The sequence below is a fragment of the Musa acuminata genome, chromosome BXJ1-3 (assembly GCF_036884655.1).
Source record: "Musa acuminata AAA Group cultivar baxijiao chromosome BXJ1-3, Cavendish_Baxijiao_AAA, whole genome shotgun sequence".
In the NCBI taxonomy this organism is placed as follows: domain Eukaryota; kingdom Viridiplantae; phylum Streptophyta; class Magnoliopsida; order Zingiberales; family Musaceae; genus Musa; species Musa acuminata.
The window spans coordinates 36,338,694-36,477,314 of NC_088329.1; the positions used below are offsets into that span (position 1 = coordinate 36,338,694).

The window sequence follows — 138,621 nt, forward strand, 5'->3', positions numbered from 1 at the left end:
ACCAATAGTGTAAGTTCTTAAAAAATAACAATGAGAAGTAATATAAAATAAAGTACCAGAGTTAATTACTCAATTACTGTCCTAAGCTACAAGACTGATACATTCGTCATCACAATTAATAATGATATCACCTTCAGCAACAACTATATTGGTTTCTTTCTCATTTTTCTTCCTTTCATTCTGTTCTCACTTCTAAAACCTACACTCTTTCTTTATGTGACCTGGCTTATTAGAGTAAAAACACTTGATATCTCTTTTAGATTTGGATCTTCCACTATAACTATATGGATTTCTACTATGACTTCTTCTACGTTTTTCTTATTTTTCAATAATAAGTGTATCAGAAGAAGATTCTCTTTATTATATTCTTCTGACATCTTCATTTAGCAACCTGTCTTTAACCATGTCTATGGTTAGAGCCCCCTCTAATATGGAGTTAGAAATTATCATTGCATATGTTTCCCAACTTTTTTGATAAAGAGTTGAGAAGTAACAATCCTTGTATCTCATTATCTATATTCATTTTTATAGTAACCAATTTGTTTGCAAGACTCTAAAACAGGCTTCATTGCTTAACAATATTATCACCATTTTTATATTTTAAATTGATGAGTTTTCTAAGGAGAGAAATTCTATTTCTCATTATCTTCCAATATAGGCAATATTTTTTCTATGTTGAACCTCCTATTCCTAATCTTGAATAGTAGATGGTTTGTCTTTAACTTTGATGGGCTTATATAAATCTTTATAATAAAATAAATATTCCATCATATACCTCCAAATCAAATAATTTGATGAGTTCAATTTAATCATATCGTCTGAATCTTCCATTTCAATCACACAAGAAAAACTAGCACCAAACAACTTAGTTATTTTTGGGAGAAATTATTATAACAGAATAATTCTTTTCTCTCTTTTTATATCAAAATGAATTCCTCACCAAAATATCAACTTATTATCAAAAGCAAATATTAACTCGAATAGTATAAACAATAGAACAATTAACCAATCACAAAGTGAAACACCGAATTTTTACATGAAAAATTTAATACGGAAAAAACTATGAGATTGTAGTCCACTTTAAACCTCCACTATCACCAATAATGATAATTAGTTTATAATAAATCTTTTTTAGAATAACTAAAGGATCATAATAACATCAAGAACATACATCTTGGTTCAACAATAACATATCATCATCAGATTTCTTCAAAGAAAATGTCTAAATCTCATCAAGTATGTATATCAGGAAAGTATCTGAGAGATGACAAATCGTAGATCAATACTATTAGGATTTAAAAGCTTCGATTCTCTATATAAAATTTAAACCAAAATTGATAAAATTTAATCACTTATTCGTCTAGCAAAAACGTCAAACTTAGCTTTCTCCTTGTGCCACTGTACTTTACACTGTTTTGTTAACAAATCATATTTGGGATCAATGGCCCTATTGTATAGTCCAAGCCAATCTATGAGCTGGACCCAATATATCTTCTTCTTCTTGATTGTCTTGATCTAATAACCTCCTTTTAATATGTAAAATTGGGATATGCAAAAAGCTACCACATCTTGTATTTGGATCATATTAGTATCGTAATCTTCGTGCTTAAAAAATTTATATTGAGATTTCTATAATTTTGAAAGTGAAATAAAGAATCTTATTTATTCTAATGTCATCAATTATATTTACGAAAAATACAATATGTGATACTACATGTTGGATCGATATAAAAGTGATGAACAAAATGATAATTTTAATATTAATTTTATTTTTTTATAATAAAATTATTGATAACGGGAAAGATGTTAAAATTATCTTTCTGTCTCACTTTCGTATTGATGTGATTGATGTGGTGTCATACGTTATATTTTTCATCAATTCAACTAATAACGTTATGATAAATAAAATTATTTATTTTATTTTCAGAACTCATTATAATTTTTTTTAAATACAGTGACTACGTTACTAATGCTGTCTAAATACAAAAGATAATATATAATCAACCCCTGCCGACTCCACCGGGTGGTCCTATTCAACCGTTCGTCGTAATGTTCCATTGGCCTTCTCAAACAGGCATTGTGGTGTTTCCATTGTGTTGCACCCGTCCGATCACGGATGGACGGCTGATATTGATAGATGGGTGCAACCGACAGTGGATCCCTTGCTCCCAGATGGGGGTCGGTCAAGATTAGGGTTTCTCTGGGATCCATATAATCCGAACACGCCCCCTCGAGGCTGCGACGGGGAGAGATTGTGGTTCGGCGCGATCGACCTTGAGAGTTGCGTCGCGAGAGAGATGGGGCATTCGAACGTCTGGAACTCGCATCCCAAGAACTACGGCCCTGGATCTCGAGTTTGGTGAGCGATTTCCCTTGTTTCTGCTACCATTCTTCGAATTTGGTGCTTGTCATCGATTGACTTGAGATTTTGCGATCTCCGTTTGTTCTTACTTAGATGATGTAGTTGCTTTAGCTGAGTTAGTCAAAGATGAGATCATTAGAAGGTTATATAGGTTTAGTCCTTTCTCTTTCTGTAGTTGGAAGACGATTCTAATATTATTTTCTTCCGTAGTTTCAAGTTGGGATTTTTATTCATTACTCGATGCACCTTCCTACAAACCTCTCGTGTCTGCGTTGTGCTATTCAAATTTGTTGTGTTTAAGGGGGATTTATGTCAATCCTTATTGTCCAAAAAGAATATTTTGCTGCTGGAAGAATATTTTTTTCTGTTGTCACATAGAAAATGAAAATTAACATTATAAGTGCATAATATAGAGAGTTAATAGAATTATTTAAGCTGAACCATGACAAGTTACAGTAGTTTTGGACTTGTATTAAGCTGTTTTTGTGCTTCTTGACCTTTTAAGTGATGTATGATGGTTGAAAGGTTTGAATTACAATTTTGAGATACTATTAACTTGAATTATAATGTTCAAGCTTTTGTTTTGTGCCTCGTCTGATGATATGTAATCATCATTTTTGTTTGTTCCAGCCGGGTTTGTGGGAACCCTCATGGACTGATCAGGAAGTACGGGCTTATGTGTTGCAGACAGTGTTTCCGCAGTAATGCCAAAGAAATTGGCTTCATTAAGGTAGTCTTATACTCACATCCAAGGTGTACCTCAGACCCTGTATTGGGTTATGTCGCTTTTGTCCTTTGCCTTCCTGAATGTTTTAGAATAGTGGTTAATGAAATTGCTTTTCTGGATGTTTGGTTTATTGGAGGAAGTTTTCCATTTGGTTGATAAGATTAAGATTTACGTATGTGATATTTGTTTTTCTGGAACTTAATTATGTTTGTCATTTCAAATAGATCTTTTATCATAGATCTTCTCATTTTAAATCTACTTCATAAAAGAGTTTGTGAAAGGATTGGATAAAATTTGATTCTTTGAGGAAGTTATCTTTTAATAGTTTATTTGTATAGGTAGGCAATGAAATAATAGATCTTTTCAAATAATTTTTACATTGTACAATCTTTAAAATAGAATTGCCATGTCACAATGATTAAGTTATTCTGGGATTTTTTATTTATCTTCATATCTAATTTTGTCATAGATCTCGACAATATTCTGGTAACAATTATATTTCAAATATCTGGTAGATTTTAGCATTGCCCATTTTGGTACTGTTGATGTTTCTCTTTGTTTACCATCACGTTCGTACCCTTCCTTTATCATTTTTAGATATTCAACTTCTCGTGCCGGTTGCTAAGATGCATTTTGTCCTTTCCCTTTCCATGCTAATTTGCACTGTCTTCACTAGTATGGTCTATGTCCCTGTGAATAATCTGAAAAGAAAAGTGCTTTTTACTGTCAGTGCATTTATGACTTCATAAACAGCCTGTAAACATTACAAGATCGAAGTGTAGCACTTGAAAGATCATGCCATTAGTTGAAGTTATGCTCTTTTAGGGTGCTGCTAGTTGCCTTGGTCGTATTGCAAGTGCTCTATAGTTATGAAGGAACATCAATGCTAGTTGGTTTGACGGCCCATCATAAATAGTTGCTTGCTTGTAGAAAGTGATGGATCATGTTAAATCCTTTCTTTAACATGAGAAGCAATACATCCCTTTCGTTCTTGGCTTGAGGGCTCTGCAAATGACATTGGAAAATAAAAACACATTCATAGCCAGTGATGTAGTCATTTTGTATTTCATTGTTTATATGGTCAACAGAGGTTTGGTGTCATGTGCAAAGTATAAGCCTAAGATTTTAGTCCTAGTATGTAATGCTTTTACAGATTATAATTAAAATTTTAACGGACATTTTTTAATCATGTGCTGCTTGAATAAGACTTACCGATTGATTTCTCAGTTTCTATCTTTTGTATTGAATGATTTGAAGTTGGGGGAATGATGCACTCTTTTGACAATGTCTGCAATGCTTTTGGATTATGCAGTACCGCTGAAGATGTTTGCATTCACAGAGACTGAGCCTGCGGAATGGAGCTCTTATTGTCTCAGAATGTGTTTTCTATGAACTCTAGTTATGTGATCTGCTGGATTATAGTTCACCTATTAAACTTTCAATTTATTGGAACAATGTAGCAAGTTAAATTCCATGGAATATTTTTATGGTGATCAATGTGATGCTCCTATGTTTCTTCCCATACGTTTAAGTGCATATATTGGTTCATTTGTTGGACTCGAATTTCAATTAAAATCATACAATTTTGTAAATGTGTATAAAATATCATGCCATAAGAGTTGGGTGGTGGTATTTATGTTATCATGAGTTATCAAAACCTTTCAAGTATGCGTTATTGACAGTCTTTTATCTGCATTCATTCATAGCAAGACTCATTAGCTTTTATATGTTAAATTGAATTTATAGATAGAATGCTCAATTTGGATTTTCTCTTATTCTGTTTGCCATTTTATTCATTAAATGATATGGCTTAGTCGTTGATGATAATACTTGTATGGAAGTAGTTCTGAAAACTAATAGTTACAGTATTTTTCTTCTTCCAAAATATTAATGTTAAAAGTAACTATATTTGTGTTAGAAATAATACAACCACTTAAAGACTATTGTAATTACACTGAAATCAAATTTAAGGGTGATCAAAATTTGTCTTTCACCAGTTTCTGTTTGAAGGAAAAAATCTAATAATGAGTAGTAATTAGTGTTCAGAAGGCTAAAATGAGATGATTGTTTCTACATTAACAAGTACAGAAGTTTGATGACCTATCATTGTTTCTTCGTTCAATAAGACATTACTCTTTCGTTTACCAACCGTGAGTAGAAGTAATACGTTTTGCAAATTGCATGGAATCTACCGGCCCCTCCACAAGAATGCTTCTCCACATATTGCATGGATGCCGCCGATCAAGTTCTTGTTCTTTTCTGTCTGTTCCTGATACATGGTGGACCAGCAGTGGCTGTCCAGGTCATGTGTTTTGTTCGCCTGAGGGCTGAAGTGAAGCTGCAGAACATTATTTAGCATACCACAAATCATGTTTTGGCCACTGAAGTCAACAGGTGCGGCTTGTAGGGCCTGACGCTGGTTTTTCGACTTGGATTCTGAATGCAACATGAAATATTTTGGACGGCAGATGTCTCTACCAGGTATGTGATGCACACCACCTATTTGACGAAATGCTGATTCCATTTCTGTCTTTTATAGGGATGTGATATTTAGATTGATTTGAGACATGGTGATGCACACCACCTATTTGACGAAATGCTGATTCCATTTCTGTCTTTTATAGGGATGTGATATTTAGATTGATTTGAGACATGGTGATGCACACCACCTATTTGACGAAATGCTGATTCCATTTCTGTCTTTTATAGGGATGTGATATTTAGATTGATTTGAGACATGGTGCATCAATTTCCTACACTATATTTTGTTTGTATTCTCTTTGTGTGAGAAAAGAGAGATCAAAGTAAACTAGAAATGGTCACATAAATGACAGTATAAGCTATGATTTGGGGAGACCAAACAATTCTTCTTGTCAAGTTGACCTCCATTTGGCTCTACCAATCATATAGTTCTGGAACTGGCAACTCAGTGTCCATTGGACCCAATTCCCAAAATCTTATTGCTTTGGAACATGCATAACATCATTCAAAGCATAAACTAACTAGTGGGCAAATGACCACCAAGAATGTTTTATATAAATGTCTCAAGCCTAGGTCTATATGCTCTTATTTTTCTCATTCTTCCTTTCTTCCTCAAGGATTTATTGCAGAATTTTTTATGCTTAAGTAATAAGATCGATGCTTGTGACACCTTTGACTTGATTATTGTTAGTGTGATGTTCTTATCTATATCCACCTTTTTTTTTTTGTGCTTCAAATCCATATTTGTCTTACATTTTATTTGAATCCATATTCGAGTCAAACAAATATAATTACAAAATTATATTTGAGTTTGTACCTGTTAATAAAAAAATGATAGGATAGGGATATGGTTTCCGCAATTTTCACCCTAATCTTTTATTTGTATTTAATCCATTTTCACTCCTAGTTGTGACAACTACTTCATTCTTTACATAGAAAAAAACATTATGGTTTATTTATCTTGATATTGGCAAGCCTTGTGAAAGACAATGAGCTTATATATATATATTTTATTTTTCTAAGAGGGGAAACATAGAGTCGGAAAGTCCACATATTTTGATCAATTCTAATTGAAAACTGAATTTGCCTTGACATCAACTTTAGAATTTGAAATTTTGAGCTACCATTGAACTCTAGAATCCTAATCATTCATGCAACAAAAAAGAAATCACAAACATTGTTGAAGGTTGAAGAGAGCTGTTGGTTGAAAAAAAAAGGATCATTCATGATGTGGATTAGAACTGGTTAATCCTAAAGTCCAAATTTCTCTTCAACCTTTCAACCAACATTAGGAAAATATAGACATTTGGACTTGGAGTTGGTTTAACATTTGATTTCTGTCCAGAGGCTATCAGATTACACTTACATCTTGAGTTGTTAACCCAAGTTTCCTACTCATGAGTGGGATAATCCCTAAATGTTGAAGGAATAATATGTCCAATTAAGTTATGTCAAATGTGTGCTAAAACACTAAAAATGCAAATAATGTGCTAATAAATAAATTAGACATCTGGATAAGATGTCAGTCTTTGAACTTTTAGAAAGACTCAGCTTTCTTCTGCAAGCTGAGTCTTAAACTAGAATTTCTCAATCACATGCATTCACTTCTACATGCATCAATTATTATAACAAAAGAGCAACCTTCTCTCCTATCAAAGAATAGCTGACCTTTGTCTGCACCAAAAGAGTTAGGAGACCAAAAACACATCCACCATGGCTGTCACCATATTGGATTAAATGGCCGGTGTGCTTGAGAGCAGCAATGTGGAATCTGAGTCAGGCTGTGCTAAAAAATAACAAATCAATGCAAATCAAGTTGGACTTGTGATTATTTTATCTCACAACCACATCATGTTGCATGCTTTAGTGCATGGCAAGTCATAAAGAAACTGGAGTTGAGGAAAAGGGGGGAGGAGAGAGTAGAGAAGGGTTAAAGAGGGATGAACCTTTTTGGTGTCCCCTCTCATTCCCACCAAGTGATCACTCATTCAAGGGCAACATGTTTGCATTATAATAATACTACACGTCCTTTATCTGTGTGCTTAATCGGTGGTCGTACCTTTCCTGGTTTCAAGCATCTTTTGTTCTTTATTATCATGTTGTCCATTGATTTGTTTTAAGGTTCCAACTTTGGATGAGGATACAGCATGGGACTGTTAGCTTGTGATCTAAAGAAATATTGGAAGATGAATCGCTGAAGTGATTCATCACAAATGTATGAGACGTTATGATTCTTACAAGGGAGCCAAGTTATAATCTGCATCGTTGGATCTTGATCCGACGATCATAACCGGTGTGTATGCATACCATGATCACCACCATCACTCTGTCTTTTGTAGGTATTATGGACGGCTTAGATGTAGAGAATAGAAAACGGAGGGCGGATATCAGAAACTAGATTGGAGATTGGACGCGACTCGCCGGCGAGAGAGAGAGAGAGGAGGCGCCGAAGACGACGCTGACACGCGCGGCGCCCTGTCGTTCATCGCAGCCCTTGCTTTGCGGGTTCGGTGCGCAGCGATGCGACGCGCCGACTGGGGCCCACGGTACGACGTGTGGGGGCGGAGATCGGGGACGTCTCGTCTTTCTTATATTCTTTTGTTTTCTTGGAGAAAGAGGAGGCGAAAGGAACGAAGAACCTTTTTTTTTTTTTAAGGTAAAGCGACGCCCAAATTGCACGTAACCACGGAGGAGTATGACGCCGGCTGATACCTTGCCCGCCTTCTCCTCAGCATCGTAACTTAAGTGGAGCGTGAAGCGGTGACACGCAGCAGCGTTCGATTACGCGGGACATTATTCATACTGTTAATTTGATTTAATTTGCTATGAATCGTAAATGGAGGATATTAGAAGATAATTATTGGATGGGGATTGATAATACACTTCGATCCCGGATGTGGTCATCGCCGCCGGCGCTCTCACCTTCCCACGCAGGGAATCGATGCCGGTCACCCTTACAAAAAGAAAGAAAAAGTAACAAAAAGGTTTCGATCGGAGGGCCAAAACTTCCGTCGGCGGTAGACGGGGTGACCGCCAGAGGAAACCGCTCAAACGAAGAGGTTGAGAAGCCTCGGCTCGACTCCGGCGGAGCTCTCGCCGCTGGTCGTCGTCGTCACCGACCCCTCAGAGTTCATTGATGGCGTCGCGGGCCGCTGCGCCTTCTGCCATCCCGCGGGATACAGAGGGGACAAGCACAGGTCCAGGTCGCACGCGCCGTCGGGGGGAGGGGAGGGCACCGCTTTGCACCGTTTCGCCTCCGCGGCCAGCGGGAAGCCGTCTTTTACGGAGGGAAGGGGCCGGAGGGCACCGCCGCGGAGGACGGTGTCGACGGCGGCCTGGCAGAGGTGCCAGTTGCCGGTCCAGAGCAGCCCGACGGCGCCGCCAACGGGGTTGATGGTCCGCCCGCACGCCTCGAAGAGCAGCGACTGGAACAGGGCTGCAGCCAATCAATCGGTCAGATGAAGCAAAACCAGGAGGAGGAGGAGGAGGAGGAAGAGGAGGGAGGGGAGCGGGAGGGAGACCAGTACGAACCAGGGCGTTGGTGATCGGGGACGGCGGAGATGAAGGACATGAGGCCGGCGCGGCCGAAGAACTTGGCGACGAAGACGGTGGCGTGGCCCTGCGCCTCGGCCGTGTCGATCCACTGGAGGCACGGCCGCAGCACGCACGCCTCGCTGCATCCCTTGCGCAGCACCCTGCAACCGTTGCAGCTCATCTCCTTCTCCCCCCTCGGGTCGCCAATCTCATCCACCACCCTCCCTCTCCTACTGATGTACTCCTACCTGCGAAGGAAGAGCAAGCGATGGAGGAGCACAGTGAAGAGAAGAGGGGACGATGGCAATGGTGGAGGAAGAGGAGGAGGGTTATATAAGGATCACCGGGAGTTAGGGTAACCCCGTACCAGAGTTAGGGGTTGCTATGGAGTGACGGTGGTAGCGTTACCGCTAGAATATAAAAGAGAGAAAAGGAAAGGAAAAGGAAAGAAGGGGTTCCAAGGTTCCGGGGCGTGGGGTGGGCGGCTACGTGTCCCCGCGGCCGGTTCCCCCTTCGCCACCGTCCGATGGGCTTTGCTCGTGAGATGGATCCGAAAAGGAAAGGGAAACGGAAGCGCTGAAGCCTGCAAGAAACGTAGCTTCTTTAGAGGTCTAGAAGAGTTTGGATCGATGGTGGTGATCCGGCTTTCTCTTTCTGCTTTTGCTAGTGGGCAGCACAAAAGCAGCGGTCGGTGTCGATTTCAGCGGTGGAGACGGTACAATATTCCCTGGCGCAAGTTGAGGGCGGAAGGAGCAGCCATCAACCAAACCATTGGAATCCCCAGCTCCGTGGCGAGTACGACTCATGGAGCGATACGAACAAGTTAGTACACCTTCGTCAATCCCTCCCCCATTGCTTGGTTATCGGGCCATCCACCGGGCTCAACCTCAGATAAATGGATCATTGGTCGGACATGATAGCTCGATAAGCCACATGCTCAGGTTTAATCATTAAAAAAAACACTTTTAATATAAAAAATAAATTTTCTTATTTAAATTTTATTTTTTTAACATTTTAGAGGCATTTAGTTGACCCAAATAGATGTTTTTAAGTCTTTTTTTCAATAAACATTTGGACTGATTCTTCCAAGTTACTTCAGCATGTGTTCATACAATTAAATTCTTGTATGGTACAAAAGAACTTAGGTTTGGAATGTCATGTCATACTTCAAAATTGGGAGTGACAGACAAGAATATACTGAAATGGTGGAACCAGATTGCACCGGTTGAAATGGATCAAGTTGTACCTTCAAGTGGGACAAGAAGTCCCAAGAAGCAAATTGGTGGAGGAAGATGGACATGACATTCCAAGAGAGCTATTCTCCTATGAGAGCTACTCAGCTCAAGGAAGAACACTGAGATTGACCTTTGTCACAAGTTACAGGTCTCCATAACACCAACAATGTTTCACTTCATTTTCACTTGGGTCCTGCTCTTAGCCTCTGTAGGGTTTGTTGATTATAAGTTCAGTACATGTTTTCTTTACCTGCTCATGCAATGCATATCACTAGTCTTCATTGCTCAAACTGAATTAGGCATTCATCACCAGTACATCATAGGGTTTGTCATAATAAGAGTTATGAGATGTAATTCAGAACAGAACGTTGCAGGCAAGCACCTACTGGTCACCCTAACCCACTGAGAATTATTTCCAAGGGAATGCACTTGATTGCAAACCGAGGGATTAATGATGATTATCCTATTCTTATCAGCTATAATTTCTTCACTTATTGTACATACCATAGTGATTACAATGAAATACTAACTCATTATTCATATTCTAGCAGAAAATCACTGCCTACATTTTCAATCTTATCCTGCTAACTTGCTTTTTGTCCTTTGCAATTTTCATTTTCTGCAACCCAACATATTAATGTTTTATCATTGTTTTTGCCTTAAGTTTAAGTCATGGCCAGTGCAGAGGTCCTTCAGGAACTTTCCATATTGATGTTCAAGATAGACTTACTTGGATCCCTTTTAGGGCCCAAAGCAGAACAAGAGAATCTTTTAACATAATGCCAATGTGGACCAAGTGATCCTTGAACAGCATCAAGCCTTTTTGTTTTTGCTTTATAGTAACATGATAATGACAAATCAAATTATCATCTTGTTCAGATTAACAAAACTACATTGATTTTTTTTTTAATTTTCATGGAAAAGGAAATAGAACATACTTCATTTTAACCCATCTAACGAACTGTCTTTTTTTTCTTTGATAAATAGCATCTTGGATCTTATAGTGTTGACCTTGACACTCAAAATTACCTACCATAATGCAAGGATCATACGTTACATATGTGATTGTATCAGCCAATGTACCTTAGTTTATATCTTAACAATGTGCTCATCACACATGAATTTCTACTAATTTCTATATGATCTCTATGCTCATCACACATGAACATCCTCCAATAGTTGCAAAACATGAAATTAAAGGCATAAAGTTCTCTGAATGAGCCTCCTTGAGGTTCTCTTCCTGGAAGAAATATGTATGTAGGCTCCAAACAACCACATTCATTCATAGTCATTTTCAATTGTAGACAATCAAACCCTATTTGTTTTATGTAATTTTCAATTTGTAAATGTTAGATCATTAAATTTGGTTTTCCATCATTGAGATTTTGATTCATCTTGAGGTATGATATATTATGCCCTCTCTGTGCATATAATGTTGATGTACACGCATGTGTAAAACTTTACGAACACCAACATAAAGATGCACTTCTCATTGTATACATGACTACATTAATGTATCTGTTTGTTATTTTGTGCAATTGTGTGGAGCCCTTTCTCCCTGCATAAGCTGGTCTGTGCAAGTGTTCATTTATATAGTTAGCATCTGACAGAAAATTTGTGCTCTTTGAAGGAGAGATAAGTCGCCTCTTCCTTTTCTTAAAAAGTTTCTTTAGGAGGAAACTGTCCTGATTAAACTTGTTCATGGATGCATGTCAAGGAAGATTCCCTTGGAAATAATCACCATCACACCTTGACTAAGTGCAAGTCAAACAGGAAAAATGAATTTCAAGAAATCATCATCATCAAGGAGATGGTGAAAGAAGTAATACCTTTTTATTTGACTTGGGCCTGTTTCCCTGAGGTCTTTGACTTCGCCTCTTCCCTTGGAAATCATCTCCTTGATGGTGATGATTTCTTGAAATTCATTTTTCCTGTTTGACTTGCACTTAGTCAGGTATCACCATCTCCTTGATGGTGATGATTTCTTGAAATTCATTTTTCCTGTTTGACTTGCACTTAGTCAAGGTGTGATGGCGAAAGAAGTAATACTTTTTTATTTGACTTGGGCCTGTTTCCCTGAGGTATTTCTAGTTCAGTTAGAGTCCCTTCATATTATAACCAAGGCGGGAATCTAAGTCAGAGATTTGACCAACTTAGGATAAATTCTCAAAGTCAGACATTCCCTACAGTTTTATGTTAATCGATTACTTTAAATCCTTGAAATCTCCTCCTTGTTTCGAGGACACTAATTGCAGTATTAATCTCATACATCCCACAGCTGGATCAGGCAACTTGGTTACTCTTAAAGAAGTTCTGATACCTGATGCAGGCTTTTTCTACATCCTTAGGTTGTAGACATCAGTTTACACAAGGAATGTCCCTTTATATGCCTTTGAGATTACATGCTTATCAAGATTATTCTATTAATTTGGCTAGTCAAACACACATTTCAAGACCTGCTTAACAATAAGAGCAGCCATTTAGATACTAAACTTGCCTGTTCAGACAATTTACACAGTTGTAGAAGATGCTGCATCAGACTATTCAAGCCATTTTCTTGTTCTGAAAAGATGGTCTCATGTTTTAGAGTTTCAACAGTCATCAATCGTTTATTACAAGGCTTTTCCAGATTCTTCATTTCTTATGGCTGATATATTATCTACTTGCTGGCCAATTATGAATTAAGTTTTGCCAACAGTGTTCAGCCTTCATTGCAGTGCTGGGTTGAGATCTCTTCTGGTTTCTTGGTGTGCCACATGTCGAGCCGGGATCAAGGTAAAACATTACCCCTATCACTGGTCTAACCATCTATAAGAATTTTCTCTTTATTTGCCATTGAATTTTATTTGATTCAATATTTTTATCCAAGCAGAGAATATTTCAATCCATATTTATAATTTCTAGTAGATTTTTTAAAAATATTTCCTCATCTAACTATAGCATTCATATTCATAGTATCCTTAGATCAAGCATGCTCATACAATCTTAAATAATGTTTTTGCATGTTTTGTTATGTATCCGAGTTACACTTAATCATTTACAAATGAATGTATTCAAATAATTTCTCACATTGATTTTAATATATAATATCATAACAGTTACATAATTGCATAATAATATCTGTGGGTAGGACACCAAAGTGAATGGATGGCAATGTGAATTCCACTAAGAGTAGTAGTGTATCACCCACCGATGATATTTATTCTTAGCCCCTCCCCATACAATGATCTTTAGGTCACCAAACAATGATGCTACCATTCTAATACTATAAGACCACGAAACATACATGCTTACATTGAGATCATCTCACTCTCCTATGCTTAAAAGCATTTCTCTCTCATTCATCTCATTCTTGCACGATCTCATGTCAAGAGTTAATTCAAACATGAGAATATTCCTCCTACCCTATTATCATAAGAATACTCTCACTAAAGAAACAATGTCAAATAAAGATCATGAAAGAACTCCAAAAACATTAATAATGCATTTATGGCCAAACCCTATTTGCCTCATCCCTGCCTCAGGACAACCCCAATCTCAATGAAAGAGAGACAACAGTGTAAGTTATTGCCCATGGACCATGTCTTTCTTTTGCCATGACTAGGTATTAATCAGTGTATACACACACACACACACACATCAAGATTTCCTAGTCATATGACATGGGTAATGTAGTAATGCCCAACTAAGCAACAGCTCTCAAACACAGCTCCTTGCTCCCTTCCAAGAGTCGAGTGATGTCCTACTGAGATCAGCCTTGTTTGATAGCAAAGGCCATAAGGAGTGGCCTCTGGTCTCTATACAATCTTAATATCTTTGTTTATTGAAGCTCCCATTGGAAGTTTTGGCTTTTCTTATGGCAAAGATCTTCATAATTGATCCCTCCACATAAGTGCCAATCTCAACTACATGAGAAGTTTTGGCTCTTCATAATTGAGCCTTGTTTTCTAAAGGGTGATAGAGATAGGCACTGAGATCCCCCTGACACAGCTTTCTTTTCTTTTTTTCCCTGATTTTTTTTGTTCCTTCTACCAACTTCTCTCTCTCTCTCTCTCTCTCTCTCTCTCTCTCTCTCTCTCTCTCTCTTTCTCTCTCTTCATCAAGAAAGAAAAGTACACTATATACTAATACATAAATCAAAGTTTGTGAGATGAGACTGGGATCGAGTTGATTTCATGATTACTTATGACTTAAGACAATATGACTTGAAATACTTGCTATAAAATCTCTTCCTTTATAACTAGGATATCATTTGTTACGGAGTACTACATTTTATCTCAATTAAAGATATATTTTCCCCTATATCAAATACTTGATACTATTTAGTACGATCTGATTTGATGAGATAACTACTAGCTTCATTAATTTGATTTGAGAGAATCAAAATGAAAGCCGAGAAACAGTGTAGACAACAAGGACAGAACAACATGCTTGTGCAAAAGTTCCAGAGAAACAAACAACATGATATTTGCACTGGTGATCCTACATAGAAGAGGCATAAAAGTTGGAGCTACAATTCGACATCATCAACTACAATAGAATTCGATGGAGCTGTGCAAAAGTGGGAAGGCTGGAATTCAACATCACGGGGGGGTGTTATGGTTGAAGTAATAGACTTCAACTCTGATGGAGTTGTCCATAATCCATAATGCATGTCATATCCTCGATCACCTTATTGCAATGCCTCCTAAACCTTTACACATGAGGCAGTACATGAAAGAACACAACTCCCTGCTCTTGCAATGAATCAAAGCCGGTAATACTGTGTGCAGCTCCCCCATACGACAAGGAGAATCGTAATCTTGGATGCTTTCGTCCCTCCTCCACCGGCCACGGAAGCTTCTTCTTGGAGAATGTCGTCTTCTTCTTCTTCTTCTTCTTGTGCTCCCCACGACATGCCCACCTCAATCTGTCTTCCTCTCCCCTTTCTTTATTCCCGTGAGCACAAATTTCTCCTTCTACAGTTCATCCTAATAAAACAGTGCCCACGTCCTCCCCATTGCCAGATAATATACACTCCTCGTGCTACCACCCACCCCCTTCTTCCACTGTCGATGTCTAAGCCTTTGATCGATCATTGCATCCATCTTAGCTGTATTGCCTGATCGGCGATCGAACCTGTCGCAATCTCCAATTAAATTAGCGAGTGAAGTCGATTCTTTGACAGACAGCAATCTCTGCAACCAATCGTATAAATGCAATGCTCCCTGTGCTTTGCTAAATGTCTCTGCGTCCTCTTCCACCTCTGTAATTGTTCGTACCTCGCGATGGAGCCTCAGGGATTGGTTTCGGAGGCAAGCTGGAGCTGCTTCGATCCGGCGATGTCGGTGGAGGAGTCCGAAGTCATGGCGCAGCTGTTGGGGGGGTCTCAGAGCTTCGCAGGCGACCATGATCAACAGCAACAGATGCTTTGGTCCGACCATAATGCCGATTCTTACTACTGTGCTGCTACTTCTTACCCCGATCCGTACTGTTGGCCGCAAGGCAACTGTAGCAGAAGCAGCACCACCGACTATTACTACTTTAGCGATCCCCACATGGTTCCTGCGATCGGCGTTAGCTCTACCCCGATGAGTTTTAGTATCGGCGGCGAGCCGATCGACACCCCGTCCTTCCCCGTCGGTGCTCATCATCAGTTTGGCGCAGCGGTCTGCGTGACCGAGGAAGCCAGCGGTGACGAAGTCGTGGATTCCTTGGCGAAGCCTCCTCCACCTCCGCCTCCTCCTCCTGCGCATGCCTCGCAAGCCATCAAGAGAAGGTTGCATGGTGGCGTCATCGAGGTGGCTGCCAACACGGAAGAGGATGACACCCAACTCCAGAGCCCCAAAAAGAAGGCCCGGGCATCGGCACCTGTGAGTATACGGTATCATCTGCAATGTTGCCGAGATGAATGGCGATACCATTCTGATGAATGCAATGTTTCAGATGCCTAAGAAGGGGAAGAATGCGCAGTCCAAGAAGGCTCAGAAGAGTGGTGGTAGCTGCAACGAGGAAGAGAGCAATGGCGACATGAATCCTCAGAGCTCCTGTTGCTACACCTCGGAGGACGACTCGAACGGATCTCAGGAGCTGAAGGGAGCTGCTGCATCTCTGAATTCAAATGGCAAGACGAGAGCTGGTCGTGGCTCAGCTACCGATCCACAGAGTCTCTATGCGAGGGTAGGATTCCTATTCAGACTCAACATCGCCTTTGATGCTCTTAAATCTTCGATCGTGAGACATGATCTGAGTTAAGTATGTTCTGCAGAAGAGGAGAGAAAGAATCAACGAGAGGTTGCGAATTCTGCAGACTTTGGTCCCGAATGGAACAAAGGTAAGCAAGCAAGCATCTCTCATCTTAAACTGCTCTTTCTCTCTTACCATAGAGAATGATGATGAGTAGTAACATTCTGTGGCTGATAAGTATTGCATTGCTTTGGAAGGTTGACATCAGCACAATGCTCGAGGAAGCAGTTCAATATGTGAAGTTCTTGCAGCTTCAAATTAAGGTCAGAACTGCATCTCACACACGATTTTGCACTGATATTACTATTGCATCTCACCTGAGATGGGACATTTGTTTCTGCAGCTTCTGAGCTCTGATGACTTGTGGATGTATGCACCCATTGCATACAATGGCATGAACCTTGGGATCGACCTGAACATAGCTTCAAAATCTCAGCAGTGACATCCATATACAATCTTCCTTTTTCTTCTTTTTTCTCCCCTAAAATGTTTTGAATTTTTGGGTCATTTCCGCAGAGCAAAGGGATCATCAGTACTTGACTAGCAATTATGAGAAGCGTGTTGATGATTCAAATTGACCAAATCTCATGTATTCTTGACTTATTTCATCAGTTTTGACTGTTAACTGATGGAAAGATTGGTCCAAAACTACAGATGATGATGTAAATGAGGGCAACCGCCTAATTCAATACATGACTTTTGTATTGATACACTACCTTTGGATGTGATATGTTGGGTGACCCCCAAAATTGTTATTATTGGAGGCAGCATTCAGTGACCAAACTTAATCATTGGTTCATTATTCCAAGAGGACTCTTTAATCGAATCCGCCGAGTCATCCGATGTGTGTTCTTCACCGAGTCCAGCTTCATTTTATGAGAAAATCAATTAATCTTAGTGGTTCTGCAATCAAGGATTCGAGAACAAGGGAAACTAAGGCAAATCAATTAATCTTAGGGGATCTTATAGCTAAAAGAATAAACTTAATGCATGGGGAGCTACATCAAATACATAATTATGCCTTTACAAATTGAGAAAATCTTTTTCGTGACCCGAATGTTACTACAAGAGAATAATCTTATTATTGTACTGAGACTCATCTAATAGCATCTGATATAAATTCTTTACGAGGAACGATACAAGGCTCACTTGCTTTCTCCGTATTAATCGGTAAGATTTACATTATGGTTAATAAGAAAATGTTATTATGTTCTTATTAGACAGAATGAGCTTTTTAATTCATGAAACATTCATAAATGTTGAGTTATTTTACCTCATAATATCTCTTGTTAATAATAAAAGGGTGTAGGATCAAAATTCCACAATCCACATTCAGGGATTTGTCTATTACTTTGTATTGACTCCAGTCATATCATGTCTCTCAGAAATGTAGTTTTAACCATTACGTTTCAATATTTGATAATAAAAATAAAAAATTCCCAAGCTTTTACTTCTGGTTTCAATATTTAATATGCTTCAGATTTTGGGGCTCCACATCTCTTTCTCTCTTTGCCTATTCATCCATTTCTTTACTCATCCTTCTCTTCCTCCCTCTCTTGAACGAAGACAATTGTTCTTCTAAGAAGCCACAGCTGTGTGGGAGATACTTTGGATGCACTACTGACCATTGCCGAGCACAGCCACCATTCCAAATGTAGGAAAATCCACCATATCTGTGTGCTGTGTAGGAAAGCTACCAGTCAAGATTTCTGGACTCTTTTGTCTCCAGTTCTATGCAAGTTATGTCATAGAGGATACTCATGATCACAGTTTCCTGTGTATCAAATCTGGAAAATCCACCGGATCTGTGTGCTGTGCAGGAAAGCTGCCAGTCAAGATTTCTGGACTCTTCTCTCTCCAGTTTTATGCAAGTTATGTCATAGCAGATACTCATGATCACAGTTTCCTGTGTATCAAATCCTGTATAATGATAATAGAGATATTTTTAGATGAGATTTTTTCAACTGAGGAAGAAAATCTCATTACTCAGGTGAGAAAAATAGATATTATATGATATTAATTAAGATATATTTTTTTTACCTTTATAATTTTATTATTTATTTTATCATTTTATCATGGTATTAGAGCAGTGAGAAAAGCGAGGCTTTGCCCCTGCCTCCGGTCAGTGACCATTGCCACTACAGCCACATTCCCAAATGAGGCTCCGCGGTCATTCCTCATCTTCCTCATCGCGGTAGTCTTCACTGATCTACCATCAATCGGTAGACTTGAGGAGATCGAAGGGGACACCTGTGCCCTCAACAGTCTGCACACCGGGACTTAACGATCCGACACTCTCTTTCGCGTATACGTACAACCTCGCCACGCATAGCACCGCGTGGATCATCGCTGCGTGCACAAACTCAAGCCACCGCAGTCACCCACCTCTCACCTCTCACCTCCCATCGCTGCCCGCACCCCGTCACTGAACCTCCGCTCTAGACTTGCTCAGCTTTCACGTGCTGGACCATCGGGCAACCCTCTTTGTGGACCTGGTCGCCAAAACCCTCTCGCTGGGCACCATCGACCAACTCCTAGCTCTCTCCCTTCGGCGACTTCGCCTTCGGATTCTATGCCACCGACTGCCAAAGCCATCGTCTGGTCCACCAACCGCTGTCCTCGACAAGCAGCATTTGGAACCTTTCTATGCTGCAGTTGACCAGCGACGATCGCCTCTCCCTTAAGGAGGAGGGTGGAAACGAAGTGTGGAGTGTGGGCCCTGCCAATGCCTCCGCCACCATTGTCCTCAACTCCGGCAACATCCTGCTTCCGGTGACATCATATAACAACGTTTTGATCTTTCTACGGACACGCTCCTACCGGGTCACGTCTTGGTCCTGGAGAGGATCTTGTCTAGGTGCAAGCCTACCATCCCTTTCTGCTATTACAAGACAATCTTTGTAGTTCTCTCCCGTTGCCTCTGATCAGTGATCGGAGCAACCACTTCATCCTACTCCACCTTAGCCCCGACAAGCAGCATTTGGAACCTTTCCACGCCACTTGCTGCATTACTGCATCACTGCTACGCAACGTCCAATAGTGATCTTCGGCGATGCACTATACACTCTACTGCCTAGATTCCTAACTGCTGATCTATTGCTCAAAGATATGCAACTGTCTTGCAAAGAGCTAACCTCCTTCTTCAACAAAGACCTCATTTGCCAATAACCTACCTCAAGTGACATTGATATGCACCACCACTTCTTTTTCCCTGATCATTGTTGTCATTGCAAACTTTTACCTACTCCCACATATTGGTACACATCTTCCATATGTCCTTATAATCTACCTCTGATGCTCCAATTATTGTTCCTACAGGGAACCATAGTACTTTCTCATATACAAGCCTTATTTCCATCAATGTAGCAATCCTCATCCCCTTCAAATTATCCAAAGGTGGCAACTACGCATCCTAGCGTGCTCAATTCTCTAAACTCCTATTTGGCTATGATCTTCTAGGCTATGTCGATGGCTCCCTTCGTTGTCCACCAGCAATGCTAAATATCCTAGGAGCACCCAGTCTAGTATCAAATCCAGACCACAAATTATGGTTACGCTAGGATCGTCTCATCCTCCAAGCAATTCAAGCCTCGGTTACTGGATCGCTCACCCCACTCATATCTTCATGTGACATTGCTGCCAAAGCCTGGTGCAAGTTGCAAACCACCCTGGCGAATAGTTCACGCACTCATATGCTTAGTCTCCTATCCAATCTCATGAAAACTAAACAAGAGGGAAGTACTACTGGTGATTATCTATACAACATAAAGATTATCATCGATAACTTGGCATTGATAGGTCATTCTCTCAGTGATGAAGAAATTACTGTTCATATCCTCAACGGCCTAGGCGATGAGTACAAGGAATTGGCAGCAGTAATACGGGCACGTGACTCACCAATGTCTTTCAAAGAACTCTACGACAAACTGACTGACTTTGAGATATATCTAAAGCATGAAGACAAATTGCCAGGACCATCCATTATAGCTCAAGTTAGTCAAAAATCTACGAGGAGGGGCAATCTGTATAACAAGACAATTAACAAAGATTTGAACAAGATACCTCCTAAACCTATGAGCTCCAAACAAACCATACCTCCTTAACATCATCAATATTCCAATCACAACACCCAAGGTGGCTACTTCACTCCTCAACAATCCTGGCACCCTCACCACCAACAAAGAGTGATGTGCCAACTATATGATAAAGTCGGTCACTCTACAAAGGTCTGTCGATCTCGATCTAAACTTCCTGCTCAATCATATTATCCTTAAGCAAATCTCACAACTACTCCAAACACTAATGATCAAAATTGGATCGTGGACTTTGACGCATCCCACCACATCACCTCTGATCTGTAGAACTTGTCCATCCACAATAACTACAGTGGAAATAAAGACATCATCATTGGTGATAGTAAAGGAATTCCTATTACTCATACTGGTTCCACAATGCTTGATTCACCTATCACAAGTTTTACACTCAATGATGTTTTGTGTGCACCTCACATTAAACAAAATCTCATTTCCGTTTCTCAATTTTGCAAACAAAATAATACCTCCATTAAATTCTTTTCTAACTCTTTTCTTGTTAATGATTTGAGCACAGGGGCATCCTTGGTCCAAGGCCAGAGTAAAGACAATGTTTATAAATGGCCATTAGTTCCACAAATAAAATAACTCATTGTCTACTCCTCAGTTGCAGCTCCAATTGATGTGTGGCATTGTCGTCTCGTTCATCCCTCACTCTCTATCCAAAATAAATTACTTTCTCATTATTCTCTTTCTACTCTTAAAAATACAAGTATTATCACTTATTGTGATGCTTGTCTTAGTAATAAAAGTCATAGACTTCCTTTTGGCACTTTCTCCGTATCATGTTCTACACCATTTGAAATTATTTATACTGATGTTTGGGGCCCTGCTCCTATCACTTCCTTTGATAAGTTTAGATTTTATATCATTTTTGTAGATTATTTTACTAAGTACACATGGATATACCCTCTCCGTCATAAATCAAAAGTTTCATCAATCTTCACCAACTTTAAAAAGCTGGTCGAAAACTTCTTCCAATCTACCATTAAAATAGTCTACTCTGATGGTGGAGGTGAATATCAAGCCCTCACATCCTACCTCTCAACCTGTGGCATCCAACACCTTAAGTCACCCTCACACACTCCTCAACTAGTTGGCTCTACTGAACGCAAACATCGATATATCGTAGAAACTAGTCTCACACTTCTACATCAAGCTTCTATGCCAGCAACTTTTTAGTCTGCAGCTTTACAAACTGTCGTCTACCTTATTAATCGTATACTCACTCTAGTCCTCCAATATCAATTACCATTTGAAAAACTATTTTTCAAATCCCCTAATCTTCACAAACTCAGAATATTTGATTATTTATGTTTTCCATGGCTACATCCCTATACACCACACAAGATCACACCAAGATCTAAGCCTTACATTTTCATAGGATATTCTCTTGCACATAATGTCTTTCGATGCTACGATCCGAAAACTCAAAAAGTCTTTATTTCCCGCCATGTTATCTTTGTAGAGTCTGCCTTTCCATTTCAAAACCATGAGTCTCCTACCATGCAAGTTACTCTAACAAATATATATCAGTGGAGTATACCATCGATCCCCTCAAATGAACCTCTCACCTCACCTTCCAATCCCTTTCCTAAAGATCCACACTCTTTTGTTCTCCCGGTTCAACCGCTCCTCACTCTCTCCATTACTTCTCCTCTTCCTTCTTCACAAATCTCACTCACTACTGGTGTCATATCCTCAGAAACACAACAACCTTCTTTACCTAGTGCCACTGATGTATCTTAGCCCAACCTAACCCATGTCAATGCCTCTCCACCACTCATACCAATACCACAGCCTACAGCTCCTAGGCATCCAATGACAACACGCTTAAAAAGTGGTATCTTTAAACCACGTCAGGTTCTCGACCTACATGCTCTCATACAATCCTTTCCTGAGACCAGTGAACCTACCACAATCACTTAAGCTCAAAAATCTCCACACTAGCGTAAAGCCATATGTGAAGAATATGATGCCCTACTCCATAACTCTACATGGACTCTTGTGCCTTTTCATCCTACACAAAATATCATCGGGTGTAAATGAGTCTTTCGAATTAAGCGGAACCCAAACGGGTCTGTTGCTAGATACAAAGCTCGTTTAGTTGCCAAAGGGTTTCATCAACGACCTAGAGTTGATTTCACAAAGACTTTCAGCCCCGTAGTTAAACCTATAACAATTCGGCTTATTCTAAGTTTGGCCATCTCTAGGGGCTGGCACTTACATCAACTGGATGTTAATAATACCCTTTTTATAGGGGGCTCGAACTGAAGATGTCTTTATGTAGTAACCCCCGGCTTCATTCATCATCAGTATCTGAGACATGTCTACAAACTATGAAAAGCCATTTATGGACTTCGTCATGCTCAAAGAGCTTGGTATACTGAACTTGGATCATTTCTAATATCAACCGGTTTCATCAACTCTAAGTCTGATACCTCTTTATTCCTACGACAACAAAATGAGAATACAATATATCTTCTAGTATATGTAGATGTTATTATTGTCATAAGCAATAACCCCATGGAGATTCAGACATTTTTAAAGCAATTGGCTGATCGATTCTCCCTTAAAGATTTAGGACCCCTAAGCTACTTTTTGGGAATGGAAGCAACATTTACATCATCAGGTCTCCTCCTATCACAAAGAAAGTATATTCAAGACTTATTGTTAAAAACAAATATACATGATGCTAAAGAGGTTGCAACTCTTCTCTCTACTAGTGAATCACTCAAATTATGTGATGGCAGCCATCCTACAGACTCGACTCAATACTGTCAAGTACTTGGCTCCTTAGAGTACCTGGCTCTTACTCGTCTAGATATCTTATTTGTAGTCAATAAACTATCTCAATACATGCACTAGCTTTCTGCTATGCATTGGTCTGTGGTTAAACGAATTTTACGGTATCTTAAAGGGACCCTCAATCATGGTCTCTTTCTCCGCAAACACACTCCACTTCATCTCTATCTTTGCTGATGCTGATTGGGTGAGAAACTTTAATGATAAAACCTCATGTCAGGGTATGTCATCTTTTTTGGGTCTAATCCAATCAGTTGGAGTTCTAAGAAGTAAAAGACAGTCGCCTGGTCTACAACTAAAGCTTAATATCATGTCATCACTACCGCTACTGCTGAACTCAATTGGGTTACAAATCTCCTCAAAGAACTAAAAATCAGCTCTACCCTTACTCCTATAATCTATTGTAATAATGTTGGAGCTACCTACCTATGCGTCAATCCAGTATTCCACTCACGCATGAAACATATTGCCATCGACTTTCACTTCGTACGAGATCAAGTTGTCAAATGTCAACTTCGTGTCTCTCATGTTCATACAACTGATCAACTAGCAGACTCACTCACGAAGTCTCTAGCCCGCAAACTATATTTGTTGCATCGGTCCAAGATCGGTATCCTTGATAGGAATTCGATCTTGCGGGGGCATGATAACAAAGATATCTCCTCAACTTCATAGCAAATGAGATTTTCTCAACTGCACGAGGAAGGAAATCTCGCTGCTCAGTTGAGAAAAATCTTCTCTTTCACCATATATAAATAGACATTATATGATACTAATTAAGATGTCCATTCTTCTTTACCTTTACAATTTTACTCTTCATTCTATCATTTTATCATGTAGTGCAGAGCATAGCAAAAGATTCATTTTCCATATTTATACACTTGACCACTTTGTCAAAATGGCTGTATTTCAAAGATTGCTTCCGGGAGTTTTTTTCTTTTTAATAACATGAAGAGACTTGTGTTTAATTAGTGATACGACATATTTTGGCACCCAAGACACGTCAGGTCATAATTCGTACTAAGGCACTGCTCGGCCTCGGGAACCTCGAGACGATGCCGCCCCCAAGACACGCCAAGTCAAAATCCGTACTAAGACACTGCTCGACACGTTCACCATGTCAACCTGTGTACGACCGACCGACGTACAGTAATATAAAGACCTATAGCCAATATCTGGCCGGGGAGGAGAAAAATCAATTGATCACTCCACTGACTTGCTCGTCGGAGGGGCCTCGTTGGGTGATCCCGACGAGGGCCATTTTTTTAGGAAAACGCGACCACCTCACGAAGACGAGCTGTCAACCACCCGGGAACTGCCATCCAGTGCACGAAGGAGAGCAGCCAATCGGTTCAAATCCTGACCAATGCCAACCAGCACTCCTTCCCAAGAGCGCGGCCACCTCACGAAGACGAGCTGCCAACCACCCCGGAGAAGGAGAGACACAGCTCGGCATATATAGCGCCCGGATCAACACACTAAGGAATGCTGATCAGCACCCCGTCGTGAGGGCCTGGTCGACCTCGGCATCTAGCTCAACCGACAGAAGACTCCCGACATTGACTCTTGGACTAGGCCATGCTAACTCGTCAGCCACGGCACATTTGTTCACCAACATTTTAGCGCTAGAAGGAGGGCCATGTCATAGGAGCATCTCGCGAGAGCTCTTCCCGAGGGAGAACTACCGGTCATTCACCCTTCTATCGGGCTCGGAGATCAGCCCCTCCCCGTCCTTCGAGATGGGGGGATCCCGGCCTCGACGCCAGATCGCTACTGGCACCCGTTCAACGACTCGGACTTACCACGGGACCCTCGGCCATGTCGCCCGAGGTGTTCCTCAGCCTGACCAAGCAAGTACAAGCGATGGTAGGGATGATGCAGATGCTCGTCCTGCTCATTTCCCAGATCGTGCAGCTAGCAGCTCCCTCGATTGACCCGACCCGACAGAGGTCGAGCAGGGAGCAGGTTGGGATGGGAGAAGCCCGAGACCAAACGATGGACTCTAGAGGTCCGCCCGAGCAGAGCATACCCGCACCCTGCCGAGTCACACTACCCCACTTCGAGCCTGACACCGTATCATCCGACTCGGCGGACGACTCGCTTAGGGCCCAATTGTCCAGGGTCAACCAACGTATGGACGCACTCTAGCGTGAGTTTCGAAAATCACGGGGCGAGTCCAACGAAGGCAGCTCGGGCGGGTCCACTTTCACTTAGGAAGTATAGGACAAGTCGGTACCTCTCAACTTTAGGCTGCCGACATTGGAGACATATGACGGCAGCTCCGATCCCACGGAGCACGTCTCCACATTCCAGGCTCAGATGGCTCTCTCTGGCACCTCCGATGCATTGATGTGCCAGGCATTTCCAACCACTCTAAGGGGACTGGCATGAGCATGGTTCAGCCGGCTATGCCAATCCTTGGTCTCATCCTTCGACCAACTCATTGGGGAGTTTGAGCAGAACTTCCTCGCGTGCGCGTAACCTAGGCCTTCCATGGCCACCCTGCTCGCGCTATCCTAGCACGAAGACGAGTCGCATCTCGGCCACATCCAGCATCCGAGCCACGCACCTCGGCCATCCAACGCCCGAGTCGCATCTTGACCAAATCCAGCGTCTGAGCCATGCACCTCGACCATCAATGTCCGAGTCGCATCTCGACCAAATCCAGCATCCGAGCCACGCATCTCGACCAAATCCAGTGTCTGAGCTACGCACCTCAGCCATCCAATGCCCGAGTCACATCTCGACCAAATCCAACGTCCGAGCCATGCACCTCGGCCACCCAACGCCCAAGTCGCATCTCGGCCAAATCCAACGTCCGAGCCACGCACATCGGCCATCTAACGCCTGAGCCACGCATCTCGACCAAATCCAACGTCCGAGCCATGCATCTTGGCCATCCAACGTCCAAGTCACATCTCGGCCAAATCCAGCGTCCGAGCCATGCATCTCGGCCAATCCAATGCCCGAGCCATGCCTCAGTGCACCTCGACCAATCCAACGCCTAAGCCACGCCCCAATCGCATCTCGACAATCGTAACTCCGGGTCGTGCCAAACCCGTTATCCGACCTATGACATGTCGGTTTCACCACATCGGTGTCGACATGTCGGTTTTACCTCATTAGACCCTCGTCACCCGATCGATAGAGTCAATGCTGCCCGAAGCATCGCCCCACGACGAGTTAATCCAACTTCCTCTCATGAGCAATCAACCTCACTCCGACCAAGGAATGCCGCCTGGCCCTTTAAGGACCCTACGGCATGCCTTGGAGGGGGAGGGAGAAGTGATACAACATATTTTGGCCCCCAAAACATGCCAGGTCAGAATCCATACTAAGGCACTGCTCGGCCTCGGGAACCCCGAGACATCGTCGCCCCCAAGACACGCCAAGTCAGAATCCGTACTAAGGCACTGCTCGACACATCCACCACGCCAACCTGCGTACGATCGACCCACGTACAGTAATATAAAGACCTCTAGCCAACATCTGACCGGGGGGGGAGAAAAATCAATTGATCACTCTATTGACTTGCTCGTTGGAGGGGCCTCATCGGGTGATCTCGACGAGGGCCATTTTTATAGGAAAATGCGACCACCTTACAAAGACGAGCTATCAACCACCCAAGAACCGCCATCCAGTGCACGAAGGAGAGCAGCCAATCGGTCCGGATCCCGACCAACGCCAACCAGCACTCCTTCCCGAGGGCGCGGCCACCTCACGAAGACGAGCTACCAACCACCCTAGAGAAGGAGAGACGCAGCCCGACATACATAGCGCCCGAATCAGCACACTAAGGAACGCTGGTCAGCACCCCATCGTGAGGGCCTGATCGACCTCGACATCCAGGTCAGCCGACAGAAGATTCCCGACATTAACCCGTGGATCAGACCGTGCTGACTCGTCAGCCACGACACATTTGTTCACCAACAATTAGTATGATTGCTAATAAATATTTTTAATCCTCAGAGTTATCCTCAATCCTTAATCCTCAGATATATCTTTTGGATCAAACCCTATAGGAGAAATCGTATGAGCCCACCCGAGAGTAATTCCTCCATTGCCCTCTTATTGATCGATGATAAACGATAACTTATCAAGTGCAAATATTATTATACACTAGAGGGTGTGTGAATGTTGCTCATGAACATATAGGTTGTGTGATCTGAGGAAGGTGCTCTTTCTCAGGTCATGCACCTCTAGTTTTCCATAGATTTCACTGTCAAGAAAACAAAAAAGCAAGACAATGCAAAACAACTCGACAAATTGTCAAGCTATCATGAACATGAACTTTGTACATACAGAAACCTTGGGCTGCTCCATCCAACTGCAGATATGACTGCAGGAGATAATGCACATAATGGAAATGAATACACGCTGCTGTCAAATATCTTGCGAGTCCATGAATATCAATCCAATCAAATGCAAAATCCAATATAAGTATCTCTAGTTCTAGTCCGTATTAATAAGATTTATTTACTTTTAATCAAATCATAAAGAATCTACATTGTAATCATAAGATTCATGCTTAACATGAATAAGTTGAAGATATGGTGAACCATGACACTAAGAGCCTCAGGACTTGGTGACAATCACCTCCAGAAAAAGCAAAATGACATCAATAAAAATATGGGAAAAGAGTTTCTACTGGTTCACCAAATAAACTTCGAGTACAGCACCTACAAGAATCACAAAGAGAGATGTAATGCAAAGCGATGCTTGGTTTCTAGCTCAAACTGGTGCATAAGAACACATTAATATTCGATGCTCATCATAGGAAGATATGAATACAACTGGTGCAGAAACTTTGCCATCTAGCATTGTCATTCGAGTTCTTAGCTCTGTAGATAAATAAATAAGTTACCCCAAATCTCACAAGAATCAGAGTGGCGCAGCGGAAGCGTGGTGGGCCCATAACCCACAGGTCCCAGGATCGAAACCTGGCTCTGATATTAGAGAGAGAAATGCTTCCAATATTTTTAATTTTTATGGTCGACACTAAGAAGAGCTTCAGGGCTTAGTGACAATCACCTCTAGAAAAGCAAAATGACAATTCAATAAAACATGAAAAAAAAACGAAGGATTTTTACATGGTCCAGTTTCTACTGGTTCGCCAAATAAACATCGAGCACAGCACGTACAAGAATCATAAAAGAGATGTAATGCAAAGTGATGCTTAGTTCCTCGCTCAAACTGGTGATTAGGAACACATTAATATTTCATGCTCATCGTAAGAAGATACACACAACCGATGCCGAAACTTTTGGCATCTATCAATCTTATATAAAATTATTTATTTAAGAATAATTTATATAAATTAGTCATAAGAATCCGATGATGGACCAAAATTTGGCTTTGATATAGAGAAAAGCTTCCAATTTTTTTCATTTTATGGTTTGATCTCAATTTTTTTTTTTTTTCCTTTGCTATCCTCTCAATAGTAACAAACGCATGCAATAAATTCCGTGTGAGGGCAATGCAGTACACTTATTTGTATGGTTATTTAACATACCAATGATCTTTTATCATAATTAGAAAACTTTCAATCTAAAACATGCATAACCTTGTACCAATGCCTTGTAGGTCGAGCATCATAATATGAAACATAATTCACTTGAAAGACAATCAAAGTGACTATGAAAATTAAATAGAAACTCACCTTTTCTGTTCGTGAGAGACTTTTTACCCCATCTCTTGCAAAATCGAGAATATCATCAAGCAGTTCATTTTCCTGCATTACCAATAATAAAAAATTATTCACACAAGGAAAAATTCAAAGACAGATAATGAAATTGAACAATTAAAACAATTATCTTGTTTTCAAGATAATAAATTTTAACAAGTTTAAAATCCAAAGATCAATGATGAAAAATATATGAAGATGTTAACATAAGATTTATTATGGTTCGATGACTCTTTACCTATATCTATGAAAAAATTAAATTATTTATTATATAAAAAATAAATACAAGAAATTGTTCCGTTTTGAATTAACTCAAACAAGTCCAAAATTTTCCGCACTTAGCTCAATAGCCAACCAAACGGATGAATTTATTTGGTTGGGTTGAGGCAATATCAACTTGAATGAACCCATGGGCTTGCAAGCATTATTACTCCTAGAACCAATTTTAGAGAAGCATACAAAAGATAATATTATTATAATAAATAAGATAAACTGAAGAAATTTAAGCAAGAATCAGAGTGGCGCAGCGGAAGCGTGGTGGGCCCATAACCCACAGGTCCCAGGATCGAAACCTGGCTCTGATATTTTCTACTTTGTGGTTCATTCAACATTAAACGAAAGAATTTATTTAAAAATATTTACTCTTTAACCATCAAGATTCATCAGAGTGGCGCAGCGGAAGCGTGGTGGGCCCATAACCCACAGGTCCCAGGATCGAAACCTGGCTCTGATACTTTCTCCTGATAGTTCATTCAACATTAAATGAATAAATATATCTAGATTTATTCATTCGCTTCATCAGAGTGGCGCAGCGGAAGCGTGGTGGGCCCATAACCCACAGGTCCCAGGATCGAAACCTGGCTCTGATACTTTCTCCTGATAGTTCATTCAACATTAAATGAATAAATATATCTAGATTTATTCATTCGCTTCATCAGAGTGGCGCAGCGGAAGCGTGGTGGGCCCATAACCCACAGGTCCCAGGATCGAAACCTGGCTCTGATATAATTTTTCCAATATTTTTTTCAACATCAAATACAGATTATTTTTTAGATTCGCTCATTCTTAACGAACCACTAAATGTGGCTTTACCATTCCTTAATGTCCTTCAGTCTCACCAGAACAAAACAAGATTACATTTTAGATTCAATCATTCTTAATAAACCATTAAAAATAACTTGTATCATTCCTTAATGTCCTTCCGTCTCTCTCAAGAACCAAACACTTTTACATTCATTATCCTTTCAACAATCAACGGTTCTTTTGGTAGGCGTTGCTGTAGCTGAACTTGAACCACAAAGAGGCTTAATTTCAAAAACCACCACCATCATTTTTCCATCAAGAAAAAGGAAACATCAATTTGGACATAAACATTAAGGGCAGATCAATACGTGGCTACAACCTTGAGATCACATGATTGAGGGAGGAAGGAATCTAAACATGGTCGAGGAAGGGATCTGAAACTGGCCTGAAAAGATGAAATTTGCTTTTTGGGATGTTTAAATCAACCAAAACTGGTAAAATCCTTTTAGAACTCATTGAAACTAACTGATCAGAGATCTGTTGTAAGTGAGTCAGAACTGTTCGATTAGCTGAATCAAAGCTAGAAACCACTAGAATAAGTTGGAATCAACATGATACGATGGTAATTGGTTGAAGCCAAATAAATTAGCTTGAATATAAAAAGCCAACCAAGCATTGCAAGCTTGATAAAAAGCAATCCAACAAACAATTGGACTGAGTATAACCAAATACAATAGATTTCCTATGAAACGGAGTGTTTCCAGATCTCAACAACCAATCATATTTCAGATTGATCGATCCATAATCGGCTCGATCAATCTTTTCATGTAAAATTAGATTCTATCAATTCTAGAAGTCTAAAAGCCAAGTCTTACACAATTAGATGAGTATAGAGACTTTTTAAGTATTGACATTATCGAATGTGAATCTTGAACTTAGGATTTTAAGTACTAGCTAAACTAGCTAGCACTTTCAAGAATATGTCAGATGAGGTTTCGAAAAGAGTATATCGGATGAGGCTTCGAACCTTCAACCCTTGGTAAGTGGATTGATTTGGTACATTAATTGTTTTAAGTCTTATCTAAGCTAATTGTTTGCACCTAGTTCAAACAACTAGATCCTTTTATGCCCATACTGTCTATTTGACCTTTGCAGCCAATCTAAAATGCCTTAGAATGGAGTTGTCCACTTAATTGAGTATTTGGATCTTTGGAGCATGAGACACTTACAAATGATTGGGACTACCCTAAAGGACAAGATGACAATAAGTAGTAATTAGGGCTAATGACAACTAGAAGGTGAACCATCCATTGGATACAATTTCAAGCTCGTTACGGAGACAAATATTTCTCATTTTCCAGCTTATATAAGACATTAAAAGAATGTCAGCTGTAAATCCATAAAAAATATGGTTCCAAACTTAAGCATAAATGCAAAGCTTACTTGGTTTCAATAGATTTAGCCATCAAGACAGATTCCACAGTTTAAAAGTGATCCCCCAGAGCACCTGCAGAAGCATCTGAATCAATCAAACGAAAGGAAATAGGACTAATGATGTTGTCTATGTCACTTTGAGAAATGAGGATTCAGAAAAAAACCTATCATTTGGTCATCTTTCAGTATCCAATTGAACATTATTTAGCCATTTTTCAGTAAAAAAGGAACTGCATATCAGATGACTCAGTTACAGCAAAAGATCTACAAGAAGAAAAAAACACTCAAATTAGCAACATATTATAAGACAAATATTGAACTGTTGGATGGAGACTCCGAGCCTCCGAGGTCGAGTCCGTCTCAAACCGAGGTTCCTACCCTTGCCATGACTAACCTCCGATTGAGATAAGACTCATCCAAGCCGAGGAGCAGAAAGGGGTACGGATACGACGTATCGATGAATCCCCTTCACCGCCAAGAAATCTCTCTTCCCTATCTCTCTCTACAGGGTGAGGTTCCGATATTTGGGATACCACGCCGATCACCTTCCATGGTCGCGTTTGGAACGACGACCGTCTAGATCGAGATGTCTATAGCCGCAACATCGGTGAAGGAAAAGCTCAGAGACAGGCAGGGGAAGCGCAAACAAACGAATTCTCGAACAAACATAAAGAAAGAGGCGATGCAACAGCGTGAGAAGAATAGCGTCGCTACCGAGGCCTCCGAAAAGGAGTACGAGGGCGAGGAGACGAAGAAAGAAGAAGGGGGAAGCCGACCATCTCCTCCTCGTAGTTCTTCTCCGGGACGAGTATGTGGTGGCGAAAGGAAACTTTCGGGGATAAGAGATCGAAGTCTGTTGCCATCGTACGCCGATGGGCTTTACGTTGGTCCTCCGGGAAGCATGGTGGAGTAAACAGAGGAAATGGAGTCGCGTTTTTGGGAAGCATCGAGAAGCATCCAGAAGCGTGCTTGGGAAGCGCGAAGTCAACAGAGGAAACGGAGTCCGGTTTCAAAATTTTGACGTGCAGAATATAAATATTTTTTTTGTATTTGCATAATATACCTTTTAATTGTACATAATATACCTTTTAATTGTATTTCCATAAATATTGGGTAGCCTCGTGTAAATCCCAAAATATCGAATGATTGCTATGGGTTGATCTTCTACACAAGAAGAGTCAAGAGTTGTGCTTTCAGGATCAGAGAAAGGCTTAGGATCTTATGTTTTTGGTGGTGATTCTTGTCATTTAAGACCTCCGCATCAACAGTAGAATTTTCATGAAATCACCCTATCTTACAAAATCCGATGGATAGTGTTGATACAAGTTCTGATTGTTAGATTAGAACATTGATTCGGAGTTAATAGATGTTTTCTTCCATGCTTTATCATGTGGAGAAAATATTAAACCCATTCGATTCAGAATGTACTAAATCCTATAAAAATTATGTCGTAGATATATCCAATAAAAGACATGAGTTGTACATTCAATAATCAGCCATGTGGCAATATTAATATCGCCACTGCTATTATTTATATCGTAGAGTAAAAGTTAAAATGAGATTTCTTGGTTTTAATTTAAAGGCCTTGAGAACAAGGATTTAGTGAAGTCAGTCCCGAGCGCGGCCGCCGACGGTGCCTCGCCGTCGACCCACGCGAGGCTGTCCGTCTCCTCAGCCGAAGCACCACCACCACCACCACCACCGTCACCGTGGGACAAATCAAACTCACCCGCACCCGCGCCTGCATTCTCCGCTCCAGCCTATATACAAGATGATGCATAATTACATTAAAATTAAATTCGAACCCCATACCTGTAAGCCTCCGATCGTCTGTTTTGGCGACAACGACGTCATGCCGATGGAGGAGCACAAGCACGGAGCTCTCCTCCACTTCCTGGAGAAAGCAAAGTATAAATAGACTCAGCTAATTTATTATATAATTAGTTACGTAATCTTATTACAAGAATCAGAGTGGCGCAGCGGAAGCGTGGTGGGCCCATAACCCACAGGTCCCAGGATCGAAACCTGGCTCTGATACAGAAGGAAGGTTTTTATTAGGATTTTTTGCCATCTAATTTTGTCTGGTTATCTCGCCCAAAGAGAACCTTCTCCAAAGAATAGCCTTGAGAAAGGACAGATTGAACCTTTCAACTCTAAAGAACAATCTCTCAAAATGGAATCTATTACCAACATATTCTCCTGTGCACCGGTTTAGGATGCAGATGACATAAGCCACTGCTTCAGGCGAATACTCTGTGGGCATATTTGAGGTCAATAGCATGCTTATCATCATGTAAAGAATGTTCTGATTCCTTTCTTTCCGCCACCAAGGGATAATATAGTGCCGTTAGTTGATGTCAATGCCGTGCTCATCTCTAAAGTGTTATGGTCCGCCTTTCTTAGAGCCATCACACGAGTTCATAGCGCTGCCGTCCGTGTGTAAAGTCGCTTAAAGCCAGAGACAGAACCTTACATCAACAACGAACAGTAACAGTCATTCAACCAACAAAAAAAATGTAGCACAACCACACGTCATCCTGCTTAACTGCTAAAAATTAGGATCTATTTCATTAGAGAACAACAAACTGTATTAACTGAAAGCACAGGTATTGCGATATTAAAATCCGAGTCATAAGAAGCAAACTTTCCACATAAGTCGTCATGAAGATGCACAAAAGCTCATTTTAAGTGGCTTGCTCGAGTCACAATTAATGATTGAGAAACATAACTCTGGTGACGAAAGACGAAATGTGACCGAGTAAAAGATCACATGGCACTAACAGAAAACAAGTTCCTTTGAATGGAGTATACGTCTGTCAACCAATACCGGTGCAGCGACTCACTACATTCTGTTTTCAAACAATGATAAAAGATAGAAATCAAATAAGTCTGCAGGAGTGAGGAGACTTCAAATTGCGACCTCGCTACTCCTCTTGAGGGAGAAACTGGCATTGTTTCCTTTCCTGCACATATTGCACGGTTAAGGATAAGCATTGATTTGCAAGAATGAAGCATAACTTTTAACAAAATTTGAGGCAAACCGATGAATCATAAGTTCTGCAAATTTCTGCAAAGAAGAAAGGCTTGAATATCACAGCAAATCGTACCCGAGCCAACTTACGATCCTTGTTCATCTTCTGGGTCCTTCCTTTTTCACCTTCTGACCTAGAGATCTTCTGCACAAGCAAAATCTGACGAGTTAATGGAACACATTCTTACACACATACTGATTAATTTGCAAATAGCATAGAGCTGTCAAAATTATATAACCTATGTCCATGAGTATTGCCATCCAAAACATGAGAAAGCGAAAAATATATATCACATACAATCAGCAGTACTCTGGATTCATCACTTTTAACATTTTCATATTGTGATGTATGTACAAAGAATGACATAAATAACAGTTCACAGCAGGTGCAAGTCAATCAAAGTGAAAATCATGTTATGTGATATGACACAGGTGATCAAAATTTCAGTGTCAAAATCCCCATTCCAATTATAGTATTATTGACTTCAGAACCAAAGTCAGAGATTTTTCGACATGCTGCTTCAGCAAGAAAATATCATGCTGGAACTTCTCATTTTTCCAACTACATAATGCAAGATTTTGAAAATTATATAGACATCCAAATAAAAAAAAAGGAAAGGCAAACTTAAGACATTTTAACAACACTGTTTATAAAAATAGAAAAAATATGCAGGTTTACATAATAGGAAACACAATTCACTGGAAAGAGAATCATAAGTGCTCACGAGAGCCAGCAACTCACCTTTTCTATTCTTGATAGATTTCTTGACTTATCTGGTGCAAAATCAAAAATATCATGAAGCAATTCATTATCCTGCATTAACAAAAAATGTTTGAATAAAAATCAAAGACAGATAAGTTACAAATAAAACGGTTATCAACTATCTTGGAGGCTATGAGTTTAAACAGGCTAGACTTGTAACCTGGGCATGCTTCAGAAAACCTTTCCCAAGAAAACGCTTCAAAAAGTTCAGCTGTCCAGCAAGTAAACAATCAGTATCAGGAATTACATCTTTGTACTAGTAAAACTCACAACACGAGGAAAAGCAAGTACTTGTATTATTTGGGTCCATGTTGAGGCCCTGAGGAAGCTATGCTTGTTCAATATCTTCAATGATATTTCTGGACATTCACCGGTCTGCAATGAAGATACTAGTTTCAAAAAAATAGATCCGTTGATATAGTGAACTAAAGACATATTGCATCAATGCAGAGAGTGTACCTGAACATAATCTAAGATTTTCTGAAATAAGTCCCGCTGATCATTGAGATTTTTTTTGTCAGTTCCTTTACCTCCAGCTTCAACAGAGAGTTCATTTGCTTTATACAATATCTTAGCCTTCATGGATTGCATATATCCAAACACTCCACGTTTTGAATCTTCATGGTCAACTCCGTCAATTTCAACATGATCATTCTGGTCCAATATCCCTAACTCAAAGAAAATTGCTATTGCTTCCCCAGCAGCAATGCGAACAGAACGGTCATTATCTTCTAGCAGAGTGGAAAGGAACATAATTGGCCTGGACAGATTGACAAAATATGTTCTAAACTCCAACTAGTAAAAGTAAGAACAACAAACTAGAGTTCAGTTTCCACTTCCACATACTCCTTCCACTTATCAGGGTTGATTCTCCAACTGCCGATGGTTGTGAAAAGAAATGACCATGCAGATACCGCCGCTGCCAGTACGGCGGGCGGAAGTTTTTTGACTGGCGCAACCTGAACATAGAAGAAAGAAATATTGTGAATCTTTATACACAGCATACCAGATTCGTAGAATAATACTATGAATTTAGTAAAAGAATGCGTTCAACTCAAATAATTTTCTTAATCAACAACAAGCTCACATACATTAGGACCTGATTTTGGATATATCACTTGCCACATGGTTTTCAGTGACAATTCAGTTTCAGACAAATCGTTTGCACCTATAAAAGTTACAACAGCTAGGCAATCCAATACCTACAATAGAAGATGATAGATTCAGAAAACAGGAAGTATGTTAATTAGAAAAGAACCGGAGAGACAGCTACAATTTAAAAACTTCAAACTAGATCATACAGATGATTTCTTGAGTGCATCAGACCCAGTTATAAGTGCCTGAGACAACTGTGATACTGATTCCTCCATCAACTCATGGGCATTATTTCCGGCACCAATGGTAATGGCAAGCAATCCTTCAAACAAAAACACAAGTTACATAACCAGAAGCTAGACAAATGTCAAATGCATAGTTTGTGAAGGACTAAATAGTACCAATGGCACGAGAAGCTAAACAAGCCTCCTTTGTAGAACCCCTCTTGATTGAATTAATATACTGACTTAATAATGTAATATATCTGCAACAACCGTAAGAAAGCCATAAAGATGTATTAGACAACTCAGAGGTATCAACATGCACTTCAGATAACCAATTTAAAATATTGAGTAGATGAAGTCGACATTATTATAGATCAAAGCATCACAAGTGCATTATAAGTTCAGTCCATAAAGTTCGCACCAGCTATAGAATTTGTTATGCAGATTCGAGTAATAATGGACCCAATGGCATAAAAAGATTCATGTAGCCGATCCAAAATAGTTGGGACTTTAAGGCTTTGTTGTTGTCATTATTATTGTTGCTGTATTTGAGTGATAACGGAGATAGATGAGACATGGACTTAAACTTGTAAATATCAGGTAACTAGGAACCTGATAAAGCAAGTATCCGGCCAAATAATTGTCAGCTATACTATAGTTAAATTAGCATCACAATAAAGCCTCAGAAAAAGAACTCACTTGTTTTCAACAAATATATGAAGAACATGCCCTTCAAAAGCATCGACAAGCCCAGACAAAGCCTTCTCTCTTGTTGATCCCCTTTGTCACGAAACAGGGAAGCCATATCAGTTTAACTCTACTTAGAAAATCTCAGCATTAAAGTAAAACTGCCTATCAGCATAATGAAAGTGCTACCGAGTAGAAACATAAAATACTACACAACAACTAAAATACATCTTTGAATATGTGAATAAAATAAATTCAAAAATGCAACTTCATTCTAGAAGCATATAAATGTTCCAGGTCCAAGCAAGAAAAAGAATTTGTAGAGGTTCCTCTCTTCAGAAACTTCACACAGCAAAAACCAAGGTAAAGTAGTTTCAACCTAATTCAAGGAATCAGACACTTCCACTTTTTCCCTAAGAATTTTGAGAGATCAATAGACTATCAGTAGAACATGTCCAGATTTTTATAAGCAGCAGAAGGTTCTTTGTAAATTTCTACATAGTCAGCAATATTGAATACAATAAATATACCAAACACGACTAGCCACTTTCCACACAATTATTCTTGATATGACATAAAGCTATTTTTTGGTTTGTGCAAACAAAGCAGCACAAAAGAGTAAATGCCAATGTTCTTAAACCATTAAAATGCATTTCATTACCATGCATTTCATTACCATCATTGTTCAGGACTCACCTTATTTTTGGATCAAAATTAATCATTCACCATAACTTCTCTAATATCTAAATCAGATCAAATAGAATATTTCATTTTTCATTTGCATACCAGTAACCATTTTTTAAAAAGACAGTCACCTATAAATATTCTCTCAGAGATATATTCTAAGAGTTTGCTTGAAACCATAACCAAGTATTAATTATATGTTTTGTCAATGAACTCCAAATGCATAGGCCACCATATCAAGAATGGATGGCGGGTGGTATAGGAAACATTAGCCTAAACTGAACCGTGAACTATCAAGAAAACTTTCTCTCCTTTGATGTGCTGATAGCAAACGTAGTAACTATACAAATTACAAAAGTAATCTATATTAAAAGAACGTAGTAAAGGTTACCGTCATCAATATAAATTTGCACCAAGGAAATGATATTCCAACGGCGGTAAGAAATAAAAGGTAAAAGAAGAAAGAAGGATAACTGAAAAAAGGAAGGAAATCAAGGAAGTTGTTGACCATGGAAGACTTAATGAAAGAGAGGATATATAGGTACCGCTTTTCGTAGAGAGCATCAATATACTTCTCCAGCTCGAACTCCTGAGAGTTCACGTATTCGGTCTCATTACCTAGCGTTAGCTCCGACAAGCCGGTCGAAACGGAACTCACGCTGTCGGCATCACTGCTGTCAAACTGATCACCACCTGCCTTGCGCCGGTGATCTGCAAGATCAAGATCTCCATCAAAACCAAATTTGTAAATCCTCGTATAACCTATACTCGATTCAAACAATTCCTATTCGAACAAACTTCCCGATCTAAATCAGAGATTCAATCTTTTCGCATATCAACATACAACACCGAGAATGGACAGAAACGCTTACTCTTCCCCATGGCGAAAGCTCTAAAACGTCAGAATCGGGGCCTGTTAGCGACGGTTCCGAATCGAAGCGACGAGAACACCAAAACAACAGCGGGATTCGAGGGCTATAGACGTCTGGGAGGAGAGAATCGCGAGGAAGCAGCTGGAAACGATGGGATCAACTCGATCGCATAAGGGAAGAGCCATGTGACGATTGGAGCTGCCCGGAGAGGGGAGCGGAGGCGAGGGGAGGGGAGGGGAGGGTAGATTGGTAGGTGAGGGATCCTGTGGGGGAGGGGAAGGAACCGACGAAGAAGAAGGGGGCAAGAAAACGTGAGGCAGACAGAGTACGGGATCGATTTCGCTTGACAAGCGGTGCGCGGTGGAGTAACGAAGAAAGAAAGCCCTAATTTTTATGGTGCCCAAATTGGGGTCTTGAGGAAACTTGCGATTCAATCCACCGCGTAAGCGTCAAGAAGTCGCCCGAAGATATTGGACCTCGAAAACAAACTAAAAACGACGAGGGGTGTAAATGCATATGTTTGCATATAGTAAATACGTCAAACGTTATGAATAATCACATTAATTTAAATATAGAAAACCGAGGGTGGAAAGTGTAAAAGAACCTGACACGCGTTAGCTCAACCGTCCAGAAGATTCCTTCTCGAGGTGGAATATTCTAAGAATAAATAGTCGCCCATTGCATGAAAAAAGCCACAGAAAAAAAAGGGATAAAAATTATTTTTGAGTTTTTATTTCATGGCGTGCGGGGATTAAACAATAATGTGAATCATGCTATCGATAAACCATTGTAAATTATGATAAGGAGATTCATTGACTTATAATAGTGGTAATAAATTGAGTCGTATTTATCTCAAATTCTTTTAACTCCTTTCGAAAACATGAGGGAATAGATTATCGTTATTCTCGTTTATAATTTGTTTTACCAAGATCGATCACAAGGATAATGAAAATAATAAAGGGTCAGGAGCTCCATGTGCCCTCCTCCCTTCGTCAAGATGATGACAAGGATAAAAATGATAGTAAAGCAATAGTGATAAGAGCAATAAGTCGTAAGTGATCAATAATAAGACGAAAATAATAAGGAAACAACGTCCAAAGGTCTAAGGATAAAGATAAAGGACAAAGGCAAGGATAAAACCATCGAAAAGAAAAAAAGGGAAAACTCTAAAAAAATATTTTATTTTTTCAAAAAATTACCCATATATATATATATATATATGGGTAATTTTTAAAATATTTTTTTAGAGTTTTCCCTTTGAGATGGGGGTTTTTCAAAAAATTACCCATATATATATATATATATATATATATATATATATATATATATATATATATATATATATATATATATATATATATATATATATATCGGCAAATTTACGAGGATAAATCAGGAGATGAGAACGGTGGGGCTCACACCTCATTTGAGATGGGGGTTGGTCGGGTAAATTTTTGGGTAGGTTGTCTGTATTTCCAAAGAAAACCAATCAATAGTCAAATTGATGGATATAATAAGAGAAGTGTGTTCACCCACCGCCGTGCCCACCAAACCCTCCCCATCCCCTTCTTCGGATCTGTCTTCTGCATCGGTCTCTCCGCGTCTCAGATCAAGTTCGAGCGAGGGAGAGAGAGAGATGGGGAGCGATGCGAAGGTCTACACCTTGGCCGAGGTCTCGGCGCACAACACCCCCCAGGACTGTTGGCTCGTCGTCAACGGCAAGGTCGGTATTCATCTCTCCTATTGGATCCCTTCGATCCTCCCCAGATCTGATCACTTTTTCTCCTTTCTTTTTGGATCCGGTGACGTCTGGATTCGTCTGCCTGCTTGTCTGCAAAGTGTACGGCCTTCGGACCTTGGCCTTTCGGATCATGCCATCGTTTTGACTTAGAATTGCTGTGCTTATAGTTAGTCGCAGATTTAGATGTTGGGCTAATATTTGGAAACTTCGGAGAGAAGCACGCCTGGAACGATCCAGAGAAGATTGGCGATGCCCCTGCGACATGCACAATTCGACAAATTATCTGAAAAATGTTTTTCTAAAATCGTAGTAGTTTGTCCAGGTTTTCCTAAAACAACTATCGGCTATAGTCGACTTATTGTTCTACTTAAAGTTTCCAACCACCCGAATTACATGTCTCATGTCTGTCTGTGGGAACATAGGGCATGGATTTTCCTGAGTACACATTATTCACTCACTTAGGAAGCTTGCTTTCGTCTTTATTTGATGATATGTGGGAACTGGTCATGTTTATCTAACCCAGATGATAGCCAATTCTATTTATCATACTCATCCTTCCAACATATCTTTCTGCCAATACAGAGTCACGTGAATGACATAAGAAGATTGACAAATGAGATCTGGTATTTTTGAGAAAATTTTCAGTATATTGACACTTATTTGACCCAAGAAGTGTGGTAGAAATGAGACCTGATCGTGGTCAATGAACCATTTAACAATAAGAAGATAAAAACTACAAAGAATGTGTGCCACGTGGTTTTGCTTTTCTCCAGTATCAGTTGCCATGGAAGTATCAGAACGCAAAGTTGTAGCACATGAACCAAATCCAGCATTGAAACAAGATTTGGGGAGAATTTTGATGCATGCATGGTCTGTGAGCTCAAAGTTTTTCCCGGTGATTTAAAAAGCGCTAGGCGCCAAGGTCCAAAAACGCCCGAGGCGCTCGCCCGAGCAAAGCGAGGCGCTAAAATATAAAAATATATAATATAATTAATAAATATAATTATTTAAAATTTTAAATAAAAATATGCTATTAAATTAAGAAAATCTATTAACAGTATTGAAAATTAATCATTTCAAATAAACTTAATATTAACAGTATACTGTATACTGAGTCTGCTGATTGAGAAACAAGGAAGCGGCGGCGAGCAACGACAGCGGGAAAGGGAGCGGGAGCGACGAGCAGCGGGAGGCGCGAGCGGCGACAGCGATAGCGTTTGCGAGCAGCGACAGCGGCAGCGGCGAGCAGCGGCAGCGGGAGCTGGAGCGACGAGCAGCGGGAGGCACGAGCGGCGACAGAGGCAGTGTTTGCGAGCAGCGACAACGGCAGCGGGAGCAGGAGCGACGAGCAGCGGGAGGCGCGAGCGGCGACAACGGCAGCGTTTGCGAGTAGCGACAACGGCGAGCAGCGAGATCGGGATCGGGATCGAGAGTGGCAGTGGCAGTGGGTTAGGGTTGGGTAAGGGTTAAGGTTGGGTAAGGGTTATTTCGGTTTAGTTGGTTCGATTGAACCAACTAACCAACCGAACCAGGACCGAACCAGACCTAAAATCCTGGTTCGGTCGTCTTGGTTTACCCAGGCGCTCGCCCGAAGCGCCCAACGCCTAGGCTCGGGCGAGCGCCTAGGCGGCGCCTGTTTGAAGCGTGTCGCCTGGGAGATTAGCGAGGCGCTCGGGCCTCGCCTCGCCTCGCCCGAGCGCCTAGACGAGCGCCCGAGCGCCTTTTTCAATCACTGGTTTTTCCAAATATGTTTGTGACTGCAGAAGCATTGATGTAACCTTGGGATGTGTTTTTGACTCTACACATGGAAGCGGTCATCAATAGTTGTGGATACTTATATACTCAATAGTTGCCTGAGAAGAAAGACCACTAACATTGTCCACTTTTCAGAGGACAAATCCTTATCGGTAACATTTAGAAATTTCCCTATAAGATTTGATGAGATCTAGTGAGAATTGAGATTCTTTTTTGGTATCATGATAAAGGGACAAGAGGAAAAAAGCAATTTATGAAATAGGAAAGAAGTGAATGTTAGGCGTGAGATCAAATTTCTTTCTTTATGAAGTCTTTTGACTAATGAGATATTTTTTAATTTGATTAAAATCTGTTCAAAGATGAAATATATTTACTGAAATTTGATTTTTTTTTCCCCCTTGTATCTTCATCTCTACGCAAGGGAGGTGAATACATTTTGAAATTATCCTATAATTTATTTCATCTTTGTATATGGGGTTAATCAAGGGGCTAGAGAGATATGTGTGTAGTTCTATAATTTGAAGCATATACATTCAACTCATAATGAACTGTAGTTTTACTAGTGATATTACCTTCGACATTTTTGAATGCAGGGAAAGGATCCATGTAACCCATGAAAAATAAGTAGGATTCTCTGCCTTCTCTTGTCATTGTTGTCATCATTGTGTAACTTCGTCTAATAATTTAGTCATCTTATATTGGATGGCTTCTCTGTTAATGCTTTATATAGCTTGAAAGCATAGCATCAAATATGCATTTCTAGGATGAATATTTTAACTATCGTCCCATCTATCTCGTAGCAATTCCAATATCTTTAGAGTTGTCTCGTATAGGTTTCACTTTCCAATCCATTAGAGGATCCTTATTAACAGATATGTTATGTAATTCTTTTCACCAACGAAATTGTGCAAATCCCCTTTCCATGCTTTCCTTTTTCTCCATTATAGAACATTTTGAGGTTAGAGTTGCAAAGATGTTTGTCTCAGTGTCCTCTGAAAAAATCGTTAGAATCTTTATAGAAATATTGTAATTATCAGTGACTGGTATTGCTTTTTGTTCCTAAATTACAGGATTAGCATTATAAGTTATTTCTTCACATCTTCTTAATTCTTGATTAGCATCATGGGCAAAGTCAGAACGACTAATACTGATTGTAGCTTGATATCTGCCATTTTATTGTTGGTGTTTTAATCCAAGGAGATAACGAATGGTATTCTCATATAGATCAAGGATCACATGCTCTAGGTCAGATGTGTTTGATTCATCTTTGCATCACAAAATTTAAGTATTTTTATCCACTTTGATTTTCTTTCCTATAAACAAATCGTTCCTATTGCAGATAATTCTGCAATAAGGAAAGAATGATGAGGATGGCTAACAAAGTTGTGGGTTTGAAAAGTAAATTTATGTTTTTTGGTGTTAGTAAGAGATACTTGCAAAAAGTGAGGCAATGCTTTTAATAGAGTTGCTTTGAAGAGTTTCATAGAAAAATTCTAGAAATCTTAGAAAAGTATGAACTTTGCCTTTCTCACAAATAGTTAAGTAGTGAGCTGATAAATAAAAAAAGCTGCTCTGTCATTGGGATTTGTAACAACGAGAGATTCATTAATTGATGGACAATAGTACTACTTTTCCATCCATATCACTTCTGAGATGATATGATGAAATCAATGCCTTTTTGGTCTTCATAATTTGCTTCCATTAAGGAAAATGCCACCAACTTATTTCTTTATATTGGCATTTTGATGTCCTGGGATACATAAGAGGAGCTTCCTTCTATCTAAATGTGCTTTTCTTTATATTTGATTCTTTGGGAATTTAAATATTTTAGTATGATAGGGGATTGGTTATAGTCATCACTGAATCTTTTATGGAGTAGTGATACCATGACAATCTTCTAGCCCTCTTTTCTTTTTTTCCTTACCTTGAGATAATTCCTGCAATGTAATGTTGTGAATTAGTACTTGGAGCAACATAAACTAAATTACCAATGGACCATTAGTCTTGACATTCGATATTGTTGCTTGGTTATCGGGCTTTACTTTTTTTTTGTCAATCTAGACTCAGACCTATAATTCGGCATCTAAACGGAGGATTATGTTATGAATAGTCACTTTATAGTCATTATTTATTAAGTTCTTTATTTACTTTTGTTCTTCTTTACTATGTAATGAGAGATAAAACAATCACTTAAATGAGACTCCCAGGATTACACATACATTGATATGCTTCCTTAACGATGTTAATTCTGTACCAAATGCTCTCTTCTTTGTCGTAAAGACTTTTTGTGGAACCAATATGCTTCTTTCTATTTAATTAATCATTGTACACTCAGCAAAAAATTAAAGTTAATAAGCCAGTTGGATATGTCTATGTTGAAGAAGTGCCTGCTCTCAGTTTTACATACATAATTCTCTGTTGATATAATTGTTACTAAAGAAAAATGAATGGGGAAATTTTAGCCTTTTTTTAAGAGTTGCAATGGTGAATCTGCTTAGCTCTTTCTCCTTGTAGTTTAAACACAAAAATTTGTTGGCTACACTAAAAATGCTCCCACGTAGCACAAATGGAAACTTTTAAAGGATGTGAAGTCTTTAACCCCTGCTTTCTGAGTAGAGTTTACTAGGCAATAGCATCAAAAATATTAATCACTTCATTTGTCGGTGGTTTGTGTATAGCTGGTTTTCTTGTTCTCAAAAGGCCATTAATAGTGTTGCTTAATCAACTATCATTTTCAGAAGTTTCTCGTGTGGTATGTTCTTGGTTTTGATAAATTTGTCTTTGCAGGTTTATGATGTTACCAAATTCTTGGAAGATCACCCTGGGGGAGATGATGTTTTATTGTCATCGACTGGTAAATATATTTTATGTTATCCATTTCTCCATACAGCATCGTCATTCCATGACTTTCAATCTTGGACATGTTTTTTCTTTGTTAGGGAAAGATGCAACCGATGATTTTGAAGATGTTGGGCATAGCACCACTGCAAGAGCAATGATGGATGAGTACTACATCGGGGAGATTGACACGGCAACGATCCCTGAGAAAGTCAAATACACCGCCCCCAATCAACCTCACTACAACCAGGACAAGACATCCGAGTTCATCATCAAGCTCCTTCAGTTTTTGGTTCCACTAGCAATCTTGGGACTGGCTGTTGCTGTCAGAATCTACACGAAATCAGAATGAAGTAATTCATCGTCATAAGATGTTGCAATAATTAGTCAGAAAGCAGTGTTTGCAATCTCCTGAGTTACAGGTTCGTACACTATGGATTGGCTTTCAACTGCTTGCATGTACTTCATTTTATGGTCATCTGTTTTAGTCATATCATAGTACCCATTACCACTGAATTAAATGGCCGAGAGATGTAGTTTGTCTTTGTTCTTTCGTCTTCTAAATGGTGATGAACTTGCATGTGTTGTTCAATTACTCTTTCTATACTGCACGTATCAGTTCTGATCTGAAAGTTTCTCCTGGTTTTTTGTTAGAATAGAGGGACTCGTACTGTCAACTTTGCAATGCTTCATGCATGTCCCAGATAAAGTTACTGCTAATATTTAGGATGTACCATAGTTCTATTAGGGATAATGCCTTGATGGATGAGTAAATTGAAACCCTAATTATATTATGGTCGAAAACCTTTTGCAATGGACTTCTCTTGGATCTGATTATGACAAAGAAATGTGAACAATGTAGGTTTAAATTCTTACCACAAATAGAGAATGATATCTTGGAGTTTTATACAGCTTAGGATAAAATGGAGGCAGATTTGATACCATTCCCCACAAGATAATCCATTCATTAATTTTTTTATTGAGTTTGAACCAATCAAAATATTGAGATATTACATTTATTGTCCATACTTTTTTTACTTGTATGTGATGAATTGTTCCTCTATTATGTGCATTTGATGAAAATTGTGAATAAGAGCATGCAATAATCTAGAAAAGTGATAAAATTATATCTTTTCTTTTTAATTTACTCCCTGAGAATATATAGTATTTACATATGGGAATATTTAAGTCCCCAAAAAGATTTCCATGTAATCTGTCTTCAAGAAAAGAAACCTACGGCCAATCTGACGGAATCGCAATCACGATGCTCTGTCGACGTGAAATCACTGCGTACAGTTCTGCATGGCTAATAGCAAACATTCACCTGCACGCAGGTCAATCTTCCTGTAAGGTAATCTTAAAGAAGCTTAACTAAGACGAAAGCTTTGCACAGACAGCTACAACCGTAGCTCAAAACGCTCTTTGGATGATCCTAAAACATGCCAGAATCTTCATAGAATGAAAAGAATACCTTTCCTTTACCCCTTCAGATTTCCCTCCTTATATGCCCAACCATCATTCCTTCTTTCCTTCCTCCAATTAATCTTATACTCCTCGGCAGTTCTTCCTATCTTTCCTCGTATACGGAGATGTCGGTCATCAGTGATCGGGGTCTCTCCACTGTGATGAGCGGAGTAGGAAGACTTGGGTTGGTGCTGTTGCTCGTCCCATGGTGTGTGGTTTGGTCGGCTCGTGCAGGAGGATCGGGGAGAAGAGGAAGCTGGGAGCTGCTCCTCGACAGCACCGGCGCTGTCGCCATGCACATGGCGCTGACGTACTGCAACACCGTCGTCATGTTCGACCAGGTCAGCGCCGGGCCGTCCGGCCTCCGCATGCCCGGCTGCGGCCCTGACGACGACGGCAAGCGTTCCTGCTGGGTGCACTCCGTCGAGTACGACATCGCCGCCAACGCCGTCCGCCCACTCGCCCTCAAGACCGACCCCTGGTGCTCCTCCGGCGCCTTCCTCAGCGACGGCGTCTTCGCCCAGACCGGCGGGTACGGCGACGGCGTCCGTAGAGTTCGGTACTTCGACCCGTCGGATCCCCTGCCCCGGTGGAGCGAGTCGAGCGAGCTGCTTGTTGACAAGCGGTGGTACTCCTCCGACCATGTCCTCCCGGAGAAGGACCGCGTGATCATCGTGGGCGGCCTCAACGTCTTCACGTACGAATTCATCCCGAAAACCGCGCCGAAGGAAGGCGCGTTCGAGCTGCCGTTCCTGCGCCAGACTCGCGACAAGAAGGAGAGCGGCGACAACCTCTACCCCTTCATCCACCTCTCCTCCGACGGAAACCTCTTCATCTTCGCCAACCACGACTCCATCCTCTTCGACTATAACCGGAATCAGGTGGTCAAGACCTTCCCGACGATGCCCGGAGGAGGCCCACGGAACTACCCCAGCACAGGCTCCTGCGTGATGCTCCCGCTGGACTTCAGCGACGGGTTCCTGAAGGTGGAGGTCATGATATGTGGAGGAGCCGCCACCGGAGCCTACCGCGCGTGGAGGCGTGGCAAGTTCTACCGAGCTCTGAGCTCATGCGGGCGGATGGTGATCACCGACGACGAACCCAACTGGGCGATGGAGGACATGCCCGGGCCGCGGCTCATGAACGACATGCTCCTCCTCCCCACCGGCGACGTGCTTCTCATCAACGGCGCCACCCATGGCTGCGCCGGATGGCGGAGAGCCAAGAATCCATCGTACGCCCCTTACCTCTACAAACCAAACAACGAAGCAGGGGAGCGGTTCTCCTTGCTGAACCCTTCAAGCATAGCCAGAATGTACCATTCCACGGCGATCGTTCTTCCTGACGGTAGGATCCTGGTGGGAGGCAGCAACCCCTACAAGAACTACACCTTCGGCGTCCCATACCCGACCGAGCTAAGGTTGGAGGCGTTCACTCCCTACTACATGGACACGTTCTTCGACAGCAGAAGGCCGTCGAACCTGTCGGTCCAGTGCGGTGAAGGCCGTGACCGGATCGGCTACGGCGAGGAGTTCATCGTCCGGTTCGAGCTGGGCCGGAAGCCGGGCAAGTTGGAGTTCGTCGTCTACGCGCCGCCGTTCGCGACGCACTCGCAGTCCATGAACCAGCGGATGCTGAAGCTTGGGTGCAGTGGTCTGGTGAGGGAGACGAACGGGGCGGTGCATGCGGTGCTCAAGGCTCCGCCTTCTTCCACTGTGGCACCTGCCGGGTTCTACCTGCTCTCCGTCGTCAATGGAGGGATCCCCAGCAAGTTCGAGTGGCTAAGGTTCGCTCATGAATGAAATGGCTTGGGAATGCGAGGATGAATTCTTTCTTGGTCGAAGTTACATGCCATTTTCATGTTTGGAGGATTCCAATCTGTTCTTTGGGTAAGAAAGTAGAGCTCAACACATCTCCTGACGCAAGTCATATTGATCATAAAGAACAAGACGTCAAAACATCAACCAGAAATAGTTCACCAACCGAAGCAACCAAATCAGAAGCCACAAGCTGTCAAAGGTGCAATTAAAGATCATTAAGGCTGGCTTTGAATCAGTGGATTATTTGAATTGATGAATCAATTTATCAAAGGATAACATAAAACCATATATCTCAATAGTTTGAAGTTGATTGCATAGATCCGTAAACAATCATAATAATAATACTAAAATCAATTTTTTTAGTAACTAATGATTTCATCATTAAAACAAATAGATGATGAAATCAACATGGCATTCAAATTAATCAAGAAGATCAGAGAAATGAATATATATGTATATATATACATATATATATATACATACATACATATATATATATATATATATATATATATATATATATACATATATGTGTATATATATATATATACACATATATGTGTATATATATATACATATATATATGAATACATATATACATATATATATATATATACATATATATATATACATATATACATATATATATATATATATACATATATATATATATACATATATATATATATATACATATATATATATATACATATATATATATATACATATATATATATATACATATATATATATACATATATATATATATACATATATATATATATATATACATATGTATATATATATATATATATTCCCAAAATGATATGTTCTCCACTAGCAAAGCTATGTGAGTTGGGAATAAGCTATATGAATATTAATTTATAATTTTTAACATAGCACATATTTAATTTGTAGTTAATTGTGTACAAAATTAAGATTTCTTAAGAGATAAACATCCATTAGTAGGTGTCATATTAAGAGACTAATCACAAATCAGATTGCTGAAGAGGATAACGGCTGATATATATGGCCATATCGGGCGTGTGTACAAAGCCGATATATCGGGTTAAGTGTGTCTCAACCGAAGGGAAGCATTAAAATTACGAACCGCCCCTTTCGTCGCACTACGCTTCCTCCGAGCGCCATGGGAGGAGCGGTCGGAGCGATCCCCATCCTCGTCGCCGCCCTGGTCCTCTCCCTTTGCCTCCATGGATGCCGATCTGTCCAGGTTCTTGAATTGTCGCTGTTCCCTCTTCCTTGATTTGGTCTTTTGTTTGATGATACTGCGGTCAAATAGCAAGGGTTTCTTATGCATTTTTTCAACGAAACTCGTCACGGTGTTGCCGCCGATTGGGTTTCTTTTACCGGTTAGGGTCTTGAATCTTGTTACTTGATGTTGTTTCGATGCGGAAAAGGAAATCTTGATTCCGATCTAGACACAGTTGCTGCGATTCGTTGATGCTCTTAATAGAGGAGATGCCTGTTCAGTGATTTGCATAATTCTGATGATGGCTTCGGTTTCATGTTTGTTTGATTCTTGACATCTTAAGTTCTTAACTATAAATTTTACTTCTTGTTGTTTGTTCTTGCTGCAATTAAAATCCGTTCCTTCTTTCTAATAAAGAAAATTGGTATTCGATCCTTGTTGAATTAATTCTATACATTTATTCTTTCTGTTATGACTGTAATCACTTTCTTGTAGTGTTGATCCTATTTAACTCTGTTTTTTCTTTTGTGTTCTAGGAATTAAGTGGAGTTGCTGGAACCCGGTAATACATTTTACTTAATTACATTGTTTGTTGAATTTCTTGTATATATAGTTTCTTCAAAATTTTTTTGAGTATATAGTTTTTTTTTCTTGAATTTCTTGAGTATCTATAAGTTGCACGCTGTTCATCCTTTAGTTCCTCAATTGGTCAGCTTCTTACTACATTTATGGATGCGGATCAGTGGAGAATATTTCTATTTTCTTAACTACCTGTCATTGGAGGAAAGCAGAGTCTTAAATTAATTGGAGCACTTATTCTTTTTCTTATAGTCAAGTTTCTTCTGTATTTTGAACTCATTCTTGTGTCATAGAAGAACATCTTATTTATTACTATTCCTGGTTCGAATGCATCAACATCAACAAATAACAATCTCTGATGCTCCAACAATTTGTCGGATGCTCCAACAATTCCCATCATTGAGTTTGCTCATGATTCCTGGTTTGCTTGTTTGTATATGGTTTGAAAGAGCACCGATTTGTTCTATTAATGTTTGCATTTCATTTTCAGGACTCATTTACAAGATGATACAAAAAAGCATGAAGTACATTGTTCTAGGGAAAGGAGTAGGATTGCTTGGAAAATTATTGAAGAGGCATGGACATTATATTGTTCTAGTTATGTTGTTTTTCATTTGGATGGATGTCTCTTATAAGATATCAGTGACATTGCAGTATTTAATGCCCTTCGTAGAGCAAGAGCAATATGAAATTTCCAGTAAGTGCAGGCTCCATTCTGATAATGATATGTTCCGGGAACAAGAGCAGCATAAGATTCATGTGGAAACAAATGAGTGGCGCTGTGGCTTCTGTAAGAAAAGCTTCCGAGCTGAGAAATTTCTCGATCAACATTTTGACAACCGACACTATAATCTGCTGAATTATGTAAGTGCAACTGGATAGATAATTAAATTGTTGTAAATTCTATTTTACGAGGCTTTTCAAATCACAATTTTTCTTATATTAACAATCTATTGGATTTACTATAAAGAAACAAATCTGTATTTCTTTTCAATGCATGGAATCCTTAGACACTTACCTGAGTAGAATTTTTTCCATTTAATGCATTTTTGGTGCCTCATGACCAGCAAATACTTGTCCTCCTCAGCTGTCGGCTCCTTCTTGATTGTCTCTTTATCAGCCAGAAAGTTTCCTGCCATTTCTTGGTGGTTAAGAGTTGAAACGTCCTATCTTCTGTAGACTCCTTGTAGGTGGATCAACGATGTTGATTTTAGCTAGTTCAAACTGCAAACTATATAATGTTATCAGTTAAATTAATTCATTTAAATGAAGATGATTTTAAAGGATATCAGGCAGTATGATTAGAATTCAACAATTCCTCTTGGTAGCCAGGCTTTGCATATCACCATGCCTTCAGCACTGCTTATACTGGTCATTAGGGTCAATATTAATGGGTTTTCTTATACTTGATCGGAATTGTCCAGCTCCCATCTAATGAGTATACCGTAGAAATCAATATCTATTATGCATTCAAAATGCTGGTGCATGTGTTTTAATGTATCCTTATTTTGTTATAAATTTTAGTGAATATACTGCTTTTTCTTTATTTTATTCTTTAATGGCTTTTATCTCTAAATGATATTTTTATATTGCTTCCATCTTTTTACTAGTTGTCATGTATTAGGCTATGCTGCATAGATCTTTGTGACCTTACAATTTTAAATACTCTGTGTTATTAGTACGTTTCTCTGTTATTTAAAGAGCTGGTACTAGGTTTGAAAGTTCAACTGTTTATCGTATTCAGAGCCAAGGACAATGCTTGGCAGACTTGTGTGGAGCACTGCATTGTGACCGGATGGTCGAGTCCAAGAAGTCCAAGACTAAATGCAATCCAGCAGCTGCTGCTCGGAACCACCATCTTTGTGAGGTTCATTTCATCTCATGTAATTTTGTAATATCTTGATATACTGAATTACCGATCAAGATGCTTATGGCTTATCATAATCTACATGATAGAAATAATCTGGTCAAAATTGATCTGCATCTTTGGCATGTATGTCTATGTTGTATTGAACATGCCAGAGTTATGGAAATTAAGTTTGGTGTCTGTTTCTTATTTAGGAAGCAGAAATTCATTAAAAAGTAAGAAATGACGAGTCATTGATTGATGCCCCTTAATTTGGAGGATAACTATGACTGTTTGGAAAGTTCTTTGATCATTAAACTTCAAGTAGTCATACTTACCTGTTTCCTTTTCATATTGGACCAAGATTGACCAACTGGCCTTTTACAGGTATTAATTAAAGTAATTGATGCATCAAAGAAAACTAGATTGGTAGTATGGTATTTCAGATTCTGTAATGAACCAATGGCAGCCATCTCCTGACCATGTACATATCTTTAATATGAAAGGTTAGCCAAGCCTAAATACTTGAAACTTCTTTGTCCTTGATACAGTCCAAGCAGTTTTAACTTGTTCATTATTAGTCAATTAAATCAAGTAACAGACTTATGCCCGCTGTAAAGGTCAATTTCATAGCAAAGGTAGTTCTGTGGAAATAATTAGTCAGCCTATGTGCATTCATGCCTGAAGAAATCATATGGAGTTACAAGTTTCTGGATCTCATAAAAAATGATGTCAGCCATCTTGTGATCAGAAATTAATTATTGTTCCAAACAATGTCTGCAGTACCGAACTATACCGCCCGGTACGTATCGGTCCGACAGGTTGTCGGTACGCAGATCGTCTGTTACCGGTCCGAGTGTACTGTAGCACTGTAGCAGAGCTACAGTACTCGGCACACCTGGGTGTACCACTCGGTATACCGTACCATACCGGTACCGAGCCTAGGTTGAAACACCGGTACGATACGCTATTGCGAACCTTGGTTCCAAGCAAGGTTCGACGTATCGTACCGTACCGGCGTTTCGACTCAGGCTCGGTACGGTACGGTACCAGTGTATCGGGCGGTACATCAGGGCGTACCGAGCGGTACACCCTGGTGTACCGAATAATTTTATATTTTTTATATTGTAGCAGTGCTACAGCATAGTACTGTAGTACTGCTACAACCTACAGTAGAATACTGTAGCACTGTAGCGGTACCGGGCGGTCCACGTATCGGTAACCTGTCGGACCGGTACGTACCGCCTGGTATGGGCGGTACGCTTCGGTACGATAGACCTTGGTTCCAAGTGCTTGTCATAGTTTACTTCGTCCTAGGCAATGAACAACCCTTTGTATGATGTATATAGATGATAAGGTTTTTCATTTTGTCCCTATTCAGTTAAATTGTCAATATCTTTTTATCCAGAGCCTTGCAGATAATTGTTTTCCAACCAACCAAGGTCATTCGGCAAGTCGTCTTCATGGTATGCTTTAAGCTATCTGAACATGTCAGAGTTACTGTTGAATCATTGATTATTTTCTGATGGTGGTATATTTGCAGAATTTTTCCTGCGTCAGTTTTGTGATGCTCATACATGCACAGGGGGGAAGAAGCCCTTCTCTCGGGGTGGCAAGGTAAGGTTTAGCTAGGTTTTTGGGTTTACACAGCTAATTATGCTTTATTGTGATTGGTATGGTTTCAGGCTGTGGGGATTGAGTTTCTGTGTAATTCAGAAGTCTTTGTAATAAAGTTTAGTTCTTTGAAAGGCAATAATAGGATTGATGTTTTTCTTTTTCTTTTTGTTTGTGTTTAAGCTCACTTCTGTAGTATTGTATGTTAATCTTATGTTCTCATATATACACTTGTTTACATCACATTTTTTATAAGTTCTTTATTTAAAACCAAACAAAAAATTGACACTGTTGATATTCTCACTGTAACCTGTTGCCTCTTCTTTTGCAGAAGCAATCAAGTGTCCTTTACCTGGCTGTCTGTATATTGATAGTGATGTTGTTGCCTCTGTTCTATCTAATGGTTTATTTGCATCAAAGGTATTTATTTGTCTAAAATCATTGTATTATTAGTTCTGAATGGTGCTCACATGATTTTGATTTTCTAGAGAAATGAAGAAACACATCCAAGACTTGAAACGCATCCGAAAAACAGGGCGGAAGACAAAGCCTTCATAGATGGTAAGAACTACATAATGCAGCAATTTGACGAATATTAAGGGACAAATCTTTGACTTGAAATTCTTCTTAGCTACTAGCATGTTTGATCTTTCATGTTATGTTGTAAATCATATGCTTCTACCTATATATATATTTCATTTTGTGTCGCAAGATCTTTTTCTGGATTTGTAATTATTAAAGAGTAGAAGTTGAAAATCTCTCTGATGTATCTTATTCATGTTAATTACTACATGTATAATAATTTATCAAAAATTTTGTTATTTGAAAATCACATCCTCCTACCTTTTTATACTTCAAGTTGCAGCATAGGTTTTATGGGTTTCTATTATTACTAACGAGTACAAGTAAAAAATCTTTCTGCTATACCTTTTTCATATTCATTTCATGTTATGATAATTGATCAACAATTTTGTTGTGTTTTTTAGCCATTATCATCTTGGACAGCCCATGATGCTTTGGTATTTTGTTGATTATCAAGTTAGCTTGGGAACATTTTGTCAATTTTCTTTGCCTTTTTGTTTGGAGTTCCCATGACTTTGAACATTTCTTGTGTCTTCATGTCTGTACCAGCTAATTATCCTTGTCGTTCACCAAATGCCCCTTGTATCAGGTTTTTTTTATAATAGTCCTATCTTGTTTTGCTGAATCATAGCATGTTGACATGCTTAAACTTAATTTTTTTTGCATTTTCAAGGGTTTTATTTAGGTGATCCTTTTTGCTGGATCTCACTCTTCTATCACTTCATCTGCATAATCCCTTTAGTGGTGTCATAACTATCTTTGAACCTTGAAATCTTCTTTATGGTTGCTGTTTGTGCTGGTCAACTGGTATCATGAGCCATGCTACTTGTCTGGCATATCCATACAGGCATGTTGGGAAGGCTTGACAAAGTTTAGGTGAAACGAAAGTAAGTGGTAGGCAGTTACTAGTCTGTGCTGCCATCACCACTATTAAGATCAACATTGTCAAAGTATCACCATTATATGAGCTTCAATCAAAGTGAAGGCAGTGATGAAGGGGAGCTAACATGAAACTCCAATAAAAAAAATAGATTTCATTATGAACCTCAGTCACATTCAGCATGGTCTTCTCTTTAGAATCGGTGATGCTTGCTTTATTGTGATCTTTGGTGAACTTGTGTTCTCTCATCATGAAACACAGAGGCTTTTGGTCTGAAGTAACATTGACACCCCATTCAAAATCATGTAGGTAATGCCTATCTATTTATTTACATTGAGCATTTTGCGTAGTATGTGCAGAATATTTGACTAGGACAATTATGGGCTTACCCTTTTTTTTTTCTTTGTTGGTTGTGCGCAAGTGGGCCAATTATTTTTTGCCTTCACAAATGAAGTACACCATCTGTGCTGAAATCAAAATGACATGGACCATAATGTCAAAGTCAATTAAAGATGGTTTATTTTGTTATTGATTGTACATTTTGTTTACCTTGATGGCTTGATGTAATTGCTGTAGTCTTTTGCCTTTGTCTTTAGTTAAGTGATTATAATTGAGTCTTCATGGTAATTCTGTCACTTCTAGTTATTTTCTAGGCAAAGAACACAGATAAAGCTTATCAAACTGAGTTAAGAAATTATAATTGAAGCTTCTTGAAGATCATCAATATAATGTTTTTCTTTGAGTCAAAGGATAGGGAAAGCTTATCAAGCTTTAGGAAGTGACGACCTTACACTTTGGTCAATTTCCCAAGTAGCAACTGCCAGATTGCCATGCACTCTATGAACTATGCATTTATCTGACTCCCAAAATTTATGATATGCAGGAAGGAACATCCTGATTTTTGCTGTCTTATGAGTTCCTGAATTCTCTGCCTCTTACTGCACATATACTTTTGGATATAATTGTTTATTCTTTGAACTTCATAACATTCTGTATTCTGCACAAGTTGGCTTTTGAGTATCCTTGCCTCCTTGTATTGGAAAACCCATTCTTTACGCATGTGGTGTTTCTGCCATTGCTTGTAGACGTTATCTGAAGCTGGCTTCTGATCCACCAAATTCATCGAAATGCTTCCTTGTGTGCTATGGTAGTCCGTTTGCTAGAATCCCTGTAGGATGAACACAGATTCATCTGAGTCGATGTTGGGTGTCTTGCTTCAATGGAAATAACCATTGTTTGGGGCATTTGTACTTTCAGGTGACTAGTGGTATCACACACTATTATTGGTGTGCACTGACTTTTTTTTAAGAAAACTAAAAACTCTTTGTGCCATTGAGCTTCGAATTGCCAAATTATGAATGCTCCTCTTAGCTGCTCAGCCTGAAGTTGAAGGCATCAGTCGAACAACAATTAATTGACTAATTCGTCAAAGGACTCTTCACTTTTCTTTTTCCATATGCCTTTTCTAAATGCTGATAACTCAGATGCTTGGTTTCTCATCAGCTTTATTTGATGATGGTTTGCAGAGGAAGGATGAAGCAAATCAGCTGGTGGAAAGCTATGGAGTCACCCCCGAATCCAGTGTTGCAATATTGCCTCTGCATGGTGAAGTTTTGTATTATGAGTTTCTGATGTGCAGAAATATCCTTCACTGATCTTTCCATAAACACAGTTTGCCCAGAATGCACTCTGAATTCTGAAGCATGCATTCTTTGTAATGTGTAATTAATTAACTGACTAGCCCTGTGATTGTGGTGGTCATTTTGACTTCAGATATTTTATCATGAACGGAGGTTCAAATGAATTAACTACAGACTACCCTTTTCTTCAACATGATTTCTCCAATTAAAACAATTGATCCTTTTGGTGTGGTAGATTCCATGTAAGATTGGGGTATTACGTATGGAGGCCTTTCTTTACCTATAATTTTACTGCATTCAACCGTAAGATCTAATATGCAGCATATTAGATCTTATAATAGGATTTGAACATCCTGTGTTTTGATCACCAGCCTGTTTACTTGGGGGAGAAGTAATACATCCATAGGTTGGTTTTTCTGATGTGCCTATTTGGAATGCAAGAAAAGAAAAGGTAAGATTAAAGTTAAAGATTGTCATTAGAACGCCCTGTGATCAAATTTTACTCTACAACAAACTAGAGGGTACAATGGAGGAGTCATCGCTTTTTTGAACTGCTGTGTTAAATTTCTCGACACAATGTATATATATCAATGGCTGTATGCAATCATAATCTATCCAACAAGGCTCACAGTAAATTAGAGGAAAACAGTGGTACGTCAGTCATTCGGACAATCTTAGAGAGTTTTAGGAATAGTTTGAGCAACAATGTGAAATATCTACCACCATAAGCTCCTAAGATTCACAATGATAAATAGCGTGCCACGATCATTGCTATGAAGGCAAGCATAGAGAAACCGAGGCAAGTGTTTTGTTTGATTTCAGTCACCACACAATCTCTAAGCTTGAGGTGTGGAGGCCATGCTCGTCTTGCCTTCTGAATTGTAGTTCACTTCCAGATATACATCATCTCTCCTTTTTGGAAAGAAGACGTCATGTCGATGATCCTGTACAAACTCTAATCTTGTTGCAGCTCAACAGAGTTCAATCTCAGGAAGCATTTACAATGACAGGTAGAGCAAACATCAGTACTTCATAGAAATACCAATTGGTATTGACCCAGAAGATTACTTGAGATTAACAGAGCTAATTTAGAGAAGACTAGAGTTGGAGGATCCGGTGCTGTTATAATTGAAGAAATGATTCCCCATGGGACGTTATGCTCCCTGCAGATCAACATATTAGTCATCACTGGTAGGTAAAAACATAACAATGGATTTAAAGAATGTAAGAACAACGAGATAAAAGAGAGCACACATGGACATTGAGATTTGAAACCAAAGTATCTGAGTGTAATTAGGGAACAAAGCATCGTCCGATTATCCAAGTCAATAAGGTATCACCATCCTTTCTCCTCGAAATATGCATGCACGGATATTGTTACTTCTTCAGGATGTATAAACCTTCTCTCACTTCTAGTTTCTCTTCTGATATAAGACCAGAAAGAAAGCTCTGTAGCTGCTGGAGAGACTTGTCATAAGAAGGTTCAGCTACACAGAACATCTGATGATGATGTAGAGCCAAATTTAGTATTACAATTGAACACAATCTAGTGAAATTCCTTGCAGCAAAATTACTTGTGCTACTTACCTTCAAAGTGTTATGTATCCTATCTAATGTCATACTGCCAAAGTTTGTGAGCATCCCAACAATGAATTTCTGAAACAAGAAATGTGTAAGATAACAGAGCTAGAATTTATTTCATTTGCATCTAACTCAGCATGATTTGATACTCTATTAGCAAAGCTAACATATCAATTGACACTTGGTCTGCCACACTGATCTACAAGACTTATAAGTTCCTACTGGAGATTACCTTTAAAATGAATTAAGAAGCAATTGCAATTTTCAGTGTGGTCAAAAGGTTGTAGTACATTTATACTGGTTTCTAGAAATTCTGTACAAAGTAGAAACCATTTTGTATGTGATGATAAAATAATGTTCATTTACATCTTACACAAAATACAGCAATTGAGCTGGACTGTTTTCTGCATCACCGAATAGAAGGTTGAATGGGGATGCTAGACACAAGGAGGTCAGGCAGACCTGGGCCATAATTTCTTGGCACAAATTAAAAGATAAAGCAAGATGAAGGTCGGAAGTCAAAATTTCAGATACCAAAAATAAAGCTGGCATGAACTATAAAGGTGAAAGAGACTATAAAATTCATGTATTTAGGTCCACAGATCATTAGTCATTATGAGAACGAAAATTGTTCTTTTACTAAGGTGCTGGTTTTCAGAAAGCAGAAAGGGAAGAAAAAAGATATCCAGATTTTGGCAGAAACCAAACCTCATATACTGTCATTTCTTTCCTTAGCTGTTCCTCAACAGAGGCAACAGATCTCTCACATTCCTCATCCATTGCTAGTATCCCTTCGCATCTCGTATTGTTTATACCTGTCTTATTTGGATCGACCATGTCACTGACAATGGTAAAAATATGATTATCAGAATCTGATCCGACAGACTCAGCGAGAACTCCCTGATAAAGGCAGAAGAAAGTGAACTTAGCAACCGTAAGTAATCACTGAGTTTCTATTATATGCAATGCTAGAATTAGTTCCACTGACCGCAGAGAGATATTTACTTGAAAAGAAATTACATAACATAAAAGAAACATGTAAAAGTATAAATGAAGATGGTTTCAATACATGATCCATAATTCCATATATCTACTAGTAATGCCTTCAGCATCTTGAAACTAGAACAAGATGAAAACAAAATAGAAAGAAAAGGAACGTACTTATCCACTATGAAAGTTCTATCTTACATATTATTGTGGCTAAAAATTAGATAGGGAACCACGATATATTTGTTGCACCTCACAATTATTAAGCAAAAATAAAGGCCCAATGATGTGTATACGCTGAATTTTTCTTTCAGATGCAGGATACTAGAAAAAAATTAATTTTTGAAAAATAAGAGAGAGAACGGAACAGCACAGCTGGGGGAGATTCCAGATTGAGAAAATTCATTCTACGATTTCATTTTCAAATATTGTAGAGAACACATTTAACTTAATGGTATGCACAGGTATTATTATGTACATACACACATACATACATTCATACTGCAGTAAAATACGTTGCCACTTTACAACTATCACAGGCCAGAGCAAAATTGTTGTCAGATCTTTTTTTTTCTTTTGTCAGATCAACTTGACTCAAGATTTTTGAATTGCCTTTTCTTTTGTAGTTCCAACAGATAACAACCAGAAATATGCTATGCATCCAAAATAGACATTCAAAAGACTTGAACATGGAAGAAAAGAAATAAAATATAGAAATTGAACTTCCGTCAAAAATAAAGGATATAGTTGAAGAGCTGGCAGTATAACTGATCAAGGATGCCAAAGATTCACTAATAATAGTTGAAGATCATTAGGCAAGAAGCCATCTGTCAAAATAATATTTTTGAGAAGCCAAGTCTTGATCCCAAGATATTTTCTATGTGACTATGAAACCAGTCTTGACTTTAGATAAGCAATAACAAAAGTGTGGATTACTGAAAAGCAAAGGAATTGAAATTACACGGTCAAAAACACTTACACATATCAAGTTAAGTTCATGATCAAATTTTAAAATTGGTGTGACTGTATTGATAAGGTATATTTTGGGTCCGGGCCACGTCACGCAACCGTCAGGTCAGCAAGAGGAGCACTCCCACACTTCGAGCCAGAATCCGTACCAAGGCGTTCCTCGGTACGTCCCGTCCCGAAAAGCTCGGGACGACACCATATGGCGTTGTTCCACACATCCTGGGACGGCGGTCGCACAAATGTACCATCTCGCCCCTCGAGGATCGACCGTTACCCTCATACAGTAGTATAAAAACCCCTGGCCGGCATCTGGCCCAGGGAGAGGCAAAACAAACCAACCAAGCACTGACTTACCCATTGAGGGGCCAAAGTCGGCAACTACCCGACGAGGGTCATATGTGCAGGAGAGCGGCCACCCCCCGAGCCACGACCATCCCGACGGAGAGTCGCCAACCAGCATCCCGATGGAGAGTCGCCAATCAGCGTTCCGACCAAGAGCCACCAACCAGCATCCCGACGGAGAGCCGCCAACCAGCGTTCCGACCAAGAGCCGCCAACCAGCGTTCCGACCAAGAGCCGCCAACCAGCGTTCCGACCAAGAGCCGCCAACCAGCATCCTGATCGAGAGCCGCCAACCAGCATCCCGACTGAGAGACGCCAATCAACATTCCAACGCCAGCACCCCGTCCTGAGGGCGTGACCGGCCTCGACAACCAGCTCAACCGATCGAAGACTCCCGACATCGACCCGTGGATCAGGCCGTGCTGACTCATCAGCCACGAGGCATCAGTTCATCAACATGTATCAAGATATCATCACTATCATGGCCACAGTGACAAAATTGCAAAAGAAAATTTTGATTTAATCTAAGTTCAAAATACTCTAGGCTTGAGTCAACATAAATTTGGTTAAAGTTGGAAATGGAAATGTATTTTCTATTTTCTGGATCATCCATGTAAATTACAAACTGGTTTGTGTTGTTATATGATATTTCACACAGAGCTAGGTTGCAAGAGTGAACAGATATTTGCAGTTCCATGTGCCATTGTAGCTAGGATACCATGGGATTACAAGTTTTGTTACTAGAGAGTACTATCACATAAGCTATCTTCCTATCAAAATTGGTCATTTAAAAATTTGATCTTGATGAATATTAATACAACAGTGAGTTGGATGACGATTACAATTAGTCAGGTCATACCAATTGATATGGACTCATACTGTCTGTGCACCAGCCCGTATTGGACTGGCCACTGACGGGTATTGGCATCGGACTGAAATTTAAATCCATGGTTAAACTATTTAACAATTTGCTGTAAGGATTTATCCCCTGTACCTTGCTTATCCAGAAGTTTATTCTTTTGTTCAGTGTATCAATAGGAACTCCAATGGATGCTGCAAGGTTCTTAGAAGTCCAACTGAAGCAAGTTAAAGAAAGTTAATTTGATTACAATGTGGTAAATCTAAAAAGTATAGCAGTTGAGTGCTTACCTAGTTTGCTCCTGAAATTGCATAATAATTACTGCATGCATTGGGCTTACAGTAAACTGCATGCTCCTATCCTCAAATTGCAGTTCCAGCTGAAGTAGCAATAATATAAAGAAAATGTCAATTAAAGATAGAACAATAACAAAGATATGCACCAAAGAATTAAAGTTCTTCATACAAAGGACTATTTTCATGAAATATAATCACCAGAATAATGTTCATAAGAATTATTTAGCAAAGATAACACAAAAAGTAAATTATTAAATACATGAACAAAGATACAAGTCCCCAGGAGTCTCTAACCTTCACTGTCCCAAGATTTTTCTTCCATAATAGCTTGCGAGGAGTTTTGATTTCGTGAAACCTCCTCGCATAATCAGATAGCAGTTGTTCAACAGCAGTGGGGATGTTAAGAGACTCTGCCTGCGTTTTCTACAAGGTCAACCATAGTGCAAGAGGAAATACACGAAAAGTAAGCAAATTCTAAGAAAAGTTTCAGAATTAAATATCGAGTACGAAGTTTAATGTAAAAAGAGGTATAAACATACTATTATTTTCAATGAATAGATGTTTACCATCTTTATTAACCAAAAAAACTTCTACTCAACTGGGACCCCATAAGACTCTTAGATTGCGTACCTGGATGGTTGGCCAAAAATTGGAAGAGATTATTGTGGAATCAAGATGATCAAGGGATAAACATGTCTCTTCTTGCTCAGAACCTAAGAAATGCACATTAATGCAGCAACAAATCATCAAAACTAGACAGGAATAGAAAGTAGCATTTGACTAAAAGCCTTGACATACCAGGGGCAGGTGGCTGCAATATAGATGCTTTGATGTTAGCATTTGTCCTCTTTGAATCGATTAGATCATTAAGCATAATTTCACATTTTTGCATACTTCCCTCCCCAAAGTGTATCTGTTGAGAAAAAATGGTTACATGATTCAATTTTCTAAATAGCGAACTTTCAAATAAAAATCACATATGATCTATATAGAAGTCCAAAATATATATGTAGCGAATACTTTAGCAAATTCAAAGATTTTGCTAAGTTCTGCAGATCTTGTGTTCGTACCCACCTTAAGGAGTTCTAAAGTACGTATCTCTGAGTCAATATCATAATCAGATTTGTTTAAAAGCTTTTCTGCTAGCATAACACGATATTCATTAACTAACTGATCCTTTGAGCCAATGATGCCAACTATCATTCCAAGTATGTCAATCTTCCTTCTGTTCCGGCTACCTTTTGATGGATCTGCCTCTACTGGATCAGGTTCCCATCTAACAATAAGAAGACAAGCTTATGGACAAATGAAGAGCAATGTAATCTGATGGAAATAGTTAAATAATAAATATTACAAGGAAGATTAATACCTTTCGGCATTTATCCATGCTTGTTTATCATCAAGATTTGTATCATCATCATAATCAGCACTCTCTTGGTTTTCTGCATCTCTATTCAACTCTTCAAGTAGGCTATCACCAGAATTTCCAGCACCAGTGGAATTTCCCCCACTCCCATCGGTAAGCATGGTTACAATGCATTTTATGGTATCCTTTCTTCCCCTCAAATAATCCCTAATTGGTTCACCAACTGCTTCTAGAAATACCCCTGTGGGGTCTATTGTTCTTAGTGCCTTGATAGTGGACACATATTGGTGCAATATGTCATTGGTTGATGCACCAGCAGTAAGCAAGCGATACCTCAAAGAAGAAATGAATGAATCAACAAGCTTGGAATGCTGCCCAGTATACTCCAAACATTGTTTCAGATCTTCAATGGCAGGAGAACTGTACATATTTAAAGAATCAGATGCAGAGTTTTTTGAGGCAAATATCAAAGGCAAATTTTTTAAATGAACAATGTAAAGAAAAGTCAGAAAATGAAGATGAACACAAATCATGTGTCACTACTAGAAGCCTCAAAAGGTAAAACAAGTTGGATCCAAAATATGCAATTAGAAATTTAGAATATCATTTTATTTTATGTATGATGCAGATGAAGGAACTTTTCGCAATGAACAGAGACATTCATGATCACATTGAAAATTTTGAGGCAAGTGAAAAAATTTCCCAGTACTGGACATACTGATACAGAATAAAACATAATGGATATCATGCACGATCAAATATTCATCAGGTGCATTGTTAAAAGTCCAACAGTTTTCAAGTCGAAGAACCTAACCATCCATAGGCTTTTCTATCATGAAACTATTGGCTATTGTTCTTCAAAGAAAATGATATATCAAAAATGTTAAAATATAATGTTAAACACTTGCTTTCTCTCAATCCAACAGGTAAAACCATTATGCCAAACAAAAGAGGCAGAGATGTCTAACCTTTCAGGATAATCCACGATAATCTCAAAAAGTTTGCCAATCCTCAAGTCCTGCAATGTTTCATAAGCGAAATATTCAAGACGCAACTGCCATCTCACAAGCCCTTCTGAAGGCATCTCTATTCCTGGGTAAGAAGGGGATGAAGCCAACGGTGATTTAAGGCCAGATGACTCATCATCTTGTGCAGGTGAGTCGCCTAGATATACTAAAAGTGCATGTAAGAACTGGAGAGGAACTGCCTGAGGGTGAACAAAACATGAAAACATCAGTAAGGAAACATTTGATATAGCTACTGGAAATATATAACAGATGAACCCAGTTATCACAAAATAAGAAATTTCCTATTGAAATATAATACTAATACATAAGCATGAAAATGCATAAACTAACTATAACCATCCCACTGGACCAATAGGTCCTGACAGGTCAATCTAGTTGTGTTAAGAAAGACAGCAGTGTAGTATTACATAAAGGAAAAGGATATTTTTTTCTGATTAAACTACTTTTATATGTTCTCCTAAATTTATGTACATTGCTTGAGGCAATGATCTACACAATTTTGTAACCACCAACAAGATTGATGAGCTGCTATCCAGTAAACTACTTTCCTATATGTCATGCTTTGAGACAGTATTACAAAAGACAGCCAAGTGTAGTACTATATGGAGGAAAAGGATTTGTTATCTGATTAAACTACTTTTATATATGCCAGCCTTCAGAATCAGACTACTACCATAGTTATATAGATTGCTTGAGGCAATGTTCTACATAATTATTTTAACCACCAAATGTGATTGATGAGCTGCTATCCAGTAGACTACTTTCCCAAGAGCACATTTAAAAACAGGTCAAGTTTCCGAGTTTTTCTAATTTCATGCACAATCCCAACAAACAAAGCGTGTTCAATTGCTTGTGTGAGGTTGTGCCGTTTAACCCTCTCCTGCGAGCTTATGCCAGTCCTAGGTGGCAAATCAGCACAAACATCCAAGTAGGTATTAAGTGATATTTAGCAGATCTTATGCTACGCACATGTCCAAACTGTTACCAGCACATACTTCTACACTTTAGTCACTCAGTACTACATATAAAAAAAGTACCTGAATCCAATCTTTAATAGATCCCAGAACCGGAGTCCTATAATCATCACCAGCTAGATCATGAACTTTATGCTGTTGTGGGGACAATTCATATTAGTGTCAAGAACAATAGATATTGGGAAATAAAGAATATCTTATACAATTCAAAAGCTATCTAAATTGAAAAGAAAAACATAGAAAGCACTAATATGATGCATCTACATAACATTGGAAATACTAACCTTTAGAAGCAAAAGGATTGAAGAAGCATAGGCATCTTCGGTCATTGATGTAAAACCAAGATTTCTAAGATCACAAACAACTTTACCAATGTTGTTAACCAAGGTGTTGTTCTTTGCAAAAGTAGAACCATGGTAGCACGTATCGATATCCATTTCACCCACCCCAATGGGTCTTTGACTTGGCTGGCCCAAACCATTGTTGCTAAACTGAAACTCACAACCATCTTCTTCAGGACCCACAGCCATCATATTACTTAGTTCTTCCAACTTTTCCTTAAAATATGAGCGGAGTATCCCTATGAAAGGAATGCCATAAGTTTCTATATTATACAGATGGGAAAAAACACCACAAACTTCATTCTGCCTGTGTATGCATTGTATCAAAATGAGCAATTGTCTCATTCAGCTTCTAGCTTAATAGGTAGACAAAATTATAATACAATATGTGATAAATAATGCATATATCACTGCACATTTTTGTACTCTGAGTAACTAAAAGACATGAACAACTGCTACAATCAAAGATATGAGGAGTAATTTGTGTTCATAGCTAAGGAAATGTACCAGAATTTGATTGGCTAAAATTAAGGAATAGTACAAGTACAATGCATCAATATATCAGCCTATTACCAACTTGAAGGAAATTAAAGGAGAACTTGACCAAATGTCCATCAATCCTATACTACAATCTTTTTAGCCCAAATTCAAGTAATTCAGTTTTTGAATCTATGCCTAGGCAAATTTGCCCTGATTGATATGTCAGTTGGCAATTGGAAAACAGAAAACCAACTTAAAAAGTGTCAACAATTGGAAATAACAAGCAAAGTTTAATAAATCAAATCTATTACATATTAGAAGTTGGTTGAAAATCAAGTGAATGGAGCAAAGCCACAATCAAATATGAATACCAAGTAAAAAGGAAAAACAAAAAGCTTACACCAACACATACAAAAACTTGAGAATGAAACTCAAACAATAAGAGAATGCATCCAAGTTAATAAATTACAAAGATTGAAAATGAGTAGATTATAAGATAATATAGGACACCGCCATGAAATCTGGATGCAAAATTTATGGAGTATGGACAGCAGAAAGAAGTGGAGAAAAACAAGGATCTTAAAAAGCACATAAGGTGGTCGAGCAGCTAGGTCAGTATATGGTGCACATGCAGTATGAGGCCGCATAGGTAGGAGCAAACAGTCCATATCAGAGAATATATAAGATTAGACTTATATGATAAAGATTAAACAAATATTTCAAGAGACAATACAATTCATGGTGGCATGGACACTTCTTCAGGTATCAAAAGTCAGCTTACGCTAATTTAAGAACCTATTCTAGAAGTAAATGGTAAGTAGACCTAACGAATAAAACAATAATATTAAAGAAAAATGGAAACAGATAAAGGCAAACCTGAGCATTTAATCATTAAGGGGACTAAGATATTATGTCTAGTCAAGAGCTAGCCTTTCCACACCCATGCACACAATCCATGGGACAGACAGATTTCTAAGCTAGAAGTCTAAGAGAAACTCAGTCTCTGTAACAGACAAAAGTAGTAACGATAGAAATGAAAAGAGATGATTTTCCTCTGAAACCACTTTTTTTTTCTCTGATACAAGATAGCAATAAAAAGAAGAAAAAAAAGAGTTTTCTCTTAGTTTAAGACAGGAAAAAACACTTCCAATAGCCCTAACTAAACAAAATAAGCCAACAAAATCTGGCCAAGATCTCCAGAAAAGAATGGATAAAAATATCCAGTGCTTATAATAATAACATCATAAGAATCTGTCTCTCTATTGACAGTCTGGCACACCCATCAAAAAACATGTTACATGCAAGCACTATGCAATATGTACACACTTATTCATATGTTAATGCAACAAGGTAACGTTTCATGGACTATTCTGGAATTGAGATTGATTTCTTGTAAAAACAAGTCTCTTACCACATGCTGCCATGCCCCTCTTTTTTTCTCTTTCAAATGCCCTTTTTTTATCTCTTACAAAGTCTGACGGGAACTTTGTTAGGTTGCAGTGTTTACTAGAGTTTCAATTGCATGTCTAAAACTAACCAGGTAGACCTTCCTTTTAACTTAGCCTTTTGGAAAGACTTGTGGATGCAAAATTGTGTGACTTGACACTATAATACAAATATGAAATAAATATATCACTATACATGCATGTAAGACTTAACATCTATATTGATAATGGATATGCAAACATACATCAAAAGGAGATGTTTGCATTTTTTTTCCTAAAGATAACGCACCGGGAAAATGCATAGGTACTGTTGTTAAAAGATTGGAAGACACCATTAACTGGTATTTGGAAGTAAGACTGGATCTATAATCTTGTATTTTCATCTTTTCATCAGTTATGCTCTCGTCATATGACTGCAAAGCATGGACCAGCATCAAAAGGCATTTCTCTTGATAATGCTTTTCCAAGCATATCTCTTCCAGTGATTTACTTAGTACTTCCTCAGTCCAATTTTCCTGCACCAGCAATTGTGTAAGCCAATTTAGGAAATTGATAACATAGCAGGTTCAACATACATAGTAGATCTTGCCGATTGCAGACACACAATCATAAATCACAGTCGAGGATCATGGCATAAGCTAAGAACTTCTATAACTTTATAACATATATCCTGAATAACCTAATTTTAGAAAGGCCATCTAGATTCCACAGTAAATAACAAGATCACATTGTTTCAAGTTTCAACCTCCAAGGCATGGAACATGAAGAAAAAAAGCTAAATAAACACAAGTAGCTGTTTCCTTTGGCATTACTCCAAGTAGAGAGACAAAATTGAACATCTAAGACCATTGCATGGTCGGACAGGTTAAATGTTACAGAGGTACGAAAGACAATCACAAGTTAACATAAAAAGAAACATCATAAGCTCATGATTTTCCAAGCTGAAAGATGGGTATTATGTTACAGACTCATTGACTTTTTCATGCCTTTATGATGATATCACTCAGGGAAAAGCTTGCCACTTGCTCCGTACTCCTTGCAGTACTAAGGAAATGGTACAACCTGTAACAATAGAATAGATAAATTCATTTACCAACTAGCCTTTTATGTTCTCAAGTTGCCTAATTTCCCACCAACCTTAAAACATTCATCAGATTGTTAGCCAATCACTAGATATTATTAAGCCATCCAAAGATCCTTCTAGTCTTTAAGCTGTGGGCTATGGATGACACCACAGTGTCCAGAAAAGGCTTGGATGCTGATGCTAATGGATATTATAGAACTTAAAGTCCTAAACTGCAGTACTCATCCAAAAAACTACATGGAAGAAACATCTTTTGCATCTTGAGAATGTAAACTCTAAATTTGATAACATTAAATATTCAGCACATTTAAATGAGATAGCATTTATGTAACTCATCAGCCAATCACCCATAAATGCAACATTTCTGCAACATAGGCTTATCTTATTCCCAAAATGGACCACAAATAATAATATTAAAAAATCCATGAGCTTCTCTAAATCTTCAACTGTCCTGAGTGTTATGTGTGATCCTCAAACAAACTTGTAAATACAAGAGTAACATGACTAGGAAGTGAAAGTCCCCTTTCAAGCAACTAATTGCTGTAATTCATAAGCAATTCGATCAAAATGTATTTGTTAATAAGATCCGCAAAGCACATGCTTATCATATGTCTCCTATTAGTAATTGCTACACAATAGTTGTCAGCAAAGTACAACTAGCATGTAGAACAGTAGAAGCTCAAATGAAAAATGTGTTAATCTTTGTCAGTTTAAACAACAATGGGCAACATAACCTTAAAATAAGTAGAAACAATCGTAACATACACACTCAAAATAAGAAATGCCACTAAAGTAATTTTATTTTTTCATCAGTTAGAATTTTTTATAATCTTAATAGAAAGAGAAGCCTGAGATGCTTGCAATCTCACTTGGAAATCAGTCGTTCCTAGTTTTGAAGCATCAGAAAAGGCATCAAAATGCTTCCAGAACTTCAAAACAGCATTTGACTTGAATAATTCCTGCAAGATGTTAGCACATTAAACAAAAGTATAGAAAAGTCTATTGACAGGAACTTACATAGAACAAAAATATATACACCTATATCATACATAGACACTTATTAAAATAAATGTGTAGAGGCATATATCTAGATGTGTGTGTGTGTTTGTGTGTAAAGTATATATAAATATATAAGAACTGCCTGTGATTATTTCTCCAATTTCTCGCTCTTGATCAGATTGCTTTTACTTGTATACCCATAGGGAGCTGGTTCTCATGCTAGAGTCAGGAAAACCAGCCCACTTATTTTAAAAAATATTCTTATAAATAATTCTATGTGTCCATTTAATGCTATATTTTGTCAGATCATCTCCTCCCTCAGCTATTAGTATATTACTTTGGCTATTATACTTTGCAATTTAAAACATCATTAGAAAACGAGCCTTGTTGTTATAATAAGTTGTTTTTTTGTTATACTGGCACCCAGGGTTCAAAAGAGGAAAAAAATGTCACTGCTTGCAAGGGTAAGACTATGCAAATCGGCCCTCTCTAGACCCTACACTGATAGGGGATTTAAGCACTAGATCAGCTTTTCTTTTAATTTAAAGTTTCACTGTCACTTTTCACAGTATTAGAGATTGCATTTTCCAATAGTAGAAGATTATAAGAATCAAGAACCATATATCTGTTAGCAAGCCCTTCCAAAAAGTAGCTCACAGGGACAAAACAAGAAGGAAGACAATGCACATATAAAAGAACCTACACATGCAATGGTCATCTATGTGTACATTATATATCTATAAATTGATTTTCCCGCACTAGCATATATATTCTCAGGCAGCCATTACAAAACAGCATATTGACCTTTGTGACAAATCCGGAGTTGAAGCTGATCAACTTGCAAATTAGTTTTCTTGCATTCCTTATCACAATTCCGTAGTAAATCAAAACCTTAGTTATTGACTATTACCCTCAACTTTCCTGACGCTGGGTACCAATTAACAACCCTAAAGGACTTTTACAATCTAAGAAGCATTGTCGCAAACACATAATGTTCAATGCTCCAAAAGTTTAAAAGGGAAAAATATGATAAATCTACCTGTGTTATGGCTAGGTTTCACACTTTGTTTCAAAGTTTAGCACTTACCCCACCCGAGGTTTGGTCAGTTGGTCCCTGAGTTTCCGGTCACCCACTTGTAGTGAAATCTAGCATAAGGATTGAACGAGCATCAGGGTTTAATGCCTTTTTCCTTAATTTTATTCCTACAAAAAACCTTTACTCCATGAAGATACCAGGAGACCAGTCCATCAACTTGGCAACTGCCGGCTGTTTTAGGTTAAAACCAGGTAGGATAACCATAAACATAGATTTCTTGCTCCAAAACAAACTTAGGAACAGACGGAGCAGACCGCAGGTAAGCAATGTGAAACCATGGCAACGACACAAGTAAGTAAAATGTATTTATATTAAGGAAGAACCGGAGAAAACAGTGAAGCAAGGTTGCTGCGCATCATTCAAGCAAGTGGATTTTGACCTCGAGGGAATGAAGGAAGTGGTCTTGGACGAGAGAGCATAGACCATAGCCGCAAAGGGTCGCGACGAGAGGGACTAAATCGGCGCCGGCGGAGAGGTCGCCTCGGCCGCAGAGGAGGGCGTCGGTGCAGTCGCAGAAGCTCGCCCAGCTCTGTAGCACGTCGCCGATGGCCGCGTCATCCAGTGAGTCCAGGGCTTCCGGATCCCACAGCATCTAGAATGATCTCGACGGAACGACGGCGTCGGAGCACAAGAGCGGATGCGGCGGGAGAAGAAGCCCACAAGTAGAGCCGGGGAGAAGGAACGGCGCGCCGCGACTCGACTGTTTTTGATTTGAGGCAGGAGGATCAGGTTCGGCCTCGGCTTGGGAAACGGACGGTTTCTCTGCTTTAAGACATGTGAATGGACACTTGGCAGTGTCTTGTTGTCGTATACTTTCGTCAAGATTTGTGCCTCATACGTGCTCCCCACTCGATCATCACCGAGTGGCTCTCCATTTATACCCGCCTTTGAGCACCTTAAACCACTAGAGGGGATATCGGGGACTAAGCGAGAGAAGGCAGAGAATGGCGATCGAGGAAGCGTGGAGCTCGAGACTCTAGTCCTCGAGAAGGTAGAAGAAGTCTCCTCCGCGATCTGCGCCGTCGACTCCCTCGTCGTTCGCATTCTACCGGTCGATTCCTCTGCTCTATGCGGTTCGGTTCCGAATCACTTCACATCACGCCTGGTTCTTTTCGAATGGCTCTTTTGTCGTCGTTTCTTGTGATTCTCCGAGGGTTTATGATTACAGTACTGGATACTTGTGTTTGAAGATTTACCATTGTCAGGCCATAATCAATTGGGCGACCTAAAGAAAAATCCTTTTTCTGTGAAAGTTAGCATAAATGTGGGAATAATATGCTACCACTTTAAATTTGTTTTAGGTGATCATTCAGAAGCATGGAATTCCATAGTCTTAGAAACCCTTGGTGTAAATCAATCACCAAACATAGTAAAAATAATAAATCCAGTCCGTCTGCAGTATAAGTTTGGGTTTCTAATAGTAAGCAGAAGATGTTTACTTGAATCTGGATCATAACTTGACTATAATATCAGTTACTGGATGCTTCAATTCTCAAATCAAGCAGCAGCTCAAAGAAGCATATATAAAGATATAAACTTGAATCTTGATTCTGGAAAGACACAAATTATAGGCTAGATATGTTGCCTGAATGTGCTGCCCGTAGAAACGATTATATGATTGGGTCATTGGTTAACAAAGAGTTACACACTTCTCTCCACAATCTCTGCAAAACTGGGGTGTCGTTAGGAAGATATTGATCATTGGTTAATTGTGGTGGCTTCTTATATCCTCTAATTAGTTAGCTCACTTACAATTTGGTCTGCACTTGGAAATTTTGCAAGATATCCCTACTGACTCCAATATTTTTTATGGAGACAGAATGCATCCAAGAAAAATTGGAAGAAAAGGGAGGAGAGAGAGAGAGAGTTTAAGAGATTTTCTGCAATGGTCTTTAAACTTTCAGTGAAATTTCAAGTTGATTTGAGCTAATTTTCTTCCTAAACTCGTCCTCATACTTTTGTTTTTGTGTTATTTAAATCATTGCATTAACTGGAGTGAAAATAATACTAATCTGGATGGGGAATCTCCTGCCAAATTTCTCTTTAAGGCTTTCTCCTTTTTCTCTCCCTCTTTTCTTCACCTCTTGGCTACTAACAGTGCTTCTGAAGCTATCACTCCTAGCTGTCATCATGGTGAGCTATCTTGCTTGAAGACATAATTGATAGAGGTAAATCTGGGAAGAAGATTTCCTGATTGTAAGCATTGTGGGGGTAAGTAATAATCTATAGAATTATTTTGTTTTATGTTAAATACATCTGGTTCTCCATGTCCTTTTTCCATGAAATAGAGATATGGTTCGTGTGAAAGAAAGACAATGGTTTGGTTATTAATGAGCTCCTCAGGATTTGAAACATGGAGACAGAGATCAGAAATGAGACTCAAACTTAGATATATAAAAGATACACAATGTTTGCTAAATTGTTCTGTGCTAAGGATCATTGCCTGGATCATGGGAAATATGAAGTGAAAGCTGAAGAAATCTAGTGTTCTTTTGTTGTTTTTGTGTGAAATAAGGGTATCTATTATTCTATAATAATGATTGTTGTCCTGAAATACAATGTTGTTTATTTATCTCAAATTCTATCATTACAGTGCCATATTCAGCAAAAAACTGATCAATATACAAGAAAGAAATTGATCACATATATATTAGAGGAAAAATAGTTCAAATTTGATGTCATATTCAATAGTATACACAATCCAAACCATAACATAGATACAGCAGAAAAATTGGTCATGCACATAATAGAGAGAAAAGATATCAGAATTGATTCTATATTCAGCTCATAAGTGATAATATTTAAACTTCGAAGGATACCTTTGGATGCTCTTTTTAAACTAAACTTATAATCCTTAACTTCTAAAACAAGCCTTGAGTGTTTTCTCAATGTGGTCCTATAGTTGTTAAGTCATTCTCAATTATTCATGATCCAATTGCAAAAAGAAGCCAACTTTGTGAATATGCATTTTGTCTAGTCAAACATGGCAATACTTTATGAATTCAGATGGTTGGAATAAACATTCTCTGAATTATTTATTTGATCACTATGCCACTATATTTGTTGCTCCCATCATGTTTCTTGTTTTTGGTAATGCTTTGTGGATACGAAAGATCGATCCTTTGGATTAATCTTCTGTCAAATATGTGAACATCTTTCTTCTAAATTCCATCTACCATGCTTACTATGTCTGGTGAGGATGTGAGCTTTCTTGGAGAATGTTATATAGCCCCTGGAGTTAAAATTCCTCATGGAAGTTGTTTATACCTAGTCAAAATCTCTGCAATTTTTATTGGAATTTTGACTTGATCATATGTACAAAAAATAATTGAAATGCTGATTTGGTTGGTTTTCTTTTATTGTTTTTGACAGGTCCATGACCTTCGTGTTGTGAGGTATGCAACTGTGCTCCTTTGATACTTCTGGTTCTAATCTTTTAAGAATGTGTATTAGACATTTTCACTCACTTGTATGATGGATCAGGTCGGATGAGTCTCATAAAACGATCAAACGATCGAACTCGGTGTTGACCGGATTGGATCGAGCGGTCTAGCATTGGCCCATTTCAAATCCCAATCTTGATTACGTTTCACTATTCGATCGGACGATCGAACTCGGTCTTGACCAGATTGGATCGAGCGGTCTAACATTGGCCCGATTCAAATCCCAATCTTGATTTCGTTTCACTATTCTATCGGACGATCGAGCTCGGTCTTGACGGGATTGGATCGAGCGGTCTAGCACGGGTCCGGTTCAGATCCCAATACCAATCCCAATCGCAATCCCAATCGTGGGCCTGGGTTCGGTCGGTCTTTAGACATTGATGCGCCGAAGTCTACACCACCAATACTGTTTCAGTTCCTCGAAGCTCATTCCATCTATGCCGATCTCCAATTCCCTTTGTCCAAACCCTATAAGATGACTTGCTTTACCGTCTTCCCGTTCCCCCTCTGCCACACTGCTCCCTTCCACTGCCTTCTTCCTCCTCCCACTTTCTAAGGCTTCTACGACGACTAAAGAGAAGGAAAATAATCGCACATTCCCCCCTCTGAGACATGGGGTTTGGTCCTCCGAGATGTCTCTCCTTACTCTAGACCAGTTCCTGGCCCGATCCCCTTTCCTTGGTTCTTCCGCAGTTGGAGGAAACATCGGCGAAGACGGGGCCGTGGTGGCGGTGACGGAGCAGGCGACGAAGAGCATGTACTTGGCCGAGAAGCCCCGGAGCGTCGATTTCTACGACACTAGCGGATTGCCGCCGCAACAACAGCAGCAGCAGCAGCATCCGCAGCAGCAGATGCATTTGGCGGAGAGCAGTGGCGACGACCATGAGGTCAAGGCTCCCAAGAAGCGCGCGGAGACGTGGGCCCAGGAGGAGACGAGGAGCCTCATATCGTTCCGGCGGGAGATCGATGGGCTCTTTAACACCTCCAAGTCGAACAAGCACCTGTGGGAGCAGATCTCTGCGAAGATGCGGGAGAAAGGGTTCGACCGGTCCCCGACCATGTGCACGGATAAGTGGAGGAACTTGCTGAAGGAGTTCAAGAAGGCGAAGCACCAGTCGAAGGGAAGCGGGTTGGGTAAGATGTCGTACTATAAGGAGCTCGACGAATTGCTTAAAGAGAGGAACAAGAAACCCGGCTTCAAGAGTCCTGTAGCGCCAAAGATCGACACCTTCCTGCACTTTTCTGATAAAGGTGACACAAAATTCCACCTTCAGATTTTGGAGTGATTGATGTATATTTTAATTAAATTGTTTACAAGAATCACACTTTGGAATGGAAGCCATGTTTGCTTTCGATTTATACTGAAGTGGACGTCTTCATGTTCAATTAGATAACCAGTAGAAGTAATATTTTACTGATTATACGATATTGGAAATTCATCCTTCTGCATTTTGTTAGCTAATTGTCTCTTAATGAGGTCCCTGAGCATAGCACATTCATCTGACTGCTATATCATTTTATTTTTGACATTTTGTTCCACACATTTGTACTATTTGTCAATGACCACCATATGGCTATCCAAGACATGCAGACACTCCCTGAATCCTGACCTTCTGTGGGACCAAAATCTGTGGTTCTTCTTCTTTTCACAACTAGGATGAACTTCTCTATGCTTTTATTCATTTTTTTTTCTTCGTGAGACAGATTCTTTGTCAAACATGTGTCACCTTGATGCACTCATTCTGTGTTTCTGGAATTTCTTTACACCAAGCTCCAATGCCAAAGCCTTATAATTTGCTTTGAAATGATACCAAGAACACTGTCTACCTTGTTGATAAAATGATGCAGATTGTTCAATGGTCAGGCATCTCATATTATTCTTGCATTGAATTTCTAACCCGAAAGTCTTGATTAGTTGTATGTTTGCTTAATATGTTTTTTTTTTTTTTACAATGAGATGTGTGTTTTGCCTGGATTATAGTACATATTTTGTAGATAATAACTATCATTTAACGATGTTTACTTGTTCATGGATAGACTGTAAATTGAAGAGGAAGAAAGACTTATAACAGACATGATTTGAAGTTGTCTCATCTTCTTTTTTATGAGTTTGACTTATTTCTTACTGAAGTGTAAGGAATTTATACTGTAGGGAAACATTATGCTAGAGACACACACATTTTCTCCACTAACAGAATTGTTAATCAACCTCTTCCATTATTCTACCAACTATCCGAAGAACTAAAAACCACATCACTACCAAACAGCAAAGACAAAAACAATTGATACCTATCAAGGACATCTACACTCTCCGTATGTTTCATCCGAAAGCCTACAGCACTATAACCAACAAAAGGGACAAATTAGATCAGCACCAGCAACCAGCAGTTATTTTTTCCTTTGATTACCTTACATGGCAAGGTCCAAGATGGCTCTGTGTGTTTGGGGTGTCATCTACTTTTCAATCTTAAAAGAATATAAATCGAATAGTATCCTCTGATTCACAAATAGGAACATCTTCAGTCTTGTTTTTTATGATAAATTTTGAGGTTCCATGGCCACCATATGAAATACACAGCAGCAGATAAAATGCACCTTGTAAATCAAGGAATTTCCTCTATAATTTTGCTAAAACTACAACAGCTCCTGTTTGAGACTTCCTATTGTCTCATTAATTTTGTAGAAATGTAGAATGATTTTCAAAATATGGTATAAAAGCAAACCCAAAAATAGGTGATTGGTTGTCTTTTCTCTACTCTGGCAGAATACACAGTCAGCTTTCTGTGTAATATTCTGCTTCACTAACTTCTATTTTTTTTAGATCAAACAAGAATTTCTTTCACATTCACCAATCAGTACTGTATTTGAGAGTTTAATTCTCACATACACATAGGATCAGTCTATCTCATGAATTGGGTTCTTTTAGGAGTAGAGTTCTGTGGAGAAGAAAGAAACCTGCTTGGATATGAATGTGTCTTTCAAGTCTTGACTTCCAAAGTTCATAGAAACAATGTGGTTGCCAATGTTTAACTTTGAAGCTTTTGTAGTTTGCAGTGGTGACTCATTGTTGAACTTCAAGAAAAATGCATGTCAGTGACAAGCAAACCAATTGTTTTATATGTATATAAAGAATGCTATTACCAAACCAATTTGATCTCAACACAAGAATTGAATTTGCTAAGGCTATGTTGATTCTTGCATATTAAACCAAACCATTGTCATTAGATCTTGACAATATATGATAGTTTTCAAAACCATCATGGTTGGTAAAAACCTAATGTGGAATAATAGTAGAAAACTATTCTCAAAGAGCCTAAAGTTGTCTACTTATCATTTTTATTTATCCCATATTATTAATTTTTATGTTTCTTTCAATTATCCCAAATTGTTAGTTGGTAAAAAACTAATGTGGAATAATAGTAGAAAACTATTCTCAAAGAGCCTAAAGTTGTCTACTTATCATTTTTATTTATCCCATATTATTAATTTTTATGTTTCTTTCAATTATCCCAAATTGTTAGTTAGTTAGTTTTCAAGACCCAGAACTAGTATAAATAAATGCCTTTTCTAAGTATTATAAAGGTCTTCTCCACTACAAGGAGTTGATTTCTCTTGTCCTCACTTATAAGGTCATTTACTAGTATCCTTTCTAGTAGTATTTTTTTTTATTTCCTTTCTATGTCAAAAACATAAATTTTTAGATATGACGTACCTTTTTCTCTATATTTTCATTTTTCTTCATTAGTGAACCATTGGGCTAGGTCAATCATGTATTGTTCCATGAATGTTGGTTCCCATCTTCAGGAGTCAGCTTTTTTATTTAGTAGTTATCTACTTTGGTTACTATGTCAACAGATCGGGATTGTTACAATGGATATTGGTCCCTGTTCTTAACTATACTGTGAAGTGCTGTGACCAAATATCTATTTGCAAGTTATGTCATTGGACATATGCTGTAATAGTTAAGAATCACTTACCTATAATTAATATTTCTAGAAAATCCTATACTAAGAGTGCCATCTTTAATTACATCTTTTTGCATAAATTGATTTGTTGCCATTTCCACTATTCTAGCACAGTACATTCTAATGATTGATCTTTTACATTGTTCTTAATATTCCATGATTCTTCTGCCTGTTTGGTCATTGTTCTTCTGCCTGTTTGGTCATTGTCTAGATTTATGATTGATCTACATGAATGAATTCACTTCCTGTTTACTTTGTATCCTTATTATTCATCATTTGACTTGTTATTGTAGGCCTTGAAGATGCAAATACTCCATTTGGGTCTGTTGAAGGTACTAGAAAATTATTTTTGAGTTTTTTTGTTCCATTTTTTATATGATTAATTTTTTCATGATTTTTTTTCATTTCTTTTCGTCTCTTCAAGAATTAATTTTTAGTGCACTTTGACACAAGTTCTCTTTCACTTAAAAACCATAGTTTTGATAATCACCTAGGAGTTGGAAGGTCTAGCATGTGCTTGAGTCTATTGACTATCAAGGAGGTCCCTTGAGCTTTTCATGGACATTTAGCAAGCTCAAGTTTTGTTGGATGAATCTAAGACATTTCGTAAAACAAATTTAAATATGAAAGTGATTGATTTTATCACTTAGAATTAATATGTCCCAAAGAGTTTGTACTTTCCTCATAGATGGATGATATGATTTATGTTGTAATAAAGATATAAGTGATTGAGAAAAATCCATAAAAAAATTGGCTTTATTGTCATGGATTTCTAAAGAGACATTTATGCACATAATGATTTTTCTTGGTGTAGTAATAAGTAGTAACGGAACATAATATTTTAAACCATTGTGGAATAAGTTTTTGTTTTTTAATGCTAACATCCTTGGTTGATGCCTTTAACCGGGTTTGGGATGAATTTGTGTAGTAAAGTAGATATCCAAGTCAAGTTTAACTGGTTACCTAAGTAGTTAATCGGGTTCAAATTCAGGCTTGGGGGAAGTTAAAGGATACCTTATACATTGTTATCCCTAATTTCTTTGATCACTCCTGATTTTCTACTGTTAGGATGAAGCTGAGGATGTGTAGTCCTAAGGAACTATTTAACTGCAGAAGCATTGGATACAGGATGACTTGACCTAAGATGATGTCCAAATGGCTTTCTTCATTTATAGCATATGACATATTCTCCAAGAAAAGAATCTTATTAGTGGGTCTTCCAAATACATGGATAAGAATTGTCATAGGTCCAACAAGAGTGTGATTAGTAGTGAGCATTTGTTTTATTTTGGAAAGTCTCTATTTTCGAAGGATTCTTTAAATGAACTGAGCATTTTCTTTTTATAAACATTGAGTCTTGTGATGTATGGCATGACATAAGGACATGTAATGTAGGTGACTTAAAGAGACTGATGTGTATGAGTTTGATTTGAAAGTCAAACTTAGAATCGAAACTAAAGATATGAAATCTGTATTTAAACTGAACAACCTAGATAACCATTTTAACTAGGAGAAACTACATGATCTTAAAATTAAATTTGTTATTTCCTTCATAGAGGTTCCTCTTGATCAAATAGTCCTCTCTATTTCTTATCATCTGTTATGTTAATAAAACTTAGTTTTGTTGCAGTGAAGGGAGCTTCACGTGTTAGCCATCTTTGTGCCTTTATTATATTCTCTTTTTTCAAGTTTGTAACAACAGCTATCTTGGTGATTATCTAGCAAGTGGTAGGTCACCTCTCAACCTCGACAGACCTATGGAGCATGATAGACATCCACTTGCTATAACAGCCGTTGATGCAGTTGCAGCTAATAGTGTACCTCCTTGGAATTGGAGAGATGCTTCTGTGAATGGTAATGCCCTTGTGTGTTGCATTCTAGAAATATCTTATGCTACTTTCTTTGATTGTTTCTTCTTTGGGATCATCGGAAAAGTGAAAATGTTAGTTTGTTTGTCTGCTTCAAATTCTTTTTGCAACATGTTGATGTACTGCTAGTGCTAACATGTTATTAGCATCAGTACATATAATGATGTGGCATGTTTTAAAGAATTCAAAATCCATGACATTCCAACAATACTGATAAATTGCATGTTAGTTTGCGGTATATCATTAAACAAGATAATACTGATACATGAAATATTATCTAAGATCATTTTTCGATAATACTGACATAAAGATATACTAGATTGGTCTAACAGTGGACTGGTAGTTAGTATGGATCAGTTCTTTTTTTAAAACTATTTTTGATCTGCACTCTCTGGTTTTGACTAGGTTTTCTGCTTCTGTTTTATGAGCAGATAATAATGCCTCATATGGTGGAAGGGTTATTCTAGTTAAATGGGAGGATTACTCTAGAAGGATTGGTATTGATGGCACCGCAGAGGCAATCAAGGAGGCTATCAAGTCAGCATTTGGTTTAAGAACCAAAAGGGCATTTTGGCTTGAGGACGAAGATAATGTGGTTCGCAGCCTTGATCGGGACATGCCTTTGGGTTCCTATACTCTTCATCTCGATGAGGGTAATGCTAAATACTTTTAAATCTATACCATTGAACTCAGACATTTTTCATGTAGCATCAACTTTATTTGAAATTCAATTTTGATATATTATCTTCGTAGGGATAAGTAAGTTCTACGTAACTCATTGTGTTCGTGTATTTGTGAAATTACCATTGCATTTTTTTTCTTAGTCACATCCTATGCATGAATATGGTTGAAATATGTCTGGTATAATTATAATTGGAGTAATGTGTCATGAAACCAATATACTGCAAATTGCTTGCCTCGGTCCAAATATTGATACTTGTTTTTTCCTTGGTTAGTGCACGAAGACACAATTGCATGCCTTGTTCAGGTACTGAGACTTGTAGGGTACTTGTTCAGGGATGTTGATTTATTTATATTTTTCAGGGATAACAATAAAAGCCTGCACATACGATGACACTGACCGCATGCCAGTTCGAACCGAAGAGAAGACACTTTACACAGAAGATGATCTCCGTGATTTCCTTTCTCGCCGTGGTTGGGTTGGCCTCAGAGAGTTAAGCGGCTTTAAAAATGTCGACACTTTGGATGATCTTCGTTCTGGTGCTATGTACCAGGGGGTAAGATCGTTGATCGATTAGCAAGTTCTGATGTATGACTGGTTGAAGAACAAGAAAACCACCATTATAATGAGTTAAATATTACTTTTATGTTTGGCATTACTCCAATCATACTGAGAATTAAGTTCTACATATACTGTAAGTCATGATGTGGTTGCAGTGCAATCAAATCATGAGCATCTGAGTAAATGATTACTTGGTAATTTCTATTGTAGCTGGCTGTTCAATCCCACCCTCAAGATGTGGTGGCTTAGCTCTCTGAAGCCTGTAGATAGTCTATATAGATTGAATTGGAGAAACTTTCAAAAACTATATGAAGTTAAAAGAGTCAGACTGCTCTATGGTGTTTGATATCAAGCATGTGATTCTCTTCATGGAAATCCCACAGACTGCTCTATGGTGTTTGATATCAAGCATGTGATGATACTCCAATCATCAGGTCTGATCATATCTCAATACCATTAGAAAATGAGTCTTTGGGTTTTCTTTCTCTTTGTGGATATCAAAGTATGTTTATATTATTTGCCTATTTTTGAATGAGTTTGCTCATTTTCCAAATATGTAAAATAAAATAAGAAGCCATGTGTTGTGGAGTCTAGTAATTGGTTTGCTTGTTTACGATTATGTCAGCAGGAAACTGTCTGCAGAAAATTTGGTCTTCCACTAAAGTCTACATGGAAATCCTCAAGTAACCATTCTTTTCAGTGGATAACATCTGGCATTTTGATGCTTTGTTTGTGTGCAGTGAAGAGGCTATGAATTAAAGAGGTAAATATTTTTATATATTTTTTCTTAAAAAATGGCATTTTCGCTTTTATTTAAGTTGAGAAAAAAGCAACAAAAATTTGTCATCTAATCCTGTAATCTCTCTCTAAATATTTTGGCATTTTGGGTTTGATTATGTCCATGCAATTGAAGATATTTTTCTTCGTTTTTATTTTCCATTTTATTTGAAAACATTAAAATTGTGGGAAACGCAGACTGTTAATTCACTTTTAAGCATTCCATTCCGGTCATTTGGACTTACATTTTGTTGACGTTTGATTGGTAGAGTTGTAATCTGCTTTTGAGGCTGCTCTGCTTTCTTGAGATTATATATATATATATATATACTTCCATTAATATTGTACATTTTAGATGAAAAACCTCCAGTTTTGGGGTTTTTGAAAATATATATACCAAACCGGTTTGGTTTAGATAATATTATTTCATATCCATCTTCCTATCTCTTCTTCCTTTCCCACCCCCATGGTTTTCTTTTCCTCTCTAAAAGAAACGGAAGAGAAGAAAATGAACACAATGGCCTCCGGTCCTCACAATTTTCCAGCAGATTTATTTAGGCAGAGAAGAGAGAGATGGAACGACTGTGACGTTCTCGAGGCGGACAAGAAGAAGGGTTCCATGTTAGGTTTCATGTGGAAGTTCCTTTGGGATCAGATCAAGGTGATACCGATGTCATCGACATGTACATACGTTAGAAGTTTAAGTTGAGTTTGTATTCCGATACGTAGGTAGGTAATCTGAATTCAGATTCGTATTTACCAGTGAGTATCATCAAGTGTAACAATAGAGAAGTTAAATTAATGATATTGTATAAACATCAAGCTAGACCGAGAGTAATACCTCATTCGGTACTTCAAAGAGTGAACAATGGCTACATCAAATTCATAGTCATTCACAAGGTCTATAACCTGTTGTTGAGAAATAGGGAGTTTAATTTCCTTCCCATGTCAAAAAATCTCCAGGCCTTCTTGTTTATCCTGATCCTTGTATCATGCATGATTCACTAAGAAGACGATATCTTTCATCATGAAATCATTGATCACCATAAGGTAGAAAACAGCAAAAAGAAAATACTGTCCTTCTCCTATATAACATGCACAATCAAGCATACAGCAAGTGGAAGAATGGTTAAATACAATACAAGAATGGCTAATCTATCAAACTTACACACATGGATGCATGCATACAACAATGACTAATCTATCAAACTTAGACACATGGACGCAGACAAGAATGATATCACAGAAAGAATGGATCTATGTCTTCTGCAAATAGCATCCTCATCAGTCATCATACTAATTATGGGTTAAAATGTCCATCTTGAAGTGACCAACCTGGCTGACTAGCTGGAAAACCTATTTCCCCACTTGTAACTAGAAGCTGCAGCCTGGTGTCAATGATTGTCTTCATCGTTCCGGATGTCATGCTCCACCCGCAAATTTGTTGATTAATCGAGATAAGAGAGCTACGAAAAACCCCAAGATAGCACCAGCTGTGACCTGAGAAAATGTAACAAGATGGAGCATAGTTTATTGTTAAGATAGAGTTACTCTTAAATCATAGAATCTAATGGTTAAACTATGATTACAACCTAGACACTAAGCCAATCCAAGTAATTTAGGTTGGCACACAACATTTGAGGAAAAATTACTCTGACAGTGGTTGCAAAATGCTTAATTTGCCAATATAAAAGTTGCCAATCAGGGGAAAACAAAGATACTTTGACCATTAGTAGGGCATCGATAACCATTTGTTAAGAATGATAAACAATCTATTGGGACATCGGTTTGAAGTAGAACATGAAAACCTGTTAGTTTGAGAAAGTAGTAATTAGCAATGTGTGTGTACATGTTCATATTCAAGAGAACAAGATGTTCCATGTTGGATGGTCAATAGCTATTAGGCATACAAGTTTACAGCATTGTGTGTCAAACCTGAAGAGGGGTATGGCCAAGAAGTTCATGCAGCGGTCTAGTGTCAGCCAAAGGATGTTCTTCTGGAAGTTGATACACAATTTGATTCAACACCTGGGATGGCAGAAATTAACAGAAGCTATTAATGCAAAAGAGACGAGCAGTTCATTTTCAAAACTGTAAGATACCTTTGAAGGATAAAAAACTAGCAAGCTATTATTCCATAACTAACACATTATTGAAATATTTTGGAAACACTACAAATTTTTTTTATGAATAAGATGGATCAATCACCCTAGATGCAAGGTTTGATACTAGCTCATATTTTAGTATCAAAATGGTTGATGAAATTAAAATGACGACCACATCTCACTTCTGTTTTCTTTCTCTATACTTCTGAAGCATTATGCTATTGTATTCCTGATGAATAGATCGAGGATGCTTGTCAATTACTTGTTATGTTTTATCATGATTTATAACCATGGCATCCTAAAGAGTTTTGAAGAGTTGTTACATATAATATTAATTTTTTAATTGCTCTATGCATGTTGTATTGTATTCTCTCTTTTTTTCAATATTTTGCATATTAAGGTGTCTATATTCTGTTCTACTAGTTTTTTGTATCAGTATCTTGCAAATGAAACATCAGGCTAAAATAGACCTGCCATTTCCTGTTCACTGATTTAAAATCTATCCTAATGCATCGCCAACAAAGATGTGGCTTTGTTTGTAGCAAACTCTCTTGGATGATAGTGCTACTAAGAAGAATAAAGAGAACCAATTTAAATTTTCCAGTAATCACAGCCTCAACAAGCAACAATGCAGATCAACATATTTATACCATCAAAGCAACAAAAGAATACTGTTGCTGGTTAGATGAATGGTATCAGGTTTTAAAATTTTTCGGCAACAAAAAGCTGATTTTCTATCTATATAATCAACGATCTATTTAAGGGTTCAATTTGGGGTACCCAGCATGCGGTTTATGTTAAGTTGCCAGGAGCCTAATTCATGTTTTCAAGTTTGATTAAGATAGTAGTACAAACCCAATAAAATCTAAAACTGCGACATAAAACATCTTGGGCAAAAATTTATGGAAAAACCAACATGCAAGCACCTAACTTGCACTTAGATTAAGATGAAAGTGTATTGGCTCGTATTATTATTGTAAACTTGGACAGAACATCAGCAATATTGGTGTCCAATACAATTCTTAAAACTTTTCTTATTTTAGGTAGGATGTAATTATGCTGTTCACAACTCCACATCAAAGGACCAGTTCACATAAGCCAGCTTGCACCAGCGCACTAACAGATGCTTATAGTCTAGCTCAAAGTTAGTAAGACTCCGGCCACTTTTTGTATCATGTTGGCCCTAACATTACTATGATCACAAGGGATACTGAAAAGGAAACTTTTGAAAGCCATGATGTTATTACATACCTCTGCCTGCTTTCCAGCATGCAGTCGAACACCAAAAGCATCATACATTACCTGCCAATGAGTGGTGCACCCAAAATGTCATTACTGAGTGAAATCAAGCTTTATGACAATGAAAAGACAATAATTTAACTAATAAAAAAAAGTCATCATTTATCCATTAAACTGCTATGAAATCACTGGACCATGTTGGCCATGTGAGAATGGCAAATAAATTTGAGCTTCTCAAAAGAAATGGTCATAAGACAGCAAACTTGCCCAATTTCTATAATTTTCTAGAAATGGTTATGAACTAAGTCAAACATGGCCAAATGACATAAGAAATTAGGATATGTTCGATAAGAAGATACCTGAATACTTCCAGTCTTAAGGCATAAAAGGAGTAATGGTGCACTATCACCCTCCTTTTTTTACTGTTTACCTCAATTTATACAAGAGGCTGATTAGGAACTTAAAGTAATAAAACACAACTTATTCTTAAATGGAGTTAAAGTTAGATGGCAAACATAATCATACATATTATATATAACCACAAATTAAATAATAGAACTTAAATATGATGAAACTAACATAAAACCAGAAAACTCATGTCAGATGTGGTATGATTACAGAGAAATGAACTCCCAACAAACCTAACATTGAATTTGTGTTGCACTAGAATAATCTGTGGGTACTTTAATATTGGAGCCCTTTGACCAAAGGATGACTAACATGGTTGCATTTTCTGATCATGCTCAGATACCAGTGTTAAGCATAACAAGAGGAACAAGGATTTTCAAATTGAACAACAGTTGTAGCAGGAAAGCTTATAACCCAATATTAATAGAAGGCCCTACGAGAAGTTTTCCTTGGACATTGATGGATGGATATGTAGGTCCTACGATACAAATAAATCAAAACAATGGTGACTATATGCGAAGTTGCAAATAGTTTTAGATTTATAGTCTTATCCATATGTGGTTTCAATAAAACAACTTTCTAGGAAATCATATTGAAAGAGAAAGATGGTGAAGAAGAAATAATAAGGAAATATACTTATGGTTTTAACTTTTAAGACACCCTTGTAGAATAGACTACATGCCAAAACTTCTTAATATAATACTCCTTTGAAGTTTGAATATCCATTATTCAGATATTTCTTATTTAACATTTTGTAATTTATATGTCCTCTTTATGGCCATACTTAGAAGGTTCAGATCACAACTTACTGTATCTGATTGTCAATGCCAAATCATGAGAAATGTCAAAATGCAAGGTCATTGATACCAATATATAAATCTTAACAGTTAAGGGAAGGTTAATAGAAGTTTATCATTTTATTGTATAACCAATCCGATGTGCGAATAATGAAAGTTGTGTACCATAGTCAATAGCTAGGTATGGATAGGGAGGTATGGAAAACAAGGTAAGAAATTTAGCATATTTTGACCAATTCAAGGTGAAAAAGGGATTGCTTCCTTGGCAAAACCAGGATAAAGTTAAGCCACAAGTTCCAGATTCAAGACAAATTCATGAGGAAATTTTATCTCTTTAAGATCAACTCCGGCATCAAGAAATTGGTTAATATCAAAACCTTATCCTTTCACTACTTTTTATTTAGCATTGGCATCTAAAAGTAAAGGGTCGAAGTTTCTCATAGACATCCTACATAATTCCACAATCAACTAAATATAATGTCACATGGATTTGCATAGTGACCAAAGATTAAGAAACAAATATGTGGTTTGAGATACATGACAAATGTGAACTTTGGCAATTCACATGTGGATACCATAATAGAAAATCTTATACAATTAAAATACGTAAAGTTTTATATAAGTTCAAGACAAACTTTGGAAAATTGGCTCATTTGTGTAATCATCCCATCAAAGCATCAACATGTAGTGATTATAGTTACAATATTTATGAAAAAAGAAAAACTAAGTGGGACTTACCACAGATGCAAACATCGTTGCTGTAGCAAAAGCAGAACTACCCAAGCCATCTTGAATTCCAATAGCTACTGCTAGTGCTGTCACTGTTGCTGAATGGGATGATGGCATCCCACCAGATCCAATAAGCTGCTTGGCATCCCAGCGTCTTTCCTTATACCTGTGAATCTAATAATGATTATCCATACAAATGACTATTTTATTTCGAGCATTGATGCTTAGAAGAACCATCATACAAATTGTTCAGACAGAGCCGCCAAAGATGAATTAGAAAACTACAATCATGGAATGAAATTCTTGTTTGGTGCTATTATTGAAACCCAGTAGACCAGTGCTATTATTTCGGTGTAATTCATGTACTCGATCAGTATGGTTATGGAGAAGGAGATTGGGAGAATGGCTCAGAGGAAAAGTAAAAGAAATGCTTCCCTTCCATGATTGCAGGCAATTGTCTTGTTCTGTTTCTCTTCCTCCGTTAAATTTTTGCTTTGATGAATCAATCATTGAGCAATCATACAAAAGCAACAATTACCATCAGGGAACGCCTAAAGGTCCTCTCTTTGATCTATATAACATAATATCTAAGCAGTACAGATACACGGCTAGAAAATTGCGGCATCGAACTCCTCAGCCAAACCAAGCCCGGTCAAGAACTAAGCTTTTTAGAACGAAGCATGCCCGAAGTCCAGATCAAGATAATAGAAGCCAGAAAAAGGCACTGAAGAGTCCAAAGATCTCAATTCTCGAAGGATCTCAATGAGCAAGCAAACGTAGCAGGTCACATACCAGGTGGTGAAGACCTTGATGGATTGGGCGATGGCGAAGGCGAGGATGGCCGAGATCAGCGGGTAGTTGTGCAAGACGGGGAAGTAAGGGCTCGATAACGACGGCGATAAAGACGAAGAGCTCTCTAATCCGTTCATCCCTCTCATGGTCGAAGGATCAAAGCAACGGTCGTCTCACTCATTACTATATATGCACTTATTTATGCAGATCGAAGACCGAAATGGGAGAAAAGCAAGATGAATATGCTTGCTTGGATCCGATTGGAGGCTCGAATATGCCGCCGACGGCAGGAAATTGTTCCTTTCAAGCTTCGACATGGGGAGAGAGACTTTTACCTACACGGCACCTATCTACCCATTCTCTTGACATTGCTATCCGCTCCAGTGGGGCCCAACTATAAGACAAAACCTGATCCGAGTCACAAGACAGGTACGTCGCGTTGGGTAGAAACGTATCCTTCTGAGGAGAGGATCATTGTTTCGAACGCTTGCTAATCGAAGCTAATCACGCAACTACGTACGCGTAATTTGACATTCCACATGGGGCCCAAACGTAAGACACATCCAACTCGAGTTTGAAGACAGGTAGGCTACTGGGTACGTCGTCAGTTTTAGTTGTTATGTATATATACATAGTGGCAAACATGTTATTTTCTAGCGTTTTATGAATATACACGTAAAACCAGAACTTAGTGTCGTGGCAACGACTGGTATTGTCTGAATCGTCCGACGTATGTCCGACCACCGCCGGACGTGATCTCGCCCACCATACCAACCGAAGAGAAAAGGAGTCGGGAGTCGCTTACTGCACTCCGCCTCTCTCCTCTATGGCGAGATTTCTCCGAATCGCTTCCCCAAAGCGATGTCTCTTCTCAACGGAGGTTCTTCACTTCTCGCTCCCTCTTCGTTCTAATGTTTGCATCATACTAAGAACATATATGTTCCTTCTTTTGGATTTCTCTATTCTGTTGCATTTGTGTGCAAGGAGTGGTTTTTGGTAGCATAACAAAGCTGATGGGTAGTAGGAATACGGTAATTTTGCATAATCTAGTCAGTGACTTGCTGATGTTGAGGACTATTCTGCTCATCTTGCTGGAAAGAGAGAGAAACGAATTATCAAGAACGAATTTGATTCTAAGGGGTCCAGGTTTTGAGAAATGGATTGGCCTTCTTTTTCTTTTCCTTTTGAAAATTGTTTAATTTGAAGAAGTCGTGAGTTGTTTTGCTTGTTCATGGTTGATGAATAAGTCGATCATCTGGTGGATCATCATGACCTTTTGGTATCCATTAGTAATTTCAAGGGTTAGTGATAATTAAAAGAAGGAAAGGTGTTCTGAGAAGGGGAAACGAGGATTTCTTGATGGTTCTTCTCTAGGAATCAGAGTGGGCTTGCAAGAGATGAGGAACAGGGGATTTTAGGGTTCTGTAACTCGAGAGAGTTTCAAAGTGCTCTTTCAGAGAAGGTATGTGTGGAGCCGAGAAACAAGGGGTATAACTCAAGAGAGTTCAATATGGCTCTTTCAGAAGGGGAAAAGAATTCCATGTTCTTGAAGGATGTGATAAAGTGACCTTGTGCTTCACACCTGCTTACACATAATCTGGAATGGGTTTGTGTATAATTATCGAAGAACTATTTGAATTGGAGAAATCTGCTCAGTCTCTGTCCATAGTTTTGTGACGTGTCAGGTATAAAGTAGAGGCGGCTTCACAGTTTTGGATAATTGATAGAGTTATCAGGTAAATTTGTAAAATCTGAAGGTCAATTGTTCACGACTTAGGACAAGACTATACTTTATTTTTTGTACTTGGGAATTTTTGGATCTTTTGAGAGTCTCTTTGTGTACTTTGTATGTTATATCAAGGTATGCAATTTCGAATAATATCGTCCGGTACGAGCGGTACGTATCAGTCCGTCAGCTGACCGGTACACGGACCGTCCATTACCGGACGGAACGATATATATATATATATATACACATACACATACACATACACATACACATACACATACACATACACATATATATATATATATACATATATATGAGGCGACGATACCCCGCATGGGAGAAGGAAAAGGCGACGTCGCCTTTTATAAAAATATATATATATAAATATATATAATCTCTTTATATATAAATATATATTTATTAATTTATATATATATATATATATATATATATATAAACGAGGCGACGTCGTCCCGCCTGAGAGAAGAGAGAGGCGACGTCGCCGAATTATATATATATATACCGCTCGGTATACAATATCGTACCGTTCCCAACAAACGTAAAAACTCCGTACGGTATGATATTGCATACCTTGTGTTATATTGTAGGCATTTTAACTATTCTTCCTTTGCTGGTGCTTGTGATCGCCACTCTTGAACATTTGGAGCATTTGGGAGTCTCTTTGAGTAATACTTATTGTGTTCTTCATTCTTACCTGGTTATAATGTTATACTATTGGTGTTGTAACTCTTTTATCTTTGCTAGTGCTCTCGGTTATCTCTTTTAGAAGTTAAGCTTCCCTTTTCCCTAAGAAAGGATGCATGAAATTCTGTGAGATATCTTTATTGAGGTTTAGACTTTTAGATGTCTTCCATGCCAGGACTCGACCAAATAGACTCATTGTCCGCTTAAAACAATATTTCAAAACTTTAACACGTGGTTAAAAAATATTAAGCTTGAACTACTAGTAATCAGCCCATCTAACGATCCTACTTTGTTTGGTGAACTATCCATGGAGTTGTCTGCATTTTGTTAAAACTTGCTTTTTCCATTGTGTATTGTTGGACAAGTTACACCTTTTGTTTACTGGGACAGATTGATCTTGGTTTTTTTAATTAAAATAGTCCATGTATGAGTAAAGGTCCTTTTAATTCCTTGTATGGTTCCTTTGGCTCATTACTTGAACTTTTCATAAATGGCTATGTTGGTTTTAGCAACCATCATAAGTCTATGACAGTCCATATTAGTGCCATGGTTAAAAGAAACTGATTTTTGCTAGATTAAGTTTATAGACACTTTTGATACTGGTGTTGGTTGTCTGATATGGGTGCTTATATATGTCTGCGTATTTCTGATAATATAAATGAACAATGTAATTTGCACAAATCTTTTCTCTCATCAGTGGCCACACGAACTTTGCCAATAACCAACTGGGCATTGCATTTTAATATTTAGATTTTAGAATACTAGACAGATCAAAAGGCTTGTAGAGAATATTCCATGGATGAATATGGGACTTACCTCAAACCTATAAATGACTTTCTTGTTGTATGTGTAAAACATTCCTTTCATTTCACAAAAGTTAAATTAGGTATAAATCTTCAAATTCTTATGTGCTTTAAGCATGGCTTCTATCATTTGGTATATTGTTTAAACTTTAAATTTCCTTTTTTACTGTGTACCATTTTCTTGCTCCTGGCAGGTCTATAAACAAGGAGTGTTGGGCACTCTGTTTCAGTTATGCAATTTCTCTTCTAAAGGTGCTGAAACATTTTTTTTCTATATCCTTATATGAAAATGCATGCGTAATTTTTCAATATAACAATAGACCTAATTTGATTTTGTTTTCGTGAATCCCTTTAGCTAAATTAATTTCATGTTGGGCAAAAGGTGTGTCGCTATATGGTCAAACTTTCAACTTCATATTTTTGCAGGTTGTGTTGCAAGAACATTCACCTCTGATACATTTTCTTATACTGGATTCCGTATTTGGTTTTTTGTGCTTATTAATCCCTAGGTCCTTCTCTGAAGATTGAGAACTTGCGAAGAATTTTGTGGCTGTATATGTGTGCGCTTATGTCTTTTGTGATCATTAAATTATTTTTTGTTCCTTTTTCTGCACTTGAGAAGCCAGCTTCTGTTGAAGTGCATAGCAGACAGCAGTTTTGAAGCTTCAACCTCAGGCTGATACTTACTTTAGGTGAACAATGATTTCTGTAAGGGATCAATATCACCTGACACTACTTAGCATTGGGATACTTATCCATTAACTTGAGTTGGCAAGTTAGCTGTTTTTTGCTGTTGGAGACTTTTTTCTCTATCCCTCCCAACTTTTAATGGTTGTCATGTCTTCTAAAGCTGTTCCAGCACCTTTAATGTTGCGATTTTTGTCTATATGATGATGAAGCTGCTTCCACCAGCTGTCAGTATCTATCATTTGATTGAGCTTCTTGTTAGAGTATGATGGTGAATGGACACATATTCATGCATTCAATGCCTTCATTCTTGTATGTCTTTCTCTTTCTCACTCTCTTTTTTCTTTTTTGGGAACTATGAAGATCACAGAAACTAAATTACTGCAGGGGTGCGTTAGAGGATTGGTAAAACAGAAAGTTTCACTGACCAGACTTTAGTCTAATGGTTTCATCCTCACCCTCTAGAAGTGGTTCCTTATTCAATTCTTGGGAGATGTTTTTCAACTATTTATATACTTCTATGATGGTGTTTCATTGACAAGACAATAGTAAACCATGAATATAGTAATTTTGCAGCGAATAAAAATTTGGAGCTTTAAGTTTGTTTCTGTTGTAAGGCTAGATTCATCACTTATTAAATCTGCATGCTTATTGTCAAACAACTAGCTGTTGTATTCTTCTTTGGCAAATATCATCTGTACTCCAAGAATGGTATTAATGTGATATTTTTGACCTCCTTATCCTATCGTTTCTTAGTTGGTGTCTAATTTGTTTTTAAAATTGGCTATTCAACTTTTGGATGATACGAACCGAGCTTGCAACTCTTTCTATCCTAGGAGGAGGAAAATCAAAGTCAAATGGAAGTGGTTCGGGTGAGGATAATATTTCTAAGAAAGACCTGGCTCTACAACAAGCCTTGGATCAAATAACCGCTCAATTTGGTACAGGGGCAATCATGTGGCTTGGTCGTTCGCATGCTCCTAGAGAAGTTCCTGTAGTGTCAACAGGCTCTTTTGCATTGGATATAGCATTGGGCATTGGTGGGCTTCCAAAGGTCATTAAGAATTGAGATTTAGTTCTGGAATGATTTTTAAGATGTTCTTGATTGAATTTTTTCTCATGTTCTCAAGTAGAACCTCTTAATGACGTCATTTATCATGGATTTTTCTGATCCCAAATGTCTTTTTCTGCAATAGATTGACAGAAAAAATGTGCACTGCAACATTTTTTTATTGTTCTAGTTTATTGAATATAGTACCAGATAATCTAAAAAATGTGGCCTCTATTTGCAAGTATTGTCTAAATGTGACTTGCATGTTTAGGTTAGATTATTGCTTTTGAGTTTTGGAATTTCAGAATAACTAGCAAGAAGCCGAGAACCAAATTTCCCTTTTCCGTTCATGCTCTGGATATTAGTTCAATAATGATGCAGATCTGTCATGTAATAGCCTAGTAGACATAAAGGTGCCCCGTGTTTGTTTCTTCTTTTTTTTTTTTTTGCAGCTTTAGTGCCATCAGGACACTTACATGATACTGAGGTCTGAAGTGAAATACGGAAGGTCCTAACTTGGATTAAGGAAATTTTACAGTAGAAACAGACTAAAACTTGATTATAAAAAGGATAAAAAACAAGGATGATGTAAGGGCCGTGCCAACTGAGCATCATAACTTCAAAAATAGTTCAACCACCTTGTTTTCACAGCTGAGACATAATTCAAACCAAGTTAGGTTTTTAGACTTCTTGGGCTCGGACTTATTGACACTTAGAAAGGATTAAATATGATACAAGTAGCTTACTTTTCCTTTAGATGTACCAGATTAATGGTCTGTGGATAGTCCAACTGATATTGGATTGAAAGTAGCCTAGCTATCTGGATGTGCACACTTATTATATGTACTATATCTTTACATGTATATGCACAATAATTAGGATTTGATTTCCATCAGAATCTAAATTATGACATATGCCGTTATGTGTACATTTACATTGGGGAAAAAAGAGTTGAGATTCATTGGTACATAGATCATCCTGGAACTCTTTTATTGTCCGAGGACACATTGTATGCCCCACTTCTTGCATTAGGTATGTGTTACATTTGTGAAGAGTTTCTTCTCCTCGGTTTACCTATAATTTCGCCAAAAGCCCTCGAAAAGTTTCATATCATAAATTTGCCTCAAAAGTTGGATTACTTTTATGAATTTCCTTTTAGATAAAGATGTTCTGGTTTCATTAAAAATTATCCATGTTAAATTAGTATTATAATTGTAAATCACCCTTCACTACCTTAATGTCTTGTGCATGCTAGTATACTTGTATCCTAATATACCTAAGGAAATAGTGTAAGAATTTGTTGTTTCAATCGACTAGCCATGTCATAATTTATTAATACCATTTTGTCATTTATGCACCAGTTATGCATAGCGTGTTATGTCTTATGCATTCCATGATCTTTCATAACAGATTATAGGAGTAGAAGTCTTTTGATTCTGTTGAAAATACTGTGTTTGAATTTCTTAATGCTATACTAGGGTTTATTTACTTGTGTCCTGATATAGCTATCGCATACCATGCTAGAATATAACTAGTACTAGAATACTTTATTTTAGTGATGCATACTGTTTTATATTCAATGCATACCATGCCATGTTATAACAAATAATAGAATGTTGGTGGTGGACATGCCATTAGAGATGAAGGTGATGATAAGGGTAGTGGTGTTAGCAAAAGGAGAATGCAGAGGATGCACGGTGGTGATTGCTTGTGAGGAGGAGAAGGTGGTTGGGGCCTCGCCATGGGAGGCATAGGTATTAACGATAATACTAGTGTCACGAAGATGGTGACAAGAGTGATATTGTCAATGATGAGAAGAACGTGGAGTATGTGATGGTGATGGTCATTGTGAGGAGAAGATTGTGGCGATGATGGTGGCAGTGGCAGCAACACCCTGAGAAGCATAAGTGGTGATGTTATTGAGGAGAATGATGGCATGGTGGTTGTTGTATGCGACGAGGCGGTGATGGTGGCAGCAACAATAAGTGCTAATGTGTGGATGAGGATGGTTGCACCAACAGAAGGTGGTGGTGGAGTCTCTGATGATGATAGGTGCTAATTTGTTGATGGGAATGATGAGTTGTTTTTGCCTTTTTGGCTGTGTCCATGTGCTAGGGGAGGAAGAAAACCTCAAGATTATGAGGTGGAAAGGAGAAAGAAAAGAGGTAATTTCATAGATGAGGGCTCTTTTCAAATCCTCCACTTGCTGCAAACTAGATCGTGGTTCTGGAAAACATTAGTGGTCTGCTACCAAACAAAGAATTGCTATCTTAGGGTTTTAGAAGATCTAGGCCAGATTTTTGCAATTTTCCAAAAGGTGCTTGTTTGTGGCATTATGGAAAGCTATGGGCTTGTTCGTGCAAATTGCTTAATTAGAAAGTTTCTATCTAAAGTAACTTGAACTCTACTGGAGACATATGCAGGCTTGATAAGACTCAAAAGTCTATTTATATCACCACCCCTCTCTGCAGAAAGAGGACTCAACATACATTTGTCTGAAATTACAAACCACCTCGCACTTAAAAAGATTAATGTAATGATACAGTAAATGCAATTTGATGTTTATTCTAGATTTTACATAACATTCAAGAATCTTTAAGCATACTATATATCAAGGTCTACTGTATCGAAGCGTACCGCCCGTACTGGGCGATATGTACCTGTCCGACAGATTATCGGTGCGCGGACCGTCCGGTACCGCTACAGTGCTAGTAGCACTGCTACAGTATAAAAATAAAAAAAATATTCGATACGCCCTGATGTACCACCTGGTACACCGGTACCATACCGTACCGAGCCCGGGTCGAAACGCCGGTACGGTACGGTACAGCGAACCTTGCTATATATACACCATGGTTTCAGCACTGACCAATATTTATCGGTCTGAACAAAGAGCACTACTGGATCATATAGATTGTTACCAATTAATATTTATTTTTTAAAACCATTCATTATACTGGTATTATATCAGTTTGGTATATTACTCAAACAAATATTAGATCGAGATTTAAATCTTTGCTATATATAACTTTATTGATGTTTAGCGTATGTCGCTGTTTGGATATATCAAGATAAAAGATGGCCAAAATTGGGATGTGTGAAGGATTATCTTTGAATAAATAGGTAATGGGTACAAATGTGAAATGATGCCTTCTTGTGTCTAGACATAATTTATTGTCTCATGCTGTTCCATTTTTCTTAGTCCTAAGACACAGCATAGCGGATTTTTTGAAATGTTCTTTGAGTTAGTTTGCTTGATTTTCATGTCAGATTGTTCTTGGGGCTAGACTTAACTGAGATTATCATGCTGTTCCATTTTCTTACTGCTAACCTTTTTGAAGAAAATGTTTCCTGGGTTCTTCCCTCTTTGTTGTGTCATCTTTGTTGGATTTTCTAAAACTTGTTCTTGTGGTAGGACTTGAAACCCCAAAACCATACAACAATACAAATGTAGTTTCACTCGGTGACATTAGCTAGGACTTGTCGGTCATGGTTCTGTTATTGAATCACATTTTAATAATCTTCTTATTGCTTGATTGTTTGTTTCCTTTCGATTATCTTGTTTGTGCATACAGATGTTTATGATGGATGCCGAGTGTTCCAATTTTCAAATAGTACAATAAATATCATATTGTTATTTAACTTATCTTAGCTGGTCCCTCATTCTGGGGGGGTCAACTCCCACCCTGTATCTTAGATCACCCATCAGTTTATTTATCTTATTACACATTAACAGGGACGTGTTGTGGAAATTTATGGCTCAGAGGCTTCTGGGAAAACAACTCTTGCTCTGCATGTGATTGCTGAGTCACAAAAGAATGGAGGTAACTTTGGCTACCATGTCATGCTTTGATCTCTTAGTGTACTTGTTTAACAATTTAAAGGTGAAAACAAATCAAAATCCCTTGACCTTTCCCTACTTGCAGGTCATTAGATCTTTAAGTTATTTATATTTCAGTATTTTTTTATAGTACTTCTCTGTTTCTCTTCCACAGGTTACTGTGCTTTTGTAGATGCTGAGCATGCTCTGGATCCATCATTGGCAGAGTCCATAGGTGTTAAAACTGAAAACCTACTCCTCTCACAGCCAGATTGTGGTGAGCAGGCACTTAATCTTGTGAACACTCTGATCCGAAGTGGTGCTGTTGATGTTGTGGTTGTGGACAGTGTAGGTAGAGGGATTTATAACTTCTGTTTACCACTTAGGCTTTCATTCTTCTTCCTTCTGTAGTATGGTTCTTATGTATAGTTTTCAAAATTTAGTACCTGGTTCTGCCCTACTTTGCAATATGCACGATTTCTGTTTGCTTAGTTTGATTCTAAAATTTACTTACATCTGATGTAAAATGATTTTGCATTCCAGTCAGGTTAAAGTCTCACAGTAGTCAAAAATAATGAGTTTAGGAACAAATCAAGAAAGCAGGATCATGAGAACTCTCTTCTATTGCATGAACTTTAGATGAAAGTAAGAAGCTTTATTTGGATAGTAAAGGAGTAATTTGGATACCCCTACAAATTTATTTAGGTGTTAAGACCAAAATCAATGACATGAACATGCATCTGAATAGGAAAAATTCAGTTAAACATGACACAATGGTGATCAAAATGTTTCAAATGTGGTGCAACCTTTGATTGTTAGTGGGTGAGAATGCTTAAGTTATTAAGCTTCATTAGTTTAAGCAAGTTCTCTTTGTTGCTTATCATCATTGAAATGCAGAAATAAGGTGTCATGAATACCTTGCATTTGATAGCAGAAAAGTGGATGAATTGAAATTTTTTTGTAGGTATACTCATCTTAAGGCCATCAAATAACTTTTAGACATATCCCACTTGATGTTTGGCAGAATGGAAAGCTTCAGGTTAGGAGCATCACCCGAGTTTAATGATGTCACATGAGGGTAAGATGCTGACATTGTACATATGCTAGTGTATTATTATTAAACTATAAGATGATATTCACACATTCCCTACTGATGAATATGTCCATGATTCATTGTGGCATGTTGGTTTTAGCAGTGATGACAACCTTAGCCCTAGATCAAGTGAGCTGGGTGGTGATCTTTGGGTGGAACATGGTGAAGGTGGCATTTCATGTAGTTAGCTATCACTATCAGTAATTTTAGGAAATTAGTTCTTTTTTATTGTAGCATTTCTGATAAGGTACTTCTTGAAATTTGCTGTTGCACTGTTTTCCTGTAGGTATTACTCTTTAAGATATAAAGTCATGAACATCTATCATTGTGACATTTTCTGAGTGATGCTTAGCCATCGCATGTAGTGTTTTTGTTGAATATTATTTTCTTTTGCTAACTTGATCAGATTGATCAACATTTTCTTGTTTCTTCCACCTTTTCATTTGAATTTCAGGTGGCAGCTCTTGTGCCTAAAAGTGAGCTAGATGGTGATATGGGAGATGTGCATATGGCCCTTCAAGCAAGACTGATGAGCCAAGCTCTTCGAAAGTTGAGCCATTCTCTATCTCTCTCCCAGACAATCTTGCTATTTGTAAATCAGGTAAATCTAAAATGAGTTTTGAGCATGTTTTTTGGATGATATGGTGGAATTTTCTTTCTGGGACTGTCATAGTGTCTATCTGGAAGTAAATTGAAGTGATGTATTTCTCTTCCTGTTTAGATCTGTTCTGTTAAACTCTTCTAAACAGGACTAAGGTGCAACATACACTTGACTGCTCAATTGTCTATGTCATAACACAAAGCTCACCTACTGCAATGCTCAATGGTCATGTCCATAATGCACAAAAATCAACCTGTGGAGTCTAAGATTGGAAGGTATTGTTTATCTATTGCCATTGTGGGGGAAAGGTTAAGGAATAGTCCCACATGGCTAAGAGGTTTAAGAGTTGGGCCATATGTAGTAACCTTGACAATCTAGATCTTTGGGTTGTAAAGGTTCGGGCGGACTTATAACCAAATAATTTATTTGGTTCGATTGAACCAATTAGATCTAACATCAACGGTTACGGAGTTCGATTGAGACCTGTCCATGCATGAGCCAGGATCTGCCGTACCGCTCGGTATACCCGTACCGGTCCGACAGGTTGTCGGGTACTGTAGTAGTGCTACAGTACTCGGTACACCTGGGTGTACCGCTCGGTATACCGTACCGTACCGGTACCGAGCCTAGGTCCAATTAGATCTAACGTCAACGGTTACGGAGTTCGATTGAGACCTGTCCATGCATGAGCCAGGATCTGCCGTACCGAGCCGTACCGCTCGGTATACCCGTACCGGTCCGACAGGTTGTCGGTACGCGGACCGACTATTACCGGTCCGAGAGTATACCGTACCGTACCGGTACCGAGCCTAGGTCGAAATACCGGTACGGTACGGTATTGCGAACCTTGGCATGAGCCCTAATGCAGAAACTCTTTCTCACTTCGTTTATGGGACTAATTACATATTACCCCTAAAACATCTAGGTGGTGGATGCAGAGCGACGACGGAGCACCCTGCGGCTCCGTCATAAAGTGGCATTTGCGGCATGGAGTCATCGGTGCCAGTCTCGAAAGTATCAAGACCTTGCAGTTGGCTCCCCTACCTGCTCTCCAGAACCCTCGACGAGGGCAATAATGGAGCGATACGCTTCAACGAAGAGGAGGTTGTAAAGAGTTGCAGTCGTGTGCTGGGCAATGATGGGGGAGAGGAGGCGAAGGGCGGCGGCAACTGGGCAATGATGGGGGAGAGGAGGCGAAGGGCGGCGGCGAGGGTGTCAAGGATGCCCAAGGTGCACATAAGCACCTCACAGGTGGAGATGAAGAGGTTGAGGAGGGCAACGACGGTGTTCTCCTGGGCCTTTCCCGTGGACGAGTGGTGGTAGTGGTTGTTGAGGAGGTGGGCAGTAAGGAGGCGCACGGTGTTAGTGTCGGTGTCAGCGAGGGGGGCACACATCTTTGGGTCCTGCTTTGATAGGCGGCAGATCTCCGTGATGGCTTTGGCAACGGACTTTGATTTCGTGGTGACGGAGCGCCGTTGCAGATGCAGAGTGATGAAAGACTCGGCAACTGCGTTGGCATCGACGTCAGCAGTGCCACCGTCCGCCACCACCAACTAGAACGTTAAAATTATATTTTTTGCCTTTATTTTCGTGTTTTCGTTGGTAAAACTGACGTCGTTAGAATAAATGGACATAGTTGTTTCACTTCCATAACTATAGGGATGTCAATGTAACTATTTAAAGCGTAGGGACCAGGATGTTAAAGGTAGCTAGCTGCATGGGGTAACCTGTAATTAGCCCTCGTTTCTGCACGGCTGCGGAGTTCCTCCCATCACCGAACGACTGCAGCAACGGCAATGACAGCGTCTTCCTTCGACAGCAGTGACATCTTCCTCCAGCAGCGACGCTAGCGACAACGTCTTCCTCTGGCAGCGGCTTCTCCTCCCTCCCGGTATATCTCTCCTCCCTTTGGCAGCTGCTTCTCCTCCTCCCTCCTACCTTCTTCCTCGTTCACCACAGCCCTCCTACGTTCACTGCAGTCTCTTCCCTCTTCCTTCTTCCCCTCCCTCTTCCCGGTTTATCACTGCCTTCTTCCCCTTTCACTGCTGCCTTCTTCCCCCTTCACTGCAGCCCTCCTATAGCCTCTTCCCTCTTCCCCATTCATCACTGCCTTCTTCCCCATTCACCGCAGCCATCCTACAGCCTCGTCCCTCTTCCCCGTTCACTGCTGCCTTCTTCCCCGTTCACCGCTGCCACTTCATTGCTGTTTGTCAATTTAAACTTAGAATAGCTGCCTGCCTGCTGTAGTGAATCATTTGTAAAATGTTGATTATTATTGCTATTACTGTAGTGATTAGTGCTACTTTTTAGTGTTTTGGATTGTTGTTGCAGTCAAGGTTTTTAACTTCGTACCATACCGGTGTGCCGAGCTTTGCTCGGTATGGTACGGTACAGGGTATCGAGCGGTACGCCTAAAAATGGGTATAAAACCCTTTGAGTTCGACATCCTCAATAGAAATGAGCGACGACGAAGGTGGTTTACAAAGGCGGCTCTGGGTCGAGTTCCATCGTCCAACGATGTCGCTATGAGAGGAGTTATGACGAGATTAGAAGCAGAGGAGTCAAGGTCAGAGGGAGGCAGCTTCTTCTTCCGCAAGGGTTTCTTCAAGTGGCCATGGTTCTTGATGACAAGGTTGGCGAGGGAGGTCAGGACCAGAAGCGGAGTCATCAAAGTCGGAGGGAGGCAGCTTCTTCTTCCGCGAGGGCTTCTTCAATCGGTCGCGGTTCTTGACAACGTGGTCGGCAAGGGAGATTGGGACTAGAAGCAGAGGAGTCAAGATTGGAGGGAGGCAGCTTCTTCTTCCGCGAGGGCTTCTTCAAGCGGCTGCGATTCTTGACGACGAGGTTGGCAAGGGAGGTCGGGACCAGAAGCAGAGGAGTTAAGGTCGGAGGGAGGCAACTTCTTCTTCCGCGAGGGCTTTATTTCTCTCGTTATCACTTGATATCAACCGATACAGGTCGGTAACGTCGAAATTTCGATCGTTACCCCCGATACAGTCCCATATCACCCAATACAGAGCCAAAAGACTGATACCGCCTAGTAGCGGGCGGTCCACGTACCGGTTTGCTGGCGGACCGGTCCACGTACCGCTCATATCAGGCGATACAGAACGTTATTAAAATCCTTGGTTGCAACTTTAGATGGTGACAAGATTGAAGATGATGAACTGGATTTTAATGATCTTTGATGTTAATCTTATTTTATTTTATCATTTTGATATTGAATATGGACAATATAGTTTGGTACTTTAAATGAATGGAAGTTTGATGTGTTTTAGTATTTTATTTTTTCATTTTCGCTACTCAAACAATTTTTGATTTAGTTTATTTTTTATTAATCATGATATATAATTTTTAAATTATAATATTTGGGAGCGTCTCGTTTCGCTCGATTGAGCACCTAGTGCCTCGGGCATTTTTGGATTGTGGTGCCTTTGGATGCCTAGCACTTTTAACTATACTAGAATGAATAGAGTTTTACAACAGCAGGTACTGCACTTAGTGAAGTTAATAAATGCATCTGACCTAGATCATTCAACAACTCTCTAAAAAAAAGTTTGAGAAAAATGAGGTTCATGTATGGAGGGGAAGACAAGCCTCACTCATCAAATAGGAGAAAGAGGAGACGAGCATTCAGACAAGAAAGAGGAAAATGTTGTGAAAGGAAAATATGCTAAATTTGTCATAAGATAAGATAAAGTTTAGTCTCACATAGTTAAGAGTTTCAAGAGTTGGCTAAATAAATTGGAGTTGGTAGTGTCTCATATGTCATAAATTGTTTATATTCTAAAGTCTAAACAATATAAACATTTGAGTTTTATTGGTGTTTAATTATCATTTTGGTGCCTTGACTAATTTGGCTCACTATTCATTATTCGATTCTAACAGATATCGTATCTCCTTTTTCTAGGCAAACTAACCTTCCACTAAGACAACTTGCAAGTGTAATGAGGAGTCAGCAGAAGAAATGGCTTGAGAACTTGGTCTATGTCAATAAGGGAGGGTTAGGAGGATGATGGCTGTAAGGGAAATCTATAATTCCAAAGGATGATGAATGGAAAACAGCCTGCAAACTAATTTTATCCTGTTAATCAGAAACATTGTTCAGCTCATGTTGCGGATTGTTGATTCAAATCACATTAAAAGTGAACTACATTGTATTTGTTTGTTCATTTTTGAAGTGAATAAATTAACTAGCTTGATGAGACAAGGGCAATTCTTGAATTTCAAGATCACTGCCTATCCATTGAATGGTGGTCGGTAGAGTTTGACATGGAACCTTTTCTCAAAGGCTGCCTAGGAATTAAGTTTATGGGGTTCATTGTGCCAACTAACACACCCCTCCTAGCATTAGTGGATAGGGAAAGAATGTCTAGTCATCTTAAGCATATTGTACTAATGATGTATTTCTTAATTCTTACATTGGTCTTATGGCCTTGAATCCAAAATCCATTTGAACAAGAATATCAGATGTTGGACATTGTTCAACAACATTTTAGTAAAGTATAATTGGAGAAATACTTATTCCAAATTGTTATGTTCACTACTCTTTGAAAGCAAGAATTATTTTGTGCAATTTTTTTGAAGTTTCAACACTAAAGTTCAGTTGTGTTATGGAAGTTAAATTATTGTTTTTATAGGTAAGATCGAAGCTGAGCACATTTGGAGGATTCAAAGGACCAACTGAAGTTACTTGTGGTGGCAACGCCTTGAAGTTTTATGCATCTGTTCGATTAAGTACTAAAATAGCAGGTCTCATTAAAAAAGGTGAAGAGGTAATTGACCTTTTTATTTTTCTTATGACTTGTGAATCAGGATGTTTCAGGTACATAAATTAGTTATTTTGTAGAAATTGTTCGTGACTGTGGTTCACTGCATGATGTTACAATGTGGTAAAATTAACCCTTAATATTTTAGCTCAAAAGTTTGGTTCAGGTATATGATTCTCTTTTGGACCTTAAAATTAAACTTTATATGATTTTTTTATTGAATGCCTAGTGAATATGGTTGAAAATTTGGACCTTAAGTTTTAGATGGATGTTCGATAAAGAAGAACTTCACTTGTAAATACGTAAACTACATACTAGTTTTAAACATGGTATGACTTCTGATTTAGAAAATAATTTATCAGCACATCTTAGCTATATAGAGTTGGTTATGAGTAATTCTTTCCATTACGATGTTTAAGGTACCCTTTAATGTGGCCCAAATTTGGCAGATGCATATTTCACTGTTGAACAGATTTTAGCTAGAAATTAAAATACATACCTCTGAATATGATACAATGGAACCTTTGAGCAGTAATAGAGTAAATCTAAAAGTGAAGGAAGTGAAAGCATGAGAGAAAAAGGATATGTGGAGGACTTTAAAATTTTCTTTTCTCTATGTGACAAATTTCCTTTTTTAAGCTTTGCAGAACATATATAGGATCCATAAGTTCCTGATGGGATGCCTTGTTTCTAGGGATATCTTTAATAATTGAGATGTTTCTCATTTTGAGGAATAATTAACATAAAAGTTTATTCGAAATGTAAATGCATGCAAGTTTATGCTCCTGGATGTGGAAGTAAACATCACAACTACTTTAGTTTTTTAGTACTCACTCCTATTTTCTTGATTGATTATGATGTTATCTCTAGATTCTCTACAGTATTTCACTGGTGGGTTTTTAGGTGCTAAAATTATATTTTCTTACAGAGCTCCTTTGTAAAATTGGTTTGATGAAGTACTTGATGAAAAACTTGTGTTTTCTCTTGCAATGCAAACATGTCTTGGTTATTTGGCAGGTTTTAGGTACCCAGATCAAGGTAAAAATTGTGAAGAACAAGCATGCTCCTCCTTTCAAGGAAGTGCAGCTTGAACTTGAATTTGGGAAAGGGATAAGCCGTGACTCAGAGGTTATAGAGTTAGGCTGCAAGCATCAGTTCATTACAAAAACAGGGGTTGCGTATTACTGCTTAAATGGTCAAAATTTCCATGGTAAAGATGCCTTAAAACGTTATTTTGCTGAAAATGAAGTTGTCCGGGAAGAGCTGATGATCAAGCTCAAAGAGAAACTGACACAGGCTGATACAAATAACAGAAGTTACAAAGATGAAATCTCAAGCAAAGATACACAGGAGGAAATAATTTCCATGCAGACTACTGATGAGGAAGTGGTTGCTGAGGTTGAGGCTCAAAGCATTAGTACATAAAGATGATGCTCATGGCACATAAAAGCCTATGCCATTGGTCTATGCTAATCTAAATTCACCTGGTTCTGTTCAAGCTTTTGGTGAAATCCCAAGTAAAATTTCACAAGATTTTGTCTGGGAGGTTGGAATTCCTAGCAGCAAGTTCACATCTCGAATTCAAAACGATCCTAAGTCGGTGTTTGTTCCTATTATCCAGCATCCAACAATCTTTCAAAAGTTACCTTGGAGATGATGAGAGCAAGGTCGTGTATGAAGTCACTGGAACACTACTCCTAATTGTATATATTATAGTGGCTACATCTTATTCCACAGTCTTGTGGTCTTTTATCCAGGTTTTGTCTTGTGAGTCTCAATGTTGAAGAAATAGCAGCAATGAAAACTGATAGATACACCACAGCCTGCTACAGAGCCAACTTCTTCATCATGGAGAATTGGAGATTACAGTCCTTAGTACCTTTTTGGTAGGCTTATGCCATACATAAATCTTTCGGTTTTTTGTTTAATAAGTGATGAAGACGAAATTTGATCCGAAGATGCTATCGATAGTTAAAGCATTTACCAGCCATACGTAAATATCGTCAGTCATTCGTCCGCGGATGTATCTCAATTGCTTTTTGTTTGTATTATTTTAGTAGATCAGATCTGTTGAAGAGTAGAACAAATGTAAGTTTCTACATAGTTGCTTGTAGTAGCATTTCTAAATTTTTACCAATCTGGCTTCCAGTGATGTCTTTATATAGAACATGAAGCTGTATATTGATGCTTATTTATTATATGGAGATTACAAAAGAATACAAACAAGGTGCATTTAAATATTATTTATTGAATATTTTATTGGTAATCATATATGATAATAGAAAACTAACAATAGATGCAGATATCATAGATTTTGTTCATATCACTGGGACAATTAATATAAAGGAAGATTAGCTATAAGAGGAAAGGTAATGAAAATAATACTAAGATATGAAATATATATATATATATAGGTAAAGTTATTTTCTTAATTGTAATTATAAAAGGAATATTTAATTAGAAAAAGAGTGAGATGGGAGCATGAAAACCACTATTTCTCAATTATAGATATTTAAATAAATAAATAATTGACTTATATAAGAGTAAGGGTAATTAAGTCCTTTCAATATTACTAATAGTATGTATTGCTAAATTGTCAGGGCAAAGTGATATAAAAGAATCATAGATAGGGAATGTAATAGTAATCTCATAAACAACATCATATGAGTAATCTGTAATTTCCCCCCAAAAAACAATAACAACATTGAGACATAATTTTCACTAATATACGTTAATTATTTTCAATTAATCGCCTTGCAATTTGCGTCCTTTTATTTAATTAGTGTTCGGTGTTCTCCCTTTTCACTCCACCTGCGGCGCTCCCACCTTTACCTTTCTTCCTCCCCTGTTTCCGCATATTCTTTCGCCGTTTCGTCGATTCGATCGATCATTTTTGCACTTTTTCATTCCTTTTTTCGATTTTTTTTCTACCTTTCGATTTGATTTTCTAGAAACATGGGGAAATTTTTGATCTTTTCAGCCTGATTTCTTCGTGCTTTTTCGATATGATTCCGTATCCGATAAAGGTCGCATCTTGAGCCTGCTTTTGTAGGTCTCGAGCTCAAATTTGGTCCTTTCTCCTGTGTTGTTCTTGTTGTGATACAAACTTTTTGCCTCCTTTTTATAGATCTTGTTGTTGTTCTCGTTCCGATTGTTTATCTGTTCGTCTTCTTCAACTTCGTATTCTGTTGGTGTTTTGGGTCCTTCCGGAACCGTCAAATGGCTCGAGAAAGTTGCAATCTTGACAAAGATGAAGCCGAAACCCTCAAACACTCCTCTTCTTCGTCTCCGACCACGCCTCCGTCATCATCTCCGTCACCGCAGTCTTTGTTCTTGAAACCTTGCGAGGAACCGCCGACCACGAGACTGGGAACGCCGGCTGCGGAGACACCGATCGTGCCGTCTTCCGCCCCGAAGCTCGATGATGAGGTGAAGCCTGACGAGGAATCTAAGCCGCCGGTAAGATACAGCAAAAGGTGCTCCACCTGCCGGAAAAAGGTGGGGCTCACTGGGTTCCGGTGCCGATGCGGGGACCTGTTCTGCGGCCGCCACCGGTACTCCGACACCCACGATTGCTCGTTCGATTACAAGGCGTTTGGGAGGGAGCAGATTGCTAAGGCCAACCCTGTGGTCAGACCTTCTAAGATCATCAAGATATAAGGTATAAAGCTGTCACCTTTGTGTTTAATGTCCTTCCTCAGCAGTTGTTCTCTCTGAATGCAAATCCAATATGTTTGCCCAAGAGATATGGTGTTTGGATTTCATACAATTATAGATGAAGTGTGATTTATTTGATCTTAGGATACAACTTTGCTGGAATATGGATCCAATTTTTGTATGACTGAAGATTGAAATGTCATGTTGCTGATTATATTTTAGTATCTTGTTGATTGGGCTGCATTGTTATTTGTGTTGAAAGCCTATCTGTATTTGTGTTGAGTTTTCAATCTAAATATTTTTTGGTATTGGTTTTCATTTATGCTGTTTGACCATTGTGATTTTGGATGATCTGTCTATTGGTGTAGGGAAGAAAAAAAAAATGCAGCCTTTATTTTTCCCTAGAGTCCTCTTTGTTGTGACTTTGATCTTTCTGTACCTTAAAAATTTAGATGCCTAAAGTAAAACAAGCTAGTTTCTACGAATATTTGATTGTTACGAGTTCATAGAGATCCTCTCGATGGGTGAAATTGAGTTGTCTGCATCTTATGAAGTGATGTTCGTTACGAGTTCATAGAGATCTTCTCGACGGGTGAAATTGAGTTGTCTGCATCTTATGAAGTGATGTTCGAAACAAAATATTTACAAATAATTTTATTTGAATATTTATTTGCTGGCATACATTTTGATTATCCAACTTGGTTATGTAGGTTCTCTTTTTGGATCATCTGGTCCTTATGAACTAATAGTTTAACACAGAAACTTAAACTAAGTCTCGGCAAATACATCTTTGTTTCGATTGTAAATGTCAGGATAATTCTTATGGTTTTTCACAAGGGGTTTAATTGCTTGGACTAACAAGAGCTGAAGTGTCTGAAAGAAACACTGTTTTAATCTTCGACCAGACTTAGATTATCATTCGTAAACAAGAATGTGATTGTTGCAAGCTCCTTCGGGGTCTGCGGCAAACATGAGTTGGAACATGAACCTGTAAATTTCATGAAATGCTATGCGCATAATGCTTTGAGAAATTTATATAAATGCATGAAAATTTGGATTTCATGGTTTCAATTCATTTCCTATGATATGATGTCCATTGCAGTTATTGCTTCGGTTCTCTGTCATCTCACGAGGTTAGTTTCTTTCAAATGTTGTCCGGTGGATAATGTCTTATCATGATAGATAAGCAAATGTTCACATTATGATGCCTAAGTATATGGACTTGAGGGACTAATACCCTCAGTTTTCAAGATGCTCGCCATTGACTAATCGTCGTTGCTTCTGTATGTGCCATCTTGCAAGCAGACAATAGTTGAATAGTTTCTTGTCCTGAAGTAGCTAGGAAATCTGCATTCAAATGTTCTCCGGTTCTTCAAGGATTAGCTTGATAGTTTTAAGCATTTGGTTTCAGATCATAATGCAGAATAGCTTGGACCCTTTTTTTATGATCAATGTCTCCATTGTTTAAGATGGTCATTTGACTCATTTCTTACCTTCCAAGCTTCAATTAATGTGGCCAACCTTCTTCAAATGTAGATTACTACTGGGGATGTGGAAGGCCAGCCTAGAAATGAGAGCAAGTGGGGGATCATGCTCCTTTCTATTTCCATAAACAAAGGCTTACTACTGAAAGCATCATCATCATCATCATCATCATCATCCTCCTCCATTTGGCTATTGCACTGTTTCCACAGTCTTCACTTGGGAAGCTTGTGAGTGAGAAAAATGTTCCCCACTTTCCAAAGCTCCAAATAGAAGCTTTGTATTAAAAGCAATGTTCACATGGACCAAAGGTAGGTCAAAACAAACAAGTAGAGTCCATGAGCTCCCCCCACATGGGGTTTGAATATTGTACTTGTGCTTGATGATGGAGATGGAACTGTTTTAAGACTTGCAAGTGGCTTCTTCTTTGCAATTAGACAGGAAGGACAGCTTCTCTATTAATTGATTCCTGGATACTATAATGTGTGTTTTGCTTGCACCTTTATAGCTATCACTGCCCAAATCAAATTTCCTGTTTTGTTTCCTCAGTGGAAAACTACTTACATACTTGATTGGGGATCCAGTTAGAAGTGCAATTTACCTTTGCACCTGTCTGCAAGAAATAGAATTATTTGATGTGACAAAGATATCCCATTCCCACTGCAATCTTGCCTTGATATGATTGGTGCTGGATCAACATGGGAGGGGACTAAAGGCTGCCAGTGTAATGGAGACACAAGAACAATCCAGGGATGCAGAAGCCACAATGATCCCTGAGGCAATGTAAAAATTCTTACACCAATTTGCCATATGATCTGAAAATTTCAAAAAAAAAAAAAACTTATTATTCACATGATAAAAGTTCCTTATCCCCTGCATTTGGAACCAATCATGGAGGTCTCTCTAATGAAGACAAAGTTCATCAGATGATCAAAAGTCAACAACAACAATAACAACAGGAGGTTGTAATGTCAAAAACTCCTTATGAAATGATACGCTATTCAGTCTGTCAGCTGCTGATGAATGCAGTTCTAATGAGTCAGACAAATCTAACACAACTATTTGCACACACTACTGTCCAACCAACACTGATGGGCAACAAAATAATGAGACATTCAAGATTTCAGGCCGGTGAATTGAAAGGTAATAACCAAAAACATATAGAGACATCAACAATTCTTGAAATATTAGACGAGGACAAAAGAAACTAAAAGGGAACCAAACACATTGTATCGGCTGACTTCTTTCAGCAAAAAGCTTGCAGGACAAAAATACAGATTATAGATAAAACTTGACAAGGGGAAGGGGGCAAATGTTATTCTGATGCTTAGATACAACCAAAGCACGATAAGTTGCAGATAATGTTATTCTGATGCTTAGATACAACCAAAGCTCGATAAGTTGCAGATTTCTGGATGTTTAGAACGATTTGAAAAAAAAAAGGTAACAATCTAAAGACATTTACATTTGCCATGTCTAATTTTAATGGGAACAAATATATACAACTCGAGCAGTATGACAAATTTAGTGAACCACTCTCGCTAGGCAATCCGAACCTGATAACATGAATTGTACCACCCAACAGCCAGAAGTACAAAGGTTAATAAATACAGTAAACCATACACCACACCAACAGCGTCACACTTGTGATCCGGCCATTGAGCTCTGATCCTGCAGCATGGTAAATAAGAAGCCTTTCCGTTATAGCAAATCCTCTCTACCACGAAACAACCAAATTAATATCCATCTGCTTCACTGCCATGATGAGCAAATATAGTATCTATAAACTGTGGTCAAATTAGCAACAATTTGGACAAATAATTGAACCAGAAAAAGCAGGCAGAGAATGCAAATACTGAAGAATAATGCCGTGAATTTGCAACAGAGCAGCAGAGAATTTGTTTTTGCATGTTACCCAAAAGACAGAACAGTGCATACATGTGGCAGAAAAACCTTGAGCTCAGTTCCCTAGCAGCATATAGACCAAAGAGCACTAACAAACCAGGTATATCCAAGGATTCCACAGCTTCCATAACAATAAAGGGTCTTTTGCAGCCCATATCACAAAGCATCATACACATGAAACAAATTTCTTGCTATATTAATAAGATCTAAGACCATCTTTGTTCATATCCAGCTTCCTGTAGAAAGCCTGCAATATATCTAAAGCAAAACAAGTTAGTTTCCTGGGCTTGCAAGAAATGACACTAAGATTCATATCAGGAAAATGGCATCAAATGGGATGACAGTCACAAAGAATAAACAATCATATGAAAAATTATCAACTACTTAATTCTTTGTATAACTATGGAAGTAGGAAAGGACAAAAGCCAAACTATTTAAAAACATAAGCTTGCAAGCTGTTTAGCATAAGAAAAATGCTGGCATACCTTTAGTTATATTCAAAATGTATCAATGAGCAGAACTGCTGTTTTCACCATGATGATGTTCAGACCAGAACCAGAATGAAGTGATTCTTTGCCATGAGTGGAGGCTAAAAAGCAGTCACGAATAAAATCATATAAAAATAATTCAATCCTAATGCTCAATGCCACCCATAGCAGAATTCACTGCGTCTCTTCTTCTTGATTGAATTTGGTGAATGTATTCAGCGATTAGAATACTGAATTTAGGGGCAGGCCTGCTTGAAACGTTATGTCCAGCCCTTTTCAAAGCTTGTGTGATGCTTTTCTGAGTCTTCTGAAAGTGGACCTGACAGAGGGAGGGGACAGCAACTCTGAGAACTGGCTTTCCACAGGTAATTGGCCCACTTTGCCCACTGTAAGTGAAACAATAGCATTATAAATCATCGTATGGCTATCCACGTAATCAACAGCCTTGCATCAAAAAGGAGAAATTGCTTAATGCTGCTAGATAATAAGCATATTTGAAGCAAATCTGTTAAATTGTATGCAGTAGGCATCATAATTCCTACTTGCCAGAATTTATATCTGTTGTAAAATAATAGATCTAAAATCTAAAGGCTGATTCTTCTAGTGCATGCAGATGAAATATGATAGTTAGCCAACATGCATGGGTGAACCTAAATCAATTTTTTAAGCAGCAAAGCTAGTGGACTTATAAATACAAACCCCAAAAGATTAACACCTATAAGAAAACCAGCCAATATCTTTCAAGGTACCATCAGAATGCATCACAGTACAAAAATCTTGTGACAATTAAGTCAAAGTAGAGTCAACATTCAGACAATCAGTCGTCTGGGATAAATATCTTGAAAGAAAACAAGCTTAACCACAGATATCTTCATAAAGTTATCTAGGGAAAATTCTATTAGCTCAAGATCTAAGGAACCTAAATGGATTCAACAGAAAAATTCATGGTTAGGGAAATATATACTTCAAAGTTGTAAAGGATCAGGTACATTACCATATCAAGACCTCTTGAAGCCAAAGCACAAAACACAGGGCATGTCTTGTTAAAAAAGAGGCACGACATAAGTACTCATAAAAAACAGTTTTGAAAATGATATAAAACTAAAATGGGTGGTAATTACCATTACTGGTATCTAGATAATCAAAAAAGTATCTCGGTTCATCATTTCAAAGGATAAAATGATATGTCAATAGTAGCTAAAGGAAATAGCAGAATGATGGTAAAAGCACTAGTAGGAGAGAAGTAACAAGATAGAAGATAATAGTAATAAAGGAATAAAAGAGAACACAGGAAGGAGAATGATACTGGTGATAGCAAACTAATAAATGAAAAACTAATTGCTTAGTTTTTCTACTCATTTTGATGGTTGGTTTTTTGTTTTTTGTTTTATCAAGAATGGATCTTTTACCTGAAACAAAAAAATCTAAATTAAATATTGCATCACAAAACTTACAATTGTAATTCTATTAAAATTTGGGAAATTTTAAGAACCCAACATAAGAGTTCTATACAGTAAAGCCTACAAACCTTTACAGAATATTGGAACTGGGAGCTATTGCTACTCAAGTGTCCTCAGAATCAAACATCAAGACTTGCAGTCTATGATACCTAACTTGCTTTTTTTCAACTTACAATATTCCCAAAAGTTCGTCATACAAACAAGATGTACTTACTAGAAAACTAACTGAGTTGGACTCCTGCAATCCTTGTTACGGAGAATCAGAGATTCTGAACCAACCACCTTTATTTCCTACAAAGTTCATTACGAAGACTATAGTTGGCTCTGAACATGTGACCCAGATATGTTCCCAACATCAAGTACAATACAACAAAAATTGAACCTCCCGTGCAATCCACATACTAGTGACACATTTTAACTAAAATGTAAGAGGCTTTGCTTAATTGTTTGTAGTAAGATAAAAGAACTTGCTCAACATACAAAGTTAAGAGAAAAGATCTTATATTCCCTAGTAGTATACTCATCCAAACAACCAACCTTGTTGAAATGAACCTAAACATCGAACATTGCTTTTCTCATAAATTAATTTTAACACAATTTCCATTACTGAGTTCTTACAAGAAGGCTTCATTCAGAATTAATAACCAACTAATACCCTAACTTCAATTCTAAACTTGCAAAATCTTATACTGTCAACAATTAAACTTTAAGTCCAACATCGCATTATACTAGGATCAAAGAAAAAACTACTATTGAGTATATTTCCTCTCAATATTTAATGTTTCACCCAAACAGGATGCACCAGGTATTACATACTGATTCGAGTGTCAACCTGATAGTGAACCGCTCAATTTCGAATGATTTGAGTTGTTTGTTTTTCAAAATAACCTATGGTTTAGGGTCCCAAAAGAACAAAGTTGCTTCTTGGTTTCTCTCTTCACATACAACTCTCTTGTGCTCAACCCCTTGCGACATTCGCTCGTCCGTCTCCTGATGCCAGCCCGCCATTGCCCACTGCTCATCATCATTTGGCTTGGGTGCATGGTAGGAATCTCACGCACTGGCCCATCCCTTTTGATATCCGTATACATTTCTAACTTTGTTTAAACTCTCGTACACAAATTGCTTAAAGGAAATAGGACTACTTGTTCTTGGGAAACCTTCATATTGTATCAAACACATTTGGTAAAAGGCCTAAAAAAATTTTAAGAAATAAATTACTTTTGTTGGACTAGTTGAAAAATAAGATAACATAACTCAGCTTTGATTGTGTAATAATTACTATGTAAATGATATCATGTATCTTTAACCAAATTACTAGTCTCCCTATTCATCTGTCCTCTTAGAGTCACCACTTAAAAGAATAATCAACCCTTAGAATGAAACTTCCACGCTGCTAGGTCAACATGCACACATTTCTAGAATGTATATATTCTTCCTGAAATATAGGCAATAAATTTTTTATAGCTCCTCTATCTTATTAATTAATCAATTCATGAACACATGTTGAAATAGAAATATTATGTCACGCCAAGCAAAAGAAAGCATGTTATCACAATTTTTTCCAGTCTCCATCACCCCCTCCCCCAACCCATCATAAAAAAAGTAGGAAAAAAAGGTAAAAACACCAAAAATACCAAACTCTTTTAGTCATACCTTTATAAAAAAAAACTGTAGGACTTTATAGAAATTTCATCAAGATTCCAATATGTTGACCTTGACATATATAATACAAACAGCTGGGGCATGTGACAAACAACGTGATCCTGACCAGTATATAAAAGAGTTCCTTTTTATCTTTGACTGCAGCTATGCATCATCAAGTCATGCTGATTTGTCTGATTTCTTGGAACACATGCTAGTCTTAGTAGCAAAAAAGTTAGGTAAGGCAAGTCTATGAACATCTGTCATTTAAAGTAATTTCTTTTTCAAAATCGGTACAAATTTAGCTTTCATCCATAAGCATCAAAATTAGCTTGAATTAATCTACTTGGCTAATATGAGTTTAAAAACTGAAAACAAATAGAGTGGCCATGCTTGATCAATGGTAACTTTTGAACAGTATTCTAGGTGAAGGCTGCAGATTAAGTTAAACAAGTATTTGAGAGATCCAGATGACATCTTATGTATGATCCAATACAACAATCACTTGATATCGTAGCGCAAGAATGTTATCCTATGCACTGTCCAAGTCAGAAACAAGTGCTACCAACGAGCCAGTATAGATGCATATAAGCACGTTGTCAAGTTATAAAATAGTACAGAAATACCTCTTTTTTCAGGTCAGTGAATATCCTAAATCAAATATTAAAATTAGAAAAATCAATTATATGAGCATATATATTTGGAACATATGAACGTCAACCATAAGAAGTTGTAAGACAAGGCACACGGTATAAAGAGTTAAAATTCAACTTATCCATATAAATAGAACTTTTCATCATGCTATGATTTGTATGTTATTTAATTCGTGGATCTGCAGTATATGCCTAACATGTTACTTATTCTGTAGTTTCTTTTACAAATTTAGAAGTCCTTTTGCTTGTTCCTATGAGTGAATATAGTTAATATAAGGAAAGGTACACATTACTAGGAAATATGCAATGCAAAAACTAAACAGTAATCAACAGAGATAACCAACTTATAGTATTCATAATTATTTATTGGATAAAAACAAAATAAGTCGAATTAAACCAGCATACTGGAAAACTCAAAGGCAGACAAAATTTATTGGTCGGTGCAAAATTTATGAAAAATAGGCATGTATAGTTGTGAATATATCTACAAATCCAACATCTAGCTGGGACAGTGCATGGCCCAATGCCAGCATGTACTGCTCATAAGATGAATAAATAATGATATCTTGCCCTTGCTGTCCTATTCTCTTAAAGAAAAAATTCTACATGCATAAGGAAAGTTGATAGATGCATACCAATATTATGCATAAATGTTACATCACTATCAGGAAGCTAAGAGATCATAAAGGAACATTCAACAAAATGCTAAGAACTCCAGACAAACCCATCCTACGATCGTTATTCATCATTAATTCAAAACATGAGGTTTGGAATCAAATGTATACAACCTAACGAATCAATCATAACACTCAAAACAGAAACCCCAAAAAAAATTGAGCAATTTCAGCACTAATTCAAACAATAAAGAGAATAAAATTATAGATTTCAAAGAGTTCAGAGTCCTAACCTCCTCGTCACATAACTGCAGGCCTTGTAAAGCGTCTGCTTCTTGTCCGCCAATATATGCGGATGGCAAAACCTGGTCAAAGGCATCGCCTTCGATTTGCACCCAGCAAACGCGCACCGGTTCCTTTCCCCCCTCCTCCCACCGCTACCCTCCCCTTTCCCGAACCCTAACCCTAACCCTACCCCGACCCTGGCCATCCTATTATCCTCCCTCCCCTCAACGGCCCCACCGACCGCCCCACCATTCTCCCCCGCCTCCCGCCCTCTCCCACCACCACCGTCCCCATCCTCCTCGCCCTCCTCGAAGGGGCTCACACCGTGCTCCCAATAGTAATCCCGGTGCTTCACCCTCACCTCCTCCATCAGGGCCCAGTACTGGCGGCTGTGGCATCCGGCAAGCTGCTTCAGCCGGCGGGCGCGGCGGCGTAGCACCTCCTCCCGGGAGAGCACGTCCGACCGGCGCAGGCACTCGTCCTCGTCGGCGCCGTCAACGGTGAACGCGGGCCTTGTCTCCGGCCCCTCCGCCCCCCCTAGAGAACCCAAACGGTTCGATCCGTCCCTCTTCGGCGCTTTGCTGTCTCTCGCAGGACCCATGTCTCCTCCTCTTTCCCTTCCTCTTCTACTTCTGAGACCGGAGTGACGAGAGTTCTCTGGAGAGAGAGAGAGAGAGAGAGAGCGAGAGGATTCTGCGGGGAGGGGGCGTTTTGTGGAAGCGGGTTCGGATTCGAGTGATGGGGGAGAGAAGATCGGACGGTGAGGATGAGAAGATTGGGTGCGGTATGCCTCTTTTCCCTGAATTAAATAATGATTTGGTCTCTTCTCTCGGGAGTTGGTTTCGTATTCTTTTTCTGTTTGAAATCGTCGTATCTTTTCCAACGCTTGTGTCTCAAGCAATCCACGTGGGGGCACAGCGGGCCCCGCATCGGGAGATTGGAATCTTCCGCGCGAGTCCCGCCTTCTCGACTTGCCACCTTTTGGGCTTCGATTGGATCTTCGGAGTGTTGGCTGCTCGTGGTCACGCAGACAATCGTCAACACTCGTCGACCGACCCAGGTGGGCCCACGTGTTATTCTGCTGTTGGGTCCAATCGGTGTTTGCTGTTCGAACAGACGCAGACTTCGATTGACCGAATCCATCATCGAATACGTCGACCCACTTATGTGGGACCCAAAATTGACGGTCCGCGTGGGTGTACGTCACCCCGGAAACCCTTTCCGGGTGACTCGGTCGAACCGGGCTGTGGGAAGGATTCCCCGGAAAGCAACGGTGCGCACAATCCACATAACCGTTTCGTTAGTCGAATCAATTGATTACGACCGTAAAAGGATTATAAGAGTTAAGTATTAATTCAATTAAGTTAATTGTTTTATTTGACATTGATTTCGAAATTATTATGGGTTACAAATATTTAATAATTTAATTTAAAAATATTATTTTTAATATTATAATAATTTAATGATAGAGAATATATATAGTCAACCAACAATCATCGACTACACAAGCGCACATAGAGCTCGTGGGAAAAAAAATGACCCAAACAATCTGATACCCGTTTGCTCACGTAGATGAGAGTCTAATAAACAGTTCAAGTTTGTCACCAAGAATATTCATATAAATATTTTTCATGAATCCATTAGGTATCTCGGATCAGTTACCAACCATCCCTATGAAATATTTACAGTAATATTCTTGAGCGCCCAACAAGAGGAGCACGAGTTGATTACGAACTACTTCCACTAGTACGTCTTCTTCTAACACATGATGTGTTCAACTAACACATTGTCATCCTCGAATCCATCGAGCTTCGGATGTTGTTGAGTCTTTATTAGTTGAAAATAATAATATATTATTTATGGTTTATAGTGTTTGAGGAAGACTAAATTACGGTGAAAATTGCTTCATGGTAGGACAGAGTACGAACATAATTGATTATGGGTTCATATAAATTCAAGTAAAAACTATGTGAGCGATGAATCATGACCATGACAACGATGAAGGCAACAATTTTTTTCTGTTTACCTGTTAATCAATCAATTTTCTCTTCTTTTTTTTCTTCTGTGGTCGGTTGCTACCAAGAGCGTAGTAGCTGATCGGCAACGGAGATTAGCGATCCGACATCGGAGACGAGGAGGACGAAGAACTTTGATCGAATTTGGGTAGAGAAGTGAGACTTCACAATGCCTCTTCATGTCTTCCTTCTCTCTTCCTCACATCTTCTCATCCTATCTTCTACTGTTCTGTTTCCAGGAGCTTGAGAGAGAAGAAGGGTGGAGTGCTTTCTTCAAAAACTAAATATTTCTTTAACTCAAGCATCCATCGTACCTTTGCTAGGGACCCCACAACTCTCTCGTGCATCTTAATTTCAACTACAACGGGTTGTTCCTATAAGCATATCTCTTATTTCTTGGATGAGTTCATAGGTGGAGAACTAACTCCGGTTAAGTGTCATATGAAACAAACACCTCGAGTCAAAAAGTCATTTATCTCGTGGCCTGGTATAGCTATGAGTTTATAACTTCTTTTGACACCAAAATTAAAATTATTGTATCTAGAGAAATGATACTCTTCTTATATAAAATTATTCCACGAAAATTTTTATATGAAACAGGAATGTAACATAATAATAAAGGGTCTTATCATTTTGGATGCCCAATTCTCCATATCCATGATTATAAATAAGATAATGCTAATATGCTAGTTCATTGAGGTTTCTTTTATCATTCGTAACATATACAATCTCTATTTGAGAGTCATCTTCATCGTAAGGATTTTGTCCTAACATAGGACTATCAATTTGGCCCAAACTTTTATTGTTGCAAATTCTACGATAATCTCTCAAAGTGCTTTGTTAGATATACATATGAATAAGATTGTCATGACACTTTGATCAATTTTTATTTTCCCTTCATCAATATTCATCATTTTCTCTTTCCCGATGATGGTATTATGAAGTTTCTCCTTTGTTAAGATAGCCTTTTATCTTTACCATCCATAAAAAATAATTAATATTTCAATCTAATTTTTTAATCGTCCATAAAAAGTAATTACTATTGGAAAGAATAGAAGATAAAAAAAATTATTAAAGAAACTTGAAGAAGCTTTAATGCATTAACATGTCCCTCTCCTATTTATACAAATTAGGAAGAAGGATTTTTCTCAACAGAATAGAGAGATTTTCTCGTATAATCAGAAAAATCTTATCCGCTATCAATTACGATTTAATTTTATAATCTCATATCTAATGCTTACGATTAAAGCCTAATAGCCTACCAACCTGATTTTGATATCACTGGTTGGATTAGAAGGATGAATAAATTATAAAGTCACGAGATATAAATCAAATCGATGAAAAAATCAAATGACAATTTAACATTGTTTGGATTATGATGCAAACATTGTTTCTATGTTCACGTAGAGAAAAAAATTTCAATCAAGAAATTGGACGATGACTTGACAGAGAAAATTTAAAGATATATCCAAATATAATAAAATAAAAATTTACAAAAAATATCCCTATTGACCAATCAACTTTTCTCTTATCCCCTTCTATGCGATTGCTGTAGAGGGCAAATGATTGGTCGGATTTGGGTAGAGAAGTGGAACTTCACACCATCTTTTTCACGTTTCTTTCTCTCTTCCTCACGTCTTCTTCCCCACCTCTCCTTCCCCTTCTTCTCACCCTATTTGTACCGTCAAAGCTTCATGTTTAGGAGGAGCACGGGATGGTGAGGGCGGTGCGGATAGAAATACTGTAGATTCATGTTGTAGTCAATAGAGTTTAGTATTTCGATTCTTAAATTTAAAATTGTATTGATATCTTTATAATTATAAAAATAAAATATTTAATCACGTTTCTTCTCATGTTATCAATTTTACTTACTGCCAGAGGATACGACACATGTTGTCACATATAAGAATAACATTAAAATAATAATAATAATTACTAATAGATTCTACAATAATCGTCATGAAGAAGCTGATGGTCCTCGAGTCTCTGTATTGTTAACGATGAAGAAGCCGACGATTTATACAAAGAAGATCTAGTATAACTCAAGAAAGAGAATCAAGGAAAAGACTTGAGAGTCAAAGATGAGTTACGATTTGTGGTTCTCGAAATAGTACCATTGAAAGCACTCCTCCTCGGGGTCATGTGGATGTGATGGACATGATAAAGAGAGGTGAGATCGAGGATTGAATCTTCACCGGTCCTCCTCCTCGAGACGAAGTATGGATGATCACAAAAGATATGAGTAGTGACGATAGATCCGAAACATAGACCCTGTTCTTCAACCTTTTATCAAAATATCTATTAATTTTAATTTTTTTATTAGTAAAATTATTTATGTCGAGAAATAGAGTTAAATATTTTTTAACTATAAATATGTTAATATAATTTTTTTAAGTGTATGAACCGAAATACTAACGATGACTAAATATATAAGATAATATGTAATTAGCTCGCTAATCATCCTAGTTTTGATTCCAATTTGAGTCAAACCTCATAATAAATAATAACGTTGACCTCCTCAAGTAAAAGATTTTCTTTTTTTCTTCTATGCTAATTCTCTACCAACATTCTAATCAAAATCTCCATATGATTCTTGGATTAAGGGTTGGATAATGGCACTGTTAGCATCATTTTTATCATCAATCTGACCTGATTCATTTTTTAAATATGCTATGATCGAAGACCATAATTATCATTTTTAATTATGGTACTCTTTAAGAAAAATTCAGACTCACATTTATAATAAATTTAAACTAAAAAAAGAGTAAAAATTATTTTCTTGGAAACAATTCATTTAGAAAAAATACCGAACAACAAAAATACCGCACATGAGGAGCCCTGATGATATCTTGCACGATAATTCATGCATGTGAATCCTATCTGATGGAACGCGAATCTCGACGTGACCGGGACGTGGGTGACATCCGTTTGATGAGTCGCCCACGCGATCAGATCCGTGGATGTAATGGATCGGGGACGGATGGTGGACAGCCACGAGAGATCTTGATGCGTGGTTCGCAGTGTGGCCCGCACTCCGTGGGTTCCGCTTCCGCAATCGAGTGAGGGAAGAGAAATCCGCATCAATCATCGCTCACGATTAGGGATTTGTGATCCTGTTCTCGTCGTCTCGGTGGAAGGGGTTTGGTTTGCTGCTGAGGATGGCGATGAAGGCGTCGTTGAGCTTTGCGCCACCGTCGTCGTCGTCTTGTGCTTTCGGGGCTCCTTCGCGTCGGGCTCTCGTCTTGAGCCGAACGCTCGGGACCTCGTTCTTTAACGGAGGAGGTACGATTGTTTGGGATATCTCCCCTTTTGGACTCTCTTGATTCAGAGGATTACACGGTTTCTTGCTAGGTTATAGGATTTCCCGGTGTTTTGATTGTGCAATAGGATTAACTGGTTAGGGATTAAAGGCGGTGGAATGGTGCCGTCATTGTGGAGTTTTGAAGACCTTCGAGATTTTGGATGATGAATTGTGCCCTAATCTCAACTTTGTGAGATGCCAAATTGCTGACGTTTTGGGTTCCGATGGTGATAAATTCTACTGACGTTTTGAAAATGGCATCTTGGTTATCACTTGAAGCGAGGTGTCCAATCAGAATATGGTTTTGAATCACCCTCTAATTCTTCACTAAGAAAGAGATGGGAAGAAGCGATGATTGCATCAAGTTTCTGAGGTGGTTGTGCTCTGTTATACGCGTACATGAGTCATGAAATAGTGATGGGCACCTGTAATATAAAGAGCTTGAATGAAGTGAGATGTTCTTTGAAGAAAATATAAAAAATTGGCTCATTATACACAAGAAATTACATGCAGAAGTGTTTTTAAAAGAAATTCTGCAGAATTACACCCAAGGAAAGTCCACTTATCTTCTGCCTAAGTATCATGAATTGGTTAGTGGCAATGAGAAAATGATGATAATTGGTCAACTTTTGGTTGGAGATCTTTAGTAAACTCGATCACATGATTAGCTGATTTCTCAGATCCATGATGTAACATATGAAGTCCCATGGGACCTTGACTTGAGATCATGTAAATGTCAATGCAAAAATTAACTTTATCATGGATGAAAATCATAAAGAAGCAGCATATTAAATTTGTGAGCATGCACATATCTCCTAATACAGCAACAGCAAGGCTAATGTCCAAACTGTTTGAAGTAGCCTCCGTCGATTTTTTTCTCCAAAGAAAGATGTAATGCTTATATCTCCTAATAAATCATGAATATTATATGTAATAGGAAGTTGATTATGTTTGGCGAATGGGGTTCTACATTCAAGTTTTACCAATTGTATATTCTCTATTGAATTTTTTCTGCATGCATATGAATTCATTTTAAGTAGTTATGGTGTCTGGGATCTTTGCTGCTTGATGATTTATTGCAGTGGGAGCCCTTAAAGCCACAGGAATACATATGTTGAGAATCAAGCCTTTAAAATGTAGCCGACATGGTGGAGGTGCTCTTGGTGCTCAAATGAATTTATTTGATCGGTTAGCTAGGGTAGTCAAGGTCAGATTCACCTTTCAACAAAATTTATTGCTTCAATAATGGGGATTTTCTTTCTGCACTTCTCGCTGTTTCCTATCAGTACTAATTGTTAAGTTTGTTCCTTTCCTAACTGCTCAGTCATATGCAAATGCACTCTTGAGTACTATGGAAGATCCAGAAAAGATCCTAGAGCAAGCTGTTCTCGAAATGACTGATGATTTAACAAAGATGCGCCAGGCCACAGCACAGGTACATTAAATTGATCATACCCAAATCCAAGGAACTTTAGAGTTAAAAAAAAGAAACTACAGTTAATGATGGTCATGCTCTTAACTGCGGCTTAAGCTGCACATAATTGTCAGGTCTTGTTTAGTGTCACACAAACTCAATAAATCATCTGATTGTAAAATGCAAGGGAAAACATGTTTTTTGTTCCTTGGGGAGCTCAGACCATTTGTCAGAAGAGGAAATATGTCGTTTTTAGTACTTTTGGAGGGATAAAACTTTGTTGATTTGTGCGCAGACTTCTAAAATAACTAACACTTTTTTTCCATGCTTTTGTGAAGGAACATATACTTATTTCTGTAATTTGTCACTGTTAAAGGGACCAAGTTACCTTTGTTTTCTTTTACATATAATTGCATTCATGAGTCATTTGATTCCCATGTTTCTCGATCTACCTTTAACACCCTAAAACCACCAAATGAGGAGAAAACAACGTTCCAACCTTGAACACCTCAAGACCAAAAAAGTTGATTTGGATACTACTATTTCTTTCTTGCTTTTTTTGCTAACTTTTCACTCTATAAAATGTTCAAGGTTCTAGCATCTCAGAAACGGCTGGAGAACAAATATAAAGCTGCTCAGCTGGCATCTGATGAGTGGTAATGATATTTCGAGAGTATAATTACTTAATGTGCAAAAGAATATCCTTTTAAACATTTTCTCTAAATGCAGGTACAGAAAGGCTCAGCTTGCTCTTGCAAAAGGAGATGAGGACCTTGCACGTGAGGCTCTTAAGAGGCGAAAATCTTATGCTGTAGGTACCTACTAGAAATTTGAGTAATCAGATATATCCATCGTTATTCACTTGCTAATTAAGAGGATATACCTGAAAAGATATTAGAGTGCCTTAATTTTTAGGCTATTTATCTATTATGATTACTGGCATCATATATGTGGGCCTTGTTATGTTTCTTCGTCAGACCTATAGGGTACTGGTACCTTAATACTTGGCAAACTTCTGTTTTTTGGATGTATACTATTTTTGGTTGTTTTTGAGAACTAATGGTCTTCGTTCGGGCTTTTTCTTTTGCATTATTTGTCTTTCATATTAAGAATCATATTTTGCTAGCCAGGGTAAGACTCGTTTGAAGTATTGCGAACCTTGGTATAAAGTACTAATCATGTCGTTTTATTAGGTGATGGTACCTATCATGTGCTTAGATCATTAATTGAAAAGATTTATTGAGGGTCAATGTATGTAGCCTTACTCTATAAATAGGGAGGTTATTTACATAAATCAAACACTAACCAACCATTTCCACAACTGTAACAGTCCTCCGAAGCATTTTGTAGTATAACATTCTGAACATGTCATCTTATTAGGTGATATTATTGGTCATGTTCTTAGATTATGTATAAAAAAGGGTGACCTAGTGCAAAAATCTCCTGCTAGTGTTGGGTCCAGGGAGGTCTGATATACATATCACTAGTGATTTAAAAAGTACTAGGTGCCAAGGTCCAAAAATGCCCGAGGCGCTAAGCGCTCACTCAAGCGAAGCGAGACGCTAAAATATAAAAATATATAATATAATTAATAAATATAATTATTTAAATAAAAATATGATATTAAACTAAAAAAATCTTACAAAATCACAATATCACATTAACAAAAAAAATCTCAAAATTTAAAACAATAACAATAATTTCAAATAAATAAAAATTAGCAGTATTAAAATCAAAATAATATATTATTAATCTAATAAATAAAAATATATTGTTACTAGTATACAGTTAACAGTATACTATTAATATACTGTTAACAGTATACTATTGAGTCGATGTGAGAAGAGGTAGCAACGGGCAACGACAGCGGAAGCGGGAGCGGGAGAGGCGAGCGGTGACAATGGTAGCAGCAGTGGTAGCAGTGAGAAGCGGTAGCGGGAGCGGCAGTGGTAGCGGCAATGACAGCGGGAGCGGGAGCAGCGAGCGATGATAGTGGCAGCGGTAGTAGCGAGTAGCGGCAACGGTAATAGTGAACAACGGGAGTGGGAGCGACGACAGTGGCAGCGACATCGACGAGCAGGGTTAGAGTTGGGAATTCGTGAGAGGAAGGTTGATATCGGTGCTTTAGTTGGTTCGATTGAACCAACTAAAGCACCGGAGACCAAACCATACCTAAAACGTTGGTTCGATCGCTTGGTTTAACCCAGGCGCTTGCCCAAAGCGCCTAGCGCTTGGGCTTGGGCGAGCGCCCGAGCGACGCCTCTTTGAAGCACACCGCCTGGAAATGAAGCGAGGTGCTTGGGCCTCGCCTCGCCTCGCCCGAGCGCCCGAGAACCTATTGAAATCACTGCATATCACTACCCTTGTAAATATGATACTACTTCCATGACTCAAACCCTTGCCATCTAGATTGCCAAGGAGCAATCTTGTTGAAGTATCAAACCCCACCCTGTTCTTAGATCAGGCATATAATCATAAACCAGATTGGTCTTTATTTATATCGAAATATTTAAGATATCTGTTATAGTATCGCTTCTTGAAAATTAAAACCAAAGTCTATGATATTAGAAAGTAAAACATATGTTTGACATAATATAATTTCACTTTTCAGTCTTTTACAATGTCATGCATCACATTTCCACACATTCACTTTTCCACATCATGTTTTGGGCCATTGGAATGAAATGATCATGCAGGTTTTTTTTCATTCTCTAAACTCTAAATTATTAATATGTTTCAGGACAATGCAAGCTCTTTAAAAGCTCAGCTTGATCAACAGAAGGGTGTAGTTGACAATCTTGTTTCGAATACTAAGGTCCGTACAGCACTTACAGTAGCTTTAATGCTTTATACAACTCCTTTACGTTCTGTGGTCATCATAGCTCCTAGTATTTGTTAATGAGTACCTCTACAATTTGATTGGCTGTTCTATCTTTTAATTTCTTTTGTCAATTTAATCTTGTTTGGACACTTAAGTTTGACTTTGCGACATTTGTTTTGTTGACTTTCACTCTTGACAACTGCACTATTTTTTTATTGTATTATTAGGGCATGCTTTTGAAGGTTAAATATAACATTACAGTTCTTTGCTTGTCCCATTCTGTAAGCTTTTTATGTCTATATTTCTTTGTTTTCTACCAAGGTTTGTAGTTTTTTTTCCGTAGGCGTTTACTGGTACCTTTTTGGCATGGTTTGATGCCATTCTTGCCAGTCATCACACATTATAAATTGACCTAACTCGATATCAACAACTCTGGTTTTAGTTATCATGGTGCATGCCGATACCTTTATGGCATGGCATACTCTAACCTGTGCTGACTTGAGGTTTGAATTAAAAGTTCAAGCCACAAAGTAGCCAAATTTTCTTGGAACCCAGGTGCTAGGCATGAGACAAGGCATGCCTCTTAGTAATGTGACCAATCACAAGCATCAAGATCTACTAACCAATCACAAGCATCTACAATTAAATAATGGATTTATCAATCTTACTTATTAGCTTACAGTGTAAATTTTCATGCTAATTGCAAAATGTATAAACATGAAAGTAGTGAAAAAGAGTTGGAGAATGAAGTGGTAGCAGAAAAAGGAAACAACAATTATATAGTAAGGGAATGAAAGAATGGAGCATAATTTCAGCAAATTTGATCCTGTGAAAAATCACCCATCTAGTCTCTTTCTGTCTTAACAAAGAAAAAACCTCTGAGTCAGCTTTCCAAAATGCAATTAAATCAGTCATATGTGCAGAGGTGACGCATGATTTAACACTTAACAAAGCCTCAGTATTTGTTATGGCTAGATATGCAAAATATGTGGCTGCATAAACAGTCCTCCTAGGTGGAATATGGATAGATAACTTCTCATAGTTTTATAAATTCTTACTTGGACTTTATTTTTCATTGTGTATTTGTTATTTTAAACTAGAGCTTATATTTTTCATTTGCAAATTAATTTTTTTTAAAATTAATCACATATGTCTCTGTATATGTTATTACTAATTGTTCGTATACTTTAACATCGTAACTCGTCGTTTAGTAACCTTTTAGATCATTAGCTAGTTGGCCTGCCCTCTGAATGCTTATGGTATTGGTGCAATGTTTTTCTGGTTAGTGCTCTTTTGTTGGGAGTGCAATTGCTATTCCTTTAAAATATCCTCGTGGCACTTTCTCGTAGATGATATCTGTAATATATTGTCATAATTTCTGAAGATAGTATGTTATTGTATTTAGGGAAAATGTCTCTGAGATATCCCATCATCTACTAATGGTAGTTAGCATTAATAACAGTAAATGTGGCATTGTTTTAAAACATTGATGCATAATTGCCCACAATGGTTTTGATGAAAATAAACAACTAGTTTTTCCCCCCTGGCAAGCAGATGCATTTGCTTCACTAGTCCTTACTGAAAATTTATGTGGGTAGCATGAGATTAATTTTTTTGGTGTTCGTGTTATGTAGCTTTTGGAGAGCAAGATACAGGAGGCCAGGTCAAAGAAAGACACCCTAAAAGCTCGTGCACAATCAGCAAAGTCTGTTCTTGATCCTGCTTTAACGAAGACATTTAATTTTCTTCTGTCTCCATGTGATACTAATTGGTTGGATATGACTTTGTTAGGACTGCAACAAAGGTCAGTGAGATGTTGGGAAATGTGAACACAAGCAGTGCTCTTTCAGCATTTGAAAAGATGGAGGAAAAAGGTGGGCTGTCCTGAAATTTCTGATATCCAAGTGTAATTGTCACCTTGTTTTGAATTCACACAAAAATTATTCCGTTCAAAATTGCTAGAGTGACAAAATTAGGTCATTGAATTCATCAAGAATGACCTTATTCTACTGTCTCATGAACTAGAAATTAAGCTATATTTTGGTCATATTGTCATTCTAGACTGCTAGTTGCTTCTATTAAACTTAGTTTGATCATCTGCATTATACAGAAAATATAAATCAAATGATACTAAATGTGGAGTTCTTACTAGAGTGTCCTCTTTTAGTAATATTATCAGGTGCAATAACTTTTGCAGACTTAATAGATTTCTAGAAGTTTAACTTTTTTTGTTACAGAAATGCTCCTAGTGAGCATGATACTGTAATTTTGATACACCTCATTAATTTGGATTTTCTTTAATCACTGCAACTTTGTCAAAAAGCTTTGCTGGTCATGCACTTGACTTGATATTTGTCTCCTTGTCTATTGATTTATTGATAGAAACTTAAGATTTATTGCAGAACTTTTTGAACATGATGGTGACTTGTGTCTAAATAACTTTGGTTTTGGGATTAGGGGACACGATGGTATCATCTGAAGTTTGTTGGTAAAATTTTTACATCTTCTCCTTGCAGTTATGGCTATGGAATCCCAAGCAGAGGCCCTTAATCAGTTAACAACGGATGATCTAGAAGGGAAGGTAAAGATGACTTATATTAATGCAAGCAAAATCATTTCAATGTTTAATGCAAATGCTGTTTGACTTTTGCAGTTTGCATTACTTGAGAGTTCATCAGTGGATGATGATCTTGCAAAGTTAAAGAGAGAGTTGTCAGCGAGCTCACCGGTAATGTCTCTCTTGAATTATATCGTGATGAGAAACTTGCTAGATAAATTTTATACATAGCACATCATGCCCAAGCTTTGTTATTAATAATGGACATAAACTATGCTGCATATTTGTTAATTCATGACTCTCCAAATGGAACCATGAGCACAAACTGAGTATTGCTCTCTCAGAATTTGTGTTTATGTGCCTAATTGCATAGTTGCATAGTACACTCTGGACATTAGAATCCTCAAGTTCTGTGTATAATTTATATAATCTCTGGTCGTTTTCATGAGGCTACTGTACATCTGAAAATTGGATTCTCCACCATGTTGTTCTGAAGTGCACCTCACCTTCTAGTGAGGTTTTGCAGATTATGCTGGTTTGAACCAAAACATTATGAGTAGATACCTTTTCCTTCTAAATTTGCTGTTAATACTGCCTTTGTTAGATAAAATCATAAAAGGTTACTTATCATGACAAAGTGGGTGGTTGTTGTACCATGTTCTCCATTGAACATTTCTTGGTTTCCTTTGGAAATCTCAACAGCTTTGAATCATGATGTGTAAAGCCGATTTATACTAGTGTGTCAATGTTAAATATTTTATGCCCACATGTAAACTGCAACGTACTGCAATATTTGAAAACCATGATCCTGGAATACATCCTTCTCCATTAATGTGAACTTATACTTTTCTGTAGAAGGGAGAGCTTCCTGCTGGTCGAACTGCAGTTAGCAGCTCAAATGCCTCTTCAGCCTTTCGCGACATGGATATCGAAAAAGAGCTCAACGAACTAAGAAGAAAGGCCAAAGAGTATTAGGCTTATCTTTGTATCTTGTGGAAACTCTGCACGTTTGATTGAAATAGAGAATATTTAGATTAATCATTATAATGCTTTCTGTCATGCATCACAGAGCTTATGATTGCAATCGATCTCAGTGGTCAGATTTTTCCCGCTTTCGTGTATTGAGGGTGTTTGAGTAGCAACATATAGATGCAAATCTTATAGGAACCCTTTTTTATTATTATCAATGATACTGTATATATTTTTGGTCCTATACATGATATCTCATCTCTTGTTCTCAAAGAGTTAGGTCTTTCCTCCTGTGTACATTGGAGTCTTTCATAATTTCAAATTGTCAGTAGCTTTTTTATCAGCAGTTCCTTCATGGTTAGAGAGTTTTCATCATAATAAGACATACCATGTGAGAGAATGACCAAATTTAAGCATGGTTTAGTGTTTTTTTTTCTTTCTCAGGCAGATAATTATTATAATAGTAATTGACAATAGCCAGAAAAATTATTTCCAGCTAAGCTGCCATAATCAAATCTTATATTTTTGACTAAGATTTGATTATGATAATTTGATACAACAATTTCTGTGTCCACAATCTACTTGAGAATTGCACTCCAATTTAGAAACATTATTTGATCTAGTTAGTCATATTTCAATTTCATTCATTTGCTTTACTATTATCTACAGATAGATATTAACTATTGCTTTGTCCAATTGATCTACAAATTGACCCATTCAACAGAGTTCTGCAAGTCTGATTTTGTTTCTTTTCATATAACTGTAGAATCGTACGATCCGAATTCTGCCACGTAGGCATCACGGGTGTACCTGATGAGGCCATGTGTATAAATTCATGGCTCGGGGATGCATGATGGCCCCGTCGTTTTCTACCCCATTGTGGCTCTTCTCGTCGCTATCTGCAGTTATTTATGTGGGGCCCGTTCAAGCGAATAAAGTTCTAGTCAGGTAGAGCAACGAGTACGTGTTATATCCGTAAGAGAAGTATTCTTGTAGGTGACATTTGGCCGTCGCCGACCCACGTCTTTCGTCGAGTCGTCCGAACTCCAACCTCAAATCTTCCCACCGACTTAAAAAGTGTTTGTTGTCGGGTGCTCGTTCCCTCCCAACCCCCAAATGCCCCCTTCGCTCTTCCTCCTCCCTCGATCCCTGCTCACAAGAATCCCCTTCCTTCCACTCTCTTCTCGCGCGCGAGCCCTGACGATGCCGGTCACAAGGCGCCCTTCGCGATCCCTCGCATCCGAGGCCAGGAGCCCCGACTCGAAGCTCGACCCAGGTTGTTGTTCGTGATCCCATTTGCAAATCCCTCTCCGTTTTATCCCACCCGTGTGTTGTTTCCGGTAATTTGGCTTTTGCAGCGGAAAAGGCAGCACCTTGGTCGTTGTCTTTTGTATGTGATGAATCTTTCACCGAGTCACTGAAATGTGAACTCGTTGTCGAACCAAATCGATTACTTATTGAAGCTAAATGCGAAAAGAAATTTTCTGTTGTTCCTTATCCAGGTACCGAATGTCCTGGTGGCGTATCTGATCGAGAAAAGCGTGCTCATCTGAGGAAGAAGAGGGTGAAAAGGATTGTTGAAGTCGATGAGAAGCGCGCCAAAGAAGAAGCTGCTGATCGAAAAGTAAGGATCCCTCTTCTCTTTCAAAAGATTTCTACATGGTTTCTTCTTTCAAAGCTTTGAATGCTTGTAATAAAGAGCTTCGTCTCTCTTCTTAGACCTCAGATTCTCGAGTATCAATTTTCTTCCTTGACTTGGCTTCCTTTTCTCTTTCAAATACTGCTGTAATGTGACTAACACAGTGGTCAGCTCAACGTGTAGGTGTGTGACCTGATTGACATCGAAGATTTTGCATATGATAAGGTCAACCTATCTGCGATCTCCAGTAAGGGCGCCTCTATTATCTATTAGTTTGGTTGTGTTATCTTGCAATTTCATCTTGCGTTCACATTACTCAAACAAACTAAATAGCCTTCTGTTATATGCTTTGTGTTGTACTAATTATGTTACTTTAAGTAATCCTTCAGATGATGTAAACCTCGACTCTTCTTTCCCTGCTTCTAAGAGGAAAAGTACACACCTAACTGATGAGCCTAAAGGTACTTACAAAATAATAAGTGAGGAAATTTGTGAAGATGCATTCATGTTGTTACTATTGCTGCTGCTACTACTACTGATAAAAAGAATTTATTGCTTCAGTTATCTGGTAATTCAGGTTAAGATGGCAGAAAACCCAGTAGAATGGATGTTTTGCATCAACTATTTTCCTAATTTCTGAAACTGGTGTAAAATCTTAATTTTTCTGTAGCTGATGCACCAGCAAATTGGGAAGAAGTCCTTGATGGGATTAGGAAGATGAGGTTTGCTGATAGTGCCCCAGTAGAAACTATGAGACATGAGAAGTCGGCAAGTCTTGTGCCACCCAAGGTAACTAGACTATGAATTTGTTTAATGGAAAGAACTCCTCCTCCTCCAGTCTCTCTCTCTCATCTTCACTGTTTTTTTGCAAGTTAATATGGTGTTTTAAACAACAAATATAAATTGGAAATATCCTACAAAATTGATTTTCTTATAACACAGTTTGTAGATAATGCTTGGCTTTGTCAGCCCTTATTTGCATACTGTCCTTGTTTTATCATGTCATGTAAAATGATTTTAGTTATGTTTGATATGTATACTGTTTATGTCATTATACCAGGAACAAAGATTTGCGGTTTTAATATCTTCCCTTCTGTCAAGCCAAACTAAAGAGGCAGTCACAACTGGCAAGTTCCACTGTGCCTCCTTCCTCTGGTTTTATAATTGTGCCAACTTTGATTATCAAGGAACATGAATTCATATCTTCAGTTTGATGCAATTTCACACAAATATGATGTTTGTTCACTTGGTAATTCAACTACGAGTTCAGGTGCCGTACAGCGTCTCTCTGAGAAGGGTTTACTGGATGCTGATGCTATTGTCAGAACTGATGAAGCTACAATGGCAAGCTTGATTTATCCAGTATATCCTTAATAAAAACTCTGTCAAAGTTTTAGTTCTTTTATCCAATTTTGATCATGGAAGCTGCTCTTTTAAGTATTTAACACCATCAAATTCACCTGCTAGATAAATAATGTAAACGTCCATGCGGTTCCAAAATGATATTTCTTGTTTAGTATTTTTTTTTGTTTGTTCTAAATCCTAGGAGATGCAAAGATTCCATCATGTCAATCATGCTTCATCATACATGTCATAATATCATCCAAGTGACAATTTTGTTGTTGAGATTTAGAAATAGGCACAATTCTCTCTCTCTCTCTCTCTCTCTCTCTCTCTGTTTGTGTTCCATAAAAGAATCACTGTTCTTTTCAATCAGTGTTAATTAATTCGGAAACCAAATGAAGAAACTTTTGTAATTTCTGGTATGGGCACACCGAAGTCACCAATTCAAGCCTGCTATTACTTGAAAGAAGAAAGTAGAAATAACTGTTTTGAAACTGGAAAATTCTTTTTTTGGTGAGTCAATGTTGCACTCCAAGCAATTTGACAGAATCAACTTTGGTGTGGCTGGATACTATCCAAAAAGTTTGCTTACTTGACCTTAGCAGAAACTGTTGATACAATGCTTGAACTATGTGCTACTTGCTAAGCCACAATGGCATACATTTAGAGATTCTTGGCTATCTTATTGGTTGTCTTATTCTCATTCCTACTTGCACATTTAGTATTGTTTCTTAAAGGAATGTCAATAAGGGTGACACTTATTATCTCTGAATTCAGGTTGGATTTTACTTGCGGAAGGCCCATCACATGAAGAAAGTAGCTGAAATTTGTCTTGAAAAGTATGGGGGAGACATCCCTAGGTCTATAAATGAACTGCTTGCACTTCCTGGAGTAGGTCCTAAAATAGCCCACTTGGTACAGCTCACTCTTACCTTCAAACTTGAAATTATTGCTATCTGTTCTCTGATATAAATTGAGTTACTAGGTTATGATTATGGGATGGAATAATGTTCAAGGGATATGTGTTGATACTCATGTGCATCGTATTTGTAATCGACTAGGATGGGTGTCACGTCGTGGCACAAGACAGGTAATTTTACTTGATTATATGATTTATAATCTGACCTCTTTTTCTTGATAATCCAGAAACCTGAGAATAATAATATCTATGTCAATGTTCACTAGAAAACTTCGAATCCGGAACAAACGAGAGTATCCCTGGAAACATGGCTACCAAAGGATTTATGGGATCCCATCAATCCCCTACTGGTATGATTGCTATAGTTGTCTTTATATTGTTTTGTCAACGTGTGTGTTATGGGTGCAAAAGTTAGATCTATGGTTTTGTTTGGGTTTTAACTTCAATGTGAATGGCTCTCGCATTCACAAAGATAAAGGAAAATATATTAACATCTACAATGAAGCATTAAAGAAGGAAACCTTCAAGATAAGTTCCCAAACTTGTCCAAGATGAACTTTCTCATGGCAAACCTAATCTGCTGAAGTCTATCCGTGCTTAAGTTTGTTTAAGACGGACTTTTTGTTTGATGCCTCTAAGCAGAATCTTGTAGTTTAGGGCTAAGTAGGTCACTTATGTAGAACTTCAACCAAATTGGTTTATCAAATTGAGCTCTTTTAGCAGCAAATTTTGTTTCATATAAGTTGCTACCATGTCTAGCAAGTTTCTCACATCACTTGAAAATCCCAATCTATTATAGAAGAGAGACAAGATCTGACTACATTGGAGTATGTGCCATATCTGATATTGGTGAACTATTTATTGCTTCTTGGTCATGGTCATCTAAGATCAATTCCAGTATGGTCATTTTGTTGATCATAAAACTGACTGACTAGTTTAAATTCACTTTCAATTTTCCCCCCTTTCATTTAGATATATTCTACCTTATCTGGCACAATATGTTTTAATCAGCTCCCCTCGAAATATGAGCAAGCTTTCTTTGTCAATTAATATATTCTATTTAGTAAATGATAAGTTATGATTCCTCTCAAGTTCTAAATTTGCCTATATGCCTCACAGATACTCTCCCATATTAACACCTCTAACAAAATCCAAATGTTTCATGTATCCACCTATGCCCCCACTGACATGCTAATACACATTTCGGCATTTGCAATGTACTTCAATCATGTCTACCAGTTATGCCTCCATTATGTGGTAACAAAAGCATTCTAACCACACCTAAGCAGTAGAACACATTTTCTATGGGATTTTACTCTTTTTTTCAAACTTATGATTGAAAGAGGCAAGCATGCCTCATTGATCAAGTGTGAATAAGTGCAGCAATAGAACTTACTTCTTTCCACCTTCAGCTATAGTGACACTTAGACCCATAATTGTCTTCACAATCAGGTTGGATTCGGGAGGTCAGTGTGTACTCCTCTCAGACCCCGGTGCGGAACCTGCATCATAAATCATCTCTGCCCCTCTGCTTTCAAGGAAGCAAGAAGCTCAAGTTCAAAAGCTAAAAGATCACCAAACTAGAGGACTTCAAACATGACTGATAGCCATTGTTTTTGGTCTTACTCTGTTTCTTAGCTTTAGATCTTGTTGCGGTTGTAAAAGGCCAACATCTCCTTCAAATGATTGTATTCACAATGCATGCTGCAGTTGAATGACGTTAGAAATAGCTACTGTCAGTCATTCTACATGAAGATGTATTCCTCTGAACTTTACTATATCCTTCCACTTCTCTAGCTGAAGTTGTATTTCATGTATGTTATCCAAGAAAGAACCATGATAGCTTTGGAGTATGAGAATGGTCATCACAGCTATTCATAACTTAGATTTATCATGATAATGAAAAATTTTACCATACTCATGAATTCGATCTGATTTGCATACTTGTGTTGCTATCATACTATCTTAATCCCGACTCAGTTGATAATCTATTTCAGTTTAAACAGGTTGAATAGGCATACTCAAATTTCGCCCTCCGATCATTCGAGCACCAACTCCGGTACTATTTTTCCTACTCATTCTCTTTTTCCCATAAAGAATTAACAGCATAAAAATTATAGAAAAAAATCAAGAGAGTTCAGTTCCTTGCAGCAAGATCTTCAGTTTCTATCTTACATCTTACTAGAATAACTCAAGATGTGTAGAGTTTTATTTTCTTTTTCTTTAACATTTCTATTTTTCTAAAAAAAAATATTTAATAAATGATCTAATAAATTAACTCACCATTTTCCGGTCTACAACTTAAGTATATCTTTATATATATAATAGCTAGCCAGTATTTATTTCCTGATATTACCAAACTAGAAAGTAGATAGATCAAGAGGACAACCACAATGCTAGTGAAAAGAGAGAGAAATTTCACTGCAGCACAATGACCTGATCAAAAGCTAATATTGACTAAAGAAATCTCTACTGTTTCATAATGTGGTTTTGCTTTAACATGAGCATCAAACACATGCCAATAAGACTCGTCAGAAGCAGACTATGATATAAGCCTACGGACTCTGTGAGGGTTCCAGCAACCAACTGGTGCACAACCCTGTTGCTCCAGGCAGAAAAGTTGGGATTTGAGATTTACCTCTAGAGATTTATTCCCAATGCAGCAGTGTCTTTTGCCCAGTAACCCAAGCCAAAGATGATGACCACTCATCTTAAATGCTGTACTTGTGATCAATTTCTGACACCTCTTGTGGATTTTAATCATTTTTGCATAAAGCTCAACTGGACATTGATTCTGCTCATCCAGGCAATCTTCATGAGCTTCAGCATGCTTTGTGACAATTCCATCAGAATTATGTAATGGTTGCATCCCTACAATTACCATTGTCCTTTGATGTTCAATGGATGAACATCAAATTCCTATAAGAAGATGAGAAAGAGGAAATTGATCCTCCACATGTCTTGATCCCTTCATGACCATCAAACTCATTCAGGCCGACTCTATTTTCAATTGGAACTCCTTACAAGATTCAATCACATAAATCAAGCCCCTTTTCAGGTTGGTTTAACAACTCAGAACTGCTACTACCATTTCGAGATACATCCATCTTTTAAGTAGGGTCTTCCTTCTCTTGGAGATATTGCATATATGTCTGTCCAAAGGAGCTTCCATAGATCTGCTAAATCTCAGTGACGCCGAGGTTGTCTTCCGAGAATCATAGCCCCCACCTCTTGTTTCATTCACAATGAGCAGTAGCTGACTTTAGTGTCGGACTGAAAGTTCTACATCTACGTCTCCGAATGTCCTTCCTGTTGGCTTGCGGAATATGTTGGCAGGTTTTCAACCTCCAAGCAGCTATACAAGTTGTCAAATGGCCGAAAAATAGGTTCATCTGAATCATCGTCCCTACTCTTGACTTTATCTACCTCACCTACTTAAGTTAGAGAACTAGAACTGGACGACAGAATTTGGAGGTGTCGCATGATACTACAAGAAGGGCTCAAAAAATCAGAATCAAAGATGTCAAAGTCAGTTTCTCTATCATATATTAGCTCTGAGTCTTTGCTCTCAAGGTCCAATGAAGAAACCCATATGCCCATTCTAGCTCTGTCCATAAATGTACCAGGCAATGCACATGAACTGTTACAAGATGATGGGTCTTCAAATGAGGTCCTATGTAGGAGGAATTGGGGCTTTCTGAATGGGCAACTGAGGATCTCTTCGATTATTTCCAGCAACTTTTATTTGTATGAACTTCCTTCCCTAAACTTAATTGTCCGCTGAGAACTATGGACATGTCACTTGTTGGACTAGACATTGAACTATAAGTAGCAAAAGTCTCATTGCCCTCACGTAAGAAGATACAAGGGCTTCCAGATGATGATATTGGAGAAAACTGACTCGGAAGAGAGAGATTCAAACAATCATAGTTCCAAACATCTTGTGTTTTATCAGACCTTAGCAACAGTGATGACAAACTATCCCTAGAAGATGTCTCAGAAAATTAATCTGATCATCAACATCAAGGATTCCTAGTTCTGGTTCTGTGAAATTAACAGCAGTTTTCTTGTGGTGATCTTGAACCAAGCCTGCCTTCTTAGCTTTTGAATCATTTTTCGAAAGATAACGAGAAATACTATTTTCTGATACTGACTTTGTTCTAGGTAAAACCACATCTTTTGCTGTCAGTAAATCTCATCTTGTTCAAGTCAGATGCCAAGATATCTATCTGCATGTCCACAATCTACTAACCATGCAATAAAGGAATAATTGAATGCATGCATCAACCCAATAGCCGGCCGGCTAAGACATGTTAGAGGACGAAAACTAAATGACCCAAGCCACACATCAGAATACACTATTGCACGAGAGCAGATGAGCTTGTACAAATTCACAAAAGACAGTCAAAGTTTCTGATAACTAGTTAATTGAATCAAGACTTGTAGAGTTGGAGTTCAGTGACCAAGCTTTTACCTATCCAATATGGTGAGAGTAGGTTCCATCGTCTGTAGTTTGTGAAATTCCAGAACTAGAATAGCAAAAATTATGAACCTTGTTGGGCAATTCAAAATGCAGAATCTCAGCTAAGTCAAATGTAAGCTGACATACAACGATCTTTGGAACCAAGAAATGACCGAAAAATTGTCTAATTTTATGAAACTATTCCGAAAGGCATAGATTACATTAAATAGTTCTTTGCTAATGCATATCCATGTAAAGAACCACAAAAGCTTGCATAATAAACACATGTTTTATGACAGGAATAAACCTATTTCAAATTTTTCGTAGCGATTCTAAACATGCCTTATTATTCTAGATAATTTTGCCAAACAAAGAAGTGTTAATATGGAATACAAGACTAATTTTTTTGGTAGAGGTTCTAAACATGCCTTATAATTCTAGATAATTTTGCCAAAGAAAGCGGTGATAACGTGGAATACAAGACTAAATACTATATACACAGTGGCATCAAACTTTTGAGTCAATAATAGTGATATCGTCTATGTATTTGCTTCCTGGAATCCAAGAGAAATGGATGGAATACAAGGAAATAGGAAAGACATGGGAGGCAAATTTCGACAGAAGATAATTATGACCAGAAGGCTAAATACTATATACACAGTGGCATCGAACTTTTGAGTCAATAACAGTGATATCCTCTATATATCTGCTTCCTGGAATCCAAGAGAAATGGATGAAATACAAGGAAAAAGGAAAGACATGGGAGGCAAATTTCGATAGGAAATAATTATGACCAGAAGGCTAAATACTATGTATACAGTGGCATCAAACTTTTGAGTCAATAACAATGATATCTTCTATGTTTCTGCGTCCTGGAATCCAAGAGAAATGGATGAAATATAAGGAAACAGGAACAAAATGGGAAGCAAATTTCAACGAAAAACAATTATGACCAGAAAGATAAATACTATATACACAGTGATATCAAACTTTAGAGTCAATAACAGTGATAGGAAATAATTATGACCAGAAGGCTAAATACTATATACACAATGGCATCAAACTTTTAGGTCAATAACAATGTTATTCTCTATGTATCTGCTTCCTGGAATCCAAGAGAAATGGATGGAATACAAGGAAACTGGAAAGACATGGGAGGCAAATTTCGATCAAAAATAATTATGACCAGACTAAATTATTTATAAAAAAAGGCACTGCAGTACAAGCAAATTTATCTAAAATATTCATAATAAATGAAGACACAAATTATAGCATTAAATTTTAGTAGCCACCAATAGCTTCATCTCTCATCCCCACAACATCACTTGAAGAGAGGGCATTTTAACATGAAATATGAAATTTAACATGCAACTAAGGAATAGCTAGGGCTTTAGAGATAATAGTAAAAGGGATTTGAGCCTACTACTTCTTGATCCACTTGAAATTGTAGGGTTGTATCTTAGGAGCCTAAAAAACTTGCACATAAATGATCTCCAAGAAAGTTTCTGAACTTACACTAAGCAACAAAAATAAAAAAAAGTTATGACTTGTCCTCTTTAGCTAACACAGAAAATAAAGCCAAGAAACTGAACTTGT

General features: G+C 38.2%; 15 protein-coding genes, 1 long non-coding RNA gene and 5 other non-coding genes across 41 annotated transcripts in view; 15 read left to right on the top strand and 6 right to left on the bottom strand.

Annotated features, from left to right (window-relative positions):
* The first annotated feature begins 2,199 nt into the window (after positions 1–2,199).
* Positions 2,200–4,613, top strand: LOC103979423 (small ribosomal subunit protein uS14). Its single transcript, XM_009395566.3, has 3 exons — positions 2,200–2,359; positions 2,993–3,092; positions 4,402–4,613. Exons 1-3 carry the CDS (start codon positions 2,298–2,300, stop codon positions 4,408–4,410), a joined length of 171 nt encoding a protein of 56 aa, XP_009393841.1. The 5' UTR covers positions 2,200–2,297; the 3' UTR covers positions 4,411–4,613.
* Positions 4,614–4,753: 140 nt separating this feature from the next.
* LOC103979421 (transcription factor RSL2-like) lies at positions 4,754–17,268 on the top strand. Of its 3 annotated transcripts, none has more exons than XM_009395564.3 (7): positions 4,754–5,570; positions 13,057–13,114; positions 15,619–16,191; positions 16,265–16,498; positions 16,587–16,652; positions 16,762–16,827; positions 16,908–17,268. In XM_009395564.3, exons 1-7 carry the CDS (start codon positions 5,530–5,532, stop codon positions 17,004–17,006), a joined length of 1,137 nt encoding a protein of 378 aa, XP_009393839.3. In that variant the 5' UTR covers positions 4,754–5,529; the 3' UTR covers positions 17,007–17,268. The 3 variants fall into 3 exon arrangements, with proteins under 3 accessions (XP_009393839.3, XP_018678413.2, XP_064988495.1); XM_018822868.2 differs by lacking the exon at positions 4,754–5,570 and adding an exon at positions 9,628–9,926 and having other exon boundaries at positions 13,038–13,114; XM_065132423.1 differs by lacking the exon at positions 4,754–5,570 and adding an exon at positions 9,798–9,926 and having other exon boundaries at positions 13,057–16,191.
* On the bottom strand, positions 8,404–9,396 carry LOC135626795 (LOB domain-containing protein 37-like). The gene is made up of 2 exons (XM_065132434.1): positions 9,102–9,396; positions 8,404–9,006 (listed from the first exon to the last, which is right to left on the bottom strand). Exons 1-2 carry the CDS (start codon positions 9,283–9,285, stop codon positions 8,618–8,620), a joined length of 573 nt encoding a protein of 190 aa, XP_064988506.1. The 5' UTR covers positions 9,286–9,396; the 3' UTR covers positions 8,404–8,617.
* A 12,387-nt stretch (positions 17,269–29,655) lies between the features above and the next one.
* TRNAM-CAU (transfer RNA methionine (anticodon CAU)) lies at positions 29,656–29,727 on the top strand. The gene has a single exon. It is a non-coding gene; the product is annotated as a tRNA-Met (tRNA).
* Positions 29,728–29,804: 77 nt separating this feature from the next.
* Positions 29,805–29,876, top strand: TRNAM-CAU (transfer RNA methionine (anticodon CAU)). The gene has a single exon. It is a non-coding gene; the product is annotated as a tRNA-Met (tRNA).
* Positions 29,877–29,940: 64 nt separating this feature from the next.
* TRNAM-CAU (transfer RNA methionine (anticodon CAU)) lies at positions 29,941–30,012 on the top strand. The gene has a single exon. It is a non-coding gene; the product is annotated as a tRNA-Met (tRNA).
* Positions 30,013–30,076: 64 nt separating this feature from the next.
* TRNAM-CAU (transfer RNA methionine (anticodon CAU)) lies at positions 30,077–30,148 on the top strand. Its single transcript has one exon. It is a non-coding gene; the product is annotated as a tRNA-Met (tRNA).
* Positions 30,149–31,332: 1,184 nt separating this feature from the next.
* Positions 31,333–32,480, bottom strand: LOC135637533 (uncharacterized). The gene is made up of 3 exons (XR_010496315.1): positions 31,995–32,480; positions 31,765–31,864; positions 31,333–31,673 (listed from the first exon to the last, which is right to left on the bottom strand). It is a non-coding gene; the product is annotated as an uncharacterized LOC135637533 (long non-coding RNA).
* A 1,085-nt stretch (positions 32,481–33,565) lies between these two features.
* On the top strand, positions 33,566–33,637 carry TRNAM-CAU (transfer RNA methionine (anticodon CAU)). The gene has a single exon. It is a non-coding gene; the product is annotated as a tRNA-Met (tRNA).
* A 622-nt stretch (positions 33,638–34,259) lies between these two features.
* Positions 34,260–39,369, bottom strand: LOC103979420 (uncharacterized). The gene is made up of 13 exons (XM_009395562.3): positions 38,957–39,369; positions 38,630–38,795; positions 37,413–37,493; positions 36,891–36,973; positions 36,696–36,811; positions 36,486–36,596; positions 36,241–36,353; positions 35,854–36,154; positions 35,686–35,769; positions 35,555–35,605; positions 35,374–35,445; positions 34,708–34,776; positions 34,260–34,563 (listed from the first exon to the last, which is right to left on the bottom strand). Exons 1-13 carry the CDS (start codon positions 38,964–38,966, stop codon positions 34,525–34,527), a joined length of 1,296 nt encoding a protein of 431 aa, XP_009393837.2. The 5' UTR covers positions 38,967–39,369; the 3' UTR covers positions 34,260–34,524.
* A 1,119-nt stretch (positions 39,370–40,488) lies between these two features.
* On the top strand, positions 40,489–45,882 carry LOC135626814 (cytochrome b5-like). The gene is made up of 3 exons (XM_065132459.1): positions 40,489–40,679; positions 45,240–45,306; positions 45,392–45,882. The coding sequence occupies exons 1-3, from the start codon at positions 40,593–40,595 to the stop codon at positions 45,640–45,642; spliced, it is 405 nt and encodes a 134-aa protein (XP_064988531.1). The 5' UTR covers positions 40,489–40,592; the 3' UTR covers positions 45,643–45,882.
* A 997-nt stretch (positions 45,883–46,879) lies between these two features.
* On the top strand, positions 46,880–48,556 carry LOC103979627 (aldehyde oxidase GLOX-like). The gene has a single exon (XM_009395796.3). It carries the CDS (start codon positions 46,880–46,882, stop codon positions 48,554–48,556), a length of 1,677 nt encoding a protein of 558 aa, XP_009394071.2.
* Positions 48,557–49,675: 1,119 nt separating this feature from the next.
* LOC103979371 (uncharacterized) lies at positions 49,676–57,116 on the top strand. 2 transcript variants are annotated; one of them, XM_009395496.3, is made up of 10 exons: positions 49,676–49,805; positions 50,321–50,346; positions 50,854–50,938; positions 51,018–51,227; positions 52,108–52,230; positions 53,618–53,675; positions 53,753–53,826; positions 54,155–54,243; positions 54,312–54,384; positions 56,812–57,116. In XM_009395496.3, exons 1-9 carry the CDS (start codon positions 49,722–49,724, stop codon positions 54,379–54,381), a joined length of 819 nt encoding a protein of 272 aa, XP_009393771.2. In that variant the 5' UTR covers positions 49,676–49,721; the 3' UTR covers positions 54,382–54,384; positions 56,812–57,116. The 2 variants fall into 2 exon arrangements, with proteins under 2 accessions (XP_009393771.2, XP_064988544.1); XM_065132472.1 differs by lacking the exon at positions 54,155–54,243 and having other exon boundaries at positions 56,812–56,993.
* Positions 57,117–57,560: 444 nt separating this feature from the next.
* On the bottom strand, positions 57,561–71,526 carry LOC103979372 (anaphase-promoting complex subunit 2). Of its 2 annotated transcripts, XM_065132480.1 has the most exons (17): positions 71,152–71,526; positions 69,547–69,636; positions 67,883–68,108; positions 65,612–65,907; positions 65,391–65,462; positions 64,294–64,532; positions 63,329–63,745; positions 63,034–63,235; positions 62,758–62,872; positions 62,590–62,672; positions 62,254–62,373; positions 61,954–62,042; positions 61,799–61,880; positions 59,215–59,406; positions 58,513–58,581; positions 58,180–58,425; positions 57,561–58,088 (listed from the first exon to the last, which is right to left on the bottom strand). In XM_065132480.1, the coding sequence occupies exons 1-16, from the start codon at positions 71,362–71,364 to the stop codon at positions 58,303–58,305; spliced, it is 2,628 nt and encodes an 875-aa protein (XP_064988552.1). In that variant the 5' UTR covers positions 71,365–71,526; the 3' UTR covers positions 57,561–58,088; positions 58,180–58,302. The 2 variants fall into 2 exon arrangements, with proteins under 2 accessions (XP_064988552.1, XP_064988560.1); XM_065132488.1 differs by lacking the exons at positions 57,561–58,088; positions 58,180–58,425; positions 58,513–58,581 and adding an exon at positions 60,817–61,226 and having other exon boundaries at positions 59,269–59,406.
* A 145-nt stretch (positions 71,527–71,671) lies between these two features.
* Positions 71,672–81,500, top strand: LOC135584401 (trihelix transcription factor GT-1-like). 4 transcript variants are annotated; one of them, XM_065132552.1, is made up of 8 exons: positions 71,672–71,845; positions 72,871–72,983; positions 74,145–74,167; positions 74,256–75,466; positions 78,474–78,512; positions 79,903–80,034; positions 80,480–80,701; positions 81,093–81,500. In XM_065132552.1, exons 4-8 carry the CDS (start codon positions 74,848–74,850, stop codon positions 81,305–81,307), a joined length of 1,227 nt encoding a protein of 408 aa, XP_064988624.1. In that variant the 5' UTR covers positions 71,672–71,845; positions 72,871–72,983; positions 74,145–74,167; positions 74,256–74,847; the 3' UTR covers positions 81,308–81,500. The 4 variants fall into 4 exon arrangements, with proteins under 4 accessions (XP_064988624.1, XP_064988631.1, XP_064988636.1 ...); XM_065132564.1 differs by having other exon boundaries at positions 71,673–71,845; positions 74,909–75,466; XM_065132559.1 differs by lacking the exon at positions 72,871–72,983.
* A 1,631-nt stretch (positions 81,501–83,131) lies between these two features.
* On the bottom strand, positions 83,132–88,437 carry LOC135626846 (uncharacterized). Of its 2 annotated transcripts, XM_065132580.1 has the most exons (5): positions 88,139–88,433; positions 87,356–87,512; positions 85,425–85,475; positions 84,004–84,096; positions 83,132–83,568 (listed from the first exon to the last, which is right to left on the bottom strand). In XM_065132580.1, exons 1-5 carry the CDS (start codon positions 88,282–88,284, stop codon positions 83,491–83,493), a joined length of 525 nt encoding a protein of 174 aa, XP_064988652.1. In that variant the 5' UTR covers positions 88,285–88,433; the 3' UTR covers positions 83,132–83,490. The 2 variants fall into 2 exon arrangements, with proteins under 2 accessions (XP_064988652.1, XP_064988662.1); XM_065132590.1 differs by lacking the exon at positions 85,425–85,475 and having other exon boundaries at positions 88,139–88,437.
* Positions 88,438–88,727: 290 nt separating this feature from the next.
* LOC135584397 (DNA repair protein recA homolog 3, mitochondrial-like) lies at positions 88,728–105,533 on the top strand. Of its 7 annotated transcripts, XM_065132520.1 has the most exons (9): positions 88,728–89,018; positions 91,570–91,627; positions 92,899–92,934; positions 93,010–93,116; positions 96,850–96,937; positions 97,109–97,281; positions 98,481–98,627; positions 103,268–103,402; positions 104,414–105,533. In XM_065132520.1, the coding sequence occupies exons 1-9, from the start codon at positions 88,965–88,967 to the stop codon at positions 104,819–104,821; spliced, it is 1,206 nt and encodes a 401-aa protein (XP_064988592.1). In that variant the 5' UTR covers positions 88,728–88,964; the 3' UTR covers positions 104,822–105,533. The 7 variants fall into 7 exon arrangements, with proteins under 7 accessions (XP_064988592.1, XP_064988570.1, XP_064988603.1 ...); XM_065132498.1 differs by having other exon boundaries at positions 92,899–93,116; XM_065132539.1 differs by lacking the exon at positions 91,570–91,627 and having other exon boundaries at positions 88,730–89,018; positions 104,414–105,215.
* A 657-nt stretch (positions 105,534–106,190) lies between these two features.
* On the top strand, positions 106,191–109,017 carry LOC103979377 (zinc finger AN1 domain-containing stress-associated protein 15). The gene is made up of 2 exons (XM_009395505.3): positions 106,191–107,057; positions 108,590–109,017. The coding sequence occupies exon 1, from the start codon at positions 106,616–106,618 to the stop codon at positions 107,054–107,056; it is 441 nt and encodes a 146-aa protein (XP_009393780.2). The 5' UTR covers positions 106,191–106,615; the 3' UTR covers position 107,057; positions 108,590–109,017.
* Positions 109,018–109,836: 819 nt separating this feature from the next.
* LOC135584391 (uncharacterized) lies at positions 109,837–116,336 on the bottom strand. 4 transcript variants are annotated; one of them, XM_065132629.1, is made up of 4 exons: positions 115,593–116,330; positions 110,926–111,314; positions 110,474–110,698; positions 109,837–110,290 (listed from the first exon to the last, which is right to left on the bottom strand). In XM_065132629.1, exons 1-2 carry the CDS (start codon positions 116,183–116,185, stop codon positions 111,074–111,076), a joined length of 834 nt encoding a protein of 277 aa, XP_064988701.1. In that variant the 5' UTR covers positions 116,186–116,330; the 3' UTR covers positions 109,837–110,290; positions 110,474–110,698; positions 110,926–111,073. The 4 variants fall into 4 exon arrangements, with proteins under 4 accessions (XP_064988701.1, XP_064988693.1, XP_064988684.1 ...); XM_065132621.1 differs by lacking the exon at positions 109,837–110,290 and having other exon boundaries at positions 110,392–110,687; XM_065132612.1 differs by lacking the exon at positions 109,837–110,290 and having other exon boundaries at positions 110,392–110,698.
* A 4,279-nt stretch (positions 116,337–120,615) lies between these two features.
* LOC103979378 (membrane-associated protein VIPP1, chloroplastic) lies at positions 120,616–128,801 on the top strand. The gene is made up of 11 exons (XM_009395506.3): positions 120,616–120,881; positions 121,983–122,107; positions 122,225–122,335; positions 122,906–122,970; positions 123,044–123,125; positions 125,055–125,129; positions 126,770–126,840; positions 126,927–127,009; positions 127,652–127,716; positions 127,789–127,863; positions 128,548–128,801. The coding sequence occupies exons 1-11, from the start codon at positions 120,758–120,760 to the stop codon at positions 128,665–128,667; spliced, it is 996 nt and encodes a 331-aa protein (XP_009393781.2). The 5' UTR covers positions 120,616–120,757; the 3' UTR covers positions 128,668–128,801.
* Positions 128,802–129,558: 757 nt separating this feature from the next.
* Positions 129,559–138,621, top strand: part of LOC103979379 (endonuclease III homolog 2, chloroplastic) — a 9,417-nt gene continuing 354 nt past the window's right edge. Inside the window, exons 1-11 of one of the 4 annotated variants that reach the window (XM_018823356.2) lie at positions 129,565–129,937; positions 130,164–130,285; positions 130,484–130,547; positions 130,690–130,761; positions 130,971–131,089; positions 131,361–131,427; positions 131,571–131,644; positions 132,422–132,559; positions 132,630–132,734; positions 132,830–132,913; positions 134,016–134,416. In XM_018823356.2, the coding sequence (XP_018678901.2) occupies positions 129,778–129,937; positions 130,164–130,285; positions 130,484–130,547; positions 130,690–130,761; positions 130,971–131,089; positions 131,361–131,427; positions 131,571–131,644; positions 132,422–132,559; positions 132,630–132,734; positions 132,830–132,913; positions 134,016–134,147 (1,137 nt within the window). In that variant the 5' untranslated portion in view covers positions 129,565–129,777 and the 3' untranslated portion in view covers positions 134,148–134,416. Of the gene's footprint in view, positions 129,938–130,163; positions 130,286–130,483; positions 130,548–130,689; positions 130,762–130,970; positions 131,090–131,360; positions 131,428–131,570; positions 131,663–132,421; positions 132,560–132,629; positions 132,735–132,829; positions 132,914–134,015; positions 134,417–134,569 lie in introns of those variants that run through there. The other 3 variants (XM_065132696.1, XM_009395508.3, XM_065132688.1) reach the window with 3 other exon arrangements.

What these genes read in the sequence shown, in the direction of transcription:
- LOC103979378 (XM_009395506.3), top strand. Translation starts at nt 120,758, where the DNA reads ATGGCGATGAAGGCGTCGTTGAGCTTTGCGCCACCGTCGTCGTCGTCT. An exon ending in CTCGTTCTTTAACGGAGGAG is followed by an intron (nt 120,882 to 121,982) that starts GTACGATTGTTT and finishes GATTTATTGCAG; the next exon opens with TGGGAGCCCTTAAAGCCACA. An exon ending in AGTTGTCAGCGAGCTCACCG is followed by an intron (nt 127,864 to 128,547) that starts GTAATGTCTCTC and finishes ACTTTTCTGTAG; the next exon opens with AAGGGAGAGCTTCCTGCTGG.
- LOC135626795 (XM_065132434.1), bottom strand. Translation starts at nt 9,285, where the DNA reads ATGAGCTGCAACGGTTGCAGGGTGCTGCGCAAGGGATGCAGCGAGGCG. An exon ending in CCCCGATCACCAACGCCCTG is followed by an intron (nt 9,007 to 9,101) that starts GTTCGTACTGGT and finishes GATTGGCTGCAG; the next exon opens with CCCTGTTCCAGTCGCTGCTC.
- LOC103979420 (XM_009395562.3), bottom strand. An exon ending in ATGCACTCAAGAAATCATCT is followed by an intron (nt 36,597 to 36,695) that starts GTATGATCTAGT and finishes CTTCTATTGTAG; the next exon opens with GTATTGGATTGCCTAGCTGT. An exon ending in ATCCAAAATCAGGTCCTAAT is followed by an intron (nt 36,354 to 36,485) that starts GTATGTGAGCTT and finishes TTCTATGTTCAG; the next exon opens with GTTGCGCCAGTCAAAAAACT.
- LOC103979421 (XM_018822868.2), top strand. Translation starts at nt 9,734, where the DNA reads ATGGTGGTGATCCGGCTTTCTCTTTCTGCTTTTGCTAGTGGGCAGCAC. An exon ending in AGGCCCGGGCATCGGCACCT is followed by an intron (nt 16,192 to 16,264) that starts GTGAGTATACGG and finishes GCAATGTTTCAG; the next exon opens with ATGCCTAAGAAGGGGAAGAA. An exon ending in TCTTGCAGCTTCAAATTAAG is followed by an intron (nt 16,828 to 16,907) that starts GTCAGAACTGCA and finishes TTGTTTCTGCAG; the next exon opens with CTTCTGAGCTCTGATGACTT.
- LOC135626846 (XM_065132580.1), bottom strand. Translation starts at nt 88,284, where the DNA reads ATGAGAGGGATGAACGGATTAGAGAGCTCTTCGTCTTTATCGCCGTCG. An exon ending in CAACGATGTTTGCATCTGTG is followed by an intron (nt 85,476 to 87,355) that starts GTAAGTCCCACT and finishes ACTCATTGGCAG; the next exon opens with GTAATGTATGATGCTTTTGG. An exon ending in TTGGCCATACCCCTCTTCAG is followed by an intron (nt 83,569 to 84,003) that starts GTTTGACACACA and finishes ACATTTTCTCAG; the next exon opens with GTCACAGCTGGTGCTATCTT.
- LOC135584391 (XM_065132629.1), bottom strand. Translation starts at nt 116,185, where the DNA reads ATGGGTCCTGCGAGAGACAGCAAAGCGCCGAAGAGGGACGGATCGAAC. An exon ending in TGCAGTTATGTGACGAGGAG is followed by an intron (nt 111,315 to 115,592) that starts GTTAGGACTCTG and finishes TTTCACTTACAG; the next exon opens with TGGGCAAAGTGGGCCAATTA.
- LOC135584401 (XM_065132552.1), top strand. Translation starts at nt 74,848, where the DNA reads ATGTCTCTCCTTACTCTAGACCAGTTCCTGGCCCGATCCCCTTTCCTT. An exon ending in CCTGCACTTTTCTGATAAAG is followed by an intron (nt 75,467 to 78,473) that starts GTGACACAAAAT and finishes TTGTTATTGTAG; the next exon opens with GCCTTGAAGATGCAAATACT. An exon ending in GAGAGATGCTTCTGTGAATG is followed by an intron (nt 80,035 to 80,479) that starts GTAATGCCCTTG and finishes TTTTATGAGCAG; the next exon opens with ATAATAATGCCTCATATGGT.
- LOC135626814 (XM_065132459.1), top strand. Translation starts at nt 40,593, where the DNA reads ATGGGGAGCGATGCGAAGGTCTACACCTTGGCCGAGGTCTCGGCGCAC. An exon ending in GGCTCGTCGTCAACGGCAAG is followed by an intron (nt 40,680 to 45,239) that starts GTCGGTATTCAT and finishes TTGTCTTTGCAG; the next exon opens with GTTTATGATGTTACCAAATT. An exon ending in TGTTTTATTGTCATCGACTG is followed by an intron (nt 45,307 to 45,391) that starts GTAAATATATTT and finishes TTTCTTTGTTAG; the next exon opens with GGAAAGATGCAACCGATGAT.
- LOC103979377 (XM_009395505.3), top strand. Translation starts at nt 106,616, where the DNA reads ATGGCTCGAGAAAGTTGCAATCTTGACAAAGATGAAGCCGAAACCCTC.
- LOC103979371 (XM_009395496.3), top strand. Translation starts at nt 49,722, where the DNA reads ATGGGAGGAGCGGTCGGAGCGATCCCCATCCTCGTCGCCGCCCTGGTC. An exon ending in TTCGGCAAGTCGTCTTCATG is followed by an intron (nt 53,676 to 53,752) that starts GTATGCTTTAAG and finishes GTATATTTGCAG; the next exon opens with AATTTTTCCTGCGTCAGTTT. An exon ending in ATGGTTTATTTGCATCAAAG is followed by an intron (nt 54,244 to 54,311) that starts GTATTTATTTGT and finishes TTGATTTTCTAG; the next exon opens with AGAAATGAAGAAACACATCC.
- LOC103979627 (XM_009395796.3), top strand. Translation starts at nt 46,880, where the DNA reads ATGTCGGTCATCAGTGATCGGGGTCTCTCCACTGTGATGAGCGGAGTA.
- LOC103979423 (XM_009395566.3), top strand. Translation starts at nt 2,298, where the DNA reads ATGGGGCATTCGAACGTCTGGAACTCGCATCCCAAGAACTACGGCCCT. An exon ending in GGCCCTGGATCTCGAGTTTG is followed by an intron (nt 2,360 to 2,992) that starts GTGAGCGATTTC and finishes TGTTTGTTCCAG; the next exon opens with CCGGGTTTGTGGGAACCCTC.
- LOC135584397 (XM_065132498.1), top strand. Translation starts at nt 88,965, where the DNA reads ATGGCGAGATTTCTCCGAATCGCTTCCCCAAAGCGATGTCTCTTCTCA. An exon ending in TGAGTCACAAAAGAATGGAG is followed by an intron (nt 96,938 to 97,108) that starts GTAACTTTGGCT and finishes TCTCTTCCACAG; the next exon opens with GTTACTGTGCTTTTGTAGAT. An exon ending in TCATTAAAAAAGGTGAAGAG is followed by an intron (nt 103,403 to 104,413) that starts GTAATTGACCTT and finishes GTTATTTGGCAG; the next exon opens with GTTTTAGGTACCCAGATCAA.
- LOC103979372 (XM_065132480.1), bottom strand. Translation starts at nt 71,364, where the DNA reads ATGCTGTGGGATCCGGAAGCCCTGGACTCACTGGATGACGCGGCCATC. An exon ending in ACTTCCTTCATTCCCTCGAG is followed by an intron (nt 69,637 to 71,151) that starts GTCAAAATCCAC and finishes AACATCTTGCAG; the next exon opens with GAATTATTCAAGTCAAATGC. An exon ending in TAAACTTCTGGATAAGCAAG is followed by an intron (nt 59,407 to 61,798) that starts GTACAGGGGATA and finishes TGCCTTTATCAG; the next exon opens with GGAGTTCTCGCTGAGTCTGT.